At 31.5% G+C, this 141,738-nt stretch overlaps 6 protein-coding genes and 2 pseudogenes across 7 annotated transcripts; 3 read left to right on the top strand and 5 right to left on the bottom strand.

The window, feature by feature from the left end:
* Positions 1-7,645: 7,645 nt before the first annotated feature.
* On the top strand, positions 7,646-13,171 carry LOC137814021 (UDP-URONIC ACID TRANSPORTER 1). Its single transcript, XM_068616542.1, has 5 exons — positions 7,646-8,058; positions 8,197-8,676; positions 9,473-9,576; positions 11,509-11,737; positions 12,849-13,171. Exons 1-5 carry the CDS (start codon positions 7,978-7,980, stop codon positions 12,993-12,995), a joined length of 1,041 nt encoding a protein of 346 aa, XP_068472643.1. The 5' UTR covers positions 7,646-7,977; the 3' UTR covers positions 12,996-13,171.
* A 2,302-nt stretch (positions 13,172-15,473) lies between these two features.
* LOC137814022 (putative calcium-transporting ATPase 11, plasma membrane-type) lies at positions 15,474-26,391 on the bottom strand. The gene is made up of 7 exons (XM_090302291.1): positions 26,047-26,391; positions 19,125-19,179; positions 17,077-19,022; positions 16,837-16,995; positions 16,473-16,644; positions 16,088-16,386; positions 15,474-15,914 (listed from the first exon to the last, which is right to left on the bottom strand). The coding sequence occupies exons 1-7, from the start codon at positions 26,218-26,220 to the stop codon at positions 15,606-15,608; spliced, it is 3,114 nt and encodes a 1,037-aa protein (XP_090158417.1). The 5' UTR covers positions 26,221-26,391; the 3' UTR covers positions 15,474-15,605.
* A 27,390-nt stretch (positions 26,392-53,781) lies between these two features.
* LOC137825081 (uncharacterized) lies at positions 53,782-55,025 on the top strand (annotated as a pseudogene).
* Positions 55,026-68,493: 13,468 nt separating this feature from the next.
* Positions 68,494-71,038, bottom strand: LOC137825526 (Mitochondrial glycoprotein family protein). The gene is made up of 3 exons (XM_068631211.2): positions 70,795-71,038; positions 70,295-70,626; positions 68,494-68,921 (listed from the first exon to the last, which is right to left on the bottom strand). Exons 1-3 carry the CDS (start codon positions 70,945-70,947, stop codon positions 68,723-68,725), a joined length of 684 nt encoding a protein of 227 aa, XP_068487312.1. The 5' UTR covers positions 70,948-71,038; the 3' UTR covers positions 68,494-68,722.
* A 233-nt stretch (positions 71,039-71,271) lies between these two features.
* Positions 71,272-76,432, top strand: LOC137825525 (uncharacterized). 2 transcript variants are annotated; one of them, XR_011083308.2, is made up of 6 exons: positions 71,272-71,406; positions 73,978-74,112; positions 74,209-74,340; positions 74,546-74,932; positions 75,093-75,272; positions 75,806-75,941. XR_011083308.2 is itself a non-coding variant. In XM_068631210.2 (5 exons), exons 2-5 carry the CDS (start codon positions 73,988-73,990, stop codon positions 75,942-75,944), a joined length of 783 nt encoding a protein of 260 aa, XP_068487311.1. In that variant the 5' UTR covers positions 71,272-71,406; positions 73,978-73,987; the 3' UTR covers positions 75,945-76,432. The 2 variants fall into 2 exon arrangements, 1 of the variants encoding a protein (XP_068487311.1); XM_068631210.2 differs by lacking the exon at positions 75,093-75,272 and having other exon boundaries at positions 75,806-76,432.
* A 12,678-nt stretch (positions 76,433-89,110) lies between these two features.
* LOC137826008 (zeatin O-glucosyltransferase) lies at positions 89,111-91,129 on the bottom strand. The gene has a single exon (XM_068631846.2). The coding sequence runs from the start codon at positions 90,862-90,864 to the stop codon at positions 89,410-89,412; it is 1,455 nt and encodes a 484-aa protein (XP_068487947.2). The 5' UTR covers positions 90,865-91,129; the 3' UTR covers positions 89,111-89,409.
* Positions 91,130-106,931: 15,802 nt separating this feature from the next.
* LOC137827308 (small nucleolar RNA R71) lies at positions 106,932-107,037 on the bottom strand (annotated as a pseudogene).
* Positions 107,038-123,980: 16,943 nt separating this feature from the next.
* Positions 123,981-127,613, bottom strand: LOC137814023 (transcription initiation factor IIB). The gene is made up of 7 exons (XM_068616544.2): positions 127,113-127,613; positions 126,984-127,008; positions 125,717-125,846; positions 125,494-125,624; positions 125,282-125,370; positions 124,641-124,717; positions 123,981-124,421 (listed from the first exon to the last, which is right to left on the bottom strand). Exons 1-7 carry the CDS (start codon positions 127,463-127,465, stop codon positions 124,288-124,290), a joined length of 939 nt encoding a protein of 312 aa, XP_068472645.1. The 5' UTR covers positions 127,466-127,613; the 3' UTR covers positions 123,981-124,287.
* Positions 127,614-141,738: the final 14,125 nt, after the last annotated feature.

The following is a 141,738-nucleotide window of genomic DNA, read 5'->3' on the forward strand; positions in this document are numbered from 1 at the left end:
TCAGGTATTAAGTAGGATTACAATTGCATAATAACTTAAGAAAAACACAATGATAAATTAATAAAACAAATATATTTTTAAAATATCAAATACATATATTATATTATTATGCATTCTTAATTCAAAATAACTCATAATAAATATAAATTACACTTGAGTTGTTATTTAACGTAGGAATCTTCAACTATATCTCTTACCATCTCAAGATAATTAGGTGATGTCTTCAAGAATATTCATATTAATTATATTTCATCAAAAGCTTTTTTTTTCCTATCAAAAACACTTTGAAAAAACTTAACCTCAACTTTTTATTTAAGGATGATTCTTTCTATCAACTATAAAAAATCATTTATGCAAGAACTTACTTCAATTTCTATTACTTAGTATGTTAATGAGTTTGTATACAATGACCATAATGGATTATGATACAATCTCAAGTACCAAAAACATAGGTCAATTCAACATATCTCATCACATACATCTATGTATATAAATATTTATTCAAAATATTAATTTATAAATTTCATAGATACACACAATCTATACTAACAAACCAACAATCGCTACTAGACATGTATCACTTGAGTGACCTATCTTTATAGAACAGTGGAAGACTTCTCGCATAAGCTCATTTTAAACTTTCTACCATAAAATTTGAGGAGAATTTATTTATTCACAATAATCTTTTCATCTCTATTCAAATATTGCAACTTATATGGCTTGACATATTGAATGATAGTTAAACCTACCACTGTTATGTTAGCCACATTAGTGTAATTTCCTTTATTTATAATGAGTGTCATAATTTATCATTAATTAGACATTTTATGTGACAAATGATTTCTTTTTTAGAGTCACGAAAATTTGTTTGGATTTGACCAAACAAACGCCTAACTATTAACAAATCTCTAATACAATAGGAAGGTGACGACGAAGATTATCTAGAAAGGGAAAGGGAATTAAAATGTTCACTTTTTATTGGTCCTCCCTCTTTCAACATCATGGTTCTTTTGACTCGATAATCATAAGCGGGTAACTAGACCCTAAACATTTAAAACGTATTATTGAACTTGACTTTGAGAGTATTGTATTTAAGAACCTAATGTAGTTTGTTACCATAGATGAACTAGTATAAATTATTGTGTATATTTATCTCTTTCCTACTCTTTCTACATTATGATTATTGTTTTTATTAACTAAAGAAGGAAAGTCATTATGAGGTTTTAAATTGCATCATTTATAACTCATCAGACGTAATAAATGTTGTATGATGGTTTTGAAAAACAAACTTGAAAATATTTAAGTTAAGTGATTCAATTAAGTTGTAGGATTGAGTATGATACAATTTTATCACTTGATGGTTTATTCTACTGTTTCATCATTTTCAAGCAAATAATGTTTGGGAAAAGTATTCTAAACTTGATGAAAACATAATTAAACATTTTTTTATTGTGTTTTGTCCTGTTTTCACAAATATGTATGAAAGAAATTTACACCTTCTACCTGTTCACAACTAATAACAAGTTTTACTATAAATTTATCTATATATCCATGAGTTCTTAATTTTTTTCCTAAAAACTCATTTACATCCAATACTTTTATAATTGAGGAAGATTAGTCAAAAACCAAATTTTATTTTCTCTAAAGAATTATTTTCTTTATTAATAGATTCTTTCAAAAAAGGAGTATCAATTGATCTCATTACTTTGCCATAAGTTTTAGAATAATCATCAAGAAAAAAAAATAAAAGTCAAACAAAAAACTTTAGCCTCTTCTTTTCTTTTACTCCTCTAAGTTCATTTTGAACATTTTTATTAGCATTATCACCAGAAAGCAAAACAGAACTAGAGACATCACAAATAACATTATCATTGGAATACAAAACAAAACTAGAGATATCACAAAAAATTTTAGTCAAATTATCTTTTAAAGGAAAAATATTTAAAAAGAAAAACAACATCTCTAGATTTTATAATAGTGTTATTAGAAATTTGAATCACTTCATAATTAATAACCAAAAATCTATAAGTAATGTTTTGCAAAGAGTAAACAATAAAAACACAGTCAACTATTTTAATTTCTATTTTTCTTTTCTTATTAAGAGGTATCTTAATCTTTGCAAGGCACGTAGAGCACTGTCCTTAGAGAGAAAATGTCCCTACTACACAAAGTAAGACAAAATAATATGTGTTTCTCTCCCAAAATATAATAACTCGTGATTTTGATCGAGTGTAGCAAAAAATATCTAAATCTTATGAACACCAATGTTTTTTTTTTAAAATAAAATAGAAGACTGAAAATTATTATAAAAGTTGTGATTGTTGTCTTTTCTTGCTTTGGATATGTTATTTATAAGTAAAAATGACTAAATAGTAATAAATCTAATTAAAACAAAATAAGTGTAGTAACACTTACTCATTCACACATAAAAGTAATGTTCAGAAATTCACTAAGGAAAACAACATGTACCCATAAAAGTAATATTAACAGTAGGACTGCATTTTTTTTTAATTATACTAATATTTCCAATATTTCTTGCAACAACCACAAGTTCTAGTTTACTTTGTCAATTCCTTTCTACCTTGTGCTCATGTTATCTTAGGACGACCTTTTATGGTTAACAACAAAGAATTTCTAATGAAACTAACTATTTTACCACAAACATTACCTTTGGAAGTTCTTTCATTGAGTATTGAAACAATTATATCCGATTTATGAAATTCATCACATTGTCACCACAAAAGGGAATTTGCAAGTGAAATCTTAAAACAATATTTTTGGGGAATACACTCAATATATGACAACAAATAATACCCAATAGTTTAAAATGCTTACAACAACAACCAACCTCATCACTCTTCCATACTACTTTACGTTGGGGCTCGTTGTAATGTTGCAACATGAATTCCACATGATTTTCTTTACAAATCTTATAGTTGACCTCTGAAACTCCTTTTTAAACTTTTTGAAAACAAATTTTGTGAAAATGTCATGAACTTTTTGCTTTAAAAGGGAAAGAGTTATATGATAAGAGCATCTATAGTTATCCAACATAGGGCCTTGAAATTATTTTTGTCCAATGTCCTCAATGGCAAGATCAACCTAAAAATGGTGAATATAAAAATAATGATATGTATAGAGAGCTCATAGATATTCCTCAAGTGAGTTGGGTTAAAAATACTTACTTGTTTTATAACTTGGATTAAGCATAGTAATAAAAACTAAAACATTTAACAAAAGCATTTATACTTTCAAATCTTCTAATTCTCTTCATACCTAAAAAATGGCCATGAAGATACAATGGTACCAAATATTTCTTGACTTCATACAACCATTTTACATTTTTATTTTCTTGTAGATTGAATTTGGAAACAATGGTAGGCCTTTTTTTTAAAGCATCAACACTACTGAGCTTGTAATGTTTATAAAAACCAACACACCAAGACGAATATTAATCTCGAAGAATTGAAGTAAATAAACCAGAAACTTTTGTAGTCATATGCCATATACAGAAGACATGTTTTATAATGTCATTTCGATTGTGATTACTTATGTCAATCATGGATCTTGGTTGGTAATAACACTCTTTGGTGTATTCTTCATGAGAGCAATAAAAGTTGTACATACAAAATAAATATTGTAAAAGATATATAATATTTTTTTTAAAGTAAAAGTCTATTAATTTTGGGAAAATGTGAAATCTAGTTTAGTATAACCTTCATTAACCAACGAAAAATGACAATCTTTTCATTTTGAAAGAGTTCACAACCAAACAGTATAATCCTACCATGATTGTCTTATTCTAATGAAAATGTCATAAGACATGTCATGAGAATTCACCTTGTAAGTAGTATTTGTTGAACCAGGTGCTTTGATGCTTCCACATCTGCTTTGAAGAATTGAAGAATCTATTGTTGTGTTTGTGTGTGTTATTTAGTAGATTTTTAGTTGTCAATTCAATCTAGTATTGATCCAAGTTCACTTGATTCTTAATCTCTTTTGAAAGAAGTGTTTTATAAAAATTTGTGTGAATTTTAGTTAGTTGTTTCGAGCTTTCAATCAGTTGAAAAAGTTGTTGTTCAAAGTCTGGTGACTACAACAAGTTTTTTTTTATCTAGTTGATTTGTCGAAACAACTGATTGATTGCACTTAATGTTTTTCAAAGTATTTGAAAAAGCTTTGTTTTCTTTTGTCTTTTTTGTGAGACAAAAACAATCAGTTATTTCGATAAAACAACTCATTGTTTAATGTGAAATCTTTAACAAAAAAAGAATTCAACCAGTTTTTTTTTTTAAAATCAATCAACTATTTTTCTAACAAAATTTTGTTACGAATTACAAATTGTTTTTAAATGGTTCTAAATGCTTTTAATTAATCATCTAACTGTTTAAACCACTTCTTAAAGTTTATATAAAGATTATTATGTGATCTTTTCAAAAGTCCAAGAAAGAGAGGTTTATCGAAAACATTTTCAAGAGAAAATCATGAGCTTTTAGATCATTGTTTGTGTGTGAAGTAGGATCTGGATTTTCTATTCAATTGTTCTACTGCTTTGTAAAGCCCAGGTGTATTCTATTTTCTTCTTTGAATATTGTAATTGTGTGTAAGCCAGTTTCAGAAAAGATTTATGAAATTGTGGTGTTGCCAATAAGTGTTGCGTGTTCTTGAGGGGTTCAAGATCAACATTCTTGGTGTGTGTTTTGTAATCTAGTTTTGATTGCATAGTGAATTCTTAGTGGTTAGTTGAGGACTGGATGTAGCTCTTGGTTAAGAGTGAACCAATATAAATCTCTTTGTGTGAATTTCTCTTTCCCTACTCTTATACACTGCTTTATATTTTGTTTTTTGTTTTCTGCTACAAACAGTTAATTGTTTCGATAAAACAACTGGTTATTTTCATAAAAAACTGTAAATTTTATAATTCATCCAGTTGAACAAAAAAATCAATTGATTGATTTTACAGATCTTTTCACTCTACTTCCAATCTTTGCGAAAATCTTGAGAAAACAATTTCCCCCTCTCTTGTTTTGGCCATACATTCTAACAATATTAAATGCAATAACATCTCCATACTCTGGATACCATTCAAAGCAATGAGTAGGTGACAAAAAAACATGCTCTTCTTCATCAACAATTGGAAGCTTGTGTTTTCATCTTTTGAATACATGTAAAACTCAATAAGGTTATTAGCATCAACATTCATGTTATTTTGATGAATTTTACTGAAAAGAACACATTATTTTGTTCATTGAAAGGCATGCTTCTTTTGGTAAAATAATTCGTTGCAAATCTTCCTTGGACATGTTGTAGTTATATGAAAGGAAATTTACTTGCTCAAGTGGCAATAAATCATGATTATGATGAGTTATAAATTGATTAACCTACCACTATTCTTGAAAAAATTTAAAAGACTTCTTGAGTTTGATCTTTATGACAACATTACATCCATGTTTGGTAGAATTCCTATTACGTTGATCATTGGATGTGTCGACAATGTTTTTCTCCAAAATTCCTTCATCATGGCAACACAAATCTCATATTTTCATTCTCCCATTTTTGTTAGTAAATCATTCTTTTTGAATTGAAAACTCATTTCTTCTCACATAATTCTCATAAAACTTGCGAGCTTCTCTTTACTAAAAATCATTTACCAACAAAATGTTACAAAATTCTAAGCCAACTACACACAAGAATGAAAAAAAAGTATTCATATTTGTTTATAGATGTGATGGAAATGAGAAATGATGTTAAGATTTAAGTTTTAACTTTTGCTATAAAGAAATGCTGCATGTATCAAAATATATATTGTGGGAGTCATAGGAAAAAAAAAGGAAAATAAACTTTAGTTATGGAATAAATAAATAAAAGGTAAATAGCTCAGAAAAAAATAGAAAATTAATAATATTATCTAATTCAAATCAGTATTAACTACAATAAAAATATTAGTTAAATATTTATTATTTTTTGAAGTTTTTTAGTCATTAAAACATGTATCTAACATGTATTGATAACAAAACGGAATTATTAAGTGTTAGTTGTAAGGATGTATTAAATTCTTTTAGGCATTGATGACTTAGCAACATTTTCATTGACTTTTGCAAGTGAATGTTTCAAAAAAGAAGAAGAAGAATAAATTCAACATTTATTGAAATAATACGATCTTAAGTTCAAATTTTATAAATGAGAAGATTCTTTTCTACTATAGATTGCCATCAAGTCCTTCTTAAAAAATTGATGAATATTTCGCACATGAAAACAACAAATATACTAAAATAAAATAAAATAAAGTAATTTTACATTCTTCAAAATATTTTTAATAATTATTTAACACTCTTTAAAATATTTAAAGACTAAAAAAGTACTTAATATTTAATTTATTTAGTACCAGAGATATTAAGCAAATATATTATATTAGTATTTAAAAGTATTATTTATTATATTTAATATATTTTTTTCTTTTAGATGTGCCGTTTAAGATTTTCTTTAAATATTAAGAAATATAGTACAATTGTTTACTCTTAATAAAATCGTAATAAGATTTTTTATTTGTCTTTTCTTCATATTACATTACAACAAAATGCATATATATTATTAAATATAAAATGAAAATTAAGGATGCAATTAAAAAAAAAAATTGTTTCCTTAATCGTTACAAATGGCAGTCAAATAAAATAAAATTCTTAAAAAGTTTAATAGTCAAATGCCAAAAATAGTACTAACAGCATTAACTAAACAACAATGAATATGTTTCAAAAATAGTACAACACCTTAAATATTTAGTAAACACATTGTGTGTTATCTTAAAACGACACAACATGTGTTTGTTATGCATCATTAGAAGTTCCAAAAAACTTGCAAAATCATGTATGCTTCAAATCCACACACTGACAAAGGAAGTGACAGTTGTAAAAAAAATTGTATAAACCAAATTTTTAAAATAAATCAATATAAACCATAATCTATGTATTTTTAAATTGTATGCCAAATAAGTGTAAGCATGGTTGTATTTTTCATATATTTCAAATATTTATTAGTTATCAAATATTTTATTTCATGATAATTAAAATCTTGTTAATTAATTAGATATTAATTTAAAAAGTAATTTATAAATTTTATTAATAATAAACATTATTTTATTTATTAATAATTATTTTATTTTTTAAAATAATATCTAATTTAGATAATAATTAATTATTTTTTATTTTAAAAATTAATATTTATTTATAACTTTTTTAATGTTAATATCTGTATACTATTTGGATGAAAATCCCTTGGCATGAGTGTCGGTGGAGACTCGTCATGGTAAATGGAAGAGTTTGCGTTTGGAACACAAATCAAAGAAAAATGACATCATACGACACTCGGATCTTTGTCGTTTTATTCCTAACGTGTCGTTTTTCACCGCTCCTCGCATTCGCATCGCAACCCTTTCTTGTTTTGGATATTAGGGTTGTGGTTTTAATTTTGTCACCTCCTATTATTCCAAGAATAAAAAAAAAACTTACTTTTCTTACATTTGCAGTAATTTTTATTAAATGTAGTTAAAATATGGGAAAAAAATGAAAGCTTTATGTTTGAAGCAACCGGAATTCAGTAGAAAAATATCTTAAAATTGTGCGTTGGATGGTATTTTATTAGTGTTTAAAACGTGAGCAGAATGATCGGTTAAGAGAGAGTGTTATTAACCCTAAGCATAAGATTGTTTGAGTGGTTCCTTGAAAATGTCAAACAAAAAACTTTCTATAAATGGTTCTTCCTCTCTAATTTGGTACAACACCATTAGCAATAACATCAACAAAATCCCACTTAATTCTATTCCACAAGCTTTCAACCAACGTTCATGATCACCAATGCTGAATGGGATGGCAGAGAACAATTAAAATTTAAGACCCCATTGTTGTTATTGTTAGTCCACAAAACTAGATAAAAGCAGGGTGTGTGACCCATCTACAGCAAAGATACCAACAAAAAGTTTCAATGAGCACACATGGTTCTTACAGCATGAGATCCAAAGCCTCCTTTGAAAATGAAGCCAAGGCCACGGTGAAAGAAAGTGGGGTAAGTCGAGAAATAGAGAAAAGCACAAAAAGAGATTAAATAAATAAATAAAAGTTCATTTTTTTTATTTTTATTGTTTTGAGTATTGAGAATGTAATGATGAGAGGTTATTGATATTGTGAAAATTTGGAAATCCAGGGAGGAGGGAGTGGAGGGAAGAACGGGAAGACAATGTCCTCCAACAGCAAGGAGAATCTCTTCATATGTTTTCTGGTGACACTTTGGTACTCTTCAAACATTGGTGTGATCCTTCTGAACAAGTACCTGCTTTCAAACTATGGGTTCAAGTTCCCCATCTTCCTCACAATGTGCCACATGTCAGCCTGTGCTGTTCTCAGCTATATCTCCATTGTGTTCTTCAAGGTGGTGCCTCAGCAGATGATCAAATCAAGGTCCCAGTTCATGAAGATTGCAACTTTGAGCCTTGTCTTCTGTGCCTCTGTGGTGGGTGGCAACGTCTCCCTCAGGTACCTCGCTGTGTCCTTCAACCAGGCGGTTGGGGCAACCACACCCTTTTTCACTGCTGTCTTTGCCTATTTGGCCACCCTTAAGAGAGAGGCCTGGGTTACCTATGGTGCCCTTGTTCCTGTTGTTGCTGGGGTTGTCATTGCAAGTGGGGTATGTTCGGTTCTCTTTAATCTCAGTGATTTCGATTGATTTGTTGTATTTGAATGTTCTGAATGATCACGAGTGTGTGTATGTGTGCGTTTCCTTTTGAGATTGGGATAGTGACCTTGATTGATATTGATTTGTGAAGGGTGTTTGTGTAACTATGAAGACATGTCAATACTGCTTAATATTTCATGTGTCACTCCAGATCTGAAGTGGTGTTGGGCAGATTGGGTTGTGGTTGTTTCTGCGATCTAGTTGATCTGCGATTGTTTGAAAATTACAAGGAATTTATTTTTCATGAATTTCTACCGTATTGGAAGTTAACGAGATCTCAACTTATCAAGAACTGCAAATCAATGGCAATGGGAGGGTTATTTTTTTTTCCTTTCCTGATTTTCTCTCTCTAACATGAAATAAATGTTCAAATTTTAGTACACTGGGAAAATGGTGCTTCTTGACATTATTCTCTGTTATTTTTTTCTTTCTTCTTTTTGGATCTGCACCGTTCTAGTTTATTAACTTATATCAGATAGCCAGATTTTTGTTTGATTTAATCAGGTTATATATACGATTATGATAGCTCCCCTAATGCTTGTCAGGAATTAGGGTCTTTTTAGTTATCTGCTTCTCAATTGTTTTGGCATTCTGTGTATTGCACACCCAATATAATTTGTTAATTTGATGTATGACTGGCTAGTAATAGTAGTTCCTTTGAATCTGCCTGCTGCATATTTTCCTTTCTGTTTTCCATGTTTATTCATTTTGCTTCTATGGAGCTACAAGATTTTCTTGGTGATTACAGGGTGAGCCAGGGTTTCACTTATTTGGATTCATTATGTGCCTAAGTGCAACTGCTGCAAGAGCTTTCAAGTCTGTCCTTCAGGGCCTTTTACTTTCTTCTGAAGGGTAAAATATTCTACACCCGTAGCTAGTATTTCTAACTTTCTCCTTTTCATCTAACTTCAACAGCTATCCAGCTGAAAATTATATCTGAGATTACTGAAATCTACAACCATTATGGTTCCCTTCACCTTGCTCATTTGAAACCATAATTTGTGCATTAATGAGATGGCTGTGGAAACTTACTTTTCTTGAAAACCAATCAGTGAAGGATGTATAAGGAAGTTGTTAACTTACTGTGTGTGAAGATATGATGTCATGACTCATAATTCATATAATATTTTAGTTTTTTTTAATAAAAAAGCTGGAAAGTGTGATCGGTGATGTCATAGATAAACATGCGTCAATCAAGGTTTTTGCAACTAATGATTGATCATTAGCAAGGTTGTGGAGTGATAATCTCCTAAATCATATTTGCGGAAAATATTGAGTTATGTGAATTGTTGATTCAGGAACATATGTTATAACAATGCTTTAATGGCTGATAAGTGTTTATTCTTCAGCTCCTTATAGGTGTTGTTGGTTTGTAACTGTTCAATGGAAAATTGTGAAGCTGGTATGCTTCGCTTAAGTTTTACACTAGAAAAAAGTAGCTAACCTCTTCATCTGGGATATGTGAGAAAAAAATGAAAACTTATTCAAATTCACTTTTTTCTGCAAACTACACCCAAAAACAAGGTACTCTTCACCAACTCGTGTAATTAAGCATGTCTGGACTTGTTTGGATACAAGTCAAAAGTGTTGTTGTGAGCTTATCTACTGGAAATATAGAGCTTTTTCTAGTAGAGAAGCTCTTCTAATGCTTTTTCTAGATATTTTTAATGCATTCTACTTATTTACATTTTAGTAATGTGGGTGAGTTTGCTTTTCATTTTCTTATTGGTCTCTGATTGAAACTTATTGGGCAAGCCCTCTTAGTTATACGGACTATTTGTTTATGTAATGCTTCAAAATTAGTAATAAATTCCCTTCTTAAATATACTATCTCTAAACAGTCAGCATCTCAATGAGATGTGGTTCTCTCTACACTTTCGGAAAAAAAATTATAGCTTAGCTTGGAAGCACTCAAAACATGACAATACTAATTAAAAATCAATGTCTTTTCTTCATTATAATTGAAATGATTGATGATTTTAGATTTGAATACAAGCAGACTGTGTCCATCATTTGTGCCTCTTCATTTTTTTCACTTGTCTTTTATTTCCAACCCAACTAATAACCAACTTTTGCTGAGAGTTATTGGTAACAGCATGTTACTTTTCAGAGGTTTAGTTAACCATTGGAAGTTCTTATTCTCTTGGCATTTTTTTATACAATTGTTTATATATATATATATATATATAATGAATACTTCTATATCCTTCAAATTGTTTGTATGGTAAATATTGGATGTTTTTTTTATTTTTTCAAGCCATTGAATTAGTTAGATTTATCGGAAGAGTTGTGAATGAACTTAACTTATTGTGTGATTAAAACTTAAACTTTTTTAAACTGAGATCTAGTTCTGTTTTTGCCTTTGGCTATAGGGATATTGCTGCTTCCCAAGACTCCTTAGACCTATATATTATAATATTTCTCATTTGTTATCTATATAAATTGATTCTGTTTTCTTAAAAGATCAACCATCACTCTATTGTAAACACACACTGTCATGCCTTTACTTATTGCATTCACTAGTTTTCATACATCAAGGCTAACAGTTCCTTTTTTCTAACTATCAAACTCTGGCTAAATTATTTGTGCTTAAAACACAACTTGCAATAACTTTTATCATTTCCTTTTGCAATAAGTAGTGGAAACTTTTATGTTCCTCCAAGTTAACAGTATTAGTATGACAATTACCAGAAGTTGTAATTCCTCTTGGACTTAGTTAACCAGAACTGAATAAGCCGTTTTCTTAGCTGTTACCATAATGTTGCTTCCACTTCAACTTAACAGGGAAAAGTTGAACTCAATGAATTTGCTCCTGTACATGTCTCCAATCGCAATCCTAGTTTTGTTGCCTGCAGCTCTTATCATGGAACCCAATGTGGTAGATGTCACAATGACGCTTGCAAGGGACCATAAATCTATGTGGCTTCTTCTTTTGCTAAACTCTATCACAGCATATGCAGCAAACTTAACAAACTTCTTGGTGACTAAACATACTAGTGCTCTCACACTCCAGGTTTGCCTCTTTGTCACTACTAGAATTATGAAACATGTTTAGTTAAAAGCTACAAGAATAAGACCAGGTTATTTTAACCATTGAAACCATCAATGAAAACTGAAAAGGACCTTTAGTCTTTTATCTAAACTATATGTCTTGACTGTTTAAGATTAGATTCAAATTTACATGGTCTAAAATAGAATTGTGGTTCCTAGTCTATGATTTTTAGGCTATGGTACTGGACAAACACAACCATTTAAGTCACAAAATAAGTCTATTTTGTACGTTGTTTGTTGATTACTGCACATTACAAGCGTAAAATTGTAGAATCTACCATTATATCTTTTTCTTCTTCTTTCAATTTACTAGAAAAAGGCACGGGAAGAGTCCAAATTAATAAATGTTCTTTTTAATGCTTGTGCACCTAATTTCATCAAATTTGAGTATAGAAATTGCGTGAAGGTTTACCCACAAGGATGCGGTTGTGCTTATTTGGTTGTGGAGACGTGCTAGTATAGAAATTGTATGAGAGATTTGTCCATAGGGGAGTGGGAGGTGCACCAGTATGGAATTGCATTAGAGGTTGATAATCTCATTAGTATAAAAATTGCATCAGATATTCGCCCAGTAGAGTGTAGGAGGCACATTGGTATAAAAATTGCATAAGAGGTTCACTTGCAGAGTTGTGACTGCTCCCAAATGGATATTGGGAGAACAGTAGTATAGATATTGTATAAGAGATTCAACCACAGGACTGTGTTTGCACCCATAGAGGTGTGGGAGGTACACTAATATAGAAATTGCATAAGAAATTCGTTCACAAGTATGTAACTGTGTACATATGGGTGTGGGAGACACTTAGGTACAGAAATTACACTAGAAGTTCATCCATAATGTTATGCACTCCTATAGGTGTGAGAGGAGCCCTCATATAGAACCTTTATGAAAGTCCACTTCATTGAGCAGCTTATTTTGTGAATAATAAGGTGAAAATTACAAGATAAATCTATAATAACCAGAATGAAGGAAACAACAAACAAAAAAAACAATTAATATTAATGTGAAAGTGTGGTTTGTTATTTGATGCAATTGATATAGTGAGTAAGGGTGTAAAAATGATGTTAAGCAGGTTTTAGGCAATGCAAAAGGGGCAGTGGCTGTGGTAATCTCAATACTGCTATTCAGAAACCCTGTGACTGTTGTTGGCATGGGTGGATACACAATTACTGTGATGGGAGTGGCTGCATATGGGGAAACAAAAAGAAGGTTTAGATGAAGATGGCAGAAGATTGAGGGATTGTCTTATTGGTGTATTTTATTGTAGTTATTTATTATATGAAGAAGAATGATTGTAACGTGAGTAGGAGTAGAGGGAAGTGATTTTATACTCATATTCTGTTGTATCTACCACATAAATATTTATCTATCACGTACATTTTCTCCCTTTTCTTATGCTCACTTTGACCACAACAATGTCTCACTACCTATTTCTATCTCAAAACTATAAGGGAATTTCAAAAAATATAACAAATCGTTCTTAAATTTTAATAATATATCTGCTGGCATCAAACGAATAATCACTCAAATGCATACATGCCATTGGTTAGCATAATGTACACATTAATAAAAGTCCACTTCAAACCTGTTTAATCTAATTTCTAGTTTCGGATATGACTATGAAGCTCATAGGTATATATAAAAATAATAATAATTATTATTGTTATTATTATTAGTTTAATGCGTCAAAAATAATAGTAGTAACAAATAGTACTAGTAGTAATTATAATAGTAATACTAGTATTAATAATACATTATTAATGTGTACCTGGATAGGTTTTCAAGTTACATTCTTGAGTGTGTTATAATGTATGTTAAATGTGTATGTTATTTTGACATTTAAGAATAGTTGAAAAATTAACTCAGGTTGTTTGGATTGAAACTATATGTAAGTTAAAGTATAATCCAATATGTATTAGAATTTTTGGAGTGTGTGTTTTTTTCTTTCTTTATCTCTCATCTCTTTTATATTATTCTTTATATATCTTTATGTTTAAGGGTATTACGAATTGTATTTGTATTATTGTGGTTGAATGAATCAAGAAAAAATATTGGAGGAAAACTTGTTTGGAAAAAGTTTTTTTATACCAATTCACCTTCTTTGTAGTGTAAAACTCTATTATTTCTATATTTGTCACTAGAGCTGCTTTTTATAGTCAGTCAAATGTGTTGATCCAAAACAATTGAACATTTTTAATCTTTAATGAGGGTGCTTCGATTAATATATCTCATTTACGAGTTAAAATTATTTTTTTTGAAAAATTAGGATAAAATAGAATGGAAGTTTTTCTTGAATTAATTAATGTGCATATTAGAATTGTTGATATATTAAATCTTTGAAAGTTTTGTTTCTTGTACATCAAATAGTTAAGGTTCTTTATTTAAAAAGTCTTTATGTATTTACCCGATGATGTAATTCTAGGAATGTTGCTTCGTCAACTTATGAATGAATATAAGTTGTTTGATGACTTGTAGTTAATGTTAGATTTGAAGACTTGAAAATGCTCAAGCCTAAAGCGTAGTGTTTTGATGATGAAGTTTAAAGATAAAGATGTATTTAGAGATAAGGAAAGCACACAACCACTTCTTCTAATTCTCTTGTTTTATGCATATTATCTTTCTTCCTTTTCAACAAAACTGTGGTTGAGTAACAACACAAGTAAGAAGAACACAGAACTACCATGTACTGCTATTAAAAACTACCAATACAAAGCCACACATCAAAAAATGAACATTCTGATTATCATTGATTATTCTCTTCAATGAAGAATACACCCATGTAACCGATGTCAATCAATAAGTGTTAACACCCAATTATTTGAAGAGAAATAAATTAAAAACAATGTATGAATATTTAACTCCATCAAATATAATCTCTATCAAACACACTTTATTTTGTATATGGCAGGGTATAGATTCAGAACTAAATAAACTCCAAGGTAAGGCATATGAAAGTATGCTGTAAACTTTTAAGTATATTGTACAGTACAAAAATCACTACTCAGAATATAGTTCGAGGACTATCTAGTTTCTGTTCAACAAATATAAACGTCATTAGGTGTCGAGATATTTGTATTACAAACCAAACGGTCAAAATTCTGCTCAAATGCAGCGGCGAATAATGAGAGGCTCTCAATCATCATCTTGTTCGGTATCAGATAACATTGTGCCCTTGTCATGCCGGTAACAAGGGCCATGAAAGGTATTTTAGAGATTTGCATAACAATATTTTCAAATGAATACTTACGAGAACTATAATTTTTTACATGAAGACATTATCCGGATTGCTTTGCTGATTTCTCCTACCAGTGTTGTCAGCTTTTATAATACTGTCATTCTTTACAACATTGTAATTTTATGTAGTTTGTAAAGACTTGATACTATACAGAATTTGCAGGCAAGACAAAACATCCAAGGTCTTGAGAATGAAATGATTGAAGGCAAATATCAACAACAGTCCTCTCTGCTTGTTAGAACCAAACCAGCTGTTTGAGGAGCCTTTCTATTCGAGGACAAGCAGAGAGGACTATTATTGATATTTGCCTTCAATCATTTCATTTCCAAGACCCTTGTATGTTTTGTCTTGTCTAGAAATTCCATATAGTATCAAGTCTTTACAAAACTACATAAAATTACAATGCTGTAAAAAATGACAGCATTTAAAAGCAGAATACACTAGGAGGAGAAATGCTAGGCATTCTTGTCAATGCTCATCCAGTTGTTGTAAGGTTAGTTTCCCAATAACAATGTTTAAAATAAAACAAAATAAATGTTGATGATCCAAAAACAAAGAAAAGGAAAACGAGACCATATATACTTTTCGAACACTTTATGCAAGCTCGGGACCAGATGGCAATGCGTCATAACCATCATGGTGCTGCTTACTGGTAGTATCTTTTTCAACAGGGATGCACTTGAGGATAACAGCTATAGGAATGCTAACTGCTCCGATTAACACACTTAGTACCCAGAATTGCCAGTTTAGAGGCACGGTGCTGGCAAACGTTCCAAGGAATTCAACTATCACCACTTGAAATGCTACAGTGGCGAAAATTATCGACAAAAATATCCAGCTGTCGAAAATGCCTCTGAATACGTTTATTTTTTCAATATCTCTGCTGTTTATCTCATTGAACACCTGAAAATAGAGAGAAAGGAAAAACAACAAGCTAAATAAAGGCAAAACAATGTATCCCGCCACTTCTTTCAACAGGTTTGAAATTTTGTTTTAGCATCCATGTTCGGAATTTCTCATGTTTGGAGTCTATAAAATATAACCAACAAATCGGACATGATGCGTGCAGAGTGTACCTGGCAAAATACAAAGGTGTTGAATATCAAAGTGTTGAGCACTTCTGTTGCATCCGAACCACTAATTCTGAGGATCCTCTTCCCGTCAAAATTTAAAATCGCAAGGATAATTAATTGGTATATACTTTGACCAATGATATTCCTCCACATAGGTTTGGTGATGAAGTTTGCTCCCCTTGCAACAGGGGGTCTTTTCAAAAGTCCATCATTAGGAGGTTCAGTTGCTAGGGCTAATGCACCAAGAGTGTCCATGATCAAGTTGACCCAAAGCAACTGAACAGCCGTGAGTGGAGCAGATCCTGAAAGAAGAAAGACTATCACCGATGTTGCTTGAAAAAACAAAACAGAATATATAAGTAAAAACAAATTCCATTAACCAATAAACCTGTGATGCATGCAGAAAAGAAGTTGATAACCAGAGCAACAACATTAACTGTCAATTGAAACTGCACGAATTTTTGAATGTTTATATATACTGAACGTCCCCACTTGACAACATTGACAATAGTTGTGAAGTTATCATCCAGGATAATGACATCAGCATTTTCTTTTGCAACCTGTAGATGTTATTAATGAACAAGGACAAAAAAATGTTATTAGAGTCATTATACCTCCAGGTCTGGTAAAGGAAAAAATAAATACGCAACTAGAATAGAAGTTGACAATTTATATCTTAAACATAATGCAGGACAATTGTACAAAAACTAAGACTACGCTTAACTGCGACCTAGTAAACAAGAGATACAAACCTCAGTTCCTGCTATGCCCATTGCAAGTCCAATGTCTGCCTCCCGCAGTGCTGGAGCATCATTAGTTCCATCACCAGTAACAGCAACAACCTCCCCAAACATACTCCTCAAATTGTTTACCAACTTGTACTTGTCGAGCGGTAAGGATCGTGCCATCACCTGAAACCATATCAAGTACAAAAGAAAAGTCAAGCATCTCAAGAGAGGATACAAATACAGAATTTGAGATGAGAAAAGAACCTGGATCCTAGGTATGATATTCTTCATTTCCTCAGAAGACAGGTCACCAAACTTTGGACCATCTATGACTACACCATCCTCAGTAAGTATACCGCATTCTCTGGCTATAGCTTCTGCTGTATGTATGTTATCACCAGTAACCATGCGGACAGTTATTCCAGCAGCTATACAAGTTTGAACAGCTTCCTTAACTCCAGGGCGTACAGGATCCTTGATTCCTACTAATGCTATCAGAGTATAGCCACTATCAGGAATGTTGGCTTCCTCATGCATTTCATTTATGTCTTTGAAGGCCAAACAAAGAGTTCTCAAAGCTTCGGAGGCAAAATCATTTATAATACTAAAGACATTATTTGCCTGCTCTTCGGGAAGATCAACAACTTCCCCATTGCAATCAATAATTTTGTCACACGTCTTTAATATTATTTCTGATGCACCTTTGCAGAATGCTCGGACCCGTCCATCAGGAAGACCCACAAGCACAGACATTTTCTTTCGGACTGAATTGAATGGCTCAACTTTGAGTATCTTGTACTCTCTACGCTGGGCATAGGCATCAAAATCAGCACCCAAAAGGCAGCCAAATTCCAATAATGCTGATTCTGTTGGGGTTCCCAATATTGTGTCCTTTCCATCTTTATCCTTAACTACTTCAGCAGAAGTATTTTGAAATATAGCCTGCAAAAGGATGTTTTGAACTCCTTCAGGTGTACATGCTTTCAGTTCTTCTACATTCTCGTTACCTTTTATCTGCACTGCTTTTTCGCATATCCATGTTTTAGTAACCACCATTCGGTTAGTGGTGAGTGTCCCTGTCTTATCTGTGCAAATGCAACTAGCTGAACCCATAGTCTCACAAGCAGAAAGATGTCTTACAAGAGCCTTTTCATTCATTAATTTTTTCATTGCAAAAGCAAGACTAAGTGTCACAGCCAGTGGCAATCCTTCAGGAACCGCAACAACTATTATGGTCACAGCAACAGCAAAGAAGTCCAGTAACTTCATTGCATCATCCGTAGACCAGCTGGCAAACTCACCTTTATGTACTTTTTCAATCACAAACCTTATGGTCAGCACCACAAATGTCAGAATGGCAAATGCCAAACCAATTTTACCAATAACAGTAGCAACTCCATTTAATTTAACCTGCAATGGGGTCTCATCATCTCCCCCCTCGTTAATAGTCTCCATCAATTTTCCCCATTCAGTCCTCATTCCAACAGTTGTAACTAACATCTTCCCCTGACCATCCTGCACTTTGGTTCCTGAGAGAAGAAACGGTTTTTCTTTATCTACATTTACTGGTTCGCTCTCACCTGACAAACTCGATTCATCAATAAGCAAAAAGTATCCTGATATAAAAATTCCATCAGCTGGAACTTGATCTCCAGTTGACAAATGAACAACATCACCAACGACTATATCATAAATTGAGATCTTCTGCCTTTTCCCATCCCTAGTGACCTGAACAAATATCTTTTTCTTCTCTTTGTCCAAATCCCTGAACTGCAGGGATTGCTTGTAATCACTGACAGCTGTAACAGTGACTACTAAGAATATACTGAGGACGATGCCCACACCATCATACGTTCCATTTGGCCACCCTTCAGTGGCTATCCCTACACCTATAGAAACTACAGCACAAACAATGAGAATGATCAAAGTTAAGTCCTGCAGTGCATCCCACACAAACATCAGGAACGATCTGGGAGGTTTCTCGGTATAACGATTGAATCCATAAATCTTTTGTCGGCTATTTATACTCTCTTCGCTGACACCTCCATCCACAGAAACTGACAGTTTCCTTGCTATGGCTTCAACTCCACCAATATTATTTAAGATCTTCTTATCATGGCCCCGAACAATAGAAGCAATCTCCTCTGGATGAATACAAAAACCAGCGTCTCTCACCTCACTCGATAGCTTGTATTCAACACGATTACCAGCTACAACAGAACACCAGTTTAGCTTAGAAAACATATAAAGAGAAAGCGATAAGTTCTAAAGCAGTGATAAGAACTTTGACTATTGAAATTGGAGCACCATACCATCGATAAAATGCAATGCTGCCTTTTGAACATAGAGAGCAATTCGAAATTTTTCCTGACAAAGGAAGTCAAATATGGTGTATTAAAATTGGTAACTGAGAACTGACAATGTACCAAAAAGGTAGCAATATCGTCACACATCTTATCACATGAAATGGTATTTCGTGAAATGAGTGCTGAAATAAAATTTTGACAACGTTTAAGGAGAATTCTTTCAAGAAGCCTCACTTTGTAAAAGGATGGTTAATCATAATGCAGAGTGATCATTATTATAATTTTTGTCAGAAGGAATGGAGGAAATCCCTTTATTAATGTGTCAACATGTAAGTGAATAATGAAATGAAAGACATTTTCATTTTTTTTCATAATCATTAGATGGTTTGGCCATATGAGTTCAACTGTGATGTAACTTGGAGAAGGTGTTAAATTGAGTCTCATATTCTTTTCTCTTAAACATACCCTTATCTGTCAATCACTCGGAAAATGTTGTTTCAACCGAACTGAAATGCAAATGGAATTTAAATTCACTAAATCATGTTTTATTTAAGCTATCTTACACAGCTTATAGCCAAGATTATCAAGAGTTGCTATTACACATTTACACTGCAGTGCAAATATCCTGATTGGCAATATATTTTCATTTACAGAAAAGTAAATTGCATGATTTTGCTAATATAAAAGATGAGAGAAATAAAAAGAATATCAGAGGAAGTTTTGAAAGGAAATCTTAAGTTAAAAATTTGTAGTATTTTTTTTTTTATAAAAGTTTTGTTAAGCATAACTACAAAATCTGATATATCTCATGGCCATATCTCAACATTCATATATGTCATTATATGAATCATTACATAGAAGAAAAATAAAACAACAAACATGAGAAACTAAACTAAACTTATGCAAATGCAAAGAAATATAAAGAGAACATCAAAGACAAGTGAGACTAAACTAAACAAAATATGAGGAGTTTATGTAACTATTATAAAGAAATCAAGATCAAGACAGCTTTCTATTATACTATTATACTCAAGTTTATTAACCAATCCTAAAGAAACTAATCTATCAGTATAGTTACCTCCCTAAAAATCTAAAAATATGAGAAAACCTGAGTTCCTAAAAAAATTGTAGTATTCATCTTCATAAGAAATTATCTTCTTACTATAGTAAAAATATTTATCAAAGTTACAAGGGATATATTCTTGAACCTTTGTCTTTTAATTTATAACTTCTCAACTTATTTGAAAAATGGGTAAAACTTATTTTAATATATATATATATATATATATATATAAGGAGTCATCATTAGATTTCTTAAGACTTTTTATAAGTTTTGTTTCAATACAAGAGTTAATTTTTATAATAATTTATTATATTTTAATGTGAGGATAACTTTTATAAGATGAAAATAACATTTATTTCTATAACTCAGTTGTTTAAAACTTTAAATCTTAAATTTTAAACCTTTTTAGATTACATCATCCTCCAAGTGAGAACTTTTATAATGATTATAATTATGTATTGGAAATGGTTTTAGTTATTTCAATAAACTTTTCTTATAATAATGCATTGATATAGAATAATCATCTTTAAACATGATTAAATTTGAAATGCATAAGAGGTAAGTATTTATTTATTCCTGGCGGTGAAGACACAAACCAGTACTATCTGGCAAACAAATGTTTGTAATTGTATCGCTAATTTTGTGAAGAAATTATTGAATAGAATAAATTGGCTGACAATAATTGATTGATTGAAAAAAAAATGTTAATTAAACTCTTCGTTAACTGTTAATCAATGAGAAGGAGTATTCAGGGTAAACCTTGGTTTACTTTTAGAGGAAATATTTACTTTCATGGACTGGCATCCGCCATCGTTGACATCAATACAGCAGCAGAAATTTCGGCGACAATTTACATTTGCAAGCAAATTCAATTCAAAGGTTGTTTAAATTTCGTAACATTGGTGTTGTTTGTGTTGTTGTGGCTTTGTTGAAATGGAAAAGTCAAGTAGACGCGTCTAAAGCGCGTTTGAAGTCATTCTCAACTCAACAAAAAATGACAAGTCTAAGAGTATATAGAAACAATTTTTTTCTGCTTTTATTACAATAAAAATAATAAATGATTACAAAAACAATAAATAAAATTATCTCTTTTTTAATTCAAATAATTTCACCTTTTATTTAAATTACTATTTTTTATTTTCAATTCCTTCACTCTTCATCCTCTCATTAGTAAATAACCTACAAACTATATTCTTTGCCCAAAAAAAATACCCTAGAAACTATATCATATTTCACTTCTTCATTACTAAACCAAACATGTCATTACACTGCTAAAGAACAGGAATGTCATTTTCATAGGTTGTACAACAGTACATACCAACTGCCTTTTTATTTTATTTCTCTTTCTCACATTTTCTGTCTCGATGGGGGGTTGATGTCTATCAATTTCAATTATTAACTAATTAATGGTTTGGTCAGCTGCTTGGCTCATCTGCCTTTGGCATGGAAATTTCGAGGAAGTTTCCACTTTCCATGGTTGCATAAATAAATTAAATTAATTTGCTATCGTAGCGGAGGTCAATTATATACGTACCAAATACTTCTAAGATACTTGACACTTCACACTTCTTTCTCTCTCGCGCTCTCCATATATATTTATGGTATGAAAATGAACATTTCTTTATCACATTGTAAAAACTAATCTACCAACTATGTCAAAAGAAAAGAAAAACTATATAGGTATCATGCAAAAGTCAAACCTTGGATGTTGTTAAAAGTCAAACTAATAAATTATCATAATTGAAAAATGGTTATATTCCTCGTAAAAAAAGTTCTGCATACTTTTCCAATGTAGATGAGTAACTTGTTCTTGAAATACAAGGCTTAAGTATAGACCTTCGTTTAAGTTTGCTTTGACCTTGTTCAAGTTTATTTCATTGTTTGTTTCATAATAAGGCCAGAGACTTTACATTATTAATAGTCTTAAAGGACCACGTTTACGTGCCAACCAGCGTGTGTGTGTACATATATATATATTACATTACATTAAAAGAATCCAAAATAAATAAATTATAATTTTAGTTTTCCCCTGATTTTTTAATACTTATCAATATTTTCCATGAGATAAAATGTTTTATTAAAATTTAAAATAAAATGTAACAATCTAAAATACACAGTCTAATATGAAAAACTGGGTTAAATGTATTTCAAGGAAAGAAAGAATGATTAAAATGTTATTTATTTGCTCTATTTATACTTTTAATTCGCAATAATCAATGTGTTTGACATTGTAAAATTTTGTTTTCTATTGTTTTTTTTTTCTCAACTAAACTTATATCTTAGACTCTGGATACTTCATAACTCATCAATATTAGGGATTTGAAGAAATGTATGGAAAATTTAAGTGAATTGAGAGATTTTATATTTTATTAAAATAAGAAATTGAATAATACAGATAATAAAAACAATTGAACCAAATAGTCTAATAGTAAAAACAACCGAGGATAGTATACTAATTAAAAATACAAAGAAATAGAAATGGACTGAGATTTTATCCTAAATATAATAAAAAAAATAAAGATAAAGATGAATTAAAATAAAAATTGAAAATGTAAAAAAAAAAAAAAACTAATCAACATCTAACTATAAAATATGTTGGATGAATTATTTCAAAAAATAGTAAAGAAAAAAATTTAAAATTTAAAATTAGAATTAGTTTATACATAAATTAATTTATAAAAACTCTCTCTTATAACTTTTTGTTTTTTTATTTTTATATTCTGTATAAATTAATATTAATTTTTTTTAACTTATACGTAAATTAAGATTAACTTTTTTAACACATACATAAATTAATATTAACTTATAAAAAAAAATATTTCTTAGAAGAGCTTATGGAGAAATTGGTCTAAACATGTCCTTATTAGCTAGGAAAACTTACAATTTATAACTAATATGAAGAAAATTCTCATAGTTTACAAAATATCTATTTGAACAAAGTTCTTCATAGCTACCTCTAAAAAACAATATAAAAAAAATGAAGTTAATTATAAGATAAAACTAACTTATTTTCAACTTAAATATAGAAATTTTGGAGAAATTATAAGTCTTGATCAGTTAATAAATTAAAGTAATATCTAAACACTTTTAATTGGTTGAAAGAAACGTACAAACAAACTGAAGTATCATCATCTCGAACACACTTAAACTGCTAAAGCTCAAGGCAGCCCAGTACTAAAAGAAAGGAAATCGTAATTCTGATTCACTAAGATGAAACCTAAATATATATCGAGAGAAAGAGGGTTAGCATCGGTATAGTGTTAGAAGGAAACTATGAGGATAAATATTTAAAACTGACTACAGATAAAGGAAGAATGTTGGCAATGAATGCACCCAAAAGGTAAAACTTAGATTCTTTCTGAGAATCTACGTTAAAAACGTGTTAAGATGGAAACTTCAAATCCCTCATGATACGTTGGCATTGTTAGTGTTCAACATGATCCACCCAATGTGAAGTACGAGCACTAACTTTTTTTCTTCTTTTTGTTGTTTGTGGGTTGTCAGTCATATATCATGACAAGCACCACCATGAGAAAAGATAACAAAATCCACTTTTAAGATAATGATGGTCATTTTCATATATTTTAATTAAATTTTATCTTTAATCTACACAATCTTCATTACACTTTCTTCTCTTAAAATATGTATATCCACTATTTAGACTATATATTAAAAATTTGCAGGAAAAAAGTTTCAAAAAGGTTTTAATTGAAATTAAAACACTTGTAGTAAAGTATTAGTACTAGTTTTATCTAAAATAAAAAGGTACTAGTGGTAGTTAAGCCTACTTCAAGGGGGTAATACTATTTAGGTAAGGTTCAGAAAAGGCGGCTATTGTGCAAATCAAGAACTACCATGCTCAATCTTTTTAGAGTGACAAACACTTTAATAGGACTGCGTAGCCCCAAGCTAATGTACGTATATCATTTAAGTCCTATTGTGTACTTTGATGAAATAAAATAAAATACAAAATATATAAATATAATGAATTATGAAAGTATACAGAGAGAAGAAAAAAATATTAAATATTCTAAAACAACTGTTCCCTTAAAACATGTTGTACACTAACTTCACGAAAGAGTTTTGACACGTCACCAAAATGGAAAACTAAAACTTGTTGAATTAAATCAGATTTTTTTTTAAAGTATTGTTCATATTTATATGTTTCAAAGTTTAAAATGATATTAATTATTTTTAAATTATTGTGTTGTTTTTATTAGTTTTTAGTTACTGTAATTTATAAATTCATTTGGAAGTAAAAAATAAAAAGTAAAATGTAGTTATTGTAAATATAAAAAAATTAAATGAAAAAAATAATTTTTTATCAAGATAAAAATATTAAATAAAAATTAGAAAATAAAAAATATTTAAAAAACTGTTTTGAAAATATGTTTCTTTTATTAAACTCAAATAAACATTTTATATCATTTGTGTTAGAAAAAGAAAGTTACGAGTTTCGTAATAATCCAGCAAAACTTCTCTACTGTTATAAAACAAAAAGGAAATGTTTTATATATGTTTACATTTTTTTATTAATCCCATTTTTACTCAATTTTCTTTTACGTTAATTATTATATTTTTATAGTTTTTTTTGTACATTTCTCATATTATCATCTCGAATGCACTTCAACACATTCATATATAAACAACATATTTTTCTGATTAATATATATATATATATATATATAATTTCTAATGAAATATTTATACCATAATTCCTTATTAATAAAATTATTATTTTAACATGAACTTTATAAATATGAATTTCTTAAAATTAAAAAAAAACATTCAGGTAAAAAATACTCACATCTATTTAAAAATTCATATTTGTGATATTGAGGTTTAAATGCTTATCCATAGGATTTTTTTTTTTTTCTAAACTGCAGTATTGCTAAATGTGCTTTTGGTAATAAAAGTTGTAGTATTTTAGGTTAAACCTTTGGGTTTTCGCTATGTTGAAACCACTAAAAAAATTATTCCCATTTTATATTTTATTATATTGCTATTTTAATTATATTTTAATATAAATTATTAATATTTATTATTAAAATAGATTGCAAAATGGGAGTATTTTGTCTTATAGGAGGTCAAAAGAATCATTTTTCTAAACTTTTTCACATTGTGACGTTCGTTTCAAACCAATTTGTAAATATCATTCTCCATTTGCAGCTTATTTCACACCAACATCGAATCGACACTTTTTTTTTCATCCAATAAAAAATCAATTTAAAATAAAAACTGAAAAAAATAATTGAAAAAATAAAAAAAAATCTCGCCACCTCATTTCTTATCTCTATTTTATCCATGAATCCACCTGTGAACATCGTTTTAATATTCCCTCCACCACTTTTTTACATTTCCTTAAACCAGAACTTGGAGAGCATGTGCATGCCAATGTTCTCACAGAAGCAAGAAATTAACAAACAACAACGATAATTGAAGCAATTAAAGTCTTCTTAACCTCATAATCAAGTAATCAATATATGGTTTCTGAATTCTTGACTAATTTCAGCTTGTTTTCTCTTGATTCAGATCCGTTCACACAAACTATTCTATACAGTTTTAGAGGGAATAAAATAGGTTAAACTTTGAAAATCATTATCTCTTCTTATCTGACCAACAGTTTTAGAAAAATTAATCTAGAACGTGTTTTGCTTTTATTTTTTTATTTTCAAATCAATATTCAGAGAGTAGTGAATCATATAGATTGGTTGCAGCTTTTTTACTTTAATTTGCGTGTTCATTTATATAATTAGGAAGTTTGTAGGATTGATACTGAGGCAGTTACGACATGGATAAGCATAGAAACAGAGAGATGAATGATACTGGCAATAAGGAAATAGAGGAGGAAAGCGGAAGAAAAACCTTGATTCCCTGCCTAATCTGTTGAGCTTCGTCGCGCTTGTCGAGATCGGCGACCATGCGGAAGCGGCGGCGGCGGTTTTTGACGAGAGTTACGGCGGATCTCCATCGGCGGAGAGCTTCGACGGAGGGATTTTTGTGTTGGAGCTCAAAATCCTTGAGGAGAGTCCTCTCCATTGATTGGAACGGGAATCAGACGAAAAAGAAGAAAAGGTATTTCAAAGAGGCCAACGAGGGAAGTCTCGCGTGTTGTGTGGAGCAGTGGTGGAATAGGAACAATAAGAACACATAAATGAGCAATTGCGACCAAGGCAAAGGATACTGTAACATAAGAGTTATAAGAGTTATGCTCACCATTACTCATAATAATATATATATAACAATCATACTTTAACACTGTCAACACCTAAAAACACCTCTTAACAACTTAATAAATTAATACTTTAATTATATTTATTTTATTATAAATCTGTGAAATGAAAGTATGTTACTGTTTCCTCTGTGAAAGAAGTCTTTCTTTAGAAAGTCTAGTATATAATAGTTACAGTAAAGTTTAAAATATTACTTACTAAATTGGAAATATTCTTATACGTAACATATACCTACCAATCTAATTTTCATAGTCAATTCACAACAGAATAACCCATCGTGGACCAAATATGAAGGACAAAATTACATATCTATGCACTACCACAGAATTACGCTTTTGGAAGAGTGAAGGACAAGATACGTACTACTGTTAATTGCATATTTATTGTTCCGATTATAACTCCTAATGTTTTGTTTTGTTGGGTGATTTCACTGTTGTGGTAGATTTAAAGCCTGAGAAAGAGTTGACTGACACTGCTCACGTACTGTATAAATTTGTGTTTATTTGGTAAAAAGAAAGGAGATGATGGAGGGAGGAAGGGATGATGAGAAGAAAATGAATCAAGTTTGTTTTACACGTAAAAAATCAACTGTTCTGCAACTATTTTTTAGAATAAAATAATACTTTATTTAGATATGAAGTGAATATAACAAGTGTCCAATATTATTGTTAGAAGAAAAACGAGAAAAATTTGATTAATATTATACAATGACAAAATTGTCCTTACTTTTTTTATGACTTCATTTCCTATTTTTCAAAACTGTGTTGCATGTGCTGGTCCACTAATTGCATCTTCTCATGTAATACTTCAAATTATCAAAGATGATCAAGTTTAATAATGTTTTTCATAAAGTTATCAACAATACAATACACATAATACAACTATATACACGTTAATACTTCAAATTGATTTTGTCCGTTGTCTTGATTATAATTTATTGAAAATTTGTATTCTAATAATGTGTATAATTTTATTAAATTCATTTTTTTACTATGATTATTTTTTATGACACCTGGCATGATTTCTTGGGTGGTTGTAACCTATAAGACATGGTACTATGAACATTTCTCTCTTTTCAATGTTTAGGGGGTCAACTTGCATGTCTTTTTAGGATCCAACATAATCGATTATGGTCATTGCCCTAATGTTTATGGGTGGATGACTAATTGATTATAGGTTGAAGCTTAATTGATAATGGATAACAAGTGTAATTGATTGCTATATGGAGCATAGTCGATTATGCTCTAAATGATAATTATGACTCTTTTTTTCACCTATAAATGATCCAACAAGCACACTTTCCTACTTTTACGTATTTTGTTTGGTTTGTCCCCTTAAAAATTTGCTTAAAAATGTATATGAAAATGAACATATTGATCAAATACGCCCGATTCTCTCTGCCTTCGTTTGTGGTTTCCTCCGATCAAACACCTGAAACAACAAAGAAAGAGGGGCGCCCTAGAGGCCGTTTGCACTCCGACGCTCAAGTCAGTACAGGGCTAGGAAACACCAAAACTTAGTTGTAAAAAGCTCTGTGTAAACTTAGCCGAAGACACATCAGTACATCCTGGTGATCGACAACTGATCACTCTTTGGCACCTTGGCTCTCGTGCCTAGTGAGACGCTGGCCCACGCTGCTCATGGGACCCAGCTCATGTGGCCTCATCATTACCAGCGGTCAACGACGTCCGAGGAATGGTCGGTACAATTATATAAGTTATTATTTTGATACATAGGGAGATGGTGAAGTTGGATTTAAATTGAAAATGTTTTTTTTTAGTTAATTAAGATACATATAAGTTGAGGATGAATTATACTTTTAACGGTTTTTTAAAACTTGATGTGGTTGTGTTTATGTTTAATGGGTTTATGTATAATAAAGTACATTTTTTCCTTTACTAACAAATTTCAACCACAAATACCTAAATTAATATATAAACCTCTATATATAAACATTAATTTTTATTTTCATTAAAATAATTCAAGACTAAAACAAGAGTATTTTGATAATTGAATTAATAAAACCATTAAATTTTTTACCTAATTCAGTCACATCAATCATATCAACTACGGACTTTTCATTCAAATATATTCACTTTTCCTACATCTAAACGACCTAATTTTTCACTCACTTTCTTTTTTACTTTCTCTTTTCACTTACGCCCGTATTCAAACAAATGTTTAATGGCTTTGTTTGGTTGGGGGTGGAAATGAAAAAGAGGAAAGTTTGGTTGTTTGGATGTTAGAAAAATGAATTGAAAATAAGTGAATTTGAAATGAAAAATTGTAAATGATTTGATTGATGTGATTGAAATGTAAAAAAAGATTTAGTTGTATAATTTAATAATTTATCGAAATAACCTTGTATAAAATTAAGTAAGTTTTTGGTTTAAAACAAATATAAAAGTTTATATAAAAAAGTTTTTGTAAATTCAATGAAAAAGCAACCCTACACAACATTGATAAAGATTCATCCATCATATTGGTTTCATTATGTTGAACTGCATTTGTAAAAAATTGTGGATTCATCCCATTAGAACTACAATCTATTTCTTCGTCTTCATCACACAAATCAAAATCATCATTAACTCTTTCCTCCATCGTCCAGGTACACTTTCTTTGTAGACATGAATGTATTTTTTCCATTAATAATAACGATATGAACAATAAAGTTTTAAATAAATAATGATATTAAATTATTATAACAATAATAAATATAACAATACTTTGAGTAGTATTTAATAATAAACGTATTAGATGTTTAGTCCCACTATTTATATTTTAACAACTTTTAATCATGAAATCTTCAACATACAACCTACAAAATAAATCATGATGTAACATTCCACATCAAAATGAAACACCCTTTTTTTACTATTTGTTAAGGATATGTAACTAGGGTTTATTTTTTAGGGATTATGTATAAATTTTTTAATAAATTACAATGACATACGTAATTAATTATAAAAAAAGTATAATTAATTATAACAAAGCATGCATCGATTAAAGCAGCATGTGTAATTTATTAAGTTAAACAAAATATTTAAGTATATCTTATAAGAATATCGTTAGAGTTAGTTTTTGTAAGTAATACACTAAATTCTTGTTTCATTCTAATAAAGTTTGATCCACAAGGAAAAAGAACACATTATGATATTCTAAAAATAATTTAAAAATCAATTTCTTAGCAAGTTAGAAAACAATTATAATTTCAATGGCTCTAATTTGTGGTAACAAATTGATAATGGTATTTGATAAGTAATTATGCATAGTTAGAGACGAATAATGAGAAAAGATGACCCAAAGATTTTATTAATTTATGGAAAAAGACAACATAGAAGTTGTTTGAAATAATCAAATTCACTTTAGGCGGCATAGATATTGATTGAAGTAATCAAAATCAACTTTTTGAGCAAACGATGATGATATTATGATGATTTTTCACTTTTTCATAGTTTAACTTTTACACCAACTTTAATGATGAATGTTCTTCATTTTAAATTCGGAGCAAACTATAATTAGGATTTTCCTAATTTTCAGTTTATAATTTGGTTCTTTACTTCATAATAGTTGTTTTTTTTTTCTAAAAGAAGTTAATTTAATTTAATAATCCAAACTGAGAGATTAATTCTTAAAAATATAAATTAATGTTCGTTTTCACCTTAAACTCGGACTAAAATCAATTGTTCATCTTAAAGTGGTTAAGATTATTTTAACATTAATTTTTACAAAATTGTATCATTTTTTAACAACAAAATTAAACATAATGGGAGGGGAATACAAGTTAGAGCATGTTACATGTAAGTCGTGAACAATTTTAAGATATAGAAAAAAAAATCCCCGAATTTAAAAAGTGAAAAGATTAAATAATTTATTTTAAAATAAAGAAACTAAAATTACGGATAGAAAAACAGTGATAAAAATTATTTTTTAACCTAGAAATTGTAGTAATCATATTCTCCTATACTTTTCAGAACGTCTACTAGGGATTTTAAAAGAAATAAAAAGATATAATAGGAAAGTGAAAATGATAAATAATAATAGTTTTACTTTTTAAAACTATAAGATTGAAATTTCTAAATCATTTTTTTTACTTCTCTTGTCCTCACCACCATAACTATTCCATTTATCATTTTTTTTTTATATATTTTTCTTATTTATGGAGATATGCATGAGACTAAAAAAGCTATTTTTATTGATAATTTTGTTTAAATTATATTTAAATTGTTATATAATTATGGCATAGTCTATTTTAAATTTTCATAACATATAATATTATATTTATCATTTAATAAAGTTATACTAAATATAGTATAAACAAAATGACAATATTATTTTTACATGTTTATTTATTAATTTTCAATATAACATTAAATTATATATCATATTTATTTTTTCATATACTATTAGTTACTTTAGAATTGTATCAAATTATATAATATTTTATCTAATTTAAGATATTGTTTTCAACATTTTAAATTATTTTTTAGTTTATCTATTAAATTATAATTTACTGTATAATTAAAATCTCTTTAAACTTTTAAGATAAAATATTACAATAGCATCAATAATTTTAATCCGTGCATTAATATGTCTTAAGTAAGGTAATTCATTTTTCCATTTTGTCATAAAGAGCAGCCACACGTGAACGAAGTTAAAGAAATAAATTCATTTAGAATACGTTCAGTCTTTGAACGTGTAATAGAAGGACAGAATGGAGAAAAATATTTGGTCAATTGGTATGGTCTTCAATTCAAATAGACTATAAATAAGTTTTGAGAAAAATAAACTGATTTTAAAAAACAGTCAACAAAATTGAATGATAATAATAACAATAGTGAAAAATAAAAGTTTTGTTTGTTGTTAAATTTAAATATTATACTATATTTGATTTAAACTTTATATGTATATTAAATGTTAAAAATCTATGAGTAATATATTTTTTTAGTCTCTAATGTTTTAAAATTATGGTATTTATATTTCTAATATTATTTAATTATTAGTGGTATATTGAAATTCATTTATTCATTTTTAATTATGGTTGGATCATTAAATTTTAAATTAATGTCTTAATTGATTTTAAATTAAAGATATTATATGAGCAAAGAGGGTATTTACGACATCTCAATCAACCATATTTTCGAATATTTAGAACCACATTAAAACCATTGGAACACCATAATTTAAAAAGCTATATCATAGAATAACTTCTTTTTTTTTTCCACAGAACAATCTAGAGACTATAATAATTTTCAGCATGAATCAGTAGGTTGTACCATTTGGCATTTATCTTGTTATTTGATGGTTGACCAAGCATCCGAGAAATGTCTAGCAACTACATTCTTTTTCTCCTTATATTCAAAGAAACTCATTTTTGATTCATTGGTTCCATTTTATTTTTTTGGTTTGCCTTTTCATTTACCCTGTTTCAAGGTTTCACCCTCTTTTATGTGATTAGTTATTGAATCTCATAGTTGGCTTGATTCATTATTAATCAATGGTGACAAGTGAATTAAATCATCCATACCTTTTTTAAATAACTAAATAAAGCATTTTTTTTATAGAATTATTCTATTATTTGTAAGAATTAAAAAATAACTTTATAATAAAAAAATGTATAATTAAATTTATATTTAAATATTTTATTACTATAGTGAAAAGTTCATATAAATAAAAAATTAAATTTTATTTTAAAATTATCATTAAAATCACTTTTTCATTTTTTATCTGTCTTCTTTCTGTTTCTCTCTAAAAATCTGACTCCATCTTTCATCAAATTAATGATGGTAGATTATCTTTGGACTCTTAAACAGTTAATAGGGGAAAACTGCCAATCAAATGTTTTAGTATAAAAAGTTCAATTCTTCTCATTTTTCCTTTGATCAATTTTGAGTTTTCTTATTTATGTATATAATGTTGTTTTACATGTGATGCATGTGACATCATGATTAGTCAATGTTAGTTAAAGATTATAGTGATATGTTTAGGTCATTGATTAGGACTATGTTGGGACTCGAGTTTCATAATACTTAGGTTATAAGATCTTATTATGAAAATTGTAGGGATTGAACCTTTGAGTGAAATAAATGTGTTTTGAACTAATAGGTGATATGAAATAGTTGAATGCTTGATGTTAGTGGAGTATGTTTAGTGTATTTACTGAGTCTGTTGAAAATGAATTACACAGAGTGATGAAAATGTAGTATTTTTTATTTATGTATGATTTTATTACGATCTTTGACTATTTATTGTGAAATTTGGTTTGTTTGAATTGTCTCAATTGTGTGTATGAGTACCTGAATTGTGGTAGAAATCTAAATAGGACCAAGTGACTTAAGTTGAAAATGATAGTTTGGAAAAAAAGTAAGAAAATGATATGAAAAACACTCTTAAGACGTTTGGACCAATTTTAGAATTATGCATGCACGCTAGGCGAGCCATATGCTCGTTGAGGAAAATTCATAAATTTGAAAACCCAAGAGCATTAGCCGTTGGGCTGACATTCGCTAAGCAAATTTGGTCTCAGGTATTAGTCGTTGGTTAAGCCTAAAAATTGCTAGACAAGAATGCATGTTTTACACATGTGAATTGTGATTGTGAGATGTTCTAATATGTTTTAAAAGTTAAATGTCTATACGATTGTATGGTATATTAAGGTGTTGAGTGAATTATGAACCATGTAGAAGTGTAATTGGGACATAGTATTTTTAGGAAAGGAAATAATGTGTTGAAGTTGTTTAGGATATTCATTGAATTGGAGATTTGTCTAGTAGGAGATACTTTAACTCTATTGATATATTAGAATCAAAGAGATAAAAATTATCAGCTGGTGAAAGTCAAGGGGAGTTCATATGACTGAATCTACAATTTGAAATATAGCTAGTGTGGTAGGTCATATGAATTTACCATGTCATATGAGAAAACTTAGTTCATATGTTCATGTATCTGTATGGAGAGATAACACAATGAAGGTAGTATGATATATCAGATCTCTGAGTCAAATTCAAGGCATGTGTCTTTCAGAGATATAGTCAAGTGTCTAATGATGTATGTTAGTGGATTTTTGACATGAGTGGTATTGAATATGAGATATTTGTCGATACTTTATTGTTTAGTACATTGTAAGGAATGAAGTATGAAAATTTGAGATGTTTATAACTTTGTTTGAATTGAAATTTAAAATCATGTTAATATCTTTTTAAAAATCTCTAGCTTACATTGTTTTTTTATTTATTTATAAAAAATCTCATGTTAGGCATCTTTGTGAAACTTGATATCTCAGCTAGGTTGACGCCTCAAGTAACAATAATCATCTGCCATCACATAAAAAAAGTATTATTAAAAGAAAAAAGAAAGGAAATACAAGAAAATATGGGGGGACTAGACCAAAACCCGTATATTAACAAAAACGGTACATAGATAATCTATACCTATTAATAAAGAACTCTAAAAAAAGACTAGATGGAAGCCTATTATACCAATGAAAATACTCTTTATGAATAAAGCCTAAGTTAGCAAGCTTATCAACACATGCATTCCCTTCACAAAAAATGTGAGAAACCCTAAACCTGATTTTCCCACAGTAGTTAAGGCAAGTATTCTACCTATTATAAAGCATCCAAGGAACATTAGTCCTAGCAGTAAATGCAACACAAACCAAGGCAGAATCACATTTAAGCCATAAACTAGTAAAACCCTTCTTTTGAGCTTGTTCAATAGCATGTATAACTCCACAAAACTCATAAACCAAATTTGTTTGAACATCAAGGAAAGCAAAGAAACCACCAATAAATTCTCCCATACTCCTATGAAAAATACCACCACAAGTAGCAAGACCAGGAGAACCCCTAGCAGCACCATCAATGTTTATTTTGACCAAACCTGGAGAAGGAAACTCCCATCAAACTGGAAAAGGAGATAGAACTTTACCACTACGAGTATTAATACCAAAAAACTTAAAGTACATTGAAATCAAACATATCATTTCGTGTAGAACTTCTAAATGAATTACCCATTAGACAAGTGAAATCTTTAATGACCGAAATGGTCCTAGAAACATCAATTTTAACCTGAAATCTAGCATAATTCCTCATACGCCATATCATCCAAATAGAAAAGGTTATTGATCCTGCCGGCAACTTGAACGTGGGAGAATCGCTTCGTAACGCTTTCTGCCCTGTCTTCGCGACTGTGTCTCCTGAAGAATCACCTTCTGAACTCTCTCTCTCTGATGTCTTCAAAATGTGACCTGCAAAATACACAGACGGCGCCTCTAGCGGCCGTTTGCACTCCGACGATCAAGTTAGTTCAACAGAACCACCAGAAAACTCGAAACTTAGTAAAAATGCCTGTGTATCAGAAAAACTTGCACTCTGTTTTTCTCTCTATCCTCTTTTTTTTTGTTTTTCCCTCTTCCACTCTCACTCTGATTCTGCCTTTTATCTCTCTTTCCCTGCTTCTGAGCATAACAGAATTCTGTTATGCTTTTCTGGCATGTGTCAGAACCCTGTCGTGCTTTTCAGAGAAAGCGTACCTTCAGAATCAGCAATGGGGAGCGTGAGAGTCTGCGCATGTCTGCGCTTGGCTGCTCCTGTCTGTACCTTTAGCGGTACGGAGTGCTCTTTTGTCTGGACCGCACCCCTCTCAGATGGTGACACGTGGAGGCCTGCAGCTCACATCCAACCACACACGTGTCACTTACTGGAAGGGCTCTAGCGCCTCTCTTTGTCTGCCTAAGCTACACCCTTGCGGAGTAACTTAGGATGCTTCTTTTATCTGGGCAAATTGCATACTCTTAGGAGAACGTCGGGTGTGGCTGGTCTAGGCGCACTCACCAAACGTTACTCTCTGCGTAGGCGACTTACCCTTCAGGATAACACGCACGTAATGGGTTGAGGGAATCACCAATCACCGACTGGCTTACTAGTTCCCTCAGGCCACTCTCGTGCATGATTCCTTGAGGTGTGCCCATGCGAGGTCCATGCGTAACGCTCTCGCTGGGAACCTCAGTCCCAGTTTAACTGCGTGTAACACGAGACCCCGATGACAATACACCCGATGACTGATCAGTGTTTATTCGCTACTCGCGCTCTGCCTCCAGGCGTGAGTCTGGGAACTGGTCTGCTGGTGGTCACTTGGCTACTGACCACCGATCACCATTCTGGGTGATCTGTCCCCCGACCTCTCTACCGCCTGATCTGTCGGTGGTAACTTGGTTACTGACCACCGATCACCTCTCTTGGCGATCGTCCCCCTACCTCTCTGCCACCTGGTCCACGTGTCACCCTGTGAGTGGTCCACGTGGTTCTCTGTTGCTGACGTCATCGATTACCGATGACCGATCGGATCACAAGCCCCCCAGTCTCGAGTCGAGAACTCGTTCTCAGCGAAGAGACTAAGTGGTCGTGCCCTCAGTCCACGTGGCAAGTGGGGCCCTCTCACGTGCCACCTCACGTGCTGCTTCTTTAACGTTTGGGCTTCCTTCCTTAATCTCGCGACACGTGGCACCATCAACGGCCAGCGTTGTGCGTCGCTAGCGCTTCTCTTATTCAAAATGGCGCGCCCTTCCACTGTTCCTTCATCTTCTTCATTTGACTCCCAAACTCTTTGCGAACCTTTCTTCTGCGCATCCATCTTTCTTCGAATTCTCTGTGATCCTATACTCCTGCGATCATTCAAAGGTATGGCTTTTCTTTTCCCTGGCCCCTTTTTGGGTCATCTTTACCGATTGCATTTACCATTCTAGTTATCATGCATTCACCTTCCCTGTTTTTTCTTCTTCTCAACCCGCGCTAGGGTTTTTCTCATGTTTCTGCTTTGGCTTCTGCCTCCCCTTCTTTCTCCTTTACCTGGGCACTTCTTCCTCATTCCCCCTCTCTGTTTTTCACCGCACCATCCATCACTCTCTCCCTTTCTATTTCTGACCCTTCGTTTTTCCTCCATTGCAGCTATCTCTCGATGGCTCGCTTGAAGCAGACCGCTCGCGTCCTTGCCTCTTCTTCTGGTGCACAGCCCTCCGCGAGTGCACCGGCTTCGCCACCGCCTGTTGTCACTTCATTCCATGACAACGCCAAGGTCTATGACTGGGCCCCTCTGGCGTTGCTATCTGAAACGTCCATCTTGCTACCTGAGGACCATCTTAACTCGCTTCTGAGCCACGACCCGGATGAACCCTCGTGTTCCATAGACAGGGAAAACGACTTCCACATCCGAGTCCGCATCCCTCCCCGAGGGATGCCCATTTGCGCTGACGACAGGGCCACCAATGGGGTGCCCTTCGTTTTTGTTTACTCCGCGATCTTCAAAAGGTTGAGGCTGCGACTCCCCTTCACCTTCTTCGAGAAAGAGCTGATGATGGAGTTGAACGTCGCGCCCTGCCAACTCCACCCCAATGCCTGGGCCTTCATCCGGGCGTTTCAAATTCTGTGCAACTACTTTGGGCACAACGCCTCGGTGGAGGTGTTCCTCTACTTCTTTGAGGCGAAGAAACCAGGGGATAGGTTTTGGGTCAGCCTGAACGGGGTTGCTGGACGGGTGCTTCTGGGCCTGTACCAGCAGTCCTTCAAAGACTGGAAGGGCAGATTTTATATGATATCCGCCACCCCACAAAGTCCTCATCTGCTCGAGGGGTACCCCCTCTACTGGGTTCCCCAGGTTCAATTTAAAAAACCCAAGGATCTCGAGACCATGGCCCCCTACGAGCGCGAGCTGTGTGGGCTGCTCCTGGGGGCTAAGTATGACTCCGCTCGCCTCATCAAGGATGAGTTTGATGTGGTTTCCCTGAAGAAATATATAGGTAGCTCTTCCTCTGCCGCCCCTTAGGACACTTATACTTCCTCATGCATGCTCCTATACTTTTCACCTTGCTTGCGTCTCTTAACTGTCTAATTTCCCTCTTTCTTGCCTATGCAGATTCAATGTCAGGGAAAGATAGGAGGTTGGCGGTGTTGGAGCTCGCTAAACGTCGAGCGGCCAAAGGGACTGGCTCCTCCTCTTCCACCACCGAGCCAATCGAAGCCCCTCCGCTCTCGGTCGCGCCAGCCGAAGGCCCCGAGCAAGGGAAGAAAAGGAAGAGACTGGTGAAGGCTTCTTCGCTGGTACCTGCTGCTGCTGCTGCCTCAGTGGAAGAGGAAAGCTCAGGCTCCCCCCTCATTCACCGCTAGAGGAAGAAGGCAGTGGCTGAGGGGGTCTCGTCTCTCCAACCTGGAGGGATAGAGGTGGTAGAGGTAGAAGAAGGTTCACCACCTCCCTCTCCCTCTACTCGACCGGCTCCAGAGCCCGCATGTCCTCCTTCTCCTGGCCAAAGATCGCCCCCAACCTCTCAACTACCAACTTCCCCCCCAGCAGGCCAATCACCTGGTCCATCCGCTCACCCTGCTGGGGGCGTTTCTGCTCAAAAGGAGTGTGCCCCGCCTCCAATGACAATCTCCACCGCCAATGCTGAACATGGTGGGTCTGGCTCGCGCCCAAGCAACATTGGAGCCAACCATGAAAACTTCAGCAGAGTTATCTCCATGGTGCGATAGCACATCAGCAATGGGGAGCTCGTCGACTGGAGTGGGGAGGAGATTGACGCACACCTTGCCAAGCAGGTGGTGCTCTCGCTGGAGTTCTCCAACCAGCATCGCAAGCAGAAGGTCCTGGAGAAAAAGCTGAGGGAACTCGAGCACGACAACGAGTCGCTGCGCAGTGACCTTGAAGCCGCTCAAGGGTCTGTCGAGCTCATGCGAGGCATGGTGGAGAAGGCCAGGAGAGAGTACTTGCTGCAGGTCCAGGAGACCATCAAGATGGAAATCTTGATGGGGCAGACCGTTGGTCCCCTGGACTTGAAGGTGGCTGAGTTACAGGCTGAGAATTCCTCCTTGCTTGAACGGAGTCAAATGGTGGAGGAGTTAGAGGCTGAGAACTCCTCCCTACGCCAACAGGATTCTCAGCGGGTAGAGATGCTCAAAGCCGCCAAGGAGGCAACCGCTGCCGCCGAAAAGAAGCTTGAGGAGGCAGTGGGCCAGCTGTCGGAGGCTGCCTCTTCCCTTGCTACCCTTACCACGCAGAGGGATGCTGCAGAGGCTTCGAGGCGAAGTCTGGAGGCGGAGAAAGAGGACTTGATGAATGTGGGCGCCGATTCCCTCATTGATGGATTCGAGTTGGCGCTCGAGCAAGTTCGCTGCGTCCTCCCAGACCTAGACCTTGCGCAATTCAGCATCCATCACTCGGTGGTAGACGGGAAACTTAAGCCTCCTACTCCCTGAATCTCTTCCTTCTGTAATTTTGACTTCTCCTGTACAAAGTTTCATTTTTGTAACCTTATGTTTCCGCACTATTCGACTCTTTGTAACTGACAATTGTATGAACATCTTTGGTGATATATCTCGGATTCAATTGCTCGATTTCTCTTTGTATTTTCTTTGGACTCCACTGATCTTTATGTGCGCGACTAACTGTTAGCTAGTTTAGGTTCGGCGCGATCTGGGGCTTTACCACGACTAAGTGTTAACCAGCTTAGGCTTAGCGCGATCTGCTTCTCTTACTCTTTGCGCGCGACTAAGTGTTAACCAATTCAGGCTTAGCGCGATCTGCTTCTCTTACTCTTTGCGCGCGACTAAGTGTTAACCAACTCAGGCTTAGCGCGATCTGCTTGATCACGACTGGCTATTCTCTCAACTTGGTGTTCAACAGTCCTCGTGCGCTGCTTTGCACCACTAGCCAATTACTGACGACTCATCAGTGATCGTTCTTTAGTCTTTACTTAGCTTTCTCTGTCGCTCTGGCGCTAAGTGCATAGAGGACTTTGACAGCGATCGCTCAAGGTGATGCCTCGTCTTGGGGAAAGAAAAGTGTTTCTCGCTAACCCCTCTTACTTTCCCCAAGGTCATCACCTTTTGGCGGGTTGAGTCGCTCATTCCCTGCCTCACTCCTGGGGTGAGAAGGGTTTCGGACTAAGAGTCTTACTGGGCCAATATTGGTGTATGCCAAGTGGGTAAGGACGTTTTGTCAAAACCTTTCCTTTCCCTCCCTTGGTCTTACTAGCACCCCTGGCCTTTCAAACCTTTAACTGCTCGCGCTCACGCCTGGGGTGAGGAAGACTTAGATCGGTGCCAGTACTTGCGCCTAGGGCAAGTAGGGCCTAACCAATCACCTGCACTTGCACCTGGGGCAAGGAGGATTTTAACTTTAATACTTGAGAACACTTTATATGCTGGAAATTTTCTTTAATTGGGTGGCCTCGTTAAAAACCCTCTTTAGGGAAAAGAGTGCCCCCTTGTCTGTTCAACTGTTTCCACCACAAACAAAACATGTGTCTTTTAGCATGAGAACGCCATTACTGTACAATTTTAACTGAAATAAAATTTTAGATGGGTGGCGTTCCACGTTCTGGGGATTGCTCCTCCTTCCAAAGTCTCCAGGCGATAGGCTCCGTTCTCTAACGTCTCCACCACTCTGTACGGGTCTGTCCACTTCGGGGATAACTTATTCTGCATGTCATTCTGATGCGCCTTTCTCATCACCAGATCACCTTCCTGGAAGCGCCTGGGCCTCACTTTAGAGTTGTGCCTCCGCTCTACTCTTCTCTTCACGGCTTCAGCACTGACTCTGGCCTCTTCTCGCACTTCGTCTAGCAGATCCAGATTCACCTTACGCTCTTCATTGGACTCTTCAGCAACAAAGTTCAAGAATCTGGGAGAGCTCTCCTGTATCTCTACAGGAATCATGGCGTCTGTCCCATAGGCAAGGCTAAAGGGTGTCTAATGGGTGCTGGACTGTGGGGTGGTGTGATAAGACCACACAATTCTGGGGATCTCCTCTGCCCAGCCTCCTTTGGCCTTGTCTAGCCTTCGCTTCAGCCCCCTGAGCAGCACCCGATTTGCCGACTCCACCTGCCCGTTTGTTTGTGGGTGCTCCACTGAGGCGAAAACCTGTTGTATCTTTAGCTCCTCACACATCTTCCTCAACTGATGACTGGTGAACTGGGTGCCATTGTCGGAGACCAGCCTCTTGGGTATTCCGAAGCGGCAGACAATGTTCTTCCAGACGAAGTGTTCGACTTTTTGTGCGGTGATGTGTGCAACTGGCTCTGCCTCCACCCACTTAGTGAAATATTCAATGGCCACAATGAGGAACTTCATCTGCCTTGTCGCCAGGGGAAAAGGTCCTAGGATGTCAATCCCCCATGTATGGAATGGCCACGGGCTATGGATGGACCTCAACTCCTCAGGGGGTGCCTTGTGCCAATCTGCATGCAGCTGACATTGTTTGCATCGCTGAGCAAACCTTATGCAATCTTCCTTCAGCTTTGGCCAGTAGTACCCCGCGCGGAGTACTCTACTTGCCAAAGCGCGACCACCTACATGGCTTCCGCACACCCCCTCGTGCAACTCAGACATGAGTCTAGTGCATTGCTCGCCGTGTACACAGATCTGCACAGGGTGAGAAAATCCAAATCTAAATAGGCTTCCATCTATGAGAGTAAACTTACTTGAACCCCTCTTTATTCTTTTTGCCTCTGCCAGATCGAGCGGGAGTACACCATCTTCTAAGTATAGCCGGTATGGCGTCATCCAGGTGTGGGGTTCCTTCTCCGCGTGGACCTCCATCGACTCACCGATCTTTGAGGGTCGCGATCTCACCCTCGGCGCTCTCAGCGTCTCTTGAGTCAACGACCGATGACCGATCGTTAGACGCTCCATTGACTTGTATACATGAAGTACCTGGTTGTCTGATACAAACGCGCGTGGCACCTTCAGGGTCTCCTGAATGACAGTCCTCTGCTTCCCCCCTTTGCCTGAGCTGGCCAGCTTGGCAAGCAGGTCTGCTCGGGCGTTCTGCTCTCTTGGTACATGCACTAACTCAAACTCGGCGAAAGACGTCTTCAGGAGCTGCACATACTCCAGGTAGGCTGCCATCTGGGGGTCCTTTGCTTGGAACTCCTCGGTAACCTGTCCGGTGACCAGTAACGAATCGCTCTTGGCCAGCAGATTTCTTGCTCCCATTTCCCTTGCTAGCAACATTCCCGCGATCAGGGCCTCGTACTCCGCCTGATTGTTGCTAGCCTTGAAGGCGAAACGGAGGGACTGCTCGATTAGTACTCCGTTTGGCCCTTCCAGGATGACCCCAGCGCCGCTTCCTTGCTGGTTAGAGGAGCCATCCACCGATAACACCCATCGGAAACCTAGCCCTTCTGCAGGTGTCGCGATGGATGATAGCTCGACTACGAAGTCCGCGAACACCTGCCCCTTGATCGGGCCTCGGGGCTCATACTGAATATCGAATTCCGACAATTCTACTGCCCACTTGACCATCCTTCCTGCCACATCAGGTTTCTTCAATACATTCTGGATAGGCAGATCAGTCATCACCACCACTGTGAAGCTGTGGAAATAATGCCTGAGTCTTCTGGCTGAGAATACCACCGCTAGAGCAGCCTTCTCGAGGGCCTGGTACCTAGTTTCAGGGCCTTGTAGCACCTTGCTGACGAAATAAACAGGCCTCTGGGCCTGATCCTGCTCTTGCACCAGGACTGAACTGACTGCCCTCTCCGTAACAGCAAAGTATAGACGGAGAGGGATGCCTACCTGGGGCTTTCGCAAGACTGGTGGGCTTGCCAGATATCCTTTCAACTTAATGAAGGCCTCCTCGCACTCCTGCGTCCAGAGAAATCTGCTGTTGCGCTTGAGACACTGGAAGTATGGGTGACCTTTCTCCCCACCAGCAGACATAAACCGGGACAGTGCTGCCAAACGACCGGTGAGCTGCTGCACCTCCTTCACCGTCGTTGGGCTCCTCATCGCCACGATCGCCGCGCACTTCTCCGGGTTAGCTTCGATTCCTCGCTCTGTCAAGAGGAAACCCAAGAACTTCCCAGCCTCTACACCGAATATGCACTTCTCAGGGTTGAGCTTCAACCTATACTTGGCGATGGTGGCGAATAGCTCTTCCAGATCAGCTGCGTGATGCTTCTTCTCTTGGGACGTAACCACCATGTCATCTACATAGGCGTGTACGTTTCTCCCCAGCATGGGCGAGAGCACCCTATCCATGAGCCGCTGGTAGGTAGCCCCCGCATTCTTCAACCCAAATGGCATGACCTTGTAGCAATAGCAAGACCGTTCCGTCATAAACGCGGTCTTGCATTCGTCCGTTGGGTGCATCCTGATCTGGTTGTATCCCGAGAAAGCGTCCAAGAAGCTGAGCAGCTTTCCCCCCGATGCGCTATCGACGAGGGCATCTATACTGGGTAAGGGGTAAGAATCCTTGGGGCACGCCTTATTGAGGTCAGTGAAGTCCACGCACATTCTCCACTTGCCGCTTGCCTTCCGCACCAGTACCACATTCGCTAGCCACTCGGGGTACTGGATTTCTCTGATATGCCCTGCGTCAAGGAGCTTCTGCGCTTCGTCGTGGATCACCTTCCTCTTCTCCTCGTTAAATTTCCTTCTTCTCTGCCGTACGGGTCGAACCATGGGGTCCATTGATAGACGATGGCAGAGGAAATCGGGGTCGATTCCTGGCATGTCGGACGATGACCATGCAAAGGCATTCATGTGCTTCTCAATCACACGCATGATCAGCCTTCGTTCTTCTTCAATGAGGGATCCCCCCAACTTGAATTTTCTTCCCCCGATGTCCACTTCGACCCATCCTTCAGCTGGGTGGGGCCTTCTCTCACTGGCAATGACCGCTCTCGCGATCCCTGACTCGCGAGGAGTGATCGCGCCTTCCTCTTCTTCTTCAACTTGGGCTACCTGGGAGCCCCCCACCGCGGCGTTCTCCATCCTCTGAGCGCCTTGTGTTTCCCTGACCGCCAATCGCTCTTCGCGCACGCCTGGTGGTGGTTTTGTGGTGACGTGGCACACACTTCTCTTTTGCTTCAAACTGTTCTCATAACAGCGTCTTGCCTCAGCCTGATCCGACTTGATGGTTATCACGGCCCCCTCCATCGACGGCAGCTTCAACTTCATATGCCTCGTCGATGGTATTGCGCCCAGTCTATTGAGTGTTGGCCTCCCCAACAAGACATTGTACGCAGAAGGGGCGTTCACCACCAGGTACTTTATCTTTTCAGTACGGGCTGTCGTTCCGTCAGTGAACGTTGTCCTCAGCTCGATGTATCCCCGCACTTCTACCTGATCCCCTGCAAAACCGTAGAGACAACCAGCATACGGTCTTAACTGATCGGGGGACAACTGTAGCTTGTTGAATGTTGGCCAGAACATGACATCCGCCGAGCTTCCTTGATCTACGAGTACTCTATGCACTCGTCTTCCTGCTGTGATGAGAGAAATGACCACAGGGTCGTTGTCGTGTGGGACAACGTCTCGTAGGTCAGCCTTCCTGAAGACAATGTCCACCTCAGGGTAATGACTCTCATTTACCGCATCTACCGCCATCACAGATCGAGTGTATCTCCTTCTTTGTGAAGCTGTGCATCCCCCACCAGAGAAGCCTCCAGCGATCGTCTGCACTTCCCCATGCACAGGGACTTCATGCTGTTGCTCTCCAGTTTGGGATCCCGACGCGCGATCACCCTGTGGCTCACGCAGGTAATCTGCTAGAAAACCAGACTTCACCAACTCTGCCAGTTGGTGTCCCAGCGCCAAACAGGAATGAAGAGTATGGCCAAAGGCCTGATGAAACTCACACCATTCATTCTTCTTCCTTCCGAGTACCTTGTCTGTCTTCTCTGGTACTCGTAGTCTTGCTGCTACGGCAGGAAGGGCGATGAGATCCGCCAACCCCACCATGAAGTTGTATCTCGGGGGTGCGTTATTCTCCCTTGCACGCCCCTTACTCTGGTCTTTGCCTGGTGCATAGGGACGAGGTTTTTCCCGCACCTTCTTCCCTTCTTTGGCCTCATGCACCCTTGCTTGCTGTGGTTTTCCTTGCCCTCCACGCGGTCTGGGTGGTGCAGCACTTCCCCTCTTCTCAGAAACTTCTGTTTCTGCCACTATGTGCGCCACCGCACGCCGTCGGATCTCTGCAAAAGTGCTGGGATGGCTCCTGATGAGAGACTCACTGAAAGGGCCAGGCAGCACTCCCTTCTTAAACGCGTGCACAAGCATATCTTCATCTTTGCTGGGTAGTCTAACCACCTGTGCTCCAAAACGGTTGAGGTAATCTTTCAGCGACTCCCCCTGGTATTGGCGTACATCGAATAGGTCGTAGGACACCACTGCAGGTGCCTTGTTGACGATGTATTGTTCAATGAAAAGCTTCGAGAACTGAGAGAAAGACGTGATATGCCCTTCTGGTAAACTCACGAACCACTCCATGGCGATTCCGCTCAGCGTGCTCATGAACATCTTGCAGTATACGGCGTCTGAGCCCCCAGACAACATCATCTGGGTGTGGAATGCCGTCAGATGCGCCTCCGGGTCTTCTACCCCTTTGAACGACGCTTTTACCCCCACCAGATTGGAAGGCACCATGGTTCCCATAATCTCGGGGGAGAATGGCATGGGAAATGCCCTTGGAGGTGAAGGCTGCCTAGACACTCTTTCGTCAACGACGTGCTCCCTCTGCGCCTGCAGCGTTCTTCTCAACTCTTCGTTGACACGATTCAGTTCGTCGTTCCTGCTTTGCGACGCAGCCAACTCCGCCTGCATCCTTTCTTGTTCGACTTTCGACGCTGCAGCGTTATCCTGCAGCGTGCGCACCATTTCCAGGACCTGCGCCATTGTCACAGCTCCTTCGTCAGCGGACGGCGCAGGCGATGGCTGTCTGTTTCTAGGCATCTTCTCTATCAGAGAAACTGATGAAACTCTGGTGAACTTTAAAACTATGGTATATGTGGGACAACAATTCCCTCGGCCCCACGGTGGGCGCCAAATGATCCTGCCGGCAACTTGAACGTGGGAGAATCGCTTCGTAACGCTTTCTGCCCTGTCTTCGCGACTGTGTCTCCTGAAGAATCACCTTCTGAACTCTCTCTCTCTGATGTCTTCAAAATGTGACCTGCAAAATACACAGACGGCGCCTCTAGCGGCCGTTTGCACTCCGACGATCAAGTTAGTTCAACAGAACCACCAGAAAACTCGAAACTTAGTAAAAATGCGTGTGTATCAGAAAAACTTGCACTCTGTTTTTCTCTCTATCCTCTTTTTTTTTGTTTTTCCCTCTTCCACTCTCACTCTGATTCTGCCTTTTATCTCTCTTTCCCTGCTTCTGAGCATAACAGAATTCTGTTATGCTTTTCTGGCATGTGTCAGAACCCTGTCGTGCTTTTTAGAGAAAGCGTACCTTCAGAATCAGCAATGGGGAGCGTGAGAGTCTGCGCATGTCTGCGCTTGGCTGCGCCTGTCTGTACCTTTAGCGGTACGGAGTGCTCTTTTGTCTGGACCGCACCCCTCTCAGATGGTGACACGTGGAGGCCTGCAGCTCACATCCAACCACACACGTGTCACTTACTGGAAGGGCTCTAGCGCCTCTCTTTGTCTGCCTAAGCTACACCCTTGCGGAGTAACTTAGGATGCTTCTTTTATCTGGGCAAATTGCATACTCTTAGGAGAACGTCGGGTGTGGCTGGTCTAGGCGCACTACCAAACGTTACTCTCTGCGTAGGCGACTTACCCTTCAGGATAACACGCACGTAATGGGTTGAGGGAATCACCAATCACCGACTGGCTTACTAGTTCCCTCAGGCCACTCTCGTGCATGATTCCTTGAGGTGTGCCCATGCGAGGTCCATGCGTAACGCTCTCGCTGGGAACCTCAGTCCCAGTTTAACTGCGTGTAACACGAGACCCCGATGACAATACACCCGATGACTGATCAGTGTTTATTCGCTACTCGCGCTCTGCCTCCAGGCGCGAGTCTGGGAACTGGTCTGCTGGTGGTCACTTGGCTACTGACCACCGATCACCATTCTGGGTGATCTGTCCCCCGACCTCTCTACCGCCTGATCTGTCGGTGGTAACTTGGTTACTGACCACCGATCACCTCTCTTGGCGATCGTCCCCCTACCTCTCTGCCACCTGGTCCACGTGTCACCCTGTGAGTGGTCCACGTGGTTCTCTGCTGCTGACGTCATCGACTACCGATGACCGATCGGATCAGTTATCACAACAAGTTTAATCAAAATTAACCAAAGGAATGTCATCACTCTTAATAAAAGAAAAGAGATCATCCACATTAGAGAAATGAGAAGTAAGGAAAATTTGTCAAACCCAACTCCAAATAGACATAGCATTCGGACATTCAAAAAATAAATGGTGAATAGATTTCTCCTGCTTTTCACAAAGCATACACATAGAACATAAATGCAAACCTCTATGTTGAATATGTTGATCTGTAGGTAGTCGCTCATGAAAAACTTTCCAGAGAACTAGAGTTTTGGAAGGAGGTATATATGAAGACCAAATGAGTTTAACCCAGCCATAGGGAATTCCTGGATCTAAGAAAAAATCATAGCCTACTTAAGAGTGAAACGCCGAGAATCTTCTAGAATCCAATTAGGAATATCCTGTTCTTGCCTAATCATGATATGTTCAAAAAAATGAGGCATCTACCGTAATGACAAGAGAATACTACTAGTCCAAAATTGAGAAATTGTATCTGACAATATTGAACCATCAAGTACCCATGCAATGATTGATAAAGAAGAAGTGGAACACCATTTATCATTCCAAAAATTAATAAAAGTACTTGTACCAATAGTCCAAAAAGTATGTTCAAGAATAGTGTCATAAAAATGTTTAATCATAGGTCAAATAGAGGTGGATCTATAAACCATTCTAAATTGGTACTTTGATTTAAGAACTCTGACTTTCAAGAGAAGAGACCAAGGCTTGTTACTATAAGCAAAATTCCAAGTAAGCTTAAAAAGATACACATTATTTTCATGATAGAGATTAATAAGCTTTAATCCTCCATTCTCAATAGGAGAACAGATCTTAGCCCAATTAACTATAATTATGCCTTTTTTTTCATAATATTACCAATCAAAATAAAATTTCTGCTCCACTGCTCAGCTTGCTTAAGAATAGAAATCGACCATTTATATATGTTAAAACTATAACCTAGAAAACCAGTAATAACCGTATTAACCAACTGGATTTGACCCATCATGCTAAGAGATTTCCCTTTCCAAGATGCTAGCTTCAATTTGACTTTATCAGCCAAAGGTTAAAAAAATCGACACTTTGGAGCACCAACAAAGATAGGCACCCTTAAATAATTAAAAGGTAAAGCCTAATGACTACAAGAAAGAAACGTTGAACTTTAGTAACAAATCTTGCAGAAGTATCCATGGTGAAAAAGCTACTTTTAGAATTATTAACATAATGACCAGAAAAGTCATCGTATGTTTTAAGGAAGATACTCAAGTTTCTAAGAGACTTATTATCTACCCTACAGAAAACAAAGATGTCATTTGTGCATAAAATGTGAGTGGGAGTGATGTAACCTGTAGGGCTAGCCATATGCTAAATCTTCTTATCATTCACAGGTTTAGAGATGCTTCTACTTAGAACCTCTTCTGCGAGGCAAAAAAGCAAGGGAGATAAAGGATCACCTTGTCTCACACCTCTACTACAAGGAAGAAAACCCACCATACTTCCATTTATCCTAATAGAAAGCATAATTGAATGAAGGATTGCACTAATTCAATTAACAAATGAGGAATGCAAACCAAATCGTGTCAAAACTAACAATAAGAACTTCCAACTCAAAGTGGCAAATGCTTTATGAATATCAACTTTGTAAGCCACATTACCTCCTCTGACCTTTTTAGAAAGCATGTTAATAGCTTAAGAAGCAATACCAATACAATTATGAATATGTCTACCCTGCACAAACCCATATTGATTTGGAGAAATGATTCTAGCGGCCACAATAACAAGTCTATCCGCTAGTATTTTGGAGATGATCTAAAATTTGAAATTAGCAACAACAATTGGTCTGAAATATTTAACGGAATCTGCTTCCGTAGTCTTAGGAATTAGAAAACCATATTACTGTTCATTCCAAGAAGAATATAGTTTTGTTTAAAACACTGTTGAGCATCTTTACAAACATCCATCCCAATAATCTCCTAGCAAGAATGATAAAAAACACCACCAAACCCGTCCGGACCAGGAACTACATTTTTTATTTCCAAATAATAAGGGGATTTAGTCAACATAATATTCTCCTCAGAAGAAACTGTTTCGGGGATATAGGAACCAATAAACTCCTCCATACTACCAGTATTTAGGCCATTAGAATTAGATTTAACATAAAGATTTCTATAAAAGTCTAAAATATGATCCTGAATGAGTTTAGAATCCTCAATAACACCATTATCAGTCTGTAATCTATGAATCCTACTAGAATTATTACGCCTTTTAACCACAACACGGAAAAAAGCAGTGTTTCGATCCCCATCTTAAAACTAGAGCATCTTGGCCCTTTCTTTCCAAAACAACTATTGACAGTGAAAAGCTTGATCAAGCTCCTCCTTAACAATATTTTCTTGACAAATAAGTACATCAAGAACAGACGAGCTAGCAGTCTTTAAGCTTTGTTGAATAGCAAGGAGGGAGGCTTGCTTAAGAAACACTTCATTTTTAACATTACCAAAAGAATTTTTATTCCAGCTTCAAAGCTCAATTTTCAACCTTTTTAATTTATGTTGTAAAATAAACATTGGACAACCAACAACCGTATTAGTCCAAGAATCGTGAATAAGCTTCATATACGAACTATCTTGAAGCCACATAGTAAAGAAACAAAAATTACTCCTTCCGTAAACAATTACTAGAAAGACTACCAAGAATAGGGGAGTGGTCAAAACAATTTTTAATAAGAACATGATAAGTACAAGAGTCTCATTCATCCAAACACTCTTCATTACATAAAACCTTATCCAACTTTCTATCAATTCTCTGTGACCCTATCCTTCCATTACACCAAGTATAACAAGGACCAGAGAAAGGCATACTAGTAAGATCATTATTGTTAATCCAATCAAGAAATTCATTATAAGAAACCTGATTAGGAGCACCCCCCCCCTTGCAGTCGTCAGCCGAGAGTACAACATTGAAATCTACCAAAATACATCAAGGCCCAATGAAGAAACTAAGATCCCTCCACAAAAGTCATCTAACCAAGTATGTGTTAGCACCATAAACAACTGCAAAGCTAAAGCCTTTATCATGCAAAAAACAATTTACAGAAATAAACTAAGCATTAACCAAGAAAACCGACAAACACCAAAGCTTAGCAGCTTTATTAATGATAGGAGAAGTAGCAACCAAATGCAGATTAACAGATTTGAAAAGAACATTTAAAGCATTAGTGTACGATATCATGGGTTCAACAATAAAAACAAGAAGAGGTTTATATAATTTAAGTAAATTAAACAATATCTCCACGGTTTTGTGGTTTGTCAGTCCTATGACATTCCAAAAAACAACAAGAAATCTTCATTGCGACTTTTTTTTATGGAACTGCCTTTGATGTTTTTTGGATCTACAAGCCCTTTTAGGTGATCTCCTTGATTTTCTAGTGATGCGAACAATATCGCCCCCGGTATCACTAGTAGTCTCCTCTGTCTCACTATGATCCGCCCAAAATTTAGAATCAATTGAAGTCGGGACAATTGGCTTACCAGTATTAGGACCACCTGCCTCATTTGCAGTTTCCAAACCATCAAGGGATGAAAAATGATTTTGCAGGGTCAACGCAAGTGATTGTGCCGCCATAGGAGAATTCTCCCTTGGCGGAGAAGGAACAACAACAATATTAGAACATACCAACACATGAATAACATCAATCTGAGCCGTAACTACATGTGAATCTACTACAATTTGTGATTCTAAAACCTTGGTTTGCGTAACAACCTGTGTATCTACTGCAATTGCTGATTCTAAAACCTTAACTTTGTTAGAAATTGGCCTTGACAAATTCTGCCGAGGTGAAGACGTATCATGATCCGATGCATCCTCAAAGGGAGGCATATCGATAACAACATCCCCACCTCCATATGTTTTAACGGAATCAAGTTGACCCAGTTGTATCCCAGTCGTAGTACCACCAAAGATGTTAGTTGTCAAATTACCAACAAAGCCATCAAAGAGATTATAATGCGGAATAGGCACTGCAATAGGATTTTTCTTATGATACTCTTTATGTTGTTTAGGAACCATTGGGTCCCCCACAACCTTCCCATGTTCTCTGTCATTTTTAGGAATTTTCTTGGTCTGAGAAAACTTATGTTGAGGACCAACAACATGACTTTAAGCATTAAACACACCACACTGACCAAGATCATGCCCAATCATCTTACAATGACTGCAAAATGGAGGGAGCCACTCATATTCCATATCCGCTATAAATGCAAATCCTGAATGTTCAACTAATAGCTGATTAGGAAAAGGGGACAAAAGATCAATATCCACAAGCACCCGAGCAAAAATACCCCTTATTTTTCTTCATAGTATGATAATCCAAAGACAAGGGGGTGTCAATGTCTCTAGTAATAGAAAATATAGCCCGTGATCTCCAATATTCTGAAGAAAAATGGTAAATTCTAACTAAGGCCTAGGTTTTAGTGCTTTTCATAGTAGATGGAACAAAATCCTTTATCCTGGCAAACAGTCTCAAGAAACCAGGAGATAACTGCCAGGAGCCAACCTCAAGAACCCACCTAACGTCTTCTAAAGAAGAAAGCTCAAACTCATAGAAACCCTTGCCAAGAGGTATAACTTTCCATGATTTGAGCACTTTCCACACAAGCTACAACTTTTTGGTTAAATCAAGGTGTGGGAGGGGTGTATCCCCCTTAGATAAAATAATCCTCCCATGTAGATGATTCTTACAATCTTCTAGAACCACCAAGTAATCTTCCTCTTCAACCTGGACAACAACCATGTCTCCCTTGATACAGGGCATAGGCAACTGGGACAAGGGGATGTCACAGGTGTTGCTCAAGGCCTAAACAAAAGTTTTTCGTTGGCTTTGTGGAGCATAGGCCTTCTTAATTGGTGCCACTTCTTGTTCTTTCAAAAAACCCCAAGGTATCAAGAACCATGCAAAGGCCTCTGCCATTCTTGAAATTCCAAAACTCCCACACCTAAGAACGCTATCCAGTTGTCTGCCACCGTAAGATCAAGAAAACCATCCATGTAAGCACGTCCCGTGGCACCAACCCTATTCTCCCTTACGTAAGGGGACCTACAACCGTGACAATAGAAGACAACGACAAGCGCGATGACAGCAACAGGCGACGAACACAACGATGACAATAGGCAGCAAGCACGACGAAGACTAATATGGCAAGCGGTGCGCTCGATCTTCAACAACGACGCAACAATGCCAAACGCGAGCAACAGAAGCGATGCCACTGATGGCGAGGACGACAGGCGCACGCGACGGAGACGCAAGCAACGGGATTTCAGTGAATGGAGTTCGATTTAATTTTTTTAGGGTTCAGTGAAACCTAATTTAGTGGGGTTCCAAAAAATTGTTCTAACTTACATTTCTTCTTGTTGTGTTTGTTTAAAACATGTGATGATCATATGTTACACAAGAGTAGAGGATGTTGTAAGAGATAAAACTCCACAGTGAACATATATAATTTTTTTTCTTTTGATATTTTCTTTTAGTATATTTATATATTTGAAATTTTCCATAAAAAGATATATTATTTTATAGGTATAATTATCTTATTTGTCCCTACATTTAGGGTCAATATTTAGTTTAGTATTGTGGTTTTAAAAAAAAAATCAATTTGGTCCCTATGTTTTTTAAAATGTATACAAATTGGTCATTTCCATTAAATCTCACCTTACGACGTCAAATGTTGCTTATGTGGCAGAGAAAGGTGAGATTGAGAGACGTGACGTGTCAAGTGGCGGTGTCCCCTAAAGTCGTAACCCCCGCATCGTCGCCGACGGCATCTCCTCCCATTATTGTGGCTCCTGCTCCATCGGCCAAGCCTCGGGCAATGTCTCATTCGGCTAAGGTGCTAGTGAGCTCCCAACCGACTCCAGTTCCAGTGAGCTCTCCCCCTGCGCCTGTGCTTACAACTGCTCTCGTGGTGACTCCAACTTTGACACCTTATCTATATGTGAAATGGCAGCATAACGAGCTAGACCCAGGCAGCTTCCTTGACTGCCAAAGCACAGGAACCATTAAGGATGCTCACAACTGCATGTCTATAATGTAAAATATTCAATACAAGTGGTTGAGATGTAAAAGATACATTGATGTTTGTGGGAAGCAAGCATTGGTGGATTAAGCATTGTTGGTATTTTGGCGATGGATGAGTCATACCATACACTACTTGTCACAGCACCTGATCTTGGCCAATACATCTCTGGTGTCATTCTCTTCGAAGAAACTCTCTACCAATCCACACTTGATGGAAGGAAGATCGTAGACGTCCTTCTTCAACAAAAAAATAGCTGCAGAAACTAAAACTGTTTTAGAACAGAGAAAATATATTTGAAAGAATATGTTATAAAATCTATTGTTACTATTCTTTCTACAAATAAAAAACAAAATATCATAATAGAAAGATGTCAAAAAAGTAAAATAAAATATAAATTTATATAATTTTAACATTTAAACTGCATATAAAAAATAAAATTAATATATCATCATGCTTAAATTAAAATCTCAATAATATTATTATTAATAATCATAGCGTTCCTTGTAACCTCACATCTTAATCCAATTGTAGTTTCTAAAATCAGAAAATTATAACATCTCCAGCCAATTATCTTAAAAAGTTTTTATCTAATTAAAATATTACTTTCACATACATGGAGGAATTATTTTCAAATTTTAAAAATTCATCCTCGGATACTTAGGTTAAAAAATAACATTTTTTTATAATAAATTGCATTACTCTAAGTAAATAAATAAAAACAAACCAAGAATCCAATGGCGGGAGAGAAGCGTTGAATTCCTTTCCAACATGTAGTCTAATTCGAAACAATTGGTCCCAATTTTGTACCCTATACCTAGTAAAATCTTTCTATGTTTTAACGATGGAACGTGAGCTTTGACGGCAGTGTGTGTATGAATGTTAATATATAAGGTGGTTTCATGAACTGTAAACTAGGGTTTGGTAGGGTCTAGTGCCTTGACTGGTTCCAATTAGAGACAAGATCCCTTAATATGTGGGTTCCAATGATTGCCTTTGATTGTGTTAATCCTTGTAATTATTGTAATTATCAATCAATGGTTATCAGCATTGATTGTTACCTAATTTTTTGTAGTGTCGTGATACTGGGTATTAATTGTAGGATTATATATTGTCAGGTTTTGACTATATATGAATATTGTAATCAACAAATTAATAACATATTCTTTTACCTTTCGTTACCCTTTTTCTCACTTGGTATCAGAGTTGTAAAGCTATGAAGACTTTTTTGATCCAATTCAAATCATGGCATCCGCTACAGATTCAAAATCCCAAAATTGTCTTTCATTCACTGTATCTGTCAAGTTGAACAGAGACAACTATCCATTATGGAAATCCTTGGTGATTTCTATAGTCAAAGGTTGCAGGCTCGATGGGCACATGCTAGGGACAAAGGAATGTCCTAAAGAATTCATAGTTTCTGCAGACTCAAGCAAGAAACCAAATCCCGCATTTGGAGATTGGCAAGCTCATGATTCACAACTCCTTGGATGGTTGATGAATTCAATGACTGTTGAAATAGCAGTACAGTTGCTGCACTGTGAAACCTCAAAACAACTTTGGGATGAAGCCCAAAGCCTAGCTGGTGCACACACAAGATCTCGAATCATCTACCTTAAATATGAGTTTCACAACATCAAGAAAGGAGAAATGAAGATGGAGGAATATTTGGTCAAGATGAAGAATCTCGTTGAGAGACTTAAACTTGCAGGGAGTCCTATTTCCAACTCAGATCTAATAATTCAAACCCTAAATGGTTTAGATTCTGAATACAACCCTGTGGTGGTCAAACTATCTAATCAAACTAATCTCACTTGGGTTGATCTGCAGGCATAATTACAGACCTTTGAAAGTAGACTTGATCAACTGAATGGTCTTACCAAACTCTCTCTTGATGCATCAGCAAATGTTTCTAATAAAACTGATTACAAAGGTAACAAATTCAACACAAACAACAACTGGAGAGGCTCTAACTTCAAAAGTTGGAGAGGAGGCAGAGGAAGAGGAAAAATGTTTAAACCAACATGCCAAGTTTGCAACAAGGTTAGGCACACAGTTGTAAACTGTTGGTACAGGTTTGATAAGTCTTATTCAAAGTCAAATTATTCAGCAGACATTGACAAACAAGGAGCACACAATGCCTTCCTAGCCTCACAAAGCGCTGCTCAAGATTATGATTGGTACTTTGACAGTGGTGCAAGCAATCATGTGACACACCAAACTGAAAAATTTGAGGATCTAGCAGAACATCATGGTAAGAACTCATTAATAGTTGGAAGTGGTGAGAAATTGCAGATTGTTGCCACAAGTTCCTCAAAACTAAACTCACTCAACTTACATGATGTCTTATATGTGCCCAACATTACCAAAAATCTATTAAGTGTGTCAAAATTAATTGCTGACAGTAACATTCTTGTTGAGTTTGATGCAAATTGTTGCTTTGTGAAGGACAAGTTAACAGGGAAGGCAATTCTAAAAGGGACACTTAAAGATGGCTTGTATCAGCTCTCAAGGACTGAAAGGGACTCGTGTGCTTATGTATCTTTCAAGGAGAGTTGGCATAAAAGGCTTGGTCATCCAAATAATTCAGTCCTAGATAGAGTCTTGAAAAGTTGTAATGTGAAACTATCACCTAGAGATCATTTTAACTTTTGTGAGGCTTGTCAATATGGCAAAATGCATTTTTTACCCTTCAAAGCATCTTCCTCTCATGCTAAGGAAATCCTTGAATTAGTCATACTGATGTTTGGGGTCCTGGACCAATAATATCTTATTCTGGTTTCAAATATTATGTTCACTTCATTGATGATTTTAGTAGATTTACTTGCATTTATCCTCTGAAACAGAAATCAGATATTGTACAAGCCTTTATTTAGTTTAAAAACATGGCAGAAAATTTGTTTAACAAGAGAATTAAGACAATCCAATGTGATGGTGGTGGTGAATACAAAGTTGTGCAAAACTGTGCAGTAGAAGTAGGGATACAATTCAGAATGCCATGCCCTTACACATCACAACAAAATGGTAGGGCTGAGAGAAAACACAGGCACATTGCTGAATTTGGCTTGACATTGCTAGCACAAGCCAAAATGCCCTTACATTTTGGTGGGAAGCTTTCTCCACACCAGTTTATCTCATAAACAGATTGCCCTCTCTAGTCACTCAAAATGAAAGCCCTTATTCATTGCTTTTTCAAAAGAAACCTGACTACAATTCCTTAAACCCTTTGGGTGTGCTTGCTATCCCTGTCTTAAACCTTATAGTCAGCACAAACTACAATTCCACACAACTAGATGTGTGTTCTTGGGGTATAGTAACTCTCACAAAGGATACAAATGCATAAATTCTCATGGAAGAATCTTCACTTCAAGACATGTTGTTTTCAATGAAGAACATTTTCCATTCCATGATGGGTTTCTCAATACAAGAAGTCCCTTGAAAACACTAATTGAGAGTTCATCTCACCCTTTTTCTTTGCCTACTGCAGGTAACCCACACATTGGAGCAGCCACACTTCCAGATGATAACAATCTTGGTGATGACCAAGAATCAACCAATCCAACTGAGAGTGTTGTAGTTAATTTTAGCATAGATCAGGATGCAAATAATTCAACAAGGAACAATCCAATTTCTGAAAATAGTTCACCAAACAACATTCAAATTCCTGATCTCACAGAAACAGTTGCTAGAGATCACCAAGATCTTGTTGAACCAAACATCAACACTCATTGGACCAGGAGCAAAGCTGGAATTCATAAGCCAAAGAAGCCATATCTTGGGTTTGTTGAAACTACCACAAATGAGAAGGAACCAGAAAATGTCACAAAAGCACTCACAAGACCACACTGGAAAGAAGCTATCGAAAAAGAGTATCAGACACTCATGTCAAATCAAACTTGGCTCTTGGTATCGTATCAAGGCCAAGAAAACACCATTGATTCTAAATGGGTCTTCAAGACCAAGTACAAAGCAGATGGGACAATTGAAAGGAGAAAGGCAAGACTAGTAGCAAAAGGATTTCAACAAACAGATGGATTGGACTATGAAGAGACCTTCAGTCCAATTGTCAAGGCAAGTACAATTCGGATCATACTCTCAATTGCAGTACACCTCAATTGGGAGGTCAAACAGCTGGACATAAACAATGCATTTCTTAATGGCTATCTCAAAGAAACTGTGTTTATGCATCAACCAGAAGGAATTGTAGACTCAACTAAATCTGAACATGTTTGCAAGTTATCCAAGGCAATTTATGGATTGAAACAGGCCCCAAGAGCCTGGTTTGACAACCTAAAAAATGCCTTAGTCAACTGGGGTTACAAGAACACAAAAAGTGATTCCTCACTATTCACTCTAAGAGGTACAAATCACATTACCTTCGTACTTATATATCTGGATGATATAATTGTCACAGGGAACAACACCAAGTTCTTGGAATCCTTCATCAAACAACTCAATGATGTGTTTTCGCTTAAGGATCTTGGTCCACTGCACTACTTCTTAGGCATAGAAGTTTAAAGAGATGCATCTGGCATGTACTTGAAGCAATCAAAATACACCGGAGATATTCTGAGAAAATTCAAAATGGAAAATACTTCATCTTGTCCAACACCTATGATAACCGACAAGCAATTTAAGCTGAAGGGGAGAAATTACAAGACCCAACCATGTTCAGACAAGCTATAGGAGCTTTGCAATACTTAACAAACACAAGGCCTGATATAGCATTCTCAGTTAACAAGCTCAGCCAATTCATGAGCTCTCCCACTATAGATCACTGGCAAGGCATAAAAAGAATATTGAGATATCTCCAAGGTACCATTCAACACTGCCTACACATCAAACCATCAACTGACTTGTACTTAATAGGATTCTCAGATGCAGACTGGGCAACAAGTGTGGATGATAGAAAATCCATGGTTGGTCAATGTGTCTTCCTTGGTGAAACACTTGTTTCTTGGTCTTCAAGGAAGCAAAAGGTAGTCTCAAGATCCAGTACAGAATCAGAATATAGAGCATTGGCTGACTTAGCTGCTGAAATAGCATGGACCCGTTCACTTCTTGATGAATTGAAACTCCCTATGCCAAGAAAACCAACCTTGTGGTGTGATAACTTGAGTGCTAAGGCACTAGCTTCAAATCCAGTTATGCATACTCGATTCAAACACATTGAAATTGTTGTGCACTACATCAGAGACCAAGTGCTGCAAAATGAGATTGTTGTAGCATATGTTCCATCAGCTGATCAAATAGTTGACTGTCTCACTAAAGCATTAACTCATACACGATTCAGCCAACTCAGAGACAAACTTGGGGTGACTCCTTCACCCATCAGTTTGAAAGGGGGAATTAGAGACAAGATCCCTTAATATGTGGATTTCAATTATTGCCTTTGATTGTGTCAATCCTTGTAATTATTGTAATTATCAATCAATGGTTATCAACATTGATTATTACCTTATTTGTTGTAGTGTCGTGATACTGGGTATTAATTGTAGGATTATATATTGTCAGGTTTTGACTATATATGAATATTGTAATCAACAAATTAATAACATATTCTTTACCTTTCATTACCCTTTTTCTCACTATTCCAACCATGGGTCGTGGTGCCAAGGTCTGGATGGTCTTGTGTCTCGCTCAGTTGCATACTATCAGCAAGAAGCCCATTTTGACAAATGGTGAGTGTCTATCCACCAATGCTTGCTTCCCACAAATATCAATGTATCTTTTACATCTCACCAAACTTGAACTTGTATTGAATTTTTTACATTATAGGCGTACAGTTGTGAGCATCCCTAATGGCCCCTTTGCTTTGGCAGTGAAGGAAGCTGTCTGGGTCCAGCTCTCTATGCTACCATTTCACGGATAGATAAGATGTTGGAGCCGAAGCTAGTGCCACCACGGGAGCTGTAGGCACAGACGCAGGGGGAGAACTCACCGGGACAGGAGTCGGTGGAAAGCTCACTGGCATCACAATCGGAGGAGACGCTGTCTTGGTCGCTAGAGTAGGAGCCACAATGGTGGGAGATGATGTGAGGGTTATGACCCTAGAGGACTCCGCACTTGACACGTCACATCTTTCAATCCCACCTCTCCCTGTCACGTAAGTAGTACTTGACGTCGTAAGGTGTGACTTAACGAAAATGACCAATTTGTATATATTTTAAAAAACATAGGGACCAAACTGATTTTTTTTTAAAACCATTATAATAAATTGAATATTGACCATAAATGTAGAAACGAATAAGGTAATTATACCTATTTTATAATACTATTTGATGACAATAATATATATATATATATATATAACTTTTAGATGATGTAATTACGGATCTTACATTATTTCTATTATACACCATACATTAATATAAAAATATTATTTAATTAACCGTACCATCCTATTGATTGATAATATTTCTATAATTAATATTAAACATAAAACCATAATTGTTTTCTTAGTGTCTTACAATAATAACAATAATGAAGAAAACATTAAATTCAATTAAGTTATATGTAATTAAATTTATATTTTTCTTTAAGTCATTATTAGAGTGATGGGACGAAACTAGTTGAAAGGTCACGTTCGGCCAAGCACAAACCAAATTATGAACAAACCAAACTATAATTGAGTTTATGAAAGGGCAAATTCTTCCTGCACCTTCATGCCTTCTTCTTACATCTTTATAGAAGAAGAAAAATAACAATTTTACCCTTTTATTAATCTATTGGGGAATCCTCTTCTTCTGAGCCGCAACAACCTCCACCTCCAACTTCCACCACCACAGTTTCCCACATCCAATGCCACAATCACAACACCTTTCACGTCCAACACCACCCCACAATAGCCCCTCACTTTCACCGTTTAAGCATTGTCCAATGAACGTTTAAGCATCATCTAGTCATCACCGTACAACCCTCACCTTCACCTTCTAACCATTGTCTAGTAAACGTCTAAGCACCATCCAACCCCTCACCTTTCGGAATATAAATTAATGGATACCAGAATACAAAATACATTGTATTTTGAATTGTAGAATCTGAAATACAAATTTGTATTTCATATTTACAATTGAAAATGAAAATGTTATATTATGAATTCTACAATTTTAAATGTAAAATTTAATTTTGTATTTGAGATTGTAGAATTTAGAATACAAAATTTGCATTCCAAATTGTAAATTTCAAAATAGAAAATTTTGGTACTTTTGAAAATATAGGGTGTTAGAAGAAAGTAAGGAGGTACAAGATAAATTTGCCTTATAAAAATTTGGTTATTAGTTAATTATCACAAATGATATTTCTTTCATCACCCCTTGTTTTTATGTGCAACTTATGGGGTGATTAAATGATCAAACTACTTTATGTTGCCAGCAATTCTTGTTGATATTGTTTATGAGTTGTGTCATAAATAGATTCAAAGAAAAGAGTATTATGATCTACAATTCAAAAGACACTTCTTGATTTTTAATACGAAAGTAATAAAAAGATACTTTTGTATTACACCATCTAAAAATTAAAAAATAATTTTACAAAAACAAAAATAAAAATAAAAATTATATTATATTATTTGAAAATAAAAAAATTTGTGGATTACATAATTTAAAAGTTATTTTTTTATTAAAAAATAAGTGAATATTTTTTTTTATCTATAGGAGTGTAGAAAAAAGTTATGTGGGTAAAGAAAATCTCACCTAACAAATATATAAATGGAAATAACCACCTACCAAATATCTTTAAAAATTAAAAGGCCTATGAATACATTTTAAATCATTTAATATTTTTACACAAAACTATCATATTAAATTGCATACTAATTTATTAAAATAATTAATGAAAGATGCGACATGTTAATCTTGATTGTATAATTATATATGAATAATAATAATAATATTACATTTTCATTACAAAATTTGAGCCGATATTATTGCCTAAGGTTCGATTTCAAATACGTTTCTAATATTTGGTCACTTTTTACAAAGTAATACTAAATTAAGTTTTTTTCGTGATAATTTTTAGCCAATTTTCTTAAAAAAAAATGTTGAAAATTTAACTTTTCTGACTTAAATTAAAACATACCCTTCTCATTGAATTATTTAATGCGATAACAATTTTTTTTAAAACCAATATATTACTCTTTTATTTCAGAAAAAAAATTATTATTTTAATGAATTTTTTTACCAATCAAACTTATATTTAATTATTATTATTATTACTATTATTATAATAAACTATTAGCAGAAATACAACGTAATAATACTCGTGAGTTTCCATTTTTTCATTATTTTATTTTAATGAGTAAAACTTTAATATTTATATTAGTTTTATTTTATACATTTATTTAAATAAAAAATATATGTATTATTATTTTACATATTTATATATTTTAAAATATTATTATAGAAGTAATATAGATAAAAGTTTTACGTAAAAGAGAGATAAAAAAAAATTGTATTATGAAATAGTTATACAGAATAAATAATTTATCTTTACTATTTTCTTTATTATTACTAGCGGGAACACCGGCACTCACGTGCATGTGTATCTGCATTTTTCATTTTTACTATTTATATATTCATATAATTTTAATAAATATTAAATTATATGAGAAGATATGTAAATTACCTAAATGCACCATTGATAATAGTTTTATTAAGATTTTATGTTAATTTTTTTATATTTTCATTTTATTGTTTTTGAATATTAAATTTTGATTTAACTTGGGTGTAATCTTGAACTTTGTAAGGTTATCAAGATTAAAATTAAGGTTTAAAAAAAATGGACCAGCAAACAATGTCAAAACATAATGCAAATGGTTGTATGTTGGAAGTTGTAGGATTCATACAAAAATATAAAAAAAAAATTAAGAAAGCAATAGAAACAAAAATGTTAATCCTATAACAATGACGCTTTGGAAAGTGCGAGAAGGAGAAAGCAATGGTGGTTGTTGTACAGTAGTGATTGAAGAGGGACTAAGATGGGTGAGAGTAGGAGAAGAACATGGAGCGTGAAGGAAGAGGGGTTCAAAATGTGTCAAAATTTATGAGCATTTTTTTTCTTTGGATGCAACGGGTGAAAACTACTCCTTATAAGGAGGTGGAAGAAAGTATAGTAACCGCTCAACTACTCCTTATAAGGGAGTCAAAAATGTTAATCCTATAACAATGACGCTTTGGAAAGTGCGAGAAGGAGAAAGCAATGGTGGTTGTTGTACAGTAGTGATTGAAGAGGGACTAAGATGGGTGAGAGTAGGAGAAGAACATGGAGCATGAAGGAAGAGGGGTTCAAAATGTGTCAAAATTTATGAGCATTTTTTTTCTTTGGATGCAACGGGTGAAAACTACTCCTTATAAGGAGGTGGAAGAAAGTATAGTAACCGCTCAACTACTCCTTATAAGGGAGTGGATGTAACTGGTGAAAACTATACTCCTTCGTAAGAAAGTGGATGTAAATGGTGACGGTGAAAACTACCGAAGAAAGTGGTAACCGTTCAGTAATAATCAAATTGTTCACATTTGGCCACTATTCACATTTCCTAATATTTATTTCTCTCTCATAAAATAGACACTCCCTCTCATTATGCAATTAATTTTCAAAATAAATTATCTCTTTCAATTCAAACGGTTGCTCCATTTATTTCAAACATTTTATTAAATTTATTTCTCTCTCATACAACAGACACTCTCTCATTATGCAATTAATTTTCAAAATAAATTATATTTTTCAATTCATAACCACTCCTCCACCTCTTTTTTAATTCATAACTGTTCCTCCACATCTCTTTCAATTCAAAACCGTTTTTCACCTCTCTTTCAATTCAAAACCGCCCCACGTATACCAAATATTGTAGAAAAAATAAGAAAGGGCACAATAACCATAATACAATAATAAAATTAAATATTAATATAAGGATAAAATGGGAAAAAAATTAAGAGTAGTTAAGAGGGGAATAAGAAATGGCACAATGACCATAATACAATAATAAAATTAAATATTAATATAAGGATAAAATAGGAAAAAAAATTAAGAGCAATTAAGAGGGGAATTCCTTTATATATAGGTATAGATATACATAATATAATAATAATTTTGATTTTCATAACATTAAAAGTAAAAAAAATTAAGAACAAAATAAAAACAAAAAATACATACAAAATGAGAATATACTCATTATATAGTACTAGCGGTCACATAGGCGCTCTCGCGCCGTATCCGCATTTTTTATTTTTATCATTTATATATATATATTTATGTTTAATATTAAAAATTCAAATAAATAATGTTATTATTTGCACACTTATATTAACAATATAAATTTATAGTATATTATGAATAAAAAATATCATTATCATCATCATTATGTAAAATCATTATACCTTAGTGTTAATTGGCTTAATCAATGCGAGTGCTCGATCATCCTTCTAAGTGTTCCATTGTTTTACAAATTTTATTCCTACTAAAAATGTCAATTACGAATAAATTGCAAGTATATATATATATATATATATATATAATATATACATATATTAATAAATACCTGTTTGTGTAGATAAATGTGTAAATGCTTTGTGTTGATATCGATTCAAATGCAACGCCTGTATTCTCCTCATATCCTCTCTTTGTGCACCCACATGCATAAATAAATTTAACAAAAAAGAGTAAATTCACACATTGCATATCCATCTTCTATTTTATAATTGAAAAACAATATTTTGAAAACGAAAAAAACGTTTGATGGGATAAAATGAAGATGAACGAAAAAATATGCAATTGTGCAATGCTCCTGAGCAAGTCTCACTTTACAATGTTTAATTTTGAATTTAAAAATAGTTTTATCTATTCTGTTAGTCTTATTTAAGATATAAAATTAAAACTACTCACAAAAATATCTTCGATCATATATTTGTAAAATAATAAAATAAAATAAAAATATAAAGATAAAATTGAAATAAAATAAAATGTCAGTAAGTGAAAAATCCCCTTTATATATAGGTATAGAAGTATAAATAACATATATTAAAGTTACATATACTTTAATATAATAAAAATGTGAAAACATAAAACAATTAAATTATAAAAATAACATATTAAAATTATATGTACTTTAATATAATAAAAATACGAAAACATAAAACAATTAAATTTTATAAATAACATATTAAAGTTATATATTTTTTAATATAATAAAGATATGAAAAGATATGCGAAAGATTCCTTTAAGCAGGTTGGATTTACTTAAAATTTTAATAAAAAAAACTGTATTTACAATTATTTGTTTAAAAAAAAATTATTTAAATAGTATCATATTTATAAAAAAAATCTTTATGTAAATAAAATATAATTTATTTATTTAATTTAAAATAAATAATCAAATAATTTTTCATTATTTTAAAATAACTAAATAATTTATTTTGTAAATAAGGTTATATAATATTCTAATACTATTTTTTAATAAAATTACAGTAAAAAAAAAACTAAGTTAGTTAATAATAATTTAAACGATATTTCTATATTAAATTCAAGTGGCAAACATAAGATTGTTAAAATATAAATAACACTAAAATTAAAATATATTAAAATTAAATAATAAATTGTTATAAATTAAAAGTGCTTAATTTTATAATATTTTTAAAAAAATATATATTAAAATTGTAAAACTATTAATTAATTTTAGAATTTTTTTTCTTTTCTTTTATATTTTTCATCGGATTAGTTATATAATATTTCTTTAAATTATTATATATGTCACAATTGTTATCATTCAATTTTTTTCACATTTTGCTATCACAAATACACTCTTTAATAATTAAATAAATATTAGTCTTTGCATAACTAAAAGGATATAATCTCTTTATATTTTATTGTTATCAAATTAATATAAACAAAAACTAAAAATTGTAGTCGAGAATAAAATAAAATAAAATATAAAATCCGATGAGACTTGACTAACAATATTTTTTGCAAACTTTAGAATAATATGGGAATTCAATTTTTTCCAATATTAACAAAAAAGTATAAGATTCAAAATCATGAGAATTAAAAGAAAAGAATATTATTATTGTGGAATACTTTTATTTCCAAACATTCCACGAATATGAAAATACATTAATCAACAGTGGTTGATGGTGCCTCATTGTTAACACTACTTTGTGAGGGTCTCAACATTGTTAGAATTTTTTTTCTCAACATTGTTAGAATGGGTCATTCAGATGCTTCATCATTAGTAGCCAGTGTTTTAGAAGCAGAAAGTTTCCTTGTGAGGCTTTGTTTCCAAATTGTACATCGAATATATAGAAATATCAACCATCATGCCTAACACCTGGAAGACAAAAGATACTAATTAACGGTGAATTACAATCAAACATAATATTCCAGATATACAATTACATTACTATAAAAGAAAAAACACTTATGCAAACATTATTGAAAAAACAACTATATGAATAAGTGAAACCCCATGATTGATCTAATACTAAATATAAAATAAGATAATAATAATGATTTAATATGACAACAAAAGTGATTACAGTTCTAATGGAGACATTCTCTCGAAACTCATCCAAAAAAACTACTAAATATCAAAATAATTGTTTTACCTTGCATACACTGAAAAAAAAGAAATTCCTGCCAAAACTCAAACAAAACACATGAATAAGCAAACAAACAAAAGAATCATTTTTCCCCAATTAAAGGGAGTGAAGATTAAGGAATATAGTAGAATGAGAAAAAGAAGAATAAAAGTGAAACCTGCTCCTGGAGGGTTCAAGCAAGCGAAATCAGAATCAACCTAGTTGAGATTAGTGAAAGGGGTCGCAAAAGATTAGGAAGAACGGTTGATTCTCCTTCACCTAGATCAACTTCTCCATTTTCTACTTCTTCCGCCTCCACTTGCTCTTCCAACAATTAAATAATCAAAATTATATAGACTTTTTTGTGTGCTTAGAAAGCATTTTGAAAGAGTGGAGGCCGATGAAAAGGCGGAATGGATGTAGTGGACGTGAGACGGGTGAGAGTAGGAGAAGGACACGGAGCGTGAAGGAAGAGGGTTCGAGGTGTGTCAAAATTTATGAGCATTTTTTTTCTTTGGAGTGGAAATATAGAAGAGAAAATGAAGTGGATGTAACAGGTGAAAACTGCTCCTTCCGAAGTGGATGTAACTGGTCCTTTTCAACTACTCCTGAAACCCACTACTCCTATGTAACCGCTAAGTAATAATGGAAAATTAGAAAATGACAATAAACCCAAGAATTTTCAAAATTGCTCACGTTCGGCCACTACTCACGTTTCCTAATATTTATTTCTCTCTCATCAAACAGACACTCCTCTCACAGTTAATTCTCCATTTATTTCAAATATTTTTAAAAAGAAGGAAATGACGCAATACCCAAATAAAACTAAATATTAATCTAAGGATAAAATAGGAAGAAATTTGAGAGCAGTTAAAGAGGGAATCTCCTTTGTATATAGGTATAGATATATATTGATAATTCACAAATATGCTGGTCATAGTCTCCTTTATCTTCAAGCAGCATTTATTCACTTCACAACACTAAAAAAATTACTAAATTAAAAATAATTTTAAAAATAAAAAATATTAATTATTATATTAAGTAATTTATATATTATTTTATAAACTAAAAAGTCATTATATCTAAAATAATTTCTATTATTAATAAAAGAAATATAAATTATTTTGTAAATTATTATCTAATATTAATTATCAAGAATTTTAGCTATTAATTAATTTGAATTTTAAATTAATTACTTTAAAAGTTAATTTATAATTTAAAATAATTAATAAATAAAATCTTAATAATTAAAATTATATCAATTTAAAAATTAATATATAATTTTTTATTAATAAAAATTATTTTAGATATTAATAATTTTTATTTAATACTCTTTTAATACTATAGAGTTTTTATTTTTATTTTTTTGTATGAGTTCATTCAATAACCTTTCAGTGGCACGAAGAGTTATCTTTCTCACCACAAGCCATACAACCTTCATAAACAAAACCAGCAATGGAGTATGGTAAGTGATGGAACATTCCAATTTGGACATTAATAATATAATTATGTTCTGTCTTTCAATATTTTTTCAACATGTTATCATAACCTTGTCTCTTCAACATAACATATAATCAAGAGTTCCGTGTGTTAAATAGTAATAAGTATTGAGTCCCTTTCAATTAACTTAAACTAAAATAAGCATAAATAAATATTTTATTTAAAATTTCAAAATAAAATATTTAATTTTTTAAATATCAAATTTAAAAAATTATTAAATATTAAAAATAAAAGTCCATATATCAAACAACAGAATATTTAAGAAAAAAAATGTGATATATCATAGTATTTGTGAAAGTAGTGTATGACTTTTCCAGAAAATACTTCAATTTAGAAAAAAAACTATCAATACTTGTTAACTTTTGCATGAGTGTGAGAACCATCGATATTATCGGTTATTATTATGATGTGGTGTATGTTTCTAAAATCTTTTAATTTAAGAGAAAAAGGGATTTACTTACATAATTATTTTCAGAAATACTTTTATGAGATAAAAAAGTTAATGAGTTAATTTATAAACTAAACATAATTATATATATGTTAAATTATAATTTTGGAACTATGAAATATTTTTTGCAAATTAAGTATAATTAAAAAAAAAGTTGTACGTGGATGGCAACTAAATTTTGCTGATGTTTGTAATCATTTTCAAATAATTGGGTTCTTGAACGTACTTTCTGGAATTTCATGAAATATATTTTGAAAATTAGTTTTTGAACAAAATTTCTAAAATAACCTTATACATTTTGGATTGTATTTTCCAGAATAAAATTTACAAAATTTCTAAAATAAACTTATACATTTGTATTTTTCAGTTCCGGAAAGAACTATCCAGAATGATGACAAATTAAATATGATATTACTTAGATTTTACTTTTGATGGGTACAGGCGGAAATTTGTGATGCAGAAAGAAACACCCAAAAGTTGAAGATGAGAGCATTATTATGCAAAATTGAATTTCAAACAATTGTACAAGTCAATTTCTCCCCGCACCACATCAATTCTTGTGCACCGAACTTCTATTTAAAATGATAAAAATGTCCCTCCTAAATGACGAAAATAACTTAAGGTGTAAATAAAAATTAGTTCCAAAATCTTTTATAAGTAATATTCCAGATTTCAATTTCTGTAACACATTTTTGAATTTCAGAAATTTTTATCCAGAATGTATTTGTAATTTTGTGTTCCGAATATTTTTGTCCGAAATGTAATTTTTTATTTTTGAATTATATTTACTATTCTGGATTTTCATATCTGAAATAAGGGTAATTTTTTAAAAAATATAGGGTGCATGTTAGAATTGATATGGTGCAGGAAGAAATTGTAATTGTACTAGTTTTGAACCTTTAGGGTGTAGGAGAAAAAAAGGCCCAAAGACATGGCATAGGCCCAGAAACTGGAAGACCTTCTTGAATATTTCAGATCCTTTTACACTATTAAAAATCAACATGACTATTTCTTCATGCACCTCCATTCTTCTGCCACCTCCATACACAACATGAAAATACATTTTTATTCTTTTTGTGTCATCCCCCATAGAGTAGTTTTCGGATTATATAATCCAGAACACATTTGAAAAAAAACTTTCGAATTACATAATCCAGAAGTTAAATAAGACTTCCGGATTATGTAATCCAGAAAGTAATCATGCATCTGAAAAAAAGTTTCCAGATTACATAATCCAGAAGCTAATTATAAATTTGAAAAATGACTTCCGGATTATGTAATCAAAAATATTATAGAGGAGCATTTTTGGAAATTTGAAAATTTATGGAGGTGAGAGAAGAATGTATGGAGGTGTCAGAAGAAACAGTCCATTAAGATTTGGTGAACTCTATTTTGGCCCTATTAAGAACAACTTTGCATAAACATTTATAGAAGAAAATAGAAAGATAAAGTAGATTAAATTTATTCTGTAACCAAAAACAATTTAAGCACTTGTATATAAGTATACAAGTTATCTTATCTAACTTCAAAAGTTAGGTGCATACCATTTAGAAAAGAAAGTAAGAAAATAATTCTATATTGAACAAAAAGTTTACTTATTTAAATACCTAATCATTATTATTATCCGAGCTCTCAAAACCATTGACTAAAATATCAGTAAAAATTGACATTATTGCAACCCCTCTATAGATTGCCTCAAAGACCCTTCTGTTGCTTCAAATGCTGCTTCACCTTTCTTCAACCAGTTCACATACTGCTCTTGCTCTCTTTTGTGTAGGTAATGGAGAAGGAAGTTGGTCAGGCTTATGTCAATGCCCTTGACTATCAGGTATCCCTTGAGTGCATGTTGCAACTCATTATCCAATGTGCTTCACATGGAATAGACAAGACAATGAACATGTATTAGTAAAAAGATCCATGTAATTTATGAATGGCTTACTAGAATTTGAAATAATGATATTATCTAAACCAGCTTCTGGTGATGATTTGATGAAGTCATAAAAGCAACAAGGAAATGCATGTCTGCTAATCTAGCAAATTTAACTTTCTAAAGAACATGAAAAGAAGTTTAATATTAACACAGGTTAAATTCTCACCGGCTTAGTTATATCAAATTACAAGCCTATTCAGTTCAGAAGATGAGTAACCAAAAAGCATACATTAACAGTTGAAATAACTTTAATATGTTGAAAATCTAACAAATTTTGGTAAATGATTCTTTGTTTCCAATGCTACTTGAAAAGAGTAGTTGAAGACTGTCTTGCTTAGCTGCTTCAAATTTACCAGTAAGAACAAGAATCAAGATGAGTAACCCTGTGAAAATGTATTTCTAATATCTAATCCAACAGGACTACGGCTTGCAGCATGCCATCTAAACATTAAAGCCATATAAATAGGTATGTCAACACTCAAGGTGCATAAAAGATGTAAGCTTAATAGACATTAGGTAGAGGAGGATATGAAGCCAAGATACAGAAAAGATAAAATGATAGTTTGGAAACTTATTGCCAATCTAACACACGCATGCTTTTACATCTTGGCATTCGAATGTGCAAAACCTCAGTTTAACACCAATTTGCCAAACACAATATAAGCCATAAGAGTACAGTTATTCTATGACAATAACACTGGCACCATAAAAGAACTAGAAAAATGGAACATCAGGATGCAATGTGCAAATAAAGGGGAGAGATTGAAATAATCTTGGGAGATTTTGAGTACATCAAATGATCAAAACTAAGCATGTTAAAGGTGTAGGCCTGAGTTAAATTTACAGTTATAATCTATGAAGTAAATAGCCACTTTTTTCTCTGAAGTTGTTGAACATTGTCTTACATTAGGCTCTTGAACAAAACAAATTCTCAAAAAGTTCCCCAAAGTCAGTTACAATTAGTGCAACATAAGGACTAAAGTGATAATATTAAAATATGTTCAAGAATAAAAAAAGACAGAACCGGTTAAATCTAGGGACTCAGATGAAAAGAATTATACTTCCCGGAGATTTTTTATATTTTGTTAAATCTAAAAGGACTAAAATGACAATTTTAAGGATTGAATTTATCATTTACTCTAATCTATAACATAAATCCTATCTTTGTTCATTGAAGCAAATCATCAACACTGAATGTATCCACCACAAAATTGCAAACCCGATACAAATCAACTTCCACTCAAACAGGAAAACCAAAATTGTTTTAACATAGATTATAGTTACAAGGAACAAGGGTCAGTATCAGCTTACCTGAATAAGGGGCCTCTGTAATTGGAGGGCTTGAGAAATGTAGGTGATCTGAGATAATAAGCATTATAAATGTCAAAATCAGAGCCCTTGTCGGTTTCTTCATGAACTCCACAGTCAAACTGCAAAATGGAGCTCAATGCTGGTTTTGTCAGACACACTTTCATAAAAGCATCCCTTGGAAAAACAGTGTCTTTCTCGTAGTTAGGAGGCCCCAGAATAGCAGAAACTGCAACTTCCTCACCAGAATCGAATTTTCTTCGAAAAACTACATCTTTGGAACTGGGTGAGTCCGATTCCACCACAAAGTCCCCTAAAGAACCAGTTTGAGCATTCTGCACCCATGGAAATGCACGAGTAACTCAAAAGACCCCCTTTTGTTTTTTTAACTGTCATGTGTGTGGCGATTCAAGATATAGATTGTTTTGAAGTAAAATGTGCATTTTATTACGAAGGAACAAATAATGAAAGCAACATGGAAGGAAAAGAAGGAATGAGAGAACCTGAAAGTGATTAGAAGAAAGCTCGAACTGAATCTCGGATTTGAAGCACTTGAGCAATTCGAGATCTTGAAGATGTTTCTGTGGGTTGTGGCACAGATGACGAAGATGTGCCACACTCTGCTTCACCTCTCTAACCCTTCCCAACAACATCATCCTTTTCCCAACCACCTTACGATATTCGAAGGTGTTGTCACTTTTATGTTTCAAACGTTCTCTTAAACCTCAGCTACAACAAATCTTTCCTAATTCAATTGTTTCTAATTTTTTTTATTTTTATGAAAAAAATGTATTTTTTTAACTTTAAATAAGGAAATTTAACAGGGTAGTATTTTTTTATGAATTTAAAATTTCCTAAAATAAAATAAGCTGTTTAAATATTTATATATATACATATATTTAATTTTTTTTTTGAATTTTTATAGGTATTTTAAATAATTAAAATACTGAAAATTTTGAAATTAAATTTTTCTCAAACTATTCCTTTGCTTATGCTTGCTCATTCTCTCACTGGAACAATGCTCGTTCCTCACTAACGACATTCTCTCTCTAAACTTTCTCTCACACTTTGTTCTGTCTCTGATAACGATATCTCTCACCAGTGATCTATATCAGGTTCGTTTCTCATCTATGTGATCCTCTTGGTGTGTCATTCTTTAGTTCGTTATCTTGTTCTTTGGATTTCATGGATCTAGGGCTTCGTTTTCTCATTTCATTCTTACTTCAAATTGGAATATCGCTTTGATTCTTTTAACTTTGTGTTGTTATGCTAACAATTACGCATCATTTTTCAGTGTTTTTTTTACTTCAGATTATTCTTTTATGTGTTTCTGATGTGCATAATTTCATCGGTCTTAAATTTTAATTTCATTTTACTGCATGGTCATTCTCCATGTCCAGCTTGTATACCCAATTTCTGCCTATAATTAAAAATATTGTTTAAAAATAAGAGATAAAAAAATAGAGCATTAGCATTAGCATTTCTCTTTTGGTGTTTGTCTGGGTAAAATTAGAAGGTGCATTTTTCTTCCTTCCACACTTTTGAATGAACGCGATTAACTTATCTTGCAGTGGATATCTTTGAACCTATCATCCCATTCATGTTGTTGATTTGTTTCTCTGTGAACTTTTGTCTAAATTATCCCTTCATGGTTGGTTTTTGTCTACACATCTCAATCTTACTTCTTTAATAATATATAAAGGAATACATACTGACTCTTTGAATTTGATAATTAAGTTATATAAATTATTAGTTTAATTCACTGAAGATTTAAACGCAGTGTGCAGAACGAGAGTCTTTAACAAGAGTTAATGTATTGTATATATTTAGTGAAATTTATATTCCATTGGGGAATGTCTTGGGCAGCCATGCAAACCCATTACTATTTATGTAAAAGGTTTGGCTTGATAAACCACACGGTCTTTGGATAGTCATTACTATGAGAGAATATGAATTTGCACACTGTGTGGAAGTGGGTTGAGGAGGGAGTATTTATTGAACCTCACCTAGAAGAGTACAGTGACAGTTGCAGTTGCATCTCACACATGGTCTCTTTTGAAAGATGCAGATCAAGCTAATTAGGAATGAAACACTACTGTCAATAAAAAGTATAGCTTTACTATATATCTTGGTTATAGTACGATAATGGATTTTTAATTAGGATTTCTAACTTTCTCTTTTTCATCTAATTCAAAAGCTATCCTAATGAAAATATATCTAAGATCACATCACTGAAATTTGAAATCAATATCCTTCACCTTGCTTGTTTGAAACCAGAAATTGTGCATTAATACGGAGTGAGCTGTCTAAACTTACTTTTCTTGGAAAACAATCATTGAAGGATGTATTAGGAAGTTAACTTACTGTGTGCGGAAGACATGATGTCATGACTCATAATTGATACAGTATTATATTTGTTCAAATAAAAAATATAGAAAGTGTAACCGGTGGTCATAGATAAACATACATGGATCAAGTATTTGCAGCTAATGATTGATCAGTAGTGAAGGTTGTGGAGCGGTAAGTACCTAAGTCATATTTTCTGAAACATATGTTTTAATATTGCTTTAGTGGCCACTGTTTGTTCTCCGGCTCCTTATAGGTATTGTTGGTTTGTAACTGTTCAATTGAAAATTATATTGCTGACATTGCTTGCTCAAATTTCACACTGGAAAGTAACTAACATGTTCCTTTAATCTCATTTGTGATATGTGAGAAAAAAAACCCTTTTCAAATTCACTTTTAGAAACCAAAATGGATTTGATAAAATGAGATGCTCTTTTCAAACCTGTGTTATTAAGCATGTCTTTTGTTTAGAGATACAAGTTAAAAGTTGTGTTGTGAGATTTTCTACTAGAAATATAGAGATTTTTCCCGAGTGAAGCTCTGAAAAGCTCTTCTAACTTTGTACACAACAAAAAAACTTATTTTTCAGTAGTGCTGCTCATCTCACTCTGTCTTTCCTTCAAATTCTACAGAGAACAGAGGACCTATTTTTAGTTGTGAATTGAATCTTAGTACTTAAGACTTATTATTATGAGTTATTTTTATCATGTATATTATTTTTAATGCATGCACACGGGTCTATGAATATAATTTTTCATATACTTGTATTATTTCCTTTCCGATCCTCGAGTTTGACAACATTGGTTGTGGGTGAGTGATATAAAATATAATGAAAAAGGGGGTTCTATTGATTTCAGTTTTGGATTCAGTGACTAGAGTATAATGTAATTAATTGATTTGATTTAGCTTTGTACTTGTGTCTGTGTCCACACCTGAGAGAGGAAAAATGGAGGCAAGAAAAGGAAGAGATAATTTGAAATAACTCTTTGTCTCTCTATTTCACTGTGAACCTGAGAGGTATTTTAATAAACAGGCCTGCAATACAATTAGAATTTAAAATAGATATCATGACCCTAAAATGCAAAATAAAATGGAAATTTGTTAGTTGTTTGCTTTTTCTTGCTTTCCGTGTCTTTTGAACATGTGTTATGCGTGTTGGTTTTCGTAGATGAATGTTTTTTAGGGCACAAGAAACTTGCTTTGCTATAACTAGGTGCTTCTTTGTTTATTTGTTTTTGTGTCTGTGATTATTGTTTAATGATGTGATTTATTTATATATTATTTTAACGATGCTTCCAACAATCCTATCTTATAAACTGAGTTAATATTTTAAATTACAGCTTTTGAACTATGGAAGACAAGACATGGGGATGTTCTTCAAGTGAAGATAGTGATGATGAGGCCTATTTGCAAAATGCAAGTGATGAAGAGGATCTTGGCTTTTCATCTGGTTCTATACCCAAGTTGCAGTTCAGGTCAAGCATCTTTACATTGTAAATTAGTACATACTAAAGATATCTCTTCCCCTGCTCAAGTATGATTTTCAAAGACATTTGCATTTCATTTACCAGGAGCGTGAAATCCAAAAGCTGTTGGAATGAAGAATTGGGAATGGGAGAAGTCATTGAGAAAAATGGAAAAATGTGGATAACAACTGGAATAGTTCGTAGTGGCAAGATTTATTCTTCAATTGAGGAGACTTTGTAGGTGATATGCCATCTTTTCATATTTATCGTTTGTCGACATTCAGAACTAGGGAAGAGTCACATAATTCTTAAAGCCGTACTTTTCTGTGAATAATAAACTACGTAACTAGGCAATACACTTGTTTGCATGAGAAAAAAAGTGTATAATGAAATTTTTAAGTTGTTTTGAAAACTCCTGCTTATGTAAAGGCTAATATGGCAGGTATCTTATGGAACTAGGAGCCTTACACCTGTTAGAAAATAGTGGTAGAAGCATATCTCTCACAGAAATGTATGAAAAGGTTGCTGCCGGGACGAGTGGATGTTGTTGGGAGCTGTTTGAGGTTTACAGGCACCTCAAGTCTCTTGGTTACATAATTGTACGGCATGGTGTTCTTTGGAGTTTGAAGAGTATTAGAAGTTCCCATAGACCTGCTGCTCTTGAAATCACAGAAGAAAGCAAAGAACTAGTAGACATGGGTGCTGTCCAAAGATTATTTTCTGAGTTGCGAATTAATGAGTTGAGGCCAGATTTTGATGTTTATCTTCCGAACAGCCGGTTTAGAAAGTCTTCCCCTGGTGATCCCAGTTTTTTACTGTACTTATCTAGGTAATAACCATGTCTCATTTCATCAGTATGATTACTTTAGATTCAAAAATTTAATTGGTAAGTGATCTTTATATTGTTATTAAATGGACTAATTGAGAACGTGACTGAGGAATTGAATCATATTATGACCTAATTTTTTGCATTCACTCCATTGTATCAGAAGGATTAATACTGGCACAAACATGCTGCTTCATTTTGTGGCATGTGTGTGGTAGGGTTTGGGTTCTGTAAGGTGCATGTGGGAAGTAATGTGGCCATGTTATTTCTCACAGTAAACACTGGGAATTGATAAAGACATTGTCACCGTCTGGTCTGGTCTGTTCTCTCATAGGATTTAAAGGTAACGACAATAGAAAAATGCAATTTAATATCGGAAGATACCTGTTCTGTTAAATATACTTCAATACATCCATGAGAGGTTGATAGCCATATGAAACTTGGATGAATAGTTCTGATAGAACAGTAGAAATTACAGCTACCTATTCTATCATTAACTATGATGACTATGGTCTACAGAATACTGAGATTACTAAACTAGGGTTAAATATAAATTTTTCTTCTACTTTTTATTTTTCAGAATATCTTACTTATATATGTGAGATTTAGGTTAATAGTTTGTTGGGCCTGAATGTTTGGGCCTATCCTAACAAGTTCTAATTCCTGGGGAACAAGTGTGAGTGAGCAAGTAACTGTTGTGGGTATTTACCAATTATGGTTATTTATTTTAGAAAAGGAACTGAAAATGATCGATATTTGATTATTTGTCCCTTACTAATTAATAGCTAAGCAAATTTGTCCTTAGTTCTGATTTCCATCTTTTCATTTTTTATTACTTGTTGATGGAAATCTATTTAATCATGTATCTTCTGTTAGGGGTCATCCACCATCTAGAACAGAGATCGAAGCCTTTGAGAAACAATGTGGTGGCATTCCTTTGAAAATCTGCCTGGTCACAGAAGGAAGGGTCAGTTTTTTTTCCTTTGACAAGGTAGAACTTCCTGTTCTAGCCTGAACTTCTGGTACAAACCTACGTTTCCACTCTGGCCTGGGGGCAAAGGAAACTAAGGGGTGTAACAAGAGAATGGGTTTGTTGTAAAGTAGTAGCTTATAGGATCCAATGATATCCAAGAGAGCTGAAGAATGAGCTTACTCTAGTCAAACTGATCATTACTATGACGTGGGAGTGTGCTATTGTTGACCATAGCAAGAATCTGAAGACAAGAGGACCTCTGATTAGAGTATCATTTAGAATATTGTATAACATCATTCAAGTGATTGTTTATTATAATTTCTATTTTAACTTATAGAAAGTCTTATCTGCTTGCTGCAGTGGTTTTAGAAGATTTGAAATCCATATGATGTTTTGCTTTGGTTTGTCATGCACACATTGTAAGAGAAATTGATAATGATGTCCAAAGGTGATTGCAATATGAAAAGTGTTGAGGGTTCTGGTCCTCTCTGCTGACAATTGATATTACTTATCCGTAACCATTTTGGACACTCTTGTCTCTTTAGGCCCCCACATGTCTTCTTATATTTCCTTCATGATGATTTTTTAAGAAATCTATGTGGTTATCCTCTTGGAAGGTTACCACCTATGTGAAAATTTGAGATGTCTTTATGAAACTAAATTCTGCTGATGTTGTGATCATTTTCAAGTAGTTGGGTTCTTGAAAGTTGTGGATCGGGATGAAATAGCAAGTTGAGTTGGATTAGCTGATTCGTCATTAATTTAGTGGAAAAGATTAGTGTTTTCAATTCGTTTTGATCCTTAGATCTTTTCTTTTAGTTCAAACAAAACTAATTTAAACATTAAAAGTTTTGTATTATGATTGGAAAAATACAAATACTTAATAATATTTTAATTTAAATTGTGAGTATATATTATATTTTTAAAAATAAATCAACCTTTAAAAAAATTATGAATAAAACAAGTGTAGGACACGACCAGATAATTACTTATTTGATACGTATAAAGATTTGTGTGTATCTTCATAAGGATATAAAGTTTAAAGTGACACATTTGAATAAAAAAAAAAAGTATACCTCAAATAATAGAAAGTTACTCAAACACAAAACTGGATAAGATATATGAAAAACTAGATAAAGACGTGCACAGTAGGAGAATAATTATATATTTTTTTAATTTAAAATACATTGTTCTCAAATACGTTATTTTTATTTAACTTTAACAATAACAATTCATTTATGCTTAAAAAAATATGATCCATTCATTTTTATTTTTAAATATAATAGATCATCTTATTCATACTTAATTGATAAAAATTAATTTATTATAATTTTTCATGTTTAAAATTTTAAAATAACATTTTCAACATAATGAACGTCGTGCTACAGCAAAAATAACCAATCGAGACTGTGTATTGAAAGAAGAATATTTGTTATGAACAATATTGTATAAATAAATCCAATTTCAATTCATAAAGAGAAATGAAAAACATGAGAAAAAAAAGAGAAAATAAAGAATATTTCACAACTGATTTTTTTTTATAATATATTATTTTTATGGATAAATTAGATATTCATACATTAAAAGTTAAAATTATTCTCTGGGTGAATTGAATTAAACTTCTAAATATTTTTTTAGTGAAACAAAATAAGTTAATAGTAAATTATATTTTTGCCTAGTCCATTGTTACCTCAGTATAACTTCTTTTTTATTGAAGTTGTCACATTAAAAAAAAGTCATCACTTAAATAACTAATTTTTTTAATCTAAAAAAAAATTATCACTCAATGATGATTTTTTTTACTTTTTCATTTTTTTATTTATATTTATATAAAATAATTATAAATAAGTAAATTAAAGTTATTCATATAGTTAATTAAAATTTTACTAATTATATTGTGTTAGCTTTAAAAATAAAGTTGAGGTCTATATATTTTTTTTAAAATGTAGGTACTTTATTTTTAGTTGATAAGCTTTGAATAACTTTGTTAACTTAACTTTTATCATATATAATTTAATGGAGTTAAACAAAATATAAAAAAATGTAAATATTTTAAACTAGTTAGTTTTTTTTTATTAAATACGTTATATAAGATTTTACAATCAAATTATTATGAGAGTTTCTCCTCCAAATTGATTTTCTGGTTTATCTTTTAGATCTTTGTTGTAATTCTTACTTGTTAGATAGGTGTTTGACATGTTGGTGTAGGTGGTTGAATTTTGTTTTCTATATTATGATCGTGTCCATCATTATCGTCATTATTAATAATGATCAATAGATGGTGTTGGATGTTATGTTGAAAGAGGTGTCATTGAATAGTAATGGATATATTTGATGGAGGTGAAAATGATTTGACTCACGCAAAACGTATGTGTAAAGAATATGTTGAAATGCGAATTGACGAAGTAGGTGGTGACAATTGTTTGTAAAATTGAATAAATAAGAGGATTGAATATTAGAGTGACTAACCTCTTCTTGTTTATGTTGATGTGTATTTGAAGAAAATCCAATATTATAATATTTTACATCTTTATAATTATCCAAACTGTATAATAAAACATATAGATATATGTTATGGATTCCTATCAAATAATAAAAGTCCTATATCAAAGCAGACAACTATCTATGTATTAATACTAATCAAGGATATTAAACTAAACTAAGTCATTTGAGTCAACATCTTAGATAAAATCCTGTGAAACTAACCTTGAGTAACTTTTATTGAACAAATTCATCTTTTACTTATACCATTATCTTTGTAAGTCTCAAACATCAATCTTAAATTAACATTCAATAACAAACAATATATGTTTGTGATTTTACTTGAAATTGTAAGACCGAGTCTCACTTCAATTAACACTACAAGAAAATCATGAAATAGAAACTAATTTTTAGTGACAAAAAATAATTAGTTGCTATAGTGACTAAATTAGAGACCATTTTAGAGACTAAAAAATTTTTGGTTTCTAAATTAGTTTCTATTATTATTAAATGGTTATAAACTAAATAATTGGTAGTTAAAACATTGATTGTTAATTAGATACCAATTTAGAAACCATTTAACAATAATATAAACTAATTTAGAAACCATTTTTTTTAGTTTCTAAAATGGTTTCTAATTTAGTTACTATAACAACTAATTATTTTTTTGTCTCTAAAATTGATTTCTATTTCATGTTTTTCTTTTAGTGTAAATGTATGAATCTATATCCAAATTCTAGTGATACACTATGAACATCAATAGTTGCTTAGGAAGTGATTAGATAGTTGAGAATTTCTCATTAAAAATCATTGATACAATCACAATTATTTTTCTATAGAATATCAACTATCTTTTAACCCACAATAGAGTTATATGTTCATTGTCTAACATTGATGATGCTGAGTAAGTATCAAATAGCCCAAAGTTTAGAATATGAATCTTCTAATTCAAAGTATTACTTTGAACTATCATATATTCATCAATTTGATAATTACTTCCTTAGACATTAGAACGATCTTTGTTTTTCATCTTAGAGTGTACCGAATTGTGACATCCTAAATATAGACTTTTAGTTGTCAACATGGTCCTAACATATATCACAACGGAACCTCAAACTCTCTCCTAAATTTTAATAATATATTTTGAGACATCGTGATAGAGTTTTCAAGATCATAAAACTTAATAACTAATAAGATATGATATATCTTATCTTAATCAATCATGTACACACAATTCAAACAATTAATAAATAATAATAATAAAATTAAATATAATAACTTAATATATACATATCTTCTTTTATCCAAATTTTGTTGGATTAAAATTTATTTACTTTTTTAAAATAGAAGAAGAAAAGTGTATTTATAAAGTTTTATTTATTAATGTTATCATATAAATATTTTTTTTTTTTTTTTTTAGGAAGATAGTGTCGTGGAAGTCACTAATTTCCCCTACCTTATTTTTTATTAATATGTTTTTATAACTTGCCATGCAAGAGACTTTTTATTATAATTTTAAAAATATTATATTATTAGATTACTTTTGTGATAAAGTAATTTTACTCAAGGTTCTATTGTATTTTTAAATGTCTTTAAAAAAAATTAATTTTAAAAATATTTATTTATTTTCATTATTATTTTTTCATAGCAGTGTAAAATTTATCAATTATTTTACAAAAAATAGGTCAATAAACTTCTTGAAAATTTTAAAAAATTATCATGAGTAATTTTGATATACATTTTTTAGTAACAAAAATTTAGAATTATTAAATATTGTTTCCATTTTATTTCATTATACTATTTTTTAAAGACTTACTTATTTATTTTTGTGTTTTACAAACTTTATTTAGATAAAATATTTAAATTCTGATATATGTATAAATTTTAAAATATAAATTTAATTATATGAATTAAAATTTTATTTTTGAAATAAAGATAAATTAAATAAGAAAGAAATGTCACATAATGTCTGCATACTATATTAAATATACTGCGTCAAACATCAATAAAAAAATTAAAAAGTGTAGAGTTATGTATATTATATTGGTAAATTCTTCCTCGACTTTCATTTGGGAATATTGTAGTTAGAAGTTTTTTCATTTACAAAGAATTTTCATGTTGTATTTGCAATGCAAAGGTTTCATGAGGGGGACTATTATTGCAACTTGAAGCTACCATTGGAACCAAAAGTTTCTTCTACCGAAGATAATTTGTTTTTTAGATTTGTACTCTATTTTTGCACATCACTGATTTTTTTTGTCTGAATTTAGTGACTTTCAAATTATACAATAAGTGAACAATATGCACTAAGCACAAGTAAAAACATCATAAAACTTACCTCAACAACCAACCTTCACTATTAGTCACCACATAAAATGAAAAAGAAGATATCATACTTTTAATCATACTTGTAAGGATTGAGAAAAATAGTCTTAGAGTAGAAGTGGTAAAATTAAAATGACACCTGAATATTTTATTATTAAATTTAAAACAGCATATAAATAGAAATTATGTTATTCAGGTTTCATTTTAAAAAGAACCATCATCTCTCTAGAAAGTTCTTTTCCTTTCCTCTCCCTTCTCTTTAAGATTCTCACTTCCTCGTTCATCAGTTTGACGATCAGAGTCCACCATCAGATTCCTGGCAGTGAGTACTACAAGACTGCCCGATCAGAATCTTTGATAGAGTAAGTTCATTTTTGCTCTTCTCTCTGAGTCAACTTTTGAACTTGTTCGGTTGTTTTTGTCCTTGCTTTGCATGTGACCCTTTTAGCTTCAGGGTTAATCTCTGTTAGCTCATGGTCCTAATGATATAGTTAGATTTTTTATTAGGACTCTATGGTGCAAATTAAGTTACTTTAAGTTCTTGGTGGATTTGGAGCTCTTAGCGAGTATTTGCTAAATTTCAGGTAAGGGAAGCTAGTCTTAATTTACAATAGAACACTAGACTAGAAGATCTGGATGTGGGGGTGACGTGGTCACCAGTCTCAAACTTTCTTCCAGGATTTGTTTGTTTTAAGTATTTTAGTAATTGACTGAGATTTGAATGTGAAATTTGATATATGGTTGTGGTTATACAATTATAATGTGTTAAGTATTGGTTGTTTGATGTTGATTCAAAGTAATTTTCAACTATAACATGGACTTTGTTATATTTGGGTGCCCTCTGGTGTTATTTAGATCAAACTAAAATATTTTCGATCAATCCAGATTTCCTGGGTGCTCTCTGGTGTAATTTAGATCAAACTAAAATATTTTCAATCAATCCAAATTTCATGGGTGCTCTCTGGTGTTATTTAGATCAAACTAAAATATTTTCGATCAATCCAAATTTCTTGGGTGCTCTCTGGTGTGATTTAGATCAAACTAAAATATTTTCGATCAATCCAGATTTCCTGGTTGCTCTCTGGTGTGATTTAGATCAAACTAAACTCTTTTCGTTCAATCCAAATTTCCTGGGTGCTCTCTGGTGTGATTTAGATCAAACTAGACTCTTTTCGTTCAATCCAAATTTCCTGGGTGCTCTCTGGTGTGATTTAGATCAAACTAAACTGTTTTCGATCAATCCAAATTTCCTGGGTGCTCTCTGGTGTAATTTAGATCAAACTAAACTGTTTTCTATCAATCCAAATTTACTGGGTACTCTCTGGTGTCATTTAGATCAAACTAAACTATTTTCGTTCAATCCAAATTTCCTGGGTGCTCTCTGGTGTAATTTAGATCAAACTAAAATATTTTCGATCAATCCAAAAGTACTAGATGCACTTTGGTGTCATTTAGCTCACACTAAAATATTTTCAATCAATCCAATTATGTATACACATATAGATATTACTATTATTATTATTTTAGCATAGTTTATTTTGAATTATTATTGTTAAATAACTTTTCGGATATATTTGGATTGTTAGAAAGTTTAAATTATATGTTATGATGTAATGGTGTATTGATGAGTTAAATGAAGTGTACAATGATGTGAAAGTAAGATCAAGACATAGTATTTTCAGGAAAGGAAATACCGTGTTGATATTGTTGTTAGGGTGTATTGATCTGTCAGGCCCGTAATGAGACATCCTGACTCTACTGATATAATGGAATCACATAGATGAAGTTATTCAGTTGGTGAGAGTCGATGGAGGTTCATATGACTTTGTCTGGGGTTTGAAATATAATTTGGTCTTTTAAGTCATATGAATTTACCATGTCATATGAGTGGATGAGATGATGAGATACTAAGATAATTATGCGCATGACTGTGTGGATTTCACAATAGTAGTATGACAGGTGCAAGTCTCAGGATTCTAATTTCAATACACAAGTCTTCTGAAAGTAGAGTCAAGAGTCTGTGTGATATGAGTAAGTGGAAGTCTGACATGTGAAAGATGAATATTGAATTTTAATAGACACTTGATGATTTGAGAATTTGTATGAGACTTGATGATTTGAGAATTTATATGAGACTTGATGATTTATGTTTTATAAATTTCAAATTGAAATTTTATAGAATTTTGTTTTATATAGCTAGCTTACCCTGTTATTTGTTTGTATTGTTTCTTTATATGTGATGATCGTGTATTTACACGGGAGCAGATGATGTTACAAGTGATTGAGCTCCTCCTCAGTGAGAAGCTGGATGATGAAATTATTTTAGTTGAAATTTGAATATTTGTTTTAATTTTATGTAGATATTAAAATTTTATGAAGAGAGATATGTTTTGTAACATTTTAAGAAAGAGTGGTGGACATATTTGTATTATGTTTATATTTTCTTTTTAATATTTTATACAAATTTTTAGTTTTTAGATGTGGGAAAATATAGGGATGTTACAATACTCAGAAGAGTATTCTTCAATTTTATTTTTTTTTTAAAAAAATAGAGTTAGAGGAAGAAGGTATAAAGGTGTATGGAGAATTTTGTTAATATATTTAATTTTCTATTTTAAATTATTGGGTTTTGTTTGTTTGACCCAACTTTCCTAGGTCTTAATCTTTTTCTTATATATACACCATGTATTTTACTCTCTAATAGACAAGTGAATAAAAGTTTCTTTTATATTTATTTTTCTCTACAAGTAGGGTTCATCAAAACCTCTCTTTCTTCATTACGATTACGTACGCTACATTAAAGCATCACATCAGACAAGGAATATTCATCCTCATTTACTGTAATATGGTATCAGAGCTCTTCGAATGAAGAGTTCTGCTGCGCTTCTCTCTGATTTTTATTTCCCTCTTTGCTGTTCTTAGTTGTTATTTTTTTTCTGTTCTCTTTCAAAATCTTGATTGGTTTTAAAAATCTTTTAGGCAATGTTTAATGAAAACCTCTCTTTCTTCATTACGATTACGTACGCTACATTAAAGCATCACATCAGACAAAGAATATTCATCCTCATTTACTGTAACATGGTATCAGAGCCATTTCGAGCTTATCCTAGCGAGTGTATGTGACACTTGTATTACTGTTGATACTCATCATGTATGTGACACTTGTAGTCGTGCAAAACAGAGAAAACTTCCTTTCACTTTAAGTAATACTGTTACCTCTACTATTTTTGATCTTGTACACTTTGATATTTGGGGACCATGTTCCATAATTTCTATGCAAGGTTTTCATTATTTCTTGACTATTGTTGATGATTACTCGCGTTATACTTGGGTTATTCTGTTGCATAACAAATCTAAAGTGCGTCAGCACATTATTAACTTCACTGTTTTCGTTCAAAATCATTTCAAAACTAATATCAAAACGATTCGTACTGACAATGGTGTTGAGTTTGCTATGTCAAATTTTTATGCTTCAAAGGGAATTATACATCAAAAATCTTGTGTTGAAACACCACAACAAAATGGCATTGTAGAACGTAAACATCAACACATACTAAATGTAACCCGGGCTTTACTTTTTCAAGCAAATCTTCCTCCTATTTTTTGGGAATTTGCTGTAAATCATGTTGTTTTCTTAATAAATGCTATTCCTACTCCATTACTTGATAACATCACTCCTCATGAAAAGTTGTTTGGAAAACCATATGACATTTCCTTTCTAAAAGTGTTTGGTTGTCTTTGTTATGCTAGTACCATTATTGCACATAGGAAAAAATTAGATGATAGATCTATCAAAGATATTTTTCTTGGCTTCCCGCAAAATACAAAAGGTTATATTATCTTAAATTTAAAGTTTCATAGCATAGAGATATCAAGACATGTAATCTTTCATGAAAACCACTTTCCATATAAATTGGACAGTGGCTTGCCTAAGGACCCTAACACTTTATCTCTCCCTATTTCTAATGCATTTAATTCTGCTTTTGATTTTTTTTCTGATACTACACCTCCTGTCGAGCCATGTGCCTCTACTCCTGCACCCAATATTGTTCCTCCACCAGCCTCATTATCCTATGATCTTCCAACAAATAGTGCCTCTGCTCCTGCATCCAACATTGCACCTCCATCAGAATTATCACCGCCTGCATCTCCAGGAAGCATCTCACCCCAATTTCCAAGAAGATCAGCTCGTCCTCACCGACAACCTGCCTATCTTGCAGATTTCCACACTGCAAGCAACACCGTAAGTAGTAGATATCCTATTCATAATTACTTGTCTTACAATTCCTTATCTTCCAATTTTAGAAATGTTATTTCCTCTATCAATTCTCATCCTGAACCTCGGACATATAACGAAGCCTCCAAACATGCTTCTTGGCAATCTGCCATGCAAGATGAGCTTCAAGCTCTTGCTGCTAACAATACTTGGCAACTTACCTCTCTCCCTCCAGGAAAGAAAACTATTGGTTGTAAATGGGTATATAAAATCAAATACCATTCTGATGGCACTGTTGAGCGCCACAAAGCTAGAGTTGTTGCCAAAGGGTTTACCCAACTTGAAGGACTTGATTTCTTAGACACTTTTGCACCTGTTGCTAAACTCACTACCCTCCGCCTTCTGCTTGCTATTGCCACTACCAAAAATTGGATTTTAAAACAACTTGATGTCAATAATGCATTTCTTCATGGTGATCTCCAAGAAGAGATATACATGACCCCCCCACCTGGCCTCTCTCTTCCTTCTCCCCAGCATGTTTGCAAGCTTCAACGGTCTTTGTATGGCCTTCGTCAAGCTGGTCGCCAATGGTACGCCAAACTTTCTACTTTTCTTTTATCAAATAATTACTCTATTTCTGTTGCTGATCACTCTCTTTTTCTTAAATATAATAATGATAAACTCACTGTTATTCTTGTTTATGTTGATGACTTGCTCTTAAGATGACACGGAGGAAATCAATACAATTACTGCATCCCTTCACCATCACTTCAAGATAAAAAATTTAGGTAATCTCACTTACTTTTTGGGACTGGAAATTGCTCGCAACAGTACTGGTCTTCATTTAAGTCAACGCAAGTATACTCTTGATCTCCTTCAAGAAACTGACATGCTTGACTCTGCACCTGTGGCCACTCCTATGACTCACACCTCCCGTCTCTCTCCCGACCAAGGCTCACCTCTCGATGCTGATGCCACTTCTCAATACAGAAGACTCCTTGGACGTCTAATTTACTTAACCAACACGCGAGCAGACATCGCCTTCGCTGTCCACAATTTAAGCCAATTCATATCTGCACCCACAACTCATCATCAGCAAGCTGTCTCACGTCTTTTGCGTTACCTCAAGGGCACCCCTGGTGAAGGACTATATTTTTCTCACACTAGTTCACTTCACCTTTGTGGTTTTAGTGACTCTGACTGGGCAACATGTCCTACCACACGCAAATCTGTCACTGGATATTCCATCTACTTAGGAGACTCCCTAATATCATGGAAATCAAAGAAGCAGTCAACTATCTCCCGCAGCTCCTCTGAAGCCGAGTATAGAGCCCTTGCCACCACCACATGTGAGTTACAATAGTTGTCTTACCTCCTTCCGGATTTAAATTAAGTGTTATAAGAGTTTTGACAAGTTGATCGTTAGTTTTGATAAAATACAATTAAAAGATTTGATTCAAGCTTGTGAGACACTAAATATGTAGACACATATGAGAGCTAAATCTTAGAGGACGCATAAACTCTATTTTAAAGAGCCTCATTCATTGACCTAATAAAAACATTAGAAAAAAAATGATTTTTTATGAGTTGTTGAACTAGTATTAAATAGAATACATGATAACTGGTTCTGATTATCTGAAATAAATCATTATAATTTGGTCCACCAACAATAAACTACAAAGGGAACATGTCCAAGTTTTCATTTAATATGTGAACACAACAACAAAGAATATCATCCACGGATTTTTACCAAAATATCACATTTAGAATATTTATTCTTCAATAAATATTCTTTTAAATATTTACCAAAATAATATAATGTGAGAAATAATTACTTAAATAACACGATTTACTCTAATAATTTAAAGTGCGATTTCATTATGAATTTGATTTTTTATTTAAAAATAAAATAAAATAATTTTATAATAAAAAATATTATCTTAAAATAAATATTTTGAATAAAATTGTAAAATCATATATATTTAAAAAATAAAATTTAGAAAGGTAACTATATTGAGGACTAATATTTAGAAAAAAAAATACTAAAAAAGAATAATTTAGAAAATTAATTATAATAATAAAAAATTATTTTAAAAATAATTATTTAGAAAAGTAATTATTTTAAGAACTAATTAATTGAAAAATTAAAAATGTGAAAATTTAATTTGTTAGAAAATTAAATCTTTAGATAAGTAGTTATTTAAATTTGTATTGAATTTAAAAAATATAATATCAATAACTATTTATTTATAAATAAAATACAGATTACGCAGATTGAGTATAATGTTAAATGTAAAAAAATCTATATTAAAATATATTCTAAGTCAATTTTCAATTTTTTATTTATACAATTTTAAAATTTGTTTTTAATCATACACTTAAACAATAATTATGATAATAACAATATAGATAAAAATCAGGGAATAGTGTTATTTTTTTATAAAAAAATATTTTTATAAAATAATTATTTACAAAAATAATTATAACATTTATAAATGTTTTAATCCTTATATCTATTACTCAAAAACCAATAATTTAAATTATATAAAACGTTTTTCACTATTTTTTAAAAAAAAAATTCTTTCCTTTTTCTTCTATAAAATTTTCAAACCAAAATTTTGTAAAAATATATTTCAAAATTTATAAATGTTAGTTTTGTTAACAAGTTTTTTCTTATTTACGTATTTTTAAAAATAATTATTGCTTAAAATATATGTTTTCTTAAATAATTATTTTTAAATTATTATAGTCTATACAATTATTTTTTAAGAAATTATTTTCCAAATTAATTTTTTTAAATAATTATTTTTAAGAACTTAAAATTATATATTTTTTAATTTTTTTAAATATAAAATGAAATCAAGTTTAAAATAAAACCAAATTCTAAATTGCCATAATAAGCCATGCAATTTAAGTAATTATTTGACTCAAATATCACTACAAAAAATAGAAACAAAAAATAATTATAATTAGTTTCTATAGTTACTAAATTAGAAATTATTTTAAAAACTAAAAAAAAATTGATTTCTAAATTAGTTTCTATTATTATTAAATGGTTTCTAAATTGGTATCTAATTAGTGGTTTTAACTACCAATTATTTAGATTATAATAAAAACTAATTTAGAAACCATTTAACAATAATATAAACTAATTTAAAATCTAAAAAAAAAATTAAGTCTCTAAAATATCTCAAATTTAATCACTATAACAACTATTTATTTTTTATCTCTAAAATTAATTTTTATTTCATAATTTTCTTATAGTTTATATAACGTGTAATATATAAAAGTTCTGCCACCCAAAACTCACATGTTGCTAAAATGCCAAGAGAAAACTCAAGAAGTTGAACTACTCATTTGTAAAAGTATTTAACATTCCATAGGAGACAAAATTACAAAGATAAAATATAGAAAAGAAAAACTAAAAAATTCTTTCAAACTCACTTGTAATGGAATCAAAGTCATATTTCGTAACATTTTGCATTTATTTGATGTAAAATTAATTTAATTTGTCCCACAAATTCATTTTAATTCCGTTTTCCGCTTTCAATTCACCAATTAAGTTAACTATTTATCTAAATCCAGAATTTAAAAAAATTAACTTAAATTAATAAATTTGATATATATATATATATATATATATATACTATTAGTATTAGTGAAAAAAAACTCACTTTCACACCTCTTATGAAAGAAAAAACCATAGCAGCCAAATAGAAATAGAAAATAATATAAAAAGATAATAAGAGAATTAGAATAGATTACTGGATAGATGCTATCTGAATATATTCCCTTCAACTATTGTAAAGTGATGCTAATGCTAATATAGTTGTATTAGCAGCGTTATATGGTAAATTGTGTTTTTTTTAACATAGTTTTTTTGTGTGTAGAAATTATGATTTTGAGTAAAAAAAATTATAAAAATAGATAAATCGTATTTATCTATTTTAGAGTCAAAGTCATCTAAACTCTGTATTCATTAATAGTGATTTCCACTTTAAAATTATATCCACATGTTACAATTTTTTTCATTTCCGTAAAATTTTTTTTATCTAAAATTATAATTATTTATACTTTTTTATTTTAATTATTTTAACATTTTATATTTTGTTTATATTTTTATTATTATTTTTTTTTAATTTTTTTTATTATAAATATTAATATTTTGTTATTATCAGTCATATTATAATCATAACCTTTTTTTCAAACTTCCATATTCATAATTTCCACAAGTAGTAAAGCTCTGTCTATACAAATCTTGACACCAGAAAACACTAGTTATGAAATATAAAGCTAAGAATCCTATCTCTGCATCCGCTTAATATATTTGAAAGGAAAATGATGTTTAAAAATGGTTCATGTGAAAATATTCTAGTCTAAAAGCTCCAGCAATACTTATATATTATTATTATTATTATTATATTGTTGTTTAATTATGAGAGAGTGTGATGACGTAAGTTAGAGTGGAGTTGGATGAAAGTAGAACTATCTAGTGACGTGAGCAATGAAATCATCGAATTCCATGCGAGAAGCTCCACCTTCATCCCTGGATTTCAGAATCACATTTTTGAGCTCCATTGCCCTTTCTCTCATCTCATTACCCTCCTTTGTTGCCATCAATTTCCTCACTGCATTCTCAACATCTGAGGCTGTCACCAACTCATCCCTGTGCTCCCACTCCTTCACCACCACCCCAACCTTCAGCACTTCCGTCACCAGAACTCTATTCCGAGGCTGGTCGGAGTGCATAGGCCATGCTGCTATTGGCACCCCCGTAGAGATGCTCTCCATGCAAGAGTTCCATCCGCAGTGACTCATGAACCCACCAGTTGAACTGTGGCTCAGGATCTCCAATTGGGGTGCCCACTCTCTCACCACCAACCCAATGCCTTTCACTCTCTCTTCAAACCCCTTTGGGAGAACAAGTTGTGAGCCCCCATCATGGTTGAAAACATCCCCCTTGTCAGCATCCCTCACCACCCAAACGAACTTTTGCTTGCTCTTCTCCAACCCATTTGCAACCTCCTTGATTTGCTCCTCGGAGAAGCATGTTGTTGTCCCAAAGGACACATACATCACTGACCTTGCCTCTTGTCTGTCAAGCCACTCAATGCAAAAGTGCTTCCCTTTTTCATCCTTCTCAATGGACAAGGGGTTGAAGGGCCCCAGAGCCCAGTGGGTCTTGCTACTCATGATCCTCTCTATGAGCTCCATGTAAGGCCCCTCGATTGCCCTGGTGGTGTTGTATATAATCCCTTTGCTGAACTTGTGAAACACATACTGAGAGGCGATGAAATCGAGGAACTGAGTGGTAAAGCAGCCTTCGAGGGAGGGGACTTCGGGGACCAAGAGGGACATTCTGTTGACCGGGGGCCTTCCCATGACGTCCCAAAAGTACAAGAACATGGTGAAGGCGGAGACGCTGTGGAAAGTGTAGGTCTCGCAGTTGGAGAGATGGGTGGCGTCTTGCACCACGGAAGCCATGAGAGAGTCGTAGATGACGACGACCCTTTTGGCCACGAGGGAGAGTGACTGCAAGAGTGCAAACACAGGTCCACGGAGGCTTGCGGAGGCCTCAAAGGAGGGAATAAGGTGGGAGGGGAATTTGGATGGGGCATTCGGGTTCGGGGGAGGGGAGACAAAGGGAGAAACGTTCAAGTCGTGAATGTGAATGTGGGAAAAAGATTTCGGATCCCAACCTTGAGCACGACCTATGACTTGGCGGTTGTGTGTGGGAGACCCTACGAAGTGGAGAGGGATGTTGTGAGCCAAGATGAGCCGCGAGAGGTGGAGGAGCTGGTTCAGGTGGCCCTGCGCAGGGAAAGGGACCACCACCACCACCACTTGGCTCGGTGGAACGAACATGCCATTGTTGTGCCTTTTTTGGTTGCTTGTGTAGTTGGAAGCCATGGGAGAACTTTCAAAGCTGGAAGAAGCCATTCAAGAGGTGTTAAAGTAGGTAACAAAACAAAATAAATTTGTGTTCAATGCTTCTTAGCACCTTGCTTCTCTTCTGCATTTATAGATACCAAAACCCAATGCTTGCCACTACTTTTTTCCCTTTCTCATACCTTATATAACTTATATGTTAGGTTGGAATAAGCAACATAAAGAGTATATCAGAATAAATTTATTATCTTCAATTTTTTAATCAGATAACTGTTTTAATTTTTCATACAATTTATTTATAATTATTGGCATTGAATCTCAATTCTCATTTTCTATTCACTTCAAATTATTATAATCGATATATCTCCTTTTAGTTTATTTAATATTTAATGTTCAAGTTATATTGTCCACATGTAGCTCACACTTCAAAACTCAAGAAAGAAAAATAATTAGAATCAATTTTCTTTTAGGAAGTCACAATCAATAATAACTTATATATCCATTCAAACAATTCTTAAAAATAAAAAAAATAATTAAAAAAAAACATTATTACAACCATACCCATACAAAAAATATTTCCTATTCACATTAACTAATAAATAGATATTAATAACCAATATGATAAGGACATGTATAACAACCTATATATGCAGCTCTAAAAGAAAGTTAATAAATGATTGTTTGTTAATCAAAGTGAATTAAACAAAAGAAAACCTATAAAATTAATTAATATTTAAAGTTAAATGTAGAGGAACATAAACTATTTTATTTCAAAAAAGATTAATGGTAACTTAAACAAACAAAAAACTAGCTTCAGTTATATTTTAAACTAAGAGAATTTAATAAATATATTTTGAAACACAGATTTAAAATATATAAAGGGTTGTGAATCTTGAATCCATTTTTTTTTTCACTTTATTATGGTCCATTGTAATAATAATGGTGTAAGCTGTATCCGACTCATCATAAATTAATTTATGTCCCAACTGGTAGTTGGACTTTTTTTTTTTAATGGTAGTGGGGATACAAATACCAACCCCACTTTGATGTAACAATTTCACATTAATTACACTTCTTTCTTCTTCATCATCTACTGAGTCATTCATACAAAATATTTATTATTTATTAATAATTATTTTTTCATATAATCAAACAGTTTACTTGAATAATTTTTTAATGTGTCTTTTAATAAAACTTAAACATATTTTTAATCTCCTAAATTGACTTTTGATTTTGATTCTTATAATTTTTTTTCTTTTCTTTTTGAATTATAGAATTTAAAATACTACTCTACTCATGACAATTTTAGTTTTATTGTAATTAAAATATGTTTTTTTATAATATTACACTATTGATTTGCGTTTTCAATTTAAACTTTAAACCATTAATGTGTTTGAAGAATAAAAATAATTGTAATAGATATTTTTGTACGTGGAATTGGTCCAATTTAAGTAGTTATATTGATTATCAATATGCAATTAAAATAATAATAATTTTTTAAAAAAACTAAAAGTCTTTGGAAAGAATCAACAATTATTTTACATTTAAAAAAAACTCATTTCAATTATTTTCATATTATTATATAATATAAAATTTGAAATATAAAGGTAAACCAATTTCGTGTTATCATACTGAAATTTTTTTTTTTTATTTTTTTTTTTATAAAACCTTACTTTTAATACAACAATTTCTATTTCTCAACACTCATTTTAAAGGGGATAAAATGTAATTTATTTTACTGATTTTAAGAGTAAATTTGTATTTGATTTTTTGAGTTGAACCAACTATATTCCATATACCTTCATTTTAATCAAATTTAAAATATTGCTTTTCACATCTTTTCACCTTTGTTGGTTGTGACTAACTCCCATGTGCTTTCTCATGTACCTTTGGGACAAATGTTCATGGCTTTTGAACCAACCATATTTCAAGTTTTATAATGGAAAGCTGTTTGATTTAAGAAAAATAAAGTACTAATTAATATATAGTTTTAAATACATATACTTGTTGTTAGCATTCTTTTTCTATGGTAGCCTCCACAAGCTACATATTATTAATTTTACGGGTTCATTCTTATTCCTAAAATATTATATTCATAAACTAAAAAATATATATTATTATTTCGCCTTTCAGTATGATGTTGAAATGAATTATAAAAGTTTGAATTGAATATAGACAAAAACTCAATCAAATTATGAATATATTAAAAAAACCTTGAGAATTAGAATATGTTATTAATATTTTCTTTCTTAACTCATAAGTAAGTGATCGAAATTGAATGGTTTTAAAAGGTAAAAGACGTAGATAGAGACCAGTATTGGCGCACGTGTAGTTTATTTCATTTATAAGTTTATCTACAACTGTTTATGTCGATGCTTCTGAAGAATCTATAAAAATGTGATTTAATAACTGTACTTTCATTCAGTACATCATGCTTCAATCCTCTTTCGATATATTTAACATAATTAGAAGAAATCAAAGACCAATATCTGAAAAAACTGAAGACTAAAAACCGAATTTATATAGAAAACATGCATAAAAAAATATCTACACCGCATCAACGAGACATTATCCATACAAGAATAATAAATATTTTTTTTTTATTTGGTTCATCTAAACTATTGATAAAAAATTCTCTTATTTTATCTTTTAAATAACTATTTAAAAAAAAAATTAAAATAGCTATTTATAATAAAAAAATTACTTACAAAATAAATAAAAATTGCCTATAATCAAATTATAAAAATAATTTATATTTACTTATATATGTTTTTTTAATTTTAATAATTATCTATATCATTGTATAGTTTTTTTGTCATTTTTAATTAAATAATTTTACTCTCTAATAAATAAATAAAAATTATGATGATTACATATTTTTTTAATATTATTATTATAAAAATATATATGTATATATATTTTAAACTGTATTATTATTTTTAATTATTTATAAAAATAATAAAATTATATATTTTTTAATGTAATGAAAGTGTAAATATATATTTTCGTTAGTTTAATTAGAACTTAGATATGTTTAAGTTAAGGCAGTCTGCTTTATAAAATAATAATTTATATTTTAAAAACTTATAATAACATTTTTAAAAAATATATATCTATATTATAATTTATATTTATTTATATATTAATTATTATACCTTAAATTTCAATTTCATAATATCATAAATTTTAAAAATATATATTTACTCAACATATTTTATTTAATTTTATAAAAAGAATTAAATCGCGTTAAAATAATTTGTTGTTTTAGAAAATTTTCAGTGCCCAATTAAGTCTATTTAGATTGATCCAACGAGTTTGATAATTCTAACTTTACCCCTCAAAAGTGATTCAATGTTTTTATATAGATGTTTTCTTAAAAAATATTTTTATTTGTATTTTGGCTCCTGCTCACCTTGTACTAAATAATCAAAATATATATTTCAATATTTTTTTCCTTAAAATTTCAAGTTGATTTATATCATATTGATTTGCACCTCAAAGATATTTAAGAAATAGAAAATTGTGGTAATTCCTTCATCTATGAATAAAATTTTTAACAAAAATTAAGAATTTTTGAAGATGATGAATTTCATTTTGGATGGTCTTTGTGGTGATGGTCGCATCATGTGAAATCTGTAATTTCTTAAAATGTATAGTATTTTGGTGTCATGAAATAGGTGTACTATATTATATTTATGCCATGTGAACCACTCTGAGCATAATAATATTTCTGAAGAAGTCAGAATCACATGGTTAAATATAATAATACCTACACTTCCTTTTAGGACATATTTGATTGGTTTGAAAGTTTTAGTTAGAAAAGGGAAAAATTTCAAAGCCTGTCACTCCAATTTTTTATCATATACAGTTTATGATTTCCCGTGACTCTGACCTACTGACTGTAATCAGAAAAAAAATATAGATAGAAAATAAGTTGTAATTTCACTTTTATAGGTTATAGGGAAAAAATAATATATAATTTTTTTTTCATTTGAAATGAATAAGACTTTATGTCAAATTTATTTTAACTGTTTGATATAAAATATCAGGTTAGTGCTAGCTAATTTAATCTATTATATACATAATTAAATGTTTATTGTACCTAGAGTCTTAATTAGTTTAGGTTTACTTGTTACTTAATCTTAATTTTAATTAGATTGAATTAAATTTATTTATAATTAAGTTAAATATGACTTAATCCAAATTAACTCATTCTAGAATAAGCTGGATGATCGTGTATTTAGTATAAGTGTCACAAAACTTAACTTAGATTCATTCTTATATTTATCTCATGCACTTGTAACTAGCATAACCTTAAACAAATCTAAAACTATCATAATAGTGCTACGTATTTTTTTTGTCTTGTCTTTGTAATTTGCCTTCGACATTCATCATTGTTGCATCTTAAACCTAATATTATATAAAAAAAATCTAAATATTATCGTTATTATGTGTCCTCTTCCTTGTATCAACCTTGGCATTGTTGTCTATGTCATTCATCTCCGTCATTCGCTTCTACCACATCTCAACCTTAACATAAGACAAACGAACCTAAACATTTTTGTGATGTGTCTTCTTCTTCACATCAACCATAACATTTTCACATTTGTCATTCTCCTCCACCATTTTGCCTTTGTTATTTGCTTTCGCCTTTCACCTTCACTATAATAAAAACTCAATTTATCTACGAAAGAATTTTGTAGGTAAAAGCCAAAATTCGTAGGTAAATAAGCATTTACCTATGAATTACCTACGATAGGAGCAAAACCGTATGTAATGTGGACATATTAAGTTAGAACTAAACTGCAGCAGGTAGAACTTGAAACCAGGTCCCTTGAAGAATGATCAAATAAGCTTTAACCATTACACAAACAAGTTTTGTTATCATGTTATGATTATTATTATATTTATTAGTACGATTATCAATATTAATATAATTAATAATATAAATATTATTAATATTATTCATATATTTAATATCATTCATATTATTAATTTCATTAATAATATTATTATTATTCAAATTAATATCATTATTAATTATTATAATAATATTATTAATAATATAAAATATATCAATAATATTATTAATAATATAAAATATATCAATAATATTATTAATAATATAAAATATATCAATAATATTATTAATAATATAAAATATATTAATAATATTATTAATAATATTAATAATAATAATATTATTAATATTAATAATAATTAATATTATTAATAATATTATTATTAATATTATTAATAATAATAGTAATATTTGTATTATTAATATTATTATTACTAATATTGTTAATTTTATTTATATTGTTAATATCATTAATACTATTATTATTAATAATAGTATTATTCATATTAGTAATATACTAATAATATTATTATATTAATATTCTTAATTTTATAATATTAATAATATGTATATCTATTATTTATTATTATTATTATTTATTATTAATTATGAATATTAGTTATGATTTTATAATTATTTATATTATAATAATATTTTTAATATTATGTATATAATTATTAGGATAATAGTTGGTAGGTAATAGAGATCCGTGAGTAATAGTTAATAGGTAATAGAGATTTGTGGGTAATAGTTGGTAGGTAATATAGATTTGTGGGTAATAGTTGGTAGGTAATAGAGATCGGTGGATAATAGTTGATAGGTAATAGAGATCTGTGAGTAATAGTTGATAGGTAATAAAGATCCGTGGGTAATAGTTAGTAGGTAATAGTGATTCGTGGGTAATAGTTGGTAGGTAATGCTATAATATTTGTAGGTAATGTTGTTTGTAGGTAATATTTGTAGGTAATGTTGAATTTACATACGGATTCAGATCCGTGCCTAAGAATCCGTAGATAATACTGATTTTTTTTGTAGTGAATCTCATCTTCGACTTTTTTTTTAAGTAAAATGTTTTGCATTTAATTTTTCATTCTTGTAAATGAAAACTTTATCTTCCTTCTCTGTTACCCTTTATCTCCTTGTCATTGTCTTGCTTATAATTTGCATGAACATAAATTCTTCTTCGTAGACAAAAACTTACCAACAACGTGTGTTGTGTAATTGTATTGTGTTTCTTATTCTTGATTGATGGACATGGTGGGTGGTGACATTGTTGGTTTGTAATTGTTTTTTTGTTGTTGATTATTACTCATTATTCTCATGAAATAATATTGGCTATAATTGAAATGTTTTGATAATTTGTAACGATTCTAGTATTCATAGAAATGAAAAAAGATTAGTTGTACTAGGTCTACCATTGTCACGTGAAATATGAATATGTCAAGCCCTATGCACCAATAACATTTTCTAAAGGTCCAACTTAATCTACACCATTTGAAGTTCAATCATTATTAATGTTGGAGGTTCCTACATAGCCAAAGTCATACTAACCATGCCAAGGGCTCAAGAGAAAATCTATAAGCCTCTGTTTGTATCCGGGTGATTACTGTTCACCCAGATTGAAAAGGAAAGAAATATCACGTTTGTATCTGGGAGTTTATGGGTATTAGAGGGAGAAGAAAAGCGAAGAAAGTGAAAAAGGCTTCTCTGCTGGGTTGAGAAGATTTGGTGAGAAAGTATTTGGTTTTACCATATTATCCATCACCTCACCTACTACCTATGTGCCATAGCAGCCCGTGCCATGTAACTGCAATACTCCCTCCACATGAGATTCTCACGCATGAGATTCAATCTGCATAAACACAACATAAACAAAGATTCGTACATTGTTTGGTGGATTACTTCAAGTGTGTGGGTGATGAATAAATATGAGAGGGATGATAAATATGGAAGAGGAGTGAAGGTGAGTTATTTGTTTTGAGTTTAGGGAGTACCTTAGAAGCGGTTGGAGGTGCTCTGTGGATGTGCGCAGTTGTCGAAGGTTCACAAGCGTTGGAGGTGCGCGGTTGTCGGAGGTTCGCAAGTGTTGGAGGTGTGCGGTTGTCGGAGGTGCAAGGTGTGGGTGGGGTTCCGTAGGTGGCGTTGTTGGTGGTCGTTGGACAGTGGATGATTTCGCTGCTGGTGGTGGGTGGTGGTTCCGCTGGTGGTACTCGGTGGACGGTTGTGGTTTGCGGTGGTCGTTGGTGGTTTTAGCATCGTTGTTCTCTACATTTCTGGAGGTAAATTTCATAGATAGATTTGGAATATGGAGAATAAAATCTGAGAATGAAATCTGGAGAAGAAGGAATTTGTAATGTTTACTTATTTATTTTATTTATGTTAATAAATGTATGCTGCTTCCCTTTGATTTTTCAAGTTTTTTGCTTAATCACATTAATGAGTATATTAATGAGCATTAATAAGCATTAATGAAATTTTGAATGAGTTTTCTGCTAGTTAAAAATAAACGTATTAATATTTAAAAAATTTCTGGTATTTGAAAATACATAGAGTTTATGTATAATATTTATTTTTGTCTAAAAATAAAGTAAAAAATTTATAAATATTATTTTAAATTTATAAAATAATTATAAGTGTACAAAATATTTAAATATTTAATTTTTTCTAAAATCAAGTAAAAAACTTTATAAATATTATTTTGAACAGGGTTTAAAATAATTATAAGTATACAAAATATTTTAAAATACTACTTTATAGATACTTTACATATAATATTTAATTTTTTCCAAAATCAACTAAAAGACTTTATAAATTTTATTTTGAATTTATAAAATAATTACAAGTATATAGAGTATTTAAATATTTTAGAATATTACTTTATAGATAGTCTACATATAAGATTTTATTTTTTCTAAAATCAAGTAAATTTTTTTTTATAAATATTATTCTGAATTTATAAAATAATTATAAGTATACAGAATATTTAAATATTTTAAAATACGTAGTCTACATATAATATTTTATTTTTTCTAAAATCAAGTAAAAGAATTTTATAAACATTATTTTGAATTTATAAAATAATTATAACTATACAAAATATTTAAATATTTTAAAATACTCTTATAGTCTACATATAATATTTATTTTTTCTAAAATAAAGTAAAAAAAAAATTATAAATATTATTTTGAATTTGTAATACAACTATAATTATACCACTTTACATAGTTTATATATAATATATTTTTTTTAAATGTAAAATAAAATAAAATTGAGTACTATTATTTCTCTAAAATGTGGATCTTTAGACCTAATAGTTAAACTTATAAGATTGTCAAGGATTTGTGACCAAGGATAACGATAACCATTGGTCTATGTATTTCAAAAATGTCGAGATGTCTAGCACGAATGAAATGAATCTCGATGTAGTTGGTGTTGATTTCACACTAATTTCACAAATACAAGAGCAAATCAATTTGTGGACACAAGTAGCAGCAATGACAATTCTTTGCATGATTGGATATGAATTGAATGTGTTGCGTGTGTTAACCGAGACAAATAATGTTATACCGGAGTTTATTCCACAAAAAAGAGCGTCGTCGGCAAGAACTGATGTCGTACTTGGTCCATACTAAAAGATGTCGCGACATTATTCGCATGAGTCCAGAAGCATTTATTAATTTATGTCAACGAATAAGAGGAACGGGGATGGTTAAAGATGCATTCTGATCTACAGTTGAAGAACAAGTGGCTAAATTTTTACACATCATTAGTCATAACGTCAAGAATCGAAGTGTTTCGTTCTTCTTTCATCGGTCCAGGGAAACAGTGTCTCATCACTTTCTAATGTTTTGAAGGCAATATTGATGTTGCATGGAGAGTTCTTAATTCAACCAGCTGGGACTGAGGTTGAACCTCATATCTTAAACAACAATCGATTTTTTCCATACTTTAAGGTATGAATATGAGAAACAATAGTTAAATATTTAATTCATGTTGTATGCAATGCAAGTTATTTATAAATGTGAAGTTGTTGTGTATTAGAATTCTTTGGGTGCCATAGACGACACTCATGTCCATGTTAAAGTCCCCCGAGCTGATGTTCCTCGTTTTCGTGGAAGAAAAGACTGGTCAACGCAAAACGTATTTGTTGCTTGTGATTTTGACATGAAATTCACATATGTTCTCGTTGGGTGGGAAGGAACAGCCTCTGATTCCAGGATATTGAAGGATGCGTTTGTACGAGAGGATCCATTGGTCATTTCGGAAGGTTAGTTGAGTGTGTTTTCAAGTGCAATAAATATTCATTTGGTCACATGACTTATAAGTAACAATTATTAATGGATGGTTGTAGGAAAATACTACCTTGGAGATGCGGGTTTTATGCTCAAAGCCCAAGTTATAACTCCATATCGCGGAGTTCGATATCATCTAAAAGAGTATTTCCGAAGAGGTCCACAAAATGCATGTGAGTTGTTTAATCATCGTCATTCCTCACTAAGAAATGTTATCAAAAGAACATTTGGTGTCCTCAAAAAGCGATTTCCAATTATCGCTAGCGGAACAGAGCCTCATTACTATGTGGACACTATGACCGATATTGATTTAGCATGTTGTATTCTTCATAACTTTCTTCGCGGGGTGGATAATGATGACTCTTTGTTGGGAGAAGTTGACCGTGAGTTGATGCAAGGAGATATAGATGCGTCACACTCGCAAACTTGTGAGGATGACTACAGGCTCGGATCACAAATTAGGGATACTATAACGAATGAAATGTGGATAGGTTATTGTAATAATTAATTTTATGTAACATCCGTGAACTTATATTTATATTGTTGCAAGAACAATTTCATGGTTTAATGTTGACATTCCACCTTTATTAATATTTAAGTATGAAACTATTTATGTTATTGCAAAAGTTTAACCTTTTTTATTAGGTTTTATCATGGATCACGGGAAAGGTATTGCTTCAGAGTCATCTGCAGCTGTCCGTGAACACAAAAAATGGACTACCGACATGGATTTCCGACTACTGAATGCCATGATCGATGAGGCATCAATGGGTAACCGCATTGATGGTAGTTGGACGATGCATGGTTACACAAACATCGTTAAATCCTTACATCATAGTGGATTGGTAGGGATTACAAAAAATAATGTGAAGAACAGGCAGAAAAGCCTTAAGGACAAATGGTGTGAGATCCATGATCTATTTAGTGGACTGAGTGGTTTCGCTTGGAATCCAAGAACGAAAATTTTTGAGGTCGTGGATGAAGTGTGGAATATTTTAATAAAGGTAACGTATTCAACTTGATGTTCACTTATCGCATACATTAACCACTAATTATGATTATGAGTGTATTTCTTTTCATTAATGAACAGGCAAAGCCCTCGCCCGCAAAGTGACGTGTTAATCCCATCAGGCACTACAAGTTGATGGAAGACTTATGGGGGCTTGGTCGTGCTACCGGCCACGGTGGGAGAACAACACTACAGTCATCAAGTCGAACTCAGTCTCATCATTTTAATGTAGATCTTAATGATCACAATATGGAGAACATCCCAGAGGAGCCAGAATTGCATGTTACTCAATGTGAAACTCCTTGCTCAGTTGATCCTAATGTTGATGCATACAACCCTGACCCTAATCTGACACCCCCATTGGTGCCACCTCATCCATCCCAGCCATCAGGTGGTACTTCTTCTTCTAGAGGCTCAAAAAGAAAAGCCCTCATGGTGGACGTCATTGATTTCCAACTGGAAAGGCTTAACACAAGGTTTGAAGGATTAACTGATATCCTTAGGAGGGGTAGTGATCAGTCAGATAGATTATGTCATATTGTTGAGCGCCAAGCCATTTCATTTGAGGTTGTCGCTTTGTCATCACAGCGAGTGGCTAATGCTACGGAAGAAAATCTGCAATATAACAGACACCATGTTGTTGTAGAAGAAGAACGAAACTCCATATTTCGTGAACACACGCGCACACTCTGTCGTACATTGACTTTCCAGTACTCAGAATCTGATATCTAGGAAATGTTAGTGGAGATGAACATACAGGATGAAGATTTGTTGGATAACTGTTACGACTTCTTGTGTGGTCATCCTAATGTGGTAAAACAACTCTCGAGCGAAGAATGAGAAAGTTGGTCAAGATAATGACTACAAATCCCTAAACTACGTAAAAATTTGGTTATATTTTATTATGCATGTGTTTTTCTTTTCGAATCTGTAATCTTATTTATGACACGAATCCCTAAACAAATTAAGGACTTCCATTACTATTTTGAATGATACATATTTCTATGTATCATTCATATGATTTTTCGAAACATTATTATTATTATTATTATTATTATTATGCACAAAATTTATCAATGAATTTTGCTTTAATAAACTAAAATACTGCATTAATACACATTAATATTTATTTCATAAAAAAAAAATCCTCTATCGAATTATAACTCCAACACATTATCAAAAGTAATTTGTTCCATACCGGAAATAATCTTTTAATTGCATACAACTATAATTGAAAAATAAATAATTCACAATTACAACTTTGTTCTAAATAAAGTTTATGAATCCAAAAAATTTATATAATTTATATTTTTCTGAAGTTAGCTCGAACACGATATCGAAAATAATGTTTCAATTTCTGAAAAAATAATTTTAATTTAAAAACAATTATAATTCACAAATAATCAATCAAATTATTTTTTTTTTATCAATTTTTAAATGTAAGGGCAAATGTGTAAAGTTACATTTTTATCAATTAAAAAAAATACAATTTCAATCACACTCATCACATCACTCACAAACTTTTATAAACTTTCCCTACACTTTCCACTCTATTTACCTTAATCCAAACACCCTAACTTTCTTTACACTTTCTCTTCAAATCATCTCAAATCCACTTCCTCATTTCGACTCCCTAATCCAAACAAAGCCTAAAGGTTCCTTCAAAAATTTGAGTTCCTTACAATAGGGTAGACGACAACAATGTAATTTGGGATAAGGAAGGTATAGGTTCAATTGTTAGGGTGTGGTAGTTATTTTTGTTAGAATTATAGGCCTTAAACAAGAGGGAGTGAATTGTTTTTGAAAGATTTTTGCAAGTATTGAAGGTAGAGTGAAAGATTATGAAGAAACAATCAATTAGAAAACTGTTCAGCCAATTAGAAAACTGTTTTTAGTTTGATTCCAAAAATTCAACTAATTTTTTTTTTGCGAAACAACCGGTTGTTTATACTAGCAATTTATAAAATCAAAGCTAAAGCAGTTTAAAGAGTGTAAGGATAGAGAGATTCACACAAGATGTTTATACTGATTCACTCTTAAACAAGAGCAACATCTAGTCATCAGCTAACCACTGAGAATTCACTATGTAATCAAATCTAGATTACACAACACACACCAAGAGTGATGATCTTGAACCCCTCAAGAACACACACCACTCTTTGGTAAAACACAAAGTTTCTAGAACAACCTTCTGAAACTGCACCACACCAAATCACATAGAAATACAATTATTAAGGAAGAAGGGAATAAAATACACCTGGGTAAAATCAAAGATTAAAGTTCAGAATTACAAGACAATCCGATTCCACACTCTGAAATGATACAAAAGCTCTTTGAAATCTTGAAAACTGATTTTGATTGATCTCTCCTTTTTAGTTAATGATTAAGAGCGTAAAACAACCTTTTTATACTCCAATTAGATGGTCAAAGCATTTAATTCAAGAACCAAAAGCAGTTTGAATCATTTAAAGCAGATTGGTACAGCTTAACAGAATTCTGATAAGGTTTTCAGAAAAAGAACCAGTTGAATTCTCGAAACAACCGGTTGAATCGACATTTCAACAGGTTGAATTTTCACACTCTTTAGAAAACACATATTTTTTCAAAAGGATTAAGATTCAATTAACCTTGTATCATCATAAAGAGTGGATTAACAAAATCAAATACTTCTAGACACACACACACAACCAACAACAAGGTCTTCAAGCCTTCCTCTTGGATTTGGAGACATCAAAGCACTGTGTTCAAACACTTTACTCATATAATACAACCTTTTTACCTTCATTGTCCACTTACCCTTATTGCCACAAGAAAAAAAATGGTGGATCACAACCTTATGTTAACATTTCTATCATTGAAAAATCATATTACCAACAATAATCAAAGAAAAATAACATAGAAATTATATATGTCAATAATAATAATAATTTTTACTAAACTAGTTCCATAACAAAATTAAAGTTTCAAAAACATTTATCCAATTTGGCTTTCTCCTATTAAAAACAAGAGAAATGAATTTTATTATGAAATCCCCCTTTTTCATTATCTTCTTGCAAATCACACTTTTCAAATTCATCCTCTTCATTGTCTTCTTTTATCAATTCATTATCTTCAAATTACTTATTTTCATTATCTTCAAAATTTCCCTCTTCATTGTCATTTTCTTCCAAATTATCCCTCTTCATCCACTTCTTTGACATCAACTTGTAAATGTTGGAATTGCAAATTACCTTTAACTTCAATGACTTTATTAACATTTTACACTTCATTTACTAGTATGGAACATCATCTTTCATATGACAACTTTTATGCTACCTTTAAGCTTTGTTTAGATTGCAACACATCAGTCTTGTTTGTTTGTTCTTGATATTGAATATGAGACGATATATTTATGTTAAATTATGTGAAAGGATATATGGATCAAAATGAAAATATATCTTATTCATTTGAATATCCAGGATTCCATAGTGTACCTTTATATAATGGATAAACCAACCACAATCAAACACCACCATTTTCTTAAGATAGCATAAGTATTATACTCTATCTCATATATGTGTTGCTCATATATGTGTTGAATGGCCTGTAGAAATTATCTTTGTCTCTTGTTATAATACCTTTTACACAATCTCACTATTTACTTCTTTTCCTCTCGCTTCATGCATGATTGTGAAATTTGTAACCAATGACAATTAATGTTTGTCATTCATTAACACAAGTGGAAGGATGATATGATAATTCCCTTTTTAAGTTTTTGATTCTCACACTTAAAGGTTCATTACTAACCTACATATGTAAGAGATAAGAAAAATTATATTTGGAACAAAGTATAATTCCTAAACTTAAACAATTTGTGAGATACATATTTATCCTTAAATCAGTATATATATATATATATATATATTCACTTATTTGTTGAGATTACAAGAATGAACTACCAAAATATATCAGTGTAGTGGTATAATCATAAGTGTTTAATTTCAGTAATATTTCATATTAAAATATAGGCACTTACGAGTATTAATTGTTAAAATAAATATAAAATAATCCGTAATTTATGAATTTATACCTTTTTACATATTTTATGATCTTTATTTGAATAAGAACATTTTATTCCAAAATTTAGTGTTAATTTCAAATTTCTAGAGAAGAATGGAGATCACAACAAGCCCATCAGCGCCACGCAAGAAGTCACTAACCTTAGCAAAGTAAGTTAAATAGGGGGCTTGAGGCTCAACCCTAGTGTGCAAGATTAAGAGGAAAACACCATTGAGTGACTTGTAAGCCAATTGAGAGAATAAAAGGTGTTAGAAGATGTGTGGCTAATTCAACCCTGTGGATTTGGGAGTAATCTATTCAACCTCTTATGTATTGAGGTAAAATTTAAATATAATATTATGTTCTTGATTGATTATTGGTATTGTTGTTTTTTTTTAAAATCTTGATCTAGAATCTTATATCTGACTGGAAAGTATTTTTATGGTTCTGACCTAAACAATAATACTTAACATATTTGAGTGTTAGGAATAGACTTGAAATGTTAATTGCTATTAACGTCTAAGTTGGATTCTAAGTTGATTTTATAAATATGTAAGAAATCGATATTTAGGAAACATCTTAATAATTTATATGCGAGGAATCAATATAAATGAATTTTATATGCGAGGAATCAATATAAATGAATTTTATACGAGCATCAATATCAACCAAAGGACATAATGTTATCATGTTAATCAAAATACATAAGAGTGAGGAAGATGAAACTCAATTGAAGCAACAACTCTTTGCCTTGTTTTCTTGTTAATCATTGCCATCACAACAAATTCCAACAAACTTTTATTATTTTGTTTTATATTTAGTGAATATTTTACTTCAATATTCAACTATTCCTTGTGGGTTCGATATTTGTCCTTAGGAACACATTATTACTTTTGACAACACAATGTCGTAAAAAGTCATCAAGTTTTTGGCACTATTGTCGGGGAACAATTTGATTTTTAGTATAAATTTCTAAATATTGTGAATATTCTAACTGTTTTTTTTTGTCAATAGTTCTCAATTTTTGTTTATATTAGATTATTGTGTTTATATTTGTTACTTTTTTTTTATTTTGTTTTATTTACAGATTTATTTTTATTTTGTTACATATTTGATTTGATTTGATTATATTTTTATTTGCAAATCTACTTTATTTTTTGTTTGTATTGGTTTATTGTGTTTATTGTTTTATTTTTGTTTATTTATTTTATTTGAAGATTTGTTTTTATTTTATTTTAGATTTATTTTGGATTTATTTCTTTTAATTTGTTTTCAATTTTAAAATTTTAAAGAAAAAAATATATCATGTTACAGCTAGTGAATCCTTGTTCTAACCTTTGAATTAGCTGTCTTATATGATATTAAGAGGTCAAGTTCCCAAAAGCCAATTATTATTTGAAGCAGAGTTTGAAAGGGCAGTTAAAAGAAATAGAAAGACAAAGTTAAAAGAGAAGCAAGGAAACACTAGAGAGGAATCATCAACCACTTCTTCTTTTTCCACTCATATTTTTCAAGAGGAAAACAACATGGTAGAAGAGCCAGCACCACCTCCTAGGAGGACACTTGGAGATTATGTCATGTATCAAGGGTCAAGGCATTTTTCTAGTATTGTAATACCTGCTACCGCCAAGGCCTTGGAAATAAAACCCGTTTTTCTCACTCTCATTAGTACCTATCAATTTACAACAATGGATCATGAGGATCCATATTCACATTTGTCTACATTTTATGAATTGGTGGGAACAATGGACTTTCAATTAGGTGATATTGAGAATGTTTATATGTGCTTGTTTCTTTTTTCATTGGCAGGTAAAGCTAAGGAATGACTCGAATCACTTCCAAATCAAAGCCTCACTGGCTGGAAGGATGTAGAGGAAAAAATTCTGCAAAGATGTTTTCCAATCTCTCGTTACATCAAAGCAAAGTCTAAAATTTCTATGTTCAGAAAAGGAGCATGTGAATATTTTTGTGAGACATGGGAGAGATTCAAAATGAAGCTTAGAAAATGCCCAAATCATGGGTTTGAAGATATTGCTCAACTAAGCATATTTCTTAATGGTCTCATATGTGATACTAAGATGCTCCTAGATGTTGCAACTGGTGGCACAATGATGGCTTTTGATGTAGAACAAGCGACAAGGATTATTGATGCATTGACATTAACTGATTATCAAGCCCAACATGATAAACAAGGTATTCAGAAAAAAAAAAGGTTTTTAAAAGATGCACTATTGGCTCAAAATAAAATTCTGACACAGTAGATTGAGCAACTAATTTCACCAATGGCTAAATTGCCCCAACAATTACATGTTGTTCATTCATGTCAAAGCCAGAGTCAACCAATTAGGTGTGATTTTTGTGGAGGTGATCATCTTAATGGTCACTATTTTTATCAGAACAATTCACTTGAAGCTGAGGTAAATTACAAGGGTATCAGGGGAGGCAAAGTGGTTTCTTCAATAATCAAGGTCCTTTCCAACAACAACCACAATCCCTATAATCGTCAGTTACTGAAAGATTGAACAAAATTGAAGATACTGTGGAGAAACTCGTAAAAGCCATTATGCCTAGTCAAGAGAACAATATGGAAATTATCAGGAATATAGAGATTCGAATGGGACAGATGGCCAAACAAATAGCAGAGGGACAAAGTTGTCAGTTTTCAGCGCCCAAACCAACCCAAGAGAGCATTGCAATGAAATTTCCGCTGAGCGTGGTAAAATAATAGTAGAGAGGGATGGTAAGGTTCTAGGGGTTGAGAAAGAAAAGTATGAGACTGAGAGGGAAAGAGATGAAAAAGACAGAGAAAAGAAGAGAAGTGAGGAAGAAAAAAATAAAAATAAGGAGAGAGGTGTTATTGAAAAATATTTATCATATCCTCATGCTCCTTCAAAAAAAAAAGAGAAGGAAATACATTTTTTTTATAAATTGCTCCCTAAAAATAATTTTGCAGGAACTCTGAAGCAAGATTCAACATTTGAAAGATTACGAAAGAATATGAGCTATATTGAAGAGAGAAATATAGAGCTGAAGGATAGATACAATGTCATTATTCAAAAAGGCTTGCCTAAAAAATCCAAGGACCCAGGATGTTTTAATCTTCCCGTGTCTATAGGTCCTTTATCTGTGGGCAATGCCTTACTGGATTTGGGGGCAAGCATAAATCTAATTCCTTTGGCAATGCTGAAGAAAATAGGAGATTTGAAGATTAAACCCACCAAGATGACCTTACGGCTAACTGATAGAGTAACCAAATATCCTTATGGTGTGTTTGAAGATGTTCTTGTGAAGGTGAATAAGTTCATATTCCTTGTGGATTTTGTTATAATGGACATGAAAGAAGATGAGGAGGTATCCTTGATACTTGGCAGACCCTTTATGAAGACTGTTAGAATCATAGTTGATATTGACAAAGGAGAACTTCAAGTTAGAACTCAAGATGAGTAGGTAACTTTATATCTTTTTGATGATCTAAAAAATTTTAATGCAGGGGAAGAATGCGTACAGAACTATGCAACAAAGCGTCAAGCTAGATAATGTTAAACGAGCGTTTACTAGGAGGCAACCAGTCCACATTTTAGTTTTATGTTGTTTTGTTATCTTTGTTTTGATTTTACCTTTCAAACATCATGTTTTCTTGCTGGGATTCTCGCCCAGGCGAATCAAATCTCGCTTAGGCGAGTTGGGTGACGAAAAAAAAGGTGCTATCTGGAGTCATCTCGCTCAAGCAAGGTAAATCTCGCTTTAGTGAGTTTGGCGACTTAAAATTTGAGTTTCCTGCAGGGAATCTCGGTCAAGCAAGACAGATGCCAAAAAATGGAGTTTTCCTGTAGCGGATCTCGCTCAAGCGAGAAAAATCTCGCTCGGGAAAAATATTTTTGCAAAAAAAAATTATAGTAGAGACATTTTCTGAACTAGGTCCCGTGGGTTTTTATTTCTCAAATTGAGAAGGTTTTCCTGTAAGGACCGAGAAAAATAGTCTTAGAGTAGAAATGGTACAATTAAAATGGCACCTGAATATTTTATTATTAAAGTAAAAAGGCTATATAAATAGAAATTTAGTTATTCAGGTTTCATTTTAAAAAGAACCATCATCTCTCTAAAAACTCCTTTTTCCTTTCCTCTGCCTTCTCTCTAAAATCTCGACCTCCTCGTTCATCAGATCAACGATCGGAGTCCGCCATTGGACTCTTGGCAATGAACTCTACAAGATTGACCGATCAAAATCTTAGATAGAGTAAGTTCATTTCTGGCTCCTTTTCCTTTGAGTTAGTTTTTGATCTGGTTAGGTTGCCTTTTAGTTTAAGTTTGCATGTGAGGTTTTTATCTTCAGAATTAGTCTCTATTAGCTCAGGGTCCTAGTGATATAATTAGATTTGTGATTAGGACTCTGTGGTGGAGGTTAGGGTATCCTTAAGCTTTTGGTGGGTTTGGAGCTCTTAGTGAGCATCTGCTAAAGTCCAGGTAAGGGAAGCTAGTTTAAAATATTCAATAGAACCCTAAGTTAGAAGATTTTAATGTGAGTGTGACGTGGTCACCAATTCCAAATTTTGTGCAAGATTTCTTGTTCTGAGTAAATTGTAGTTTGATTAAAATTGAAAGTGTTGTGATTGAGAATTGGTTGTTTGATTTAAATAGTTTTGGAATTAGAAATCATATATATGTATAAATGGACATAATAGCTCAATGATTCAATGAGAGTGATTGTATCATGTTGAACAGGAATTGTCAATGTAATGTGTAGATTTATAATTTATGAATTGAATGAGGTATTGATTTATAATCTAATAGGTATATTAAGTTATGCATAATTTTTCTGCATATTTCGCTCAAGCTAGCAAGTTCTAGCTCAAGCTAAAAATTATGGGTGCTCTCTGGAGGATTTTAGCTCAAGCTAAAATTCTGGGTGCTCTCTGGAGGATTTTAGCTCAAACTAGCGAGTTCTAACTCAAGCTACAGTCTAAAAATAATAATAATAATAATAAATAAATAAAAATAAAAATATTAAACTAATTTTTATTTGCTTTTAAAAGATTGATTTATTTATTTCTATATAGTTGTTCTTATAAAGTATGTAAACTTTTATTTCATGTATAGTTAATTAAAAATCTCTTTAGTTAGACATTTATATGATTAGTCAATGAATTGTTGTGTATTTTGGAAATTCTAAACATTGGTATGATTTGATTGTTTGATGATGGATATTTTGAGGTTCAAAATATGAATTCTAATCAAGACATAGTATTTTCAGGAAATAAAATACTGTGTTAAGATTGTTTAGGATGTGCATTGACTAGGGATTCGTCTAGAAGGAGATATCCTGACTCTCTTGAGATAATGAAATCATATAGATGAAGTTATTTAGGTGGTGAGAGTCGAAGGAGGTTCATATGAATGGGTAAGTTGTTTGAAAGATAATTAACTTGACCTGTTATATGAATTAACCCTGTCATACTAGGAGAGAGATGATATTGAGATTAATTATGCGCATAGCTGTGTGGATTTCACAATGATGTAGTATGACAGGTGCAAATCTCTGAGTATAAGTCAACGCACGAGTCTTCCGGAAGTAGAGTCAAGTGTCTATGTGTTATGAGTCAATAGAAGTCTGACATGAGAAAGATGAATATTGAAATTGTTGATAGACACTTGATGGTTATGTGAAATGCATGAGAAAGGATGGATTTATGTGGATGTTTAAAGTCATATTTGTGTTATAGGTTTTAAAAATACCTAGCTTACCTTTTGTTTTGTTGTGTGGTTGTTTTTCTTTGATCTATGATGATCGTGTATTTTACACGGGAGCAGATGATGTTACAGGTGATAAAGTTTTTCGGTGAGAAGATGGATGATGGAAAATGTTTATTTTTCTTTTGAAATTTTGTTTTAAATTTTATGTAAATGTTTCAAGTCTTATGAAGAGAGAGATAATTTGAAACATTATAATAAATGAAATTTTAGATATATTTGTATTATGTTTATATATTTATTTTAATATTTCATACAGATTATGATTATTAGATATGGGAAAATATAGGGATGTTACATTTCCCATGATAAAAAAAAATCAGTCTTATTATTCTATTTTTCCTCTATTTTTTATTATTTACTTATTGCTTTGCAAGTGTCCATCTTGTATCTACACTAAAGAGGAAAAATTAATTCTGAATTTTTCCAAATTTTATAAAAATTATATTTAATCATATTTGAGTGAATATGAATGTGAGTACAAATATACCTGTAACTTAACTCAACATAAACAAAAATAAATTTCATACTCGTTAAATATTACATATAAAAATAAATATAAGTTCTTATTTTAAGAAAATAAACATGATAAATATATAGTAAAATTTAAATCCTTATTATTCCTATTTTAAACAGGTAGTATTTATTTTTTATATTTTTTTATTCTTAACTTATTTCCCCTCTTTATTTTTATTTTTATTTTTATTTATTTATTTTATTTATTTTATAAAGTTTTCGTGTTAGGCATCACTATGCAACTTGACATCTCAGCTAAGCTGACACCTCAAGAAACAACAATCATCTGCCATCACATGAAAAAAAAATATTATTTAGAAAAAAGAAAAAAGAAAGAAAATACAAAAATATGGGGGGACTAGACCAAAACTCATATGTTAACACAAACGATACATAGGTAGATTATACCTATTCATAAAGAATTCTAAGAACAGACTAGCTGGGAGTCTATTATACCAATGAAAAGATTCTCTATGAATAAATCCTAAATTAGCCAACTTATCAGCACACGCATTCCCTTCACGAAAAATATGAGTTACCCTAAACCTGATTGTCCCACAAAAATTAAGACAAGTATTCCATCGATTCTGAAGCATCCACAGAACATTAGTCCTAGCAGTAAACGCAGCACAAACCAAGGCAGAATCACATTCAAGCCAGACATTAGTAAGTCCCATTTTTTGAGTTTCCTCCATAGCATGTATAACTCCATAAAACTCAGCAACCAAAGCAGTTTGAACTTCAAGAAACGCTGAAAAAGCACCAATAAATTCTCCCATACTCCCACGAAAAATACCTCCACAAGTAGCAAGACCAGGATACCCCCTAGCAGCCCCATCAGTATTAATTTTGACCCAGCCTGGTGAAGGAAATTCCCATCTAATAGGAAGAGGACGAAGAACTTTACCACTACGAGTCTTAATACCGAAAAACTTAATCACGTTGAAGTCCAACATATCATTCTTCATTGAAGCTTTAGACGAATTTCCCACTAGACAAGTTAAATCTTTAATTATCGAAATAGCCTTAGAAACTCCAATCTTATCCTGAAATCTAGCATAATTCCTCATACGCCATATCATCCATATAGAAAAGGTTATCACCGCAAGCTTAATCAATTTAACCAAAGGACTACTATCACTCTTAATAAAAGAAAGTAGATCATCCTTATTAGAGAAATGAGAAGTAAGAAAAATTTGTCGTACCCAACTCCAAATATGCAATGCGTTAGAACATTCAAAAAATAGATGTTGAATAGATTCCTCTTGCTTTTCACAAAGCGAACACATAGAACATATATGCAAACCCTTATTCTGAATATGTTGATCTATAGGAAGTCGCCCATGAAAATTTTTCCAGAGTACTAGAGTTTTGGAAGGCGGAATAGATGAAGACCAAATGAATTTACCCCAACCACCTGGAACTCCTGGTTCCAAGAAAAAAGTCCTAGCCGATTTAAGAGTGAAACGACCAGACTCATTTAGAATCCAATTAGGAATATCCTGTTCCTCTCTAATCATGATATGATTAAAAAAAAGAGGCATCTGCGGTAAAGAGAAGGGAATATTCCAATCACAACCTGTCCAAAATTGAGAGACTGTATCCGGAATGCTAACACCATCAGATAACCCTGCAATATTTGCTAAAGAAGTAGTAGAGCACCATTTATCATTTCAGAAATTAATAAAAGAACCTCTACCAACAGTCCAATAAGTATAGTCAAGTATGGTAGAATAAAATTGCTTAATTCCAGGCCAGAGAGAGGAAGATCTATAAACCATTCGAAATTCATATTTTGATTTAAGAACCCTGGCTTTCAAGAGTAAAGACCAAGGTTTGTCGCTATAAGCAAAGTTCCAAGCAAGCTTAAGAAGATATGCATTATTTTCATGATGAAGATTAATGATATTCAAGCCTCCATCCTCAAGAGGTGAACAAATTTTCCCCCAATTAACGGTAGCAATACCTTTTTTCAGAATATCACCAGTCCAAATAAAATTCCGACACCACTGCTCAACTTGCTTAATAAGTGAAACAGACCACTTATACATATTAAAACTATAAGCTAGAGATCCAGTAATCACTGTATTGACCAGCTGAATTCGACCCATCATGCTAAGAGATTTACCTTTCAAAGATGTTAGCTTCAATTTAACTTTATCAGCCAAAGGTTGAAGAAACCGACACTTTGGAGCACCAACAAAGATAGACACTCCTAAATAATGGAAAGACAAACAATCATGACTACAGAAAAGAATATTTTGAATTTTGGTGACAAATCTTGAAAAATTATCCATGTGAAGAAACTATTCATCTGTATTGAATAGGCTGCACACGTAAAAGCAACCTTAAGTACTTTTTTTTTGGTTACTTTCAGATAAGAAGAAGTTAATTGCACGTATAATGTTGGACACACTTTTGAACATACTTTTTATATGATTCAGAAATTAAATTCTGATTTTGAGAAATGATGTCTAAAGGGGTTGAAATGACAAAGTTGGTGATTCCTCTTATCCATTCTTCAATCAAACAACACCAGTACACTATGGTGGTCCCACTTTAGGTTTCATCCTCATAGACTTTTCTTTTCATGTTTTATTCCATGATTAGTATAGATACATATAAATAATTAAGAATTATGTTTTCTTATATAACTTTTAATGCTGGAATTTTGATTTGAAATCTACTTTTATATAACAGTTATAAATAATGTATGGTTTTATTTATACATATACTAAAACTATTTTATTCTATGTTTACTTAATGTTTTTCTCTGATTTTATTTTTATTAATAAAACATGTATAGATAGAAAGAGAGGAATCATCTTACTTTTTCCTAGTGTGTGTCTACACATACACACATGTTGTTTCAGTCTAATATTATATGGGACCATTTTGATATGTCTAAATTATAAATTAATTTTAAACACAATGACTTTATATGATATTTTTATCCTAACACTTTTTAAATAAAATTTACATTAGTGCTAAACAAATCAAATAAAAAAAAGTTATCTTATCTAATTTGCATAATTTCAAGGAATCAGGTGTCCTTTATGTTTTGAAGATTCAAAGTGGAAGTGTTGCTTTTCATTTGGAGTAGTAGTGTTGCAAATGTCAACACGTGGCTATTCCCCACATGTACATATATATGTTAGTTGCACATGTACCTTTTCCTTTAACTTTAAACACTTTTAAGCTTCAACTTAAATATAATATTTTTATTTTTTAATAATAAATAGTGTTTAAATTTAATTATAATTTTGAAAATTTAAATTAAATATTAAGAAAAAACAAAACTAGTATAGTTTTTTAATTGTTATAAATAATATAAAAGTATCATCTTCACATGCACATGAATATTTGCATCATCTTTAATGAAAGAGGCTTTGGGAGATACTAGATTGTGTGGATTCAATTACTCTTGTTAATATTTTACTCATAAAAAAAATACTAATATGAAAAGTTCATCTTATAGTACCAATAAACTTTTTATATCTTACAAAAGTATGGATTAAATATTACCCAATTTATATTCTTCCTTAAGATTCGAAATTGATTAATACAAAACTTTTTCATATTATTCATAAAGAATTATCTTAAAAAAATTCTTATTTGAATATATTTTAGTATTTCTACCTTTATGATCATAGAGTACTCTGTTACCTATCACAGCATGTGACAAGTTCCTACAAGATATTCCACCCTACCACATGGGAAGTTAGATTAAATTATGCTTCAACAACAACATCACTATTATCATCACAATAATAATAACCATAATAATAATAATTTTATTAATATTATAATAATAATAATAATAATAATAATAATAATAATAATAATGATGATGATGATGATGATGATGATGATGATAATGGTAGTTGTTGTGGTTGGATTTTTTAAGAAAAATATTGAAAAAAATAACATCAATAAATTATAAGTAAATTAAATTTTAAAATCTACTTTTAATAAAAATCTAAAATTTAAAATATTACTTCTAATCCAAAATTTTAGAACAATAAATTTATAATTTTTTATATTAACTTATTCCTTTCCAACTCAAACTCACACTTAAAATGTTAATAATATTATTTCAACATTAAATCTATTTATATAAAATATTAATTTGGACCAAAATTTGGTAAATCTATCATAATATTGTCATTAACACTACACTACAAGTGTAAAATAAACTAATTATAGAGACCAAAATAATTAATTATTATTGATTAAATTAGAGACCATCTTATAAATTAAAAAAATTATTGATATTTAAAAGAATTTCTATTATTAATAAAAATTTATAAAGTAGTTTCGAAATAGGTATCTAACCATTAACTACTAAAGTTTTATCTATTAATTATTTATATTATAAATTAGTCTTTATTAATTTATTAGAGACTAATTTAAAATCTAAAATATTAGTAACTAAAATCGTGGTAGCTAATTTAGATAGTAATTTAAAAACTATTTTATAATTTTTTTTAATAATAGAAATCACTTTAAATACCAATATCTAAAATAATATCTAATTAATTAATATAATAATTAATTATATTTTATCTTTAAATTTAGTTGTTATTTAATAATTTTATTGATTTTTCGATAAACTTATATATATTATCTTTAATCTTAACTTTTAAAAGATATTTTAAAATTATTCTTGATGAATATTATACCTATTCAAAGGTGCTAAGTGTGTTAGCTGGAGTTGGAACATTGAATGTGGGTGATGGGTATTAGATGATAGGTGTGGATTCAACAAAATAAATATTAATGGTCCACACAGCATGAGTTTGAGGAATATTTTCAACCCTATATAAGAGAATTAGAACATCATTGTCATTTTGTACTATTTGATTTTCAACTATTCAAATTAGAGGCTATATATCTAAAGAACAACCATGCATGCATTTTTATCTTACAAAAAGGAACTTCAATTGATACCTGTTGTCAATTGATATGCTCCTATGTTTATTATATGTGTAGTCACTTCCCATATTATACTAAATTAAGAATGGTACAATTTTCTTTTATTTCATTGTAACTTTTAATATACATTTTTTAAAAATTTATCATATATATAAATAAGAGCTATTGGAAAGTTTATTTTATGATCTTAAATGTTATTAAGAAATTAATATTTAATATTGTGTTTTTATTTTTGAATAAAAATTTTGTATTTTTTTTTTAAATAGAATAATTAATTGAATTATAAAAATTTGACAAATTTTATGAAATTTTGTAGGAAAAAATTTTAGATGGTCTTAACTTTTGATAAAAAGCTCGAATTAACACATGTTACAAAATAAAAATGCCTCAAAATTATGCAAGGAATTTGATGACCATTTCCAAAGGGAGTTGGAGATACCAAAGTTTTAAAAAATCAATCATTTTCTAATAGTTTTTTTTATTGCTTTAGTATTTTTGAGAAATTTTTGTATATTCAAGATTTTTAGTTTAGGATTTAGGTTTACATTTTATGTTTTACCGTTTACGGTTTAGGATTTAGGATTTAGATAGAGTTTTTATCTTTGAGTTTAGAGTTAGAGTTTAGTTGTGACGTTTTTAGTTAGGGCTTATATTTTATGATGTACAGTTTAAGGTTTTAACACCATTTTTTAATTAAAAATAACTTATTTTTTCTTAATTTTATTAAAATTGTCAATTTTTTAACAATTCAATTAATTGTTCAATTTAAAAAATTAAAAACAAAAAAAACTTTTTAAAAAAAATTCAGTACAGTTAAAGTCGTGTTTTAATGGCATAACTTTGTAATTTTTATACAACTGAAGTCGTATATGAGTATGATGACTTTAATGTATAAGATTTACACAAATCATGGATGAAGAGTGTCATACCCGAAACCCCTCAACCCCATTCTTTTTTCCTGTTTTTTTCTCTCTTTCCCTCTCCCTTCTCTTTTCAATTTCTCTCCCATAATTCATCTATTTTAGAATATAATCGCACCACGATGTAGTTAAGGAGTTAAGAAGCATTTCTACCCGATCAAATTTTCAAACAGAGTAAGATCATTTTTATTCTAAAGTTCTCTTGTTCTCTGTTTTTCTCTATGATTTAGTCATCAATCTTGATGGAGACAGTTGAGAAAAGTGTTCCTCTCAACTTGTTTTACCATATACTAAAATTTTGTAATATTTGAATAACTTGCTATAGGTCCCTAAATTTTGGAGTGGTTCCCTGTTTGAATTAGAATTTGCATAAGTGGAATTTTAGGTAAGGGAAGCTAAATTTAATATTTAATAGCACCCTAGGCTAGAAGATCTAAATGTGGAGGGGACATGTTCCCAATATTCAATTTCTCTTGTGTTGTTTGTTTATATATTATTTAAACTTGTAAAAATATTATATTTTGATGATTTAATATTTAAGTGTTGTTTTTTTATGTTAAATAGACTTTTGAATGTTGTAAATCACATTTTAAATGATATTATATGATGAAAATGGTATGAAATTGAATTCATACAAAATTAAGATAATGTATAAACTTGTATGATAATAGTTAGATGTTATTTTATCTGATGTTACGTAAAGTTGTGTTAAATTTTTATAAACCTCTTACAGAAAACTTTTTACAATTTTTTTTCCACAAAAATCGTTTCTTAACAAAAAAATTTCAAAGTACTTCTTCCTCACGACATACATATTTTAGTAATATTTTTTTTTTCAATTCTGACCATTTTGAGAAAAATATTACACCATTTTAGTGATTTTGCCAATGTGAGGCATGCCTTTATAACATTTTGTGTGTGAAGTTTTAACAACTAAAATATATGTCTAGAAACATAATAATGATATAAAAATATAAGGGTGCGCACTCACTGTGTGTGAAAGTATTTTCCACTTTATTTATGTTTCCATATTTATTGTTTGATGTATAAATTATTAGAACTAAAAGATAAAAAACATTATACGCTAGTAACAAAATAATTTAAAAAGTCATCCAATTATTTTTCATAACTGCAGGCAATAATTATCTTACAAAATGATAAACTATTGTATGGTTTTTATTCAAAGTAGTCATGAAAATAAAAGTAAAATAAAACTTGGAATATTAAATAATATTGGTGAGAGCCATTGGTATAAGGTAATGCACCTCAGGTTTTTACCACACTTGGTCAATGGATTAATTTTAATATACCCCTAAAATAAGTTTTTTTTTATTAATGATTATAAAAATTTAGTTAAAATACGATAAAGCAAGTTTAACCCACTATAATATTAAAATAACATTTCAGTCAAAATAAAGGAAGAAAAGAAAAAGTAAATCATCATCATTATTTTTAAATTTTTATTTTGAAAATACAACTTATTAATTTATTTATGAATTTTTTACTTAAAATTTACTTGTTTTTGTGAGTTTATTGTTAACCCAGAGTGATAAATATGATACATTGATTTGACCATCTTTACACATCTGGATGATTTCTCTTTTCATGGTTCATTATTTTACTATCATCAAAATGTAAAGCAAAGATAATATTGAACATTTTTTTTATTTAAATTTTATTTATTTATTTTCTCGACATAATAATCGATTGTGTTAATTTTTTTATTTAAATTTTATTTATTTATTTTTTCGACATAATAATCGATTGTGTTAAGTTTATAATTGATTATCTCAAGTTAGATCAAATCTAAATTTCATCCAATTTCGCCAATAATCGATTATTAATATTGAATAATCGAGTATGTCACCTAAATCTAAAATATTGATTTTCGTAGATAACCAATTATGAACAATGAATAATTGATTATGTTAACTAAATCTAAATTCTTGTTTTTATAGATAATTGAGTAATTAATTAGGTAAGTTAAATCTAAAAATGCTTCTTCTCACAAATAATCGATTTTGAATAGTGAAGAATTGATTATCTTAGTTCAAAATGTTTTATGGGTTATATAAAGAACATATTATGTTTAATTATAATTGATTATATTAATCAGTAACCATAAAACTCTTTTAAAAAAAAAACTCTCTCTCATTCGTTAACATCATCAATCCATACTTTTTGGAGAAGAGAGTGTTGTTATTTTCTAAAATAGATATTATGATATTGTTAAAAATTTACATCTTGATTGAAAAATAAGGGTTCAAGATTCATCAATAAGGATGATCATGTTATAGGTTTTTCATTGTAAACCTTCACATTTTAGGTGATACTTTTTTTTTTGTAATTTGCATTAATAAATTTGCACCATTGTTTGGTGTGTTTGTTGTAGATAATTGGATGTTTCAATACCTTTGTAAATCTTCTTGAACGATGTTTCAATGAGTGGTTTGTATTTCTTCTTCAAGTTACATATTTTCTGTAATTGGATAATTCAAGTTCTTGATGGAAAAATACAACTCGGTTTATTTTGATTGACTGGATGTAGATTCAAGGAGAATCAAACCAATATAAAAAAAAATTATGTATTTTTGTGTTTTAACTTTCTCTCATCATCTCGAATTAGTTGTTATTCTTGGTGCTCATTAACTATTGCACTTAATTTCTCTTATAATCAATGGTCTAAGAACAATTTCTTTGAATTCTTTTTTAAATCAATTCACCCCTTTCTTGGTTGTATTTTTAGCCATTCTTTTTTTTTTTTACAATTGGTATCTAGAGTGGGTTATTAAAAGTTATTCAATTTTAATCCAAAATGGCTATTCATTCCCAAACATTTGTTGAGGGGCATCTATAAACAAACCTTCTCTTTTTGCTAAAGAATATTATCCTTTTTGAAAAATTAGGATGAAATTTTTTTCTTGAATTTGTTGGTAAGGGGTTTGGGAAGCAATGGTAAATGGCCCTTTAAACCAACTAGAATTGTTGATAATGTTGTGGTTTCTAGGAAATTTTCTTTATGGACTCTTCATTATGTTCTTCAGCTAAGGAAATGTGAGATGAGTTAGAAGTCACTCATGAAGGGACTGAAAAAGTTAAGAGAGCAAGGAAAAATAATCTCATACAAGCGTATGAAATGTTTAGGATGCTACCACTAGAAAACATTTATGATATTCAAAAGAGGTTCATTCATATAGTAAATTACCTTCTTTTTCTTTGAAAGATTTTTGACAGAGAAGAACTCAACATCAAGATTTTAAAAAGCTTAAATAGGTCATGTCAACCAAATGTTACTATTATTTATAAATTAAGTGACAATAGTTCTTAAAAAATACTTGATTGGTTTGTTAATGTTTAATTTTTTTCTAGAATACAAAATAATTTAAAAAAATGAGAATATAATCACATGAATTGGAGCGTAATATTTGCTAACTCTTATTGTAAGATAAATATAAAATAATTAATATAATTATTTAAAAGTAGGGATGTTAAAAAAAAGGAATGTAAGTAGTTTTAGTTTTGAAATTGATGAAAACTATGATCAATTGAATTACATAAAGTAAAACATCTCTCTTATTTAAAAAATAGACTCAAAGGAGAGAATACATGGCTTGAGAATAGAATAACTCAATTGCAAGAGAAAAATGACAATTTAAAAACTAACATTGATGCTTTAGAAATGAATTATGAAAACTTTCATGCAATTGTAAATCAAATTTCTCAAAAGGGAACTTGTGTTTATGAGGATTGCAAAAAGTATTTAACAAAAATTGAGTATCTTATGAAAATTCTTTCAAAATTCACATTAGAGAGATCAAATTTAGATGCTATGTTCACAAAAATGTGTTGTGCACAAAGCTTGAATTGGTTTTACACATCAAAAGAAATAAATAAAAAAACTTTTTGAAACTTTTTCAATTCATCTACATTAGCATTTGTAACTTGTTTTTATTATTTAAAAAATTGTCATGCATCAAACACATATGCTATATAAAAAACATGGTGTTCCTAGTGGGAAGTATTTCCAGATTCCCAAAGGAAATCCAAATAGTACTAATCCCAAAGGACCCAATATAAATTAGGTACCTCAAAAATAATTTTAATATGTTTTACAGATATGCCTTGTAGAAAAAAAAAAAATTCCATGTGATATTTTAATAGCGGTTGTTCAAGACATATGGTGAGCACAACATGCTTAGTATCATTTAACTTTATGACAAAGGTTTTGAGGTAATATTTAAGGTAAATCATTGTTTGATATGTTATGTAACATTAATTAGGCATTTTGGATTATTACTACCCAATTGACTATATTTTATGAGATATGTATAATTTGGCTCGTGTTTCTTTAAAACTTAATCAATTATATTGTTATTTAATTAATTGTCTATTTCAACTACATGCAATTATATCATATTTTCTTTTACAATTAGTATTTGGTCATATCAATCACCATTTTTGCTTTCTTTGAGTGATAACAACTTTTTTTACAATTAGTATTGTCTTCTTGTCATTACATTGATGTTTGTTCCTAGGGGCAGCTTTTATGACTCATATTGACGATAATGTTGATGATTAAGTGTTGTTTTTAGGATTTGTTTGTATTGATTGGTTTGGTTTGGTTAATGTTCAATTTTTTATGATTGATTTCTCATGTATTTTGCTACTTCTATAAATAGGAATATTTTGTTTATTGGTCTATATTTTATTTCCTCTTTTCATTATCTAGTTTATATTCTTATTTACTTTTTTGATCATGACCAAAGGGGAGAAAGATACTTATGTTAATTATATCATAAACCAATTCATAAATTAACAACACAAAACTTTTTTGTTTACCATCATAAAAAAGGTGGAGTTTGTTAGCAAAGCATGATGTGTTGATTTGATGATGATTTTGAAGATGCCAACACATCTTGTTGATGGTTTCTCTCTTTATTGCTCATTATCTTAGTATGATCAAAAAGTAAAATGTGAATCAATCTCTAAGATAATATTGAGTATTTTTGCATTTAAAAATTGTTTTTCTATCTTTCTAGACATAAAAAATTATTATGTTAAGTTTATAATCGATTAGCTCAAGTTAGACTAAACCTAGATTTCATCAAGTTTCACAAATAATCGATTATGATGAACAGTGAATAATCAATTATGTTAGCTAAATCTAAAATTTTTGTCCTCACATATAATCAATTATAAATAATCAATAATCAATTACGTCAGCTAAATCTAGATTATTTTTATAGATAATCAATTATGCCAAGATAAATATTAAAATGTTTGTTCTGGCAAATAATTGATTATGAATAGTAAATCATTGATTATCCTATTTCAATATGTTTTTGGAGGTACATGAAGAACATAATAATGGATTATGTTTAATTATAATTGATTGTACCAATTAGTAATCTTAAAACTATTTTAAAAAGAAATATATGTTGTTAATTGACATCATTTCAAGAAAAGGACCTTGTTAGTTCCTAAAAGACATACTCTGATATTGTTATACATTTACCTCTTAATTGAAAAATAAGTGTTCAAGTTTCATCAAGGAGGATGATCATGATGTAGGTTTTCATTATAAATTTGTCAAATTTTAGGTGATATTTATCTTCTTCTTTTTTATAATTTGTATTACATCAATGTTTGGTGTATTTGTTGTAGGTAATTAAGTATTTTCATTATGTTGGTAAATTTTTTTGAAGGATGTTTTAAGGAGTGATTTGTATTCCATGTTCAAGTTACATAGGTGTTTCTTATAATTGAAAATTTTAAGTTTTTAATGAAAAATTCAGCTCAAATTTTCTAGATTAACTAATTTTCTGGATTAACTATATAGAGATTTGGAAATAATTGAATAAATGGAAATAATTGAATCAATATAAAAGTTGTGTTTTTATGTTTCACATTCCTCTCATTATCTTAAATTTTTTTTATTGTTGTTTGTGTTTGTTGATTGATACACTTAATTTTTCTTATCATTAATAGTTTAAGAAAAAATTTGAAGTTTTTTTTTAAAAAAAAATTAAACCAATTCACCATTTTTCTTGATTATTTTTAGTCATTCTTTATTTTACATTATTTAAAAAAAAATACTTAAACTGTAAAAAAAATAACACTTGTGGTTATCGAACTAAAGGATCGTTTTCTTAAAAGTTTATGTAATTACTGCTATATACATTTTTCTATAAACTTTTATGTACAATATTTAAATAATATTAATATTTAATTATAAGCATAAGTTAGACAAGCATTAAAAAATATTAATTTACGAATTTGATATTTATTATTGTTTGTAAAATTAATAGGGTTTACTTATAAGATAATTGATTTTCAATATATTTAATTTATTTTTTAGAATATATTTTATAAAAAAATTCTATTACAGTTAATATAGTTTGAGATATATTTTATTTATTTATTTGAATATGTATAATAAATCTTCTAGAAGTTTGTACTATGCAATCTAATGTGAGCTTTTATTATGGTAATACTACAGTATTTTGCACCCTTACTGGTAAGAAATATTATAAATATTTATCTTCTCAATTAATTAACTATTTATCTTCTCAATTAATTAATATTATAAATATAATAAATCAACTATTGGTTTGATAAGTATTATTGAACTTTTTTTTTATTTTAATATTTGTCGTAAAATACTATCTAAATAATTTCATTTCACTGTTCAAAACAGTATCTAAATTACTTTTGAAAAAACAAAATAAATTTTATTAAAGACAAAAGGATTAAGAAAAACTGTTTGAAATTTAAAACAAAAATCTAATAAATTATCGTATAAGAAAAGCATATGTAAGACATGACTGATAGGGACAATGCAGAATAGTTACAGTCCAAAAGTAAACTAGTAAACTATCAGTTAAGTTCCCAGCGTCTCCAACCTCCGTTAGTACAACTACAAAATATAAAATACAAAACAAAGTTATTGTCATCAAGGTTGATCGATGCCTCTCCTCCCATACAATTCTCACATTGGAAGGGTAAACCAAAATGAATGTGCTTTTATCTAAGGAAAATGCCAAACATAAGACGCATTTTCATGAGTTAAAACTATAAAACAGTTCATACATAAGGACAGAACGTTCCAGAGGCTTCTAAGTTGTTAAATGTGGTCTTTATTTATTTTTTTGGCTTTAAGGACTGCACAGGTTATTCAAATCTTCTTCCTTTGCATACCAGTTTGGTATTATTTTGAAAACATAAGGATGAAGATCCTTGTACGAGTTCCTAATGGTTCCTTCTGCAACTCCTGTAGCAACTGATATATCTGCACTAACACAGGAGATCAGATACAAATATGTAATAATAGCTCAGCAGCTAATTCTTATGATCACTAAGACCTTCGTACATTTGAATACTCTTTTACAAACTTATTTGAAATCAAATTTAATTCCAAATTCATAAGAAATAGAGTAGACAATTAAACCAGTTGATATGTTCTTATTTCATTGGTTTTATGTTTTACTCTAGGAGAAGTGGCACTGACCTTTGAGAGGTTTTTTATCATCAGAAAGCTGAGTTATGATGTATATAACTGCTGCAGCAATTGATATGGGGCTTCTCCTGACAGATTAAAGATGCTATTAGTATCTATCACAGGAATATAAATCAGAAAACTATGAAAAGGGGAGATGTTTAATTAAACTTATAAACACTAAAATCGATTCAAGTGGTGGTGAGAGGACAAAACAAATTATTTGTCTTTCAAAATTCAAATTTTATGAGTCAGGCAATTGTGTGGAATACAATACTAGATATGTCTAACATAAGTTCATGACCCACAACTCATCCTTTGCCTAGTTAAAAGAGAAAGAATTCAAATTCAAAGCCATTACTGCCCTTGACTATATTTCCGTCCTATCTCATAACCCTCGAAAAGTTGTAATTATACAACCCTAACTTTCTGCTAATGTAATTGGTTCATTTTTATCACAGTATTGCCAACTTCATACTTTTGCCACCTGAAATTCCTCATAGGAGGAACACCTTCAGTTATTGAATTCATAATAACAATGTACAATGTATAATGTAATAGTACGGAAAGTAAATAACATGAAAGGTCGCCAACCTTAAGAGTGAACATCTATTTCATTCCCTAAAGAAAATACAAGACAAACTAAAATTTACCTTATATCAAATTCTTCTGATTTTTGAACAGCTTCCTGAGCAGCTTTAACAGCTTGATTATTCATACCGAGATTAGAGCAAAAACGTCTCTGGTGGTTGAGGAGAAAATAATGTTAGTGGAACAGACATAAAATTAATTAATCAGCTAACCCAATGACTAAATTAGGTAGCAGTGCTACATAAGTACCCCTCATCAATTGAAAAAAACTGACCATAAAGTCCCCAGCATGTATTGTTCCCATCTCTACAGATTGGCCCTTCTCCAAACCCAGTTGTTTCACTACATATTCTTTCGCTCGGCCAATTTCCTTCTTTGTGGCTCCATTGGCAACAGAGCAAATTTCTATTTGAAATCCATAGGTTCATGTAAGGTAAATTATATAGGGAAAGAAAAATCAGGAAGCATCTAAATGTCAAAAGAATCATAAGCTGCACCCTTTACAGTGCGAGGCTTGTCCTCTTGTCGACAAGCAATGTAGAGGCAAGCAGCCAATAGTGCATCCTGATTTCTTCCTCTACTAGACTTCTGGTCTTCAACTCGTTTATAGATCTCATTAGCCCGATCCTTCAAATCAATTGCAAACACAACATAAGAGGAGAACAAATACTAATTTTCCATAATATTCGATGTTCAACTCAAAAGATAAACTAGAATAACAGCTTCAAGGAGCACTTGATATAATGCAAAGCAAATAAACATTGCTCCGACAAGTTCGACGTAATTGGTCGGCATTAAGAAACACTGTTTGACCATATTACTTTCAGTTAGAATGAAATCATTCCTCACAATTACGTGCTTGTCTCACCATCTTGCAGCACTGTGAACTCACGGGACAAATTTTGTATACATTTTCAAAAGAAACTTTTATCTATGTTTGGGTAAATCTATTCGATGAGAGTAACCTAATTTTAGGGTATTTCATTTGCTATCCGTAAAATGCTCTGTTCACATATTTAATACCAAAAATTAAACAATTGTCCAGCATTTAACCTTTTGTTGAAGTCAAGAATTTAAATTCCACTAAAATAGGAGGAATGTCCATTTTTATATTCTAGTGGAACATGTCTACCATGCAGGTGGGACCTTGCAAGACTGAAATCCGGTCAGAGAGAGATGCAATGCATACCCTCTGCACAGGACTTCCAAATTTTAAAAAGTTCACAACTTTTGCTTAATTTTGTAAAAATACATTTATGTTATAATAATATTTTCAAATATTAAAATTGTGCTTTCATTTTAAAATATTAGGGAAAGAGGGTCCATATTCATGATTAAAAGGTCTCCAAGAATTTTAAGACGGTTGTGACCTTGAGTCCCGTTCCATGAAATGGAAATGCCAGTGCATCGCCACAAACTAATTCCAACAATCAGTGAAGCGTTCCATTTCTCCAATGGGTATGAAACTACCAAGAACCAGGTTCAATGGTGGCCGCCATTGCAGAATGGCGCGGTAGATGATTTCCCCCACCATAGGTTCAAGAAGTCCGGCGGCTATGGCACCACCATAACAAGAAATCAAAGTTGCTTCACAATTCAGCAAAAGAATTGGTTTAGACTCCTTTCAATCGAATTACTTCACATTTCAAATTCAGACATTTTAAAACTCTTCATCCAAATGCATTCTTGATCAAGATTTAAAAAAGGTAACGGTTTATTAACTACTAAGAAAAGTTATCATGAAGACAATGAACAATACAATACCTTGATAGTTGCAACAAGTCCCAACCTGAAATTCCACCGCCAGCCACGTCAGCGCCAATACGACAAAAAAACCATTCTCAATTAATTTAAACGAATAAATAAATAAATAAATAATGCTGAATACGTGACCTATCGGACATGGTGGCGATGCTTTTGAAGGCCACGATGAGTCCGCGGTCGGGGTTGGAGCCGCGGTTCTGCCAGCGGCCAAGTGATGAGGTGAGGAACTCGCCGGAGGCGCCGTTCGGCTTGGCGATGACGGTGGAAAGTCCGCCGTCGGTGAGCAGCGGGTTGGTTGGTCCGCCAACACGCACGGGGTCGTTGTCGCCGGACTCGTTAGCGAAGGTTCGCCACTCGGAGGTTTCGTCGATGGAGTGAGACTCCAAGACGAGACCGCACTCGGAGCAGACGGTGTCCCCCGCCGAGTGGTCGACGACGACCTCCGTCTGCCTCTTGCAGTCACTGCAGAAGACGTCAGACATGGCTATGACTCTCTAGGGTTTTGAGTTTTGAGTTTTGTGGGGAAGAAGAAGTGCATTAGCAGAACAGAGTTTGCAGGGTTTTAAAGAAAGAAAAACAGAATTGAATAAATTGAGCATTTATGTTGCTATGTTGAAGAAGAGTGGTTTAGGAAAGTCATGTGGTTTTCGTGCTGAGTTGGATCCTTCTTTTTCTTTTCCACGTATTGGATTATGTTAATTCTACCAATAAGCTTGCGTAAGCTTCCTTAAATACTATAATTAATAATTAATTAACTATTAATGACGTCCACCAAATGTTTTTCTCCCAACATTTATTACAACCCTTATTTTATTATTTCCTACATATTTTTATATCCATCTTTTAAGAGCATCTCCTCAAAACAATGCAGTATTTAATAAGGTGCATTAAATATTTCTCTTCAAATATTCATTAACGTGAATTTATTCTTTCATAATATTAACATCTAACCTGAAGACTTAATTTATGTTTTACAAGTCATTTCATTTCACTTTTTTTAAATATTTTATAATAATAAATATTTTGAATTAAAGTTGTAAACAATATATTATTAAATAAAATCTTATAAAACTACTGAAAAAAATATATGAAATCTTAAAATTAAGTGATATGATAACACTATAAAAAGTAAATTAAACCATGTTTATTTTTTTTATAAAAATATTTTTATGTTAGACATTATTATGCAACTTAACATCCCTGACACCTCAAGTAACAACAATCATCTCATCACATGAAAAAATATTATTAAAATATATATATATATGAAAAGATTAGATCAAATTTTATATATAAAAAATAATAAATAGATAGATTATATTTATTCATAAAAAAAATTTAAAAATATGTGATATCTTTTCACGACAAAATATGAGTAATCCTAAATCATTTATATGAGTATATTTAAGAAAAAGTTGTTATAAAATTTATGTAGTAAATTTATGAATCCTTTGAAAAAGTTGTTAAACATATTTTATAAGCTGCATTAAATATATTTTTCTTAAAAAACTTTTTCTATTTCTTCAACATTAAATTTTTTAAAGAATTATATTTTGTTTGACTATTTTTAAATTTTAAAACAGCTGTAATTACTATTTTAATTTATTACAAACGTCATTTTATTATTACCTGTATATTTTTATAACAATATTTAAGGGTATTAGCTAAAAACAAAGTAGTAATTAATGAGGTAAATTAAATATTTTCTTAAAATGTTTATTAACATGAATTTATAGTTTCGCAGTAACAATATGTAACCTGACATTAATTTGCTTTTTAAGTTCTATTATGTTATTTCGTTTTTAATTTTTTGTATTTTTTTTAAAGGCCTTATAAAAATTTCATTTTAATCAATATTTTCTTTAATTTTTATTATTATATTTTTAAAGACAAATTTTTATTCCTATAACCTAGAGTTTTATTTATGATTCTGATCAATAACTTTAGTATCATATAATAACTTTATTATCATAATGTTGTAAAATTTATATCTTTACTCTAACCTTTTTAGTTACATCACTTAAATAATATATAAAAAAATTAAAAAATTTAAATGTGGATTATTCTATTTGTTCGTTCAATATAGAGTTCTATCACCTGCAATATAATTTGTTTTCGTGTAATACATGATGATCACAAATTTTAAAACAAACACTAAACATAAAGTAGGGTGAGCTAATCTTTCCAAATTTGCAACATAATTATATCTTTAAATCACAAACATGTAATTCACCACTTTCCATACACTAAATTAACAAAGCAATCAAGTGTCTATAAATAATTCATAATCAATATTCTTCATGCTAGAAATCCACTATACATAAATACTTAAATCTATTTTTAGAAGACTCATGTATTGACTTAAACTTGGATATTTGCATTTGTCGTATTACCCTACTGTGAAGTCCACATAACTATGCGCATAATAATCTCAGTATCAAATCATCTTGTATGATATCAATTATCTTTCAAACTGCAGACTCATTCCTATCAACCTTCTTCGACTCTCACCACCTAATAATCTTCATCTATATGATTGCAATATACTAGTAAACTTAGGATACTTCCTTCTACATGAATCACCAACTAATACACATCCTAACAAATATCATGTCTTGATCATATTTCCATATAATTCATATCTCATATCACACATAAGTGCATCATTTAATCAAACAAAAGCTTATGTTTTTAAACAATCCAAAGATATCAAAGAAAATCATGTAAACACATAATTTAACTATTTTCAATTACATATATAAATAAAAATTTACATAAAATTTAATTCAAACAATAAACAATTATAAAGCAATATTTCAAAAGCAAATTTCCAAGTTTAAGTTAAATAATTTAGCTTGAGTGAAAATGACCCCACTTTAGCAAAAATATCATTGCTTGAGTAAAAATGGGGTTGAGAGCAAGCCAGTTCCAATACTATTTTCGCTTGAGTGAGAATCCCCTTGCTAGAGCAAAAATAGTTCCAAAAACAACCTAAAATTTCACCAAATTTTTGCTTGAGCAAAATTAACATAACTAAATCTCACAACTAATATATTTTAAGTTTTCTCTAAAAAATTAATACCAAATTTGTATTTTCATTAATATATCAAACAAAAGTAGTATCACATTGCTCACAGTTAGACAATTATTTCCCTTGAACTCTTATCCTGCAAGAAAAGTTTAAGTTTTTGACCACATCATCTTCATATCCAGATATTCTAACTTAGGATTCTATTGAAAAATAAAACTAGTTTCTATTACTTGAGTAGAAGTAAGCGTGCTCACAAAAGACATTCAACTCCTAAAAAAACATAAGTAGTTTAACCTGCACCACACAGTCTTGATAAAAAATCATTAGGATTCTAAACTAACATATACTAATCTTGAAGCTATAAACATTACATGAAAGCACATTTATCTAGGCCAACTACAAAACTCAAAATTGACTCAAAAGGAAAAAGGAGCAAAATTAACTTACTCTAACTAAAATTTTGATTAGACAGTATTACTCTACTCACTGCTAGAAACCTAGTGGTGACCTCCAATCATCAGTCTGATGAAAGATATTATCATAATCTTAAAAAGAAGACAGGAGAAGAAAAAAGAATAGTTTTTTGAAAAATAGTGATTATATTAAAATCAAATTTAAATAACTAATTTTTTTATTTATATACATTTTTCACTTTAATAATAAATTATTCAGCTGTCATCTTAATTATATTCCTTATATTCTAAAACTATTTTCTAAGTCCTTACCTATCTATAAGAGTTTCATTTTTTTATTGGAATAATATAAAGATTTTTTGTTAAAAATAGTTTATAAGGTACATTAAATATTTTTCTTTAAATACATTTTCTAATTTTTTAACATTAAATTTTTGAAATATTTTTATTTGAGTTTGACTAGTTTTAAATTTTAAAACATATTTAATTACTATTATATTATCTATTCTCTTATTTTCTTACTTATTTTAGTATCAGTTTATATGTACATATTTTTTAAGATGTAGAAATAAAAAAATATATTTTTTTATTAAAGTAAAACAAATTATTGTATTCTTTAAACTATACTTAAAATCATAATTTCATATACTTTTGATAACAATATTAAAAAAACGACCTAAATTCGTATTCAATTTTTTTACGAAATAAATTAATTTTTGTTTTAATTTTTGTAAAAAAAATTCTGTATTATTTATTTATAAAATGAAATGATTTTATTTTATAAAATAATTTATTTCTACTTAATCTTTATAAAAAATAATTTCTTAATTTTAATTCTTCTCACATTTGAAATCATTACTGATTCATTAGATTTATTTTAAAATTAGATGAAATAACATTTATTTAAAATTTTAAAAAATACAAGGTGTCAAAAACATTACTGTTCCTGCTAGGGAGATGGGACCTAGAGAACTGTTGAAGTCTTCTTCTCCTTCCTTCGGTCGGGCGGGTGACTAGGTGATGAACTGGGATTCTTCTCGTCCTCCTGCTTATCCTTCGGCACTCGGCACACGGTCGTCGGGTGAACACCGGATGGTGGGGTACCTGCGAAGGCACTCCGACGCTCAAGTCAGTAAAGCGGGTGGTCAGCTCTCAGGTAGGTGAACAGTAATAAATGACATACCTTACTCCTTGGGATGCGTACTATTTATATTATTCTAGTGGGCCTACCTTGTTGGGCCCATTTATCAAGGTGGACACCTTTTAGGTTTGCATTACCTAATTCTTAATGATAGATTAACTTCACTGATCTTGGTTTGAGCGTTAACTGTAATAGGGGTCGGCCGTCGGCCAAATCATCATGGCATGGGTCGGCCATCGGCCATATTCCAGTGGTCTCGGTCGTCTCGGCCAAGTCTTCTAAGGTCTCGGCCTCTCGGTCGTCTCGTCCAAGTCTTCTAAGGTCTCGGCCTCTCGGCCAGTACAATTACTTTACATATTAAGAATAAAAAAAACATATAATTAATTTCTTTCGTGTGAAATACACATATAAAATATTTACTTATAAATGAAAATAATAATAGAAATTATAAGTTAAACAACCTTATTACAAGTACAATCAATTCTAAATCCACGTAAAATTTTTGTAAAAATATCAGTTAACTAATCCTTTAAATTAATAAATTCAATTTTCATGTCTCCGTGTACAATCTTTTAATTTAACATTAGTTGTTCACTCACAAGTATCACATAATATTAACCAAAAAAATAATTATTTTGAATTTTAAATAAATAAAAATTTACAGGAACCTAATTCAAAATTAACTTATTTGACAGTAATTAAATTATATATTTCAGCCTTAATGAATTATAAAGCAATGTTTTATTGGAAATTATATGAAAATGCATTTGAGAATTATATAAAAACACAATTTAGAGCATCTCAGTAAATAAAAAAATCCTTTCTAATCCATATTCTAAAGACCCCAATTATCATTTGTCAACAAATAATTTATAAACTTAAATAACATTTTAGTTTAACAAACAAATAATAATCTTGGTAATAACTGTTTTAGCATAGCATAGATAAACTTAAAATTTTACAATTTAAATAATAAAGATTTATAGAATTTTAATATCTTAGTTACTTCCTTCTATAATAAATAAAATCTCAATTCCATGTGAGTAACCTAGTTTATGACTGCACAACCTCCATAAAATTTTTGATATCACAAAAATGTTTGTATGTAATATATTGGATCTAAAAGTCTTTTTCCAATTTATAATTAGCTTTTAGATTATGTAATCTAAATTTTTTTTGATGTATAATTAGTTTCTGGATTACATAATCTGAAAGTCTAAATTAGTTTCCAAATTATGTAATCGAGAAGCCTTTTTTCAAACGTGTGTTTGAATTACATAATCCGGAAGTTACTCTCAAATCCAGACTTCTGGATTGTATAATCTAGAATACCATTTTTTTAAAATATATTATGGATTACATAATCTGTAAGCTATTTCTGAATCCGAAATTAACTTTCGAATTATGTAATCCAAAATGTGAAAACAGTCCTAACATATTTATACCTTTTATTAGGTCAAGCCCAATCTATCAAAATATATTGGGGGGATTTTTTTTGTAATCAATTAAGTAGGGTAAATTCCCTATCTAGCACCATTTAGACTTTTATTTCCCTAACTAGCACTCTTTTGTTTTTATTTCCCTATCTAGCACCCTTTTGTTTTTATTTCTCTATCTAGCATCCTTTTATTTTTTATTTCCCTATCTAGCATCATTTAAAAAATAAATAAATAAAAATTTATTTATTTTTTGATAATTTTAATTTTGAATGCGTTAAAAAATAAATATTTTTAATGTTTAAAATAGTTAGAAATATAATTAATGAATAAAGAAATGAGTTTTTATAAAATAAAATTAAAAAAATTAAAATGTTTAGTTTAAATTATTTTTTTTAGAATGAAGAAAATAAAAAATTAAACCCTACAACAACATAAAAGTTGAATCTATAAACATAAATTACTATTTATTTTTATTATTATTAATGATGTAATCATGTTAATTTTAAGTAAAAAATACATGACATAATTAAAAAAAACCAAAGTCAATTAGTATTAATTAATAGTGGATACAAATAATATTGAAGTGTCTATAAAAAAAACTAATGCAACAGTAAAGTATAATATTCTAAGAATATTATTCTAAGAATATTCCTACAAAACGGAGAGATATAAAAACAAAAGAAAAGAAAGTGAATGAAAAACAATAGAGTTAGAAACTAAATGAAATAAAAAAAAAATGGAAAAAAGAGATATATGGTTAAAATTGAGAAAATAATTTATAGATACCTTTCGTAAATATAGTATGTGATATTATAATGAAAAGTTATTAATGGCTTTTTTATTTAGGAGTTAATAGATTAAAATATCATTTTAGTCTATCATTTAATTGTGTTACAGTTTAGTCTTTTAGATTTATAAAATTTATATGATCCTGGCTTTATTATTTTTGTCAACGACTCATTTATTACAAACTACGAAAAATGTCATATTAAATAAATGTTTGGTACATCTTCGAACTATATAATAAAGAAAACCTTGTTTCTTTTATTTTAGTGGAGTCTAAAAACCTATCTAGTAAAATCACAGACATGTTATTACAAATGAGATTATCTAATATTCCAAATGAAATAGATGTATTTTTTATTGGACAAGAAAAATAAATAATAAAAGTAAAATCTGTTTTTATAAATATTAGATGATAAGATTTTAAAATTTATAAATAATGAATAATAGTTTTTAATTTATGTTCTAAGATTATTAAATAAAAAAATTTAACTATTTTATAATCCATTTCACGGCTATTATCCATTCTTCAAACTATCTCTATATTTTCTCTAAAATTATGAGATGATTTTATATCATTTTCTGATTTAAGTTTGGCACAGAATTTTACAGAGTTTAGGTTGCTTTTAACCAATTAAATTCTTTTTTCTTTTTTCTTTTTTCTCATTGACATAAACACTTTTTTCTTCTGCCCGACACGTTTCTAAGAGATAAGGCTTTACATATATGAACAATTGAGAAAAGTTTAAGTTTCACTTTTTGTTGTGTTCCGTTTGAAAGGAAACGTATTAACCTTAACAATAGAGGAGATTAAATAGAGCTCAAAAATACTTTTGAAGATATTTGTCAAAAATGTTTTTAAAGATTTTCATAAACAAGTTATGGAAGATAATCATTAAAGATATAGAAGATATTCAGTTCAAGACAACCAAAAAATGGGATTAAAGTGTTGGAGTGTTTGACAGGTTTGGTAATAAAACTTTCAAGATGCATGTCATGTTATTTTGCACTATCATCGATGACTCTCCTACATATGGAAACTTGTCTAGATATAGTGTTAATGATCATAAAGCATGTCTAATATGCGAAAAAGACACCGCTTCTCAACAATATTTTTTTTTCAACAAAGAATAAAATGAATTAAAGTGAAGCATTTCAGGGATGCTCCAACCCTTATACAATCTGAAACCTTACATACCAAGTGTTTCCAGAAAGATTACAAACACGTAGAAATAACACTTTCTAAACACATAAACATATTACACTTTGATATAAGAGTGTTTAAAGAGTTGCAGCACCACAAAACCTGTTATGCTTATACCTTCCTAAAGATTGCCTTTTGCTGCAACACACATACCTTTTATTCAAGAGTAAAACTACTTCTAATCACCAAAATACTTACACCAATCCTTTTAGAAACATCTCCTCTGCAGAAAAGAACATTGACCAGTCGTGCTATCTACACTCTTGTCCAAGCCTTCTCCCCTATGGAGTATGAGGCGCAACCTTGTTGCTAACAGCAGCTTACACTATAGAGTAGCTCTTCTCATAAATCTTTTCTTCCTTTCTCCATATTTTCCTCCATCCTACCTCAAAGAAGTCAACCTAGCATTCCTTCTTTTGCCTATGCTTCCCAATGTAACCAAAGTACATTCCCAAGACTTATTCCTCTGCAACCTCCTTTGCCATATCTTATGCACTGCATCACTATAGTAAAACCTGTGCCAAAATACTTAACAGTCCACACCTCTCAGCTAGTTCAAATATACAAAATCAACCCATAACATTTGACAACAATAACACATGCAACAAATTAATATCTCAACAATTGAAACATGGAAGGAAGGCAATATATTTTTGGCATCGAAGATTTCTAAGAAGTTATCATCTTTACCAGAGGTTGAAAAAAACCTTTAATGGACATTAAAGGAATGAGAGTCCACCAACTCCATTGACTTGTGATATCCCTAAAAGGTTGTTCTATAGTTATGCTCATTACACAATAAGCCACTCGCGTATCTCAAGCAAATAGTCGACTGGTAATTAAAATATCAACTTACATCATTTTATTACTTAAATGTTTCCTAACTATTTTTTTTTAATTATGTAGTTCAAATAGTGGATATAACATTTTGAGAGGTCGACCAAGTGCAAAGTCCCAAAAGCTTACATAGTTGCACCTAAAGGTTATTTGTAATTTTCATTAATTATTTTCCTATCTACTTTTGTTTGTGAAATAAATAACTTTATAAAGTATTCATTGATATTGAATTGTAGTGCAATAAACAATCGGGAGAGTATGAGTATGACTATTATATAATGTAGTGAATGACTACCGTTGTACGAGCTAAAATTGATAGAGGTTGGGAACAAGTACTCATGTTTAACTAATTCTTTACATAAAATAATACCTAATTTAAAGATTAATTTCAACTTATTTTGTGTTGCATTATTTTATGGGTGTGTCACCACTTGATTTCGAATCAATGTATTATGCGAGGAATACTTGGGTGACATATTTTATTAACTTCTACAACTTTAGATAAATGATGGTATTTGGTTACTTAAATCATAGGTTGTTTAGTATTAGTTTCAGTTTATAGACGTTTATTATTATAAATTTAGTATTAGTTTATATGTGTTTTTAGTCTACAAACATTTTCATGTGCTTTTAATGTATAGAAATTTGTACTTTAGATAATTAGTTTATAATTTTATTTGATGTGGTTAATATTCTATTGTTTTATGAGTATAGTATTAATATGTTTTACTTTCATATTTATGTATTTGGTTGTGGTTTAATAAATTACATGTTAGTAAAGAGGACAAAATGAACTAAACAAAATGAATTGGAAAAAATCATAATATAAACGATGGTTCAAACCAAAACTACAATCCATGTAACTTTATAGACAACGATTATTGTAACATCCATAATTTTACCCATTTTTAATAAAATAAAAAGTAATTGATGACTTTTTACGGCAAGTGAAATGCGTTTGTCAGAAGTAATAATTGTCCCTAAGGACGGATATCGATCCCACAAGAAACAGTGAATTATCGAGTACAAAAATCGCTAAATATAAAAATAGAACAATAAAAATAGTTTTGAATTAATTGTGTTGACACTGATCAATAAGAAAACAGACAAAGAATTGGTTACTTTTGGAAAAATAGGGATTAGGTTTCATCTTTCTCACTCTTATGAATTTTGATTAGCATGTCAATATTAAGTTCTTTGATTGAAATTGATGTCCATATAATAATCATTTATATCCTCGCATAATTATAAGAACAACTTAGAACGAAACTCAAACATTAATGGCAATTAACATTTCAAGTTTATCCCTAACACTCAAATATGTTAAGTATTGTTCTTTAGGTCCGAACCCTAAAAATACCTCCCGGTTAGATTTAAGATTATCAATTTGTCACGGAAAATTAAAAGTAAAACAATAATACCAATAATCAATCAAGAACTGCATATTAATATATAACATATCACCTTAATACATAAGAGTTTGAGCAGATTACTCCAAATCCCAAAGGGTATAATTAGCCACGCATACTTCTAGCACCTTCCATTCTCCCAATTGGGTTACAATTCACTCTATGGTGTTTTCCTCTCAATCTGGCACACCTAGGGTTGAGCCTTTAGCCCCCTATTTATCCTAGTTTTCTAGGGTTATGTTACTTTTTGTGTCGCGTAAATGAGCTAAGTGATAAAACATAAAAAAAAGGCTCAATCTTTCTTTGCATCTTTTTCCATTTTGGGACCTTCCAACTTTATCTTTTTAGCTCAAATTATTATCTTTTACTCCAAATCTTCAATCCTCCATAAAAATCTCCAATTAACACCAAATATAGGAATAAAATGCTCTTATTCAAATAAAGCTCATAAAAATGTATAAATTCATAAATTAAAGATTATTTTATATGTAAATTAGCAATAAATACTCATAAGTGCCTATATTTTAATATGAAATATTACTGAAATTAGACGCTTATCAGTAAACAAAACTAATTAACACATGAATATATGCAACTATATCTCATGATTGTATCTCAACAAAAAATATCTCTCTTCATAGGAATTTTAATATATATACAAAAGTTTTAAAAACAAAACAAAGTCCTCTACCTACTCACTAAGGAGCTCTATTACCTGCAACCTCACATATAAAGAAAACACAACACAATAATTCTATATAATTTAATTTCAATTTAGCAAACATAATTCATCAAGTCTCATATAATTTCTCAAACCATCAAGTGTCTATCATAAATCATCATTCACATTTCTCATGTCAGAATTCTACTGACCAACATACTCAAACACTTAACTCTACTTCCGGAAGACTCGTGCGTTGACTTAGACTTAAAGATCTACACTTGTCATACTATCTCACTTTGAAATCCACACAGTTATGCGCATAAATATCTCAATATCATCTCTCCTAGTATGACAGAGTTAACTCATATAACAAGTTGGTTATCTTTCAAACAACTTACCCATTCATATGAACCTCCTTCGACTCTCACAACTTGAATTCATCTATATAATTCCATTATCTCAGGAGAGTCAGGATATCTCCTTTTAGACAAATTCCTAGTCAATGCACATCCTAAACAATCTTGACACGCTAGTTTATTTCCTGAAAATACTATGTCTTGATTAAAATTCATATTCTAAATTTCACAATATCCAAAATCACATAATTAAACCATACCAAAGTTTAGAATTTCCAAACACACACCAATTCATTTAATAATCATACAAATCTCTAATTATAGAAATTTTCAATTAAATATACATAAAATATAAGTTTACATAATTTATTAGTAAAACTATAAAGAAAGAAATAAGCCAACCTTTTAAAAGCAAATATAAAAATTTCAGTTTAAACTTTTTTTTATTTCTTTTTCACAATCTAGCTTGAGCGAAATTCTCTCGCTCGAGCGAGATTGAATCCGAGAGAACCCAAAATTTCATCTTAGGTCTCGCTTGAGCAAGATTTCTTCTCGTTTGGGCGAAAACGGATCCGAGAACACCTCATTTTTCATTTTATTCTCCCTTGAGTGAGAATTATCTCGCCTGAGCGGGATATGCAGAAAAATCTGCATAAACTTATTATACTTTTAAATCAATATTTCATTCAACCCATAATTTTACAAGTCTACACATTACATTGACAGTTCCTACTCAAAATTATACAAGCACTCTCATTGAGTCATCGAACTATTTTGTCAATCTATACATATATATGATTTCTAAACCAAAATCATTTAAAGTCAAACAACCAATTCTCATCAAACATTTCATTTGAATTGATTCAACAAACTATTCAAATACATTCATTAACTCATTCAATTCCAAACTCATATACATTCTACAATATCTACTATATCTATAATTTCACATTTCAATCTCAAACAATTTCCAATCTACTCAAAAACAAGAATCCTGTGAGAAAATTTGAGACGGGTGACCACGTCAGTCCCATATCCAAATTTTCTAGCCTAGGGTTTTTATTGACAATTTAAACTAGTTTCCCTTACCTGAACTTGAGTAGATGCTTGCTAAGAGATCTAAATCTACCAAAAGCTTAAGGCTATGTTTGGATTGAGGAGGGGAGAAAGTGAATTTGTGAGGATTAGAGAGAAAGTGTGAGGGTATGTGAGGTTGTTTGGGTTGAAGGATGATAGAGTGGATTTGTGATAATGGTGCATTGAAATTTGTTAGTGATGTGATAGTTGGAAGATAATTTAGAAATTATTTTAAAGATGTAAAATGAAAGCTTACAAATTTATCCCTGTTATTAAAAAAATATTTGAATAATGAATTGTGATATTTTTTTTTGTATAGGCTTGAATTAATTAAATCTTTCTAATATATAATATCCATAATTACTTGTATTTTTCAATAAAAAATTAAAAAATATAATAGAAAATCTTTTTGTTTTAAATTGAAATAAATTTATTAAATATATTAAAAGTTATAAAACTAATATTTATTATTATATATAATTATTATTTTATATAACTATATATGTTGTTGATATTATAATTTTATTTTATTATTTTTATTATTTACAATTATATGTTGTTATTAATAGTATAATAAATATTTTTGAAATTGTTAAATAAATTTATGTAATGTTATTGTATATTATAATAAAATGTATGCATAAAGGTATTTTGGTAATATGCAATAATTCTACATGGAATCCACACAAATCTATTCATTTGTGTGAAGATTGAAAAAACACTCTCACCCTCTATCCACTCCCTCACCCTCAAAACCACTGAAACAAACACAAGAAGCACTCTCTCCCTCTTCATACCTAGAAACAAACACAACATAAGGGTAGTTTAACCTGCACCACATAGTCATAATAAAAAAAATCTAACTATATCACGAAGACTCTGAGCTAAAAGAGTCACATGCAAAAAAACTAGATTGACAAACTTATAAGTTCAAAATTTGACTAAAAAAGAAGAGTAAAAATGAACTTACCCCATCAGATATTCTGACCAGAAAGTCTTGTAGTCTTCGCGGTTAGGAGTCTAATGGCAGACTCTAATCGTCAAACTAATGAGCGAATGATGGTTCTTTTAAAATAGAACCTGAATAACTGAATTTTCTATTTATATGTTATTTTTATTTTAATAATAAAATATTCAAGTATCATTTAAAATATATCACTTATACTTTTTAAGGTTATTTTCTAGATGTTACAATTATAATTATAAGAAATCGTTGTTTATATTTTTTTATTTTTTTTTAATCTGCCTCACATCAGGCGACAATTATAAACAAGATTTGTTGCCTTTATGCATTTTTCTATTGTATTTGTTATAATGATAATTATAGATTTAAACTACGATTTCTCTGAAAATATAGTCTATATAAATACAAATATAAGCAACAGTATATCCTAGAACCATCGTCTATGTCAAATTTAAAACGTGTATATATAAACGATGACTCCATAAAAAAAAAAACAATTTAAAATACAAAGTTGTATAGCTTAAAAAACTGTCATCTATGCACCTTTGTTTACATTAGTATTATTTTGAAACGTACTTCTTTCATAAATCCAATATCATCGTACAAATAATCATTTTAAAACTTACCATATTTGTATGTTTCCACCACCATAATTACGCTTAATAAAAATATTATATCATTAATCAATCTCCAACAAAGAATATAACTAATCCTTTTTTATAATAAAATTAATTAATTTATAATCAAATTTAAATAAGTAAATTATAAGATCATTGTTGTTTGAAATTATTTAAAAATTGTTTGAATAAAATTAGGTGTGAGTGGTTTATAGGAAGAAACTCATGGAAAAATTTACTAAAAAAAGTGTAATTTCTCGCGCTTTTTAAAAAGTAATAATTTTTAAATAAATTACAAAAGTAAATAAATCGTGTTTGTATTGATAATTTTGAAAAAAGAAATCGTGTTTTCATGCACTGTTTAGACTTTTTATGATATTAGAAGTCGTTCTTTGAGTGAAGACTTCCAATTTTTTTTGTCACTCAAGTCGTGCTTGAAAAATGAGTTTTGAATTTTCTTTATATCATTAATTTATATTTTGTATTTATTTATTTGATAAAATTTCAGTGACATATATATTATGAATTAAATAAAATTAACAAAAATTAATAAGTAAAAATATATTTATTAAAAAGGTATACACATAGTTTGTAATTGATTTTTTTAAAACCATGTATTTAATTTTAATGTAGTTGAATGATGTAATTAATTAATCAAATTGGTGATATAAACAGAATGCAAATGCAAAAAAAAATTGCACGATTAAATATGTACACAGTAAAAATTAACAGTTTTGATATTTATTATTTTATGTTTAAAATTGAAAACAGTAATATATATTAAAACATTAACAGTTTTGATATGTACAAAGGTACGGTA

The sequence above is a fragment of the Phaseolus vulgaris genome, chromosome 1 (genome assembly GCF_051622355.1).
Source record: "Phaseolus vulgaris cultivar YP4 chromosome 1, ASM5162235v1, whole genome shotgun sequence".
Lineage (NCBI taxonomy): Eukaryota > Viridiplantae > Streptophyta > Magnoliopsida > Fabales > Fabaceae > Phaseolus > Phaseolus vulgaris.

Coding starts and splice junctions, on each gene's coding strand:
- LOC137814021 (XM_068616542.1), top strand. CDS start 7,978: ATGAGCACACATGGTTCTTACAGCATGAGATCCAAAGCCTCCTTTGAA. Junction 9,577..11,508: donor CTTTTACTTTCTTCTGAAGG/GTAAAATATTCT, acceptor TCAACTTAACAG/GGAAAAGTTGAACTCAATGA. Junction 11,738..12,848: donor CTAGTGCTCTCACACTCCAG/GTTTGCCTCTTT, acceptor GATGTTAAGCAG/GTTTTAGGCAATGCAAAAGG.
- LOC137825526 (XM_068631211.2), bottom strand. CDS start 70,947: ATGATGTTGTTGGGAAGGGTTAGAGAGGTGAAGCAGAGTGTGGCACAT. Junction 70,627..70,794: donor TTTCTTCTAATCACTTTCAG/GTTCTCTCATTC, acceptor CCATGGGTGCAG/AATGCTCAAACTGGTTCTTT. Junction 68,922..70,294: donor TACAGAGGCCCCTTATTCAG/GTAAGCTGATAC, acceptor TTCCATGTGAAG/CACATTGGATAATGAGTTGC.
- LOC137814022 (XM_090302291.1), bottom strand. CDS start 26,220: ATGGAGAGGACTCTCCTCAAGGATTTTGAGCTCCAACACAAAAATCCC. Junction 16,996..17,076: donor ATATCATACCTAGGATCCAG/GTTCTTTTCTCA, acceptor ATATGGTTTCAG/GTGATGGCACGATCCTTACC. Junction 15,915..16,087: donor ACACCTTTGTATTTTGCCAG/GTACACTCTGCA, acceptor CTCTATTTTCAG/GTGTTCAATGAGATAAACAG.
- LOC137825525 (XM_068631210.2), top strand. CDS start 73,988: ATGGAAGACAAGACATGGGGATGTTCTTCAAGTGAAGATAGTGATGAT. Junction 74,113..74,208: donor ATACCCAAGTTGCAGTTCAG/GTCAAGCATCTT, acceptor TTCATTTACCAG/GAGCGTGAAATCCAAAAGCT. Junction 74,933..75,805: donor TTTTTACTGTACTTATCTAG/GTAATAACCATG, acceptor ATCTTCTGTTAG/GGGTCATCCACCATCTAGAA.
- LOC137826008 (XM_068631846.2), bottom strand. CDS start 90,864: ATGGCTTCTTCCAGCTTTGAAAGTTCTCCCATGGCTTCCAACTACACA.
- LOC137814023 (XM_068616544.2), bottom strand. CDS start 127,465: ATGTCTGACGTCTTCTGCAGTGACTGCAAGAGGCAGACGGAGGTCGTC. Junction 127,009..127,112: donor ATCGCCACCATGTCCGATAG/GTCACGTATTCA, acceptor GTGGAATTTCAG/GTTGGGACTTGTTGCAACTA. Junction 125,847..126,983: donor GACTTGTTGCAACTATCAAG/GTATTGTATTGT, acceptor ATTGATTTGAAG/GATCGGGCTAATGAGATCTA.